This window comes from Anastrepha obliqua, chromosome 3 (assembly GCF_027943255.1).
Source record: "Anastrepha obliqua isolate idAnaObli1 chromosome 3, idAnaObli1_1.0, whole genome shotgun sequence".
In the NCBI taxonomy this organism is placed as follows: Eukaryota; Metazoa; Arthropoda; class Insecta; order Diptera; family Tephritidae; genus Anastrepha; species Anastrepha obliqua.
In genome coordinates, this window is record NC_072894.1 from 49,457,398 (window position 1) to 49,567,912 (window position 110,515).

General features: G+C 36.4%; 10 protein-coding genes across 10 annotated transcripts; 6 read left to right on the forward strand and 4 right to left on the reverse strand.

The window, feature by feature from the left end:
* Positions 1-10,654: 10,654 nt before the first annotated feature.
* On the forward strand, positions 10,655-11,092 carry LOC129241667 (larval cuticle protein 65Ab1-like). The gene has a single exon (XM_054878125.1). It carries the CDS (start codon positions 10,719-10,721, stop codon positions 11,034-11,036), a length of 318 nt encoding a protein of 105 aa, XP_054734100.1. The 5' UTR covers positions 10,655-10,718; the 3' UTR covers positions 11,037-11,092.
* Positions 11,093-20,384: 9,292 nt separating this feature from the next.
* On the forward strand, positions 20,385-20,741 carry LOC129241952 (larval cuticle protein 65Ab1-like). Its single transcript, XM_054878503.1, has one exon. It carries the CDS (start codon positions 20,424-20,426, stop codon positions 20,739-20,741), a length of 318 nt encoding a protein of 105 aa, XP_054734478.1. The 5' UTR covers positions 20,385-20,423.
* Positions 20,742-26,487: 5,746 nt separating this feature from the next.
* On the forward strand, positions 26,488-26,934 carry LOC129243111 (larval cuticle protein 65Ab1-like). The gene is made up of 2 exons (XM_054880246.1): positions 26,488-26,597; positions 26,689-26,934. The coding sequence occupies exons 1-2, from the start codon at positions 26,488-26,490 to the stop codon at positions 26,894-26,896; spliced, it is 318 nt and encodes a 105-aa protein (XP_054736221.1). The 3' UTR covers positions 26,897-26,934.
* Positions 26,935-29,330: 2,396 nt separating this feature from the next.
* Positions 29,331-30,054, reverse strand: LOC129241288 (larval cuticle protein 65Ag1-like). Its single transcript, XM_054877537.1, has 2 exons — positions 29,813-30,054; positions 29,331-29,740 (listed from the first exon to the last, which is right to left on the reverse strand). The coding sequence occupies exons 1-2, from the start codon at positions 29,935-29,937 to the stop codon at positions 29,542-29,544; spliced, it is 324 nt and encodes a 107-aa protein (XP_054733512.1). The 5' UTR covers positions 29,938-30,054; the 3' UTR covers positions 29,331-29,541.
* An 11,046-nt stretch (positions 30,055-41,100) lies between these two features.
* Positions 41,101-41,497, reverse strand: LOC129242929 (larval cuticle protein 65Ag1-like). The gene is made up of 2 exons (XM_054879865.1): positions 41,382-41,497; positions 41,101-41,290 (listed from the first exon to the last, which is right to left on the reverse strand). The coding sequence occupies exons 1-2, from the start codon at positions 41,495-41,497 to the stop codon at positions 41,101-41,103; spliced, it is 306 nt and encodes a 101-aa protein (XP_054735840.1).
* Positions 41,498-45,248: 3,751 nt separating this feature from the next.
* On the forward strand, positions 45,249-45,697 carry LOC129242455 (larval cuticle protein 65Ag1-like). Its single transcript, XM_054879100.1, has 2 exons — positions 45,249-45,408; positions 45,507-45,697. Exons 1-2 carry the CDS (start codon positions 45,293-45,295, stop codon positions 45,694-45,696), a joined length of 306 nt encoding a protein of 101 aa, XP_054735075.1. The 5' UTR covers positions 45,249-45,292; the 3' UTR covers position 45,697.
* A 4,166-nt stretch (positions 45,698-49,863) lies between these two features.
* LOC129241143 (larval cuticle protein 65Ag1-like) lies at positions 49,864-50,937 on the reverse strand. The gene is made up of 2 exons (XM_054877326.1): positions 50,558-50,937; positions 49,864-50,321 (listed from the first exon to the last, which is right to left on the reverse strand). The coding sequence occupies exons 1-2, from the start codon at positions 50,680-50,682 to the stop codon at positions 50,132-50,134; spliced, it is 315 nt and encodes a 104-aa protein (XP_054733301.1). The 5' UTR covers positions 50,683-50,937; the 3' UTR covers positions 49,864-50,131.
* Positions 50,938-63,186: 12,249 nt separating this feature from the next.
* On the reverse strand, positions 63,187-64,000 carry LOC129242393 (endocuticle structural glycoprotein SgAbd-5-like). Its single transcript, XM_054879008.1, has 2 exons — positions 63,605-64,000; positions 63,187-63,470 (listed from the first exon to the last, which is right to left on the reverse strand). Exons 1-2 carry the CDS (start codon positions 63,769-63,771, stop codon positions 63,278-63,280), a joined length of 360 nt encoding a protein of 119 aa, XP_054734983.1. The 5' UTR covers positions 63,772-64,000; the 3' UTR covers positions 63,187-63,277.
* Positions 64,001-90,527: 26,527 nt separating this feature from the next.
* LOC129241224 (endocuticle structural protein SgAbd-6-like) lies at positions 90,528-92,620 on the forward strand. The gene is made up of 2 exons (XM_054877447.1): positions 90,528-90,684; positions 92,283-92,620. Exons 1-2 carry the CDS (start codon positions 90,551-90,553, stop codon positions 92,470-92,472), a joined length of 324 nt encoding a protein of 107 aa, XP_054733422.1. The 5' UTR covers positions 90,528-90,550; the 3' UTR covers positions 92,473-92,620.
* Positions 92,621-97,385: 4,765 nt separating this feature from the next.
* Positions 97,386-97,969, forward strand: LOC129241225 (endocuticle structural glycoprotein SgAbd-5-like). The gene is made up of 2 exons (XM_054877448.1): positions 97,386-97,619; positions 97,692-97,969. The coding sequence occupies exons 1-2, from the start codon at positions 97,480-97,482 to the stop codon at positions 97,870-97,872; spliced, it is 321 nt and encodes a 106-aa protein (XP_054733423.1). The 5' UTR covers positions 97,386-97,479; the 3' UTR covers positions 97,873-97,969.
* Positions 97,970-110,515: the final 12,546 nt, after the last annotated feature.

Below are 110,515 nucleotides of genomic sequence, written 5' to 3' on the forward strand. Positions count from 1 at the left end.
AGGACAGATCGAATTTATGGGAAGTGACTGAAACGGAAAGGAAAAATATTTTGTCCTTTCCAAAAAAAAAAACAAAAATGATATAAAAGTTCGATTATACACATATGACGTCGGAGATTTGTCGAAAAGTCATAAAGACCAGGTATTTTTAGAGGAAAAAAAGAAAAAGGAGAAGCGGAAAAGGTCTTAGAAGCTGCCAAAAGAGGAAATTCGAAAGAAGTTTGATTCGCATCTCCTTTCAAAACCGTTCTGGTTTTTTAAAGAAATTCGTAAAGGAAGGTGAACAAATTACTACAAACCCCATAAGCTCAAAGAAATTTTCCAAACCCTAGTTTCGGTTACAATGGGTAAAAAAGCAACAAAGTAGGATTAATTGTGAATGATGAAATTTATTTTCTCATATACAAGAGAACAATGGGTAATCCACTAAACGGAGACAAACTGAAGCTTGAATAAAATTAAAAATGGCCAGGAAATAATTTCGCCTAGAATCCATCGAAACTTCGTGCCATTTTTTCAAAAGTCCAAGTGATCAGATTTAGCCAATGGTTTGGGCTTCTTCTCATTTGCTGCACTGCAAACAGTAAAAGTGAAGATAAAAAAAGATAAAGGAACTGTGAAAATGTCGATGGGAATGCAAAAGAATCGGTATGCCTTTCATTGCGGATTTCGCTCTATCTTCAAGTCGGCTAAAAATATTATATATCATGAGCACCAGTCAGCGTATGGAGAGATTGAAGTATGATTGGGAACCGATTGGAATGGTTACGAATATTCCAAACTGAATGATTTCTTATTTGAGAACGTTTCCCGTGAAGGCCGCCCATTGTCTTTAAATTATTTGATGACTCTGATAGAGTCCAAAATTTAAAAGTCCGTGTGTTTCAATACAGGAAAAGCAATTTTAATATATGCACAAAAAGAGACCAAAGGCGCTTTCAGCAAAATGTATTATTAGAAAAATTATGAATTGGAAGTCCAGGACCTTAAACCAAATTGTAACTCTTTACAAATTATGATTTTGGGCAGCCCAGAGCTCTTCTAATGCATGAAACAGAAGCATACGGAAAAGGTAACGATGCTAATTTTTTTTATGAGAACAATAATTGTTGCTCTGTTGAATTAAATATTATATTGCATTTAAATATTGTACTGAGAACTGATTCCAATAAAAATTTGTTAGAAAATCCGAAAAAAGACGAGTTGTGGTGCCAATTTTTGCACCACGAACAAAACTTTGCGCTGTCAGGGACGGAAGAAATTCGGCCACCAGTATATTCCGTGGACCTAGGGCCGTACCATATAAGATTAAAGTGCTTTCTGTTACCCTGACTTAGACCTTTTTTCACATTTATATTTATAGACTGGCTGAGTATTGGAATGAAATTAATTTTTATCTACTTCGCACAGGATGCTGTAGATATTTTTACACAACACAGCGTGAGATTTGTGTATGTGTAAATATACTTGTGTGTGGGTATACTTTGCAAAAAGTGCGAAATTAAAAGAAGAACTTAAAATAACTGACACTACAAGAAAGTCTATTTTTGGCAAACCCACATGGCGTCAAGCAAAAACCTGATTGGTCGAATTAGTGAATGCGTGTTTAAAAATTAAAATAAAATCAAGCTAAACTGGAACTATAAGAAGATTATATTATACGGATATGAGATAATAGTTTAAATTCAAGGCAGGAAGTACTAGTTGACAAACTTGAAACACTTAAAGTAGTATAAAATAGCACAAGGCTTTGAACGAGTTATGCACTGAATCAACATCGTGCATCGTAAAAGCACATAAGCAGAAAGCACAAGGAAAGCATCATCATGAAATCGATTATACTATTCCTTTGTTTGCTGGTTTTTGTTTTTGGGCAAACACACTTCGATGGGCAATCTGCTAACTTAGATTTGGGACCAGGATTTAGTGAGCATGGCCCTACGGATGATGGATACGCTGCCGCAGATTATCTCTTACTACCACCACTTGAAGAAGCTGGAGCGGGATTTATTGATTGACTTGCTTAAAATACAATAAAGAAAAAAAAAACCTTTAGAAATAGTTTTTATTGAATTATAATAAGCGTTTTATATATAAAAGTTGGTTGTGAAACACCACAAAGCCCATGGCATGTTTCCAAACAATTGTTGTATTTCGTTTATTAAGTGTAGGTGTATGACAATTTTTTTTTCATAACAGAATAGAATAGAATCGGTATATACAATATGGTATATGCTTATAATGGCATATATATATTTTTTATTTTTATTTTATTTATTGAAGTAAAAATTAGTCCAGAATAACAAATTGTCTTACAGACTAGCACAGATGTTTTAACAAATAACATAATAATAATATTAATCCTTAAGAAAAAATATAACAAAACTTAATAAATCGAATTATTTATAGGCATGTTTAAATAGTTTTATGAAAGGGTGTTTAAAGTCAATCTCAATAGATTTTTAGCTTAGGTTAGGAAATTTGTTTGTCTAAGACAAGACACTCGGTGGCCCTAAGGCTCTTTGTGATACCTGTATTTGATTTTCATCCACTAACTTCTTCTTCTCAATTCATGCGATAACCGCTTACGCGATTTTGGCCGAGTTTAACAAAGTAATTGGACACACCAAGTGAAGACAAGTCCTTCTCCACCTGATCTTTCCAATCCAGATGAGGCCTTCCTCTTCCTCTACTGCCACCAGCTGATACCGCATGGAACACTTTCAGAGCCGGAGCGTTTGTATCCCAGCCAACGTAGCCTCTGGATCTTTATTCGCTGCGCTATGTCTATGTCGTCGTAAAGCTCATACATCTCATCGTTCCATCTCCGGCGATATTCACCGTTTCCAACGTGCGAAGGTCCAAAAATCTTACGCAGAATCTTTCTCCGATGATGTCGATGTCCTTCCCAATTCTGATGGCGGTGCTGGTGTTGAGTAACGTTACCTTGCATGGCCCTATTAGTTTTGCTTGGATACCAAATTCAGACTATGGTCTACTTTCCAGGTCTAAAGACACACTGATCAGGTCTAATCAGTTGGTTGATGGTGGGCTTCAGCCTTTCACACAATACGCTCGCTCGAACCTAGGCGATATTTAGAAGACTAATCCCGCGGCCGCCGTAGCCGAATGGGTTGGTGCGTGATTACCATTCGGAATTCACAGAGAGAACGTCCTATAGGTTCGAATCTCGGCAAGCAAAATTAATAAAAACATTTTTCTAATAGCGGTCGCCCCTCGGCAGGCAATGGCAAACCTCCTAGTGTATTTCTGCCATGAAAAAGCTCCTCATAAAAATATCTGCCGTTCGGAGTCGGCTTGAAACTGTAGGTCCCTCCATTTGTGGAACAACATCAAGACGCACACCATAAATAGGAGGAGGAGCTCGGCCAAAAACCTGACAGAAGTTTACGCGCCAGTTATTTATTTATTTATTATTTATTATTTACAGGATCACCCTTCTTATGGATTGGGCAGAGCAATCCAATCGGCAGGTATGCCTTCAGCCGTCCATATTTTGCATAGAAGCTGATGCATGCACCTTATCGCCATGTTTGAATAGCTCAGCCGGCAGTCCGTCGGGGCCCGCGGCTTTGTTGTTCTTTAGCCGCGTTATCCCTATTCTAACCTCGTCATGGTCGGGTAGCAGAACGACAATTCCATTGTTAACGATTAGGGTATCGGGATTTTCACATTCTCTGTGACATGCGCAGCTATCACTATTTAATAGGTTCGAGAAGTGTGCCCTCCATAATTTAAGAATGCCCTGGACGTCAGTCACCAGATCGCCGTCTTTGTTCTTACAAGAAAACGCCCCGGTCTTGAAACCTTCTGTAAGCCGCCGAATTTTCTGGTAGAATTTTCGGGCGTTATACCTATTGACCAGCATCTTAAGCTCCTCGCACTCACGTATTTCAGCCTCTCGTTTCTTCTTTAGAAGAATACGTCTCTCTTCCTTTCTTAGCTCTCTTTAGCGATCCCATATGGCTCTCGTTGCGCCCGATCTCAGCGTGGCTTTATAGGCGTCATCTTTTCTTTCGGCGGCAGCATGACATGTTTTAAGTGGTTGGTCCCAAACCAAGCGCACAATCAGCTATCCTGGAATGCTTTACCTTCTTTCGGTAGCTCACTCCCAAATGGGTGTTCGGAAGCTATCCAGAGGATACGTGGGCTAATCCCGGGAGTTGTGAACTGCTCTGCTTCTGCCATATGAAGAAGGATTCTCCTGGCCACTCCCAAGTGAATGGCGATCAGTAACTTTCCCCACTTGCGTGGACTTCTACATATGGAACAATCCTCCTAACTAAGTTGCTTAAACTACTTAGCTCATTTTAAGAATGTAACTGGTACCTCCAGGATATTTGGCACGGCTTCTTCTTGTGCCGACTCAATTTCCTCTTCATCTTCACAACTCCTCCATAAGTCATTGTGAGGTACACCCATTCTACTGGCTAGGGTGCCAATAGTGCAGTGACCCGTTATAACACTTTCGAGGATGCTGGTTGATCTATTGAATCCAAGCAGACATTTTGTCTTTGTAAGATTCAGTTTTGCCCGGAGCGTTTTGGAGACCCTGCAGTTAGTGGTCAGAGACCGCCTTCTATTGGTTTCCGTGATTATGCTCAGGTCAATCGCACTGTATAACTCGTTTAGAGAAATGCTTATGTCGTCTACCACTCGCTGAAGCTCAGAGCCTATCCTTGCACACATCCGCAAGTGTTCCACAGATAGTAGCAAGAATGATAGAAACAAAATTCCGCCCATCAGAGAGTGCGTGACGTCACGTTTGCCAAGTTGTGCAGTGTTGTCAACCATTTGCTCTTCGCGATAAATTTATTTTTAATACCCAAAATGCGAAAATTTTTAAGTTCGGTGTTTGTTTCTTTTTGTTTTTAATTTAAAGCTACCGAAACTCTAAGTTAAAAAAAAACTCTATTATTAAACAAAAGAATGTTGAAAAAGGTCACACTGAGAAGATTTTAGTGCTAATGCAAATTTGTTGATTCTTTTAAAATTTGATATTTCGAAAGTGAAAAGTTAATTGTTTGCTCTTCTTAATGTTATGTTAGAATATTAAATGCCCCCCTTTCAACTTTTCTTAACATTGAAAACCTTTTTACACATTCTAAAAAGCGTTTGAATTTACTGGATGCGAATTAAAACCATAGAGGTGTAATCGTTTCTTCCGCTCCTCAATCCTTAGTGGGACATAGGGCATTAAGAGGTGTATTCATAGCAAAAATAAGCAACAAAATACCAGAAAATACCGAAGAAACCATAACGATATTGTTACATAACCTCAAATATAGAAAAAAGGGTTTTTCTTAACTTATAAATTAAATTGTACACTCTCATAACACATTTATTTAAAAAAACGCACATTTTAAAGACAATTTGTCACGCATACAAAGTTCTTTAAGTAATTCAATAAATAATTGGTTTTTTTTTCTTTAAATGGGCATTTTAGTGCGTTTTCATAACCAAAACTAGGCAACACTGCAGTAGCGAGAGAGAGATTTGACTGCTGAAAACAGGAAAACACCAACAACAACTGTAATCGCGGGCAATGCCACCAGATGTTGAAAAAAGTAAAGCTAAATAAAACTGAGTGAATTATTGAACTAATTTTTAAAAAATGTATATTTTACAAAATTATAAACATTACTTTTAATTAGAACAGGCTAGAAAAATGTCATGAAAACTAAGACTCTGAAACTAAATAACAAAAAAAAAATCCTAAATCAAGTTGCGAAAATGGGAATCTGGCCATACTGGTGCTAAAACCACGTAACTCATTGTCAAATTCGCTGAGAACAAAGAACCGGTACCACGATGGGCGCCAGCTCATTATTCTTTCCATCATGGATAGTAGGACTGATGCATGACCGTGCATGTTTTTTTTTAGCATGCCTGCTGCTTTAATCCTGGAACCAGATTTGGTCGCTATCCCTTTAACATGTATATCAAAGGGTGAAATATGTGGGATCAGTTACAGCGCCGCCTGAGGTGTCGATCGGAGCCCACCAAAAGCTAAGCTGTGGACTTTTATGAGATCCTTTAAGACGGATTGTGTTTGCACCGTCTCCCACCACACGCAAGCTCCATAAACCGAAATGCGTCTGATGATCGATAGATGTGTAAATAGTATTGAATGCAATCAGCGCTCTCATGACAGGTGCATTACTTGCATACAGAGTTTCTATAAAGCCAATATAAAAACAATTTCAATTACGAAGCATTCTAGATTGGGGATCAAGATAAATTCGCTCTGGAAAGCAGGGACAATCCACAACACATTGAATATTATCAAGCACGAAAGATACAGACAAAATAGATCGCAAATATTTCAAATTGATAAGGAGGCATTTTGAATAGTACGAGGCTATGGAGTCATGAAAAAAGGGAAGGTAGAGCGAAGCCAATGAAAACGTTTTTTCGAGGTATGTGATAGACCTGATAAGGTATTCACATGAAGAATGCATATTTCACTATATGAACGAGCAAATGATGTGGAGTGCAATTTAACCCTCCATTAGACACCTTTTTAAAACCTTCGGTTCTTGTTTAATTGTTATTTCATTGTTAAAAGGTTATATCCATAAATGGATAGAAAATAAAATTTTAGGAAGCTATCTCGAAGCTCAAGTTGTTGGCTATAATATAAATATGTTAAATTCACGCCCAAAGTCCAAAAAGCCAGTTTGGCCAGACCGGGATGTCTAACGGAGGTTTAAGAGTACAAGGATTTGTAAGTTCCTTATTGTTGCGCCTTTGAACTTAAGTAATTAATATGACTAGCAAGAGTGAACTTTGTGTCAAGAATGAATTCTAAGTCCAATATTTCACTGACCGATCTTAGACAACAATTAGAGATAAAATTAGATGTCTTCAAAGGAGATAAACACTTTGTGAAAGTTAGGCCGTATTTTAAAAAAATGAGTTGATTACTAGTCCACCAAGAAAGAATTTTTTCAAGCTCATTTAGGAGCATTTGAGAATCGGATGAGTTTCTTACAGGTCGTCAGCATAAAGTAAAAGCTTGGCATATGGAAAACAGTTTTTTATGTCATTGGTAAACAAGGCAAATAGCAAAGGATCCAAAATACTACTTTGTGGGACTCCAGACGACACAATAAAAGTATATGATTGATGATTGTCAACAGCAACCACACATCTACGATTCAAGAAATAACGGAGAAATATGGAATGAAAGTAAAGTCATGCTAATTTCTTAACAAGGAGAGAATGCAAAAATCTATCAAAAGCCTTAGGGAAATCCGTATACCTATATAACATATATACTTATATATGAGGTGTGTTAAAAAAATAAGGTGAAGTTTTAATTTTCGTGGGCTACGTACATTCGATTTTTGATTATTATTATTTTTTATGTTGGTACACTCGTCCTGAAGATATGTTTACGGTTTTATCAATACGAGCATTTTGAGTTTGTTTGTGAGAGGCATAAATAAGAGAAGTGTTTTGCGTGTTCGGCGATTTTTTGGTATTGAAAAAGTGAATCAAAAAAGTTGCATAAAACTTTGTGCAAAAAATTAAATTAAGTGCTCAAAAATTCTTGAAATATTGACAGTGGCGGGAGTAAAAATGGAATTAAGTGCATAAAAATATTTGAAATGTTGACAGTGGCATACGGTGAGAGTACTCTGAGTCAAAGCAATGTTTGCAAAAGGTACAAGCTTTTCACAAAAGGTCAAGAAGATGTGAATGACGATGCTCGCTCCGGACGCCCCAGAGGATGTCGGCATATCGGCACATCGGTTGGCTCACGCCATGCAATATTTTCGCAAAGTTTGGGCATGAAACGTATGGCAGTGAAGTTCGTTCCAAAATTGCTGAATTTTGACCAAACACAACGTCACATGAGCATCACTCAGGAACTGTTGAATGATGACAACCATGATCCAGATTTGTTTAAAAGGGTCAAAACTGGTAACGAATCATGGGAATATGGTCATGACATCGAAACCAAAGCCGAATCGTCCCAATGGAAGATTCCAGGTGAGCCAAGACCAAAAAAGCATGCCCAGTTCCATCAAATGTCAAGGGTTTGCTCACTGTTTTCTTCGATTACCATGGCGTAGTACATCAGGAGTTCTTACCGTAAAGTCGTACGGTAAATAAGGAGTATTTCTTTGAAGTTATGTGCCGTTTGCGTGAAGCAATACGAAAAAAACGTTCGGATTAGTGGAAAAAAATATTCATGGCTTTTGCATCATGATAATGCACGTGTTCATTTTTTTCGATCTTTCTTTTAGATCTCACATTATTTGGCCAAAGCAACACCGTTACCATTCTTCAGTCACCATATTCACCCGATTTGGCCGCCTGCAATTTGTTCCTGTTCCCAAGATTGAAGAGACCCATGAAAAGATGGCATTTTGAGGAGATAAAAACTGAATCGGTGAGAGAGTTCAAGGACATACCAAAAAGTACATATCAGTACTGCTTCGAGGAATGGAGAAAACGGTGGCACAAGTGTATTATATCTGAGGGGAATACTTTGAAAGAGGTAAAATAGAAATTGATGAATAAATAAGTGTTTTTTGAGAGAAATGAAAGTTCACCTTAGTTCACACCTCGTATGTTAAGAATGACGAAGTGAACAGATTTTGTAATGTCTAGTATCTGTTAATTCGCCAATATGTACATATCATAAATCTAGTTAAAATTAAAATTTCCGATCGAACACACAAATTGCACACTTATTTGACCCAAGACTGATTGGTATTGAAAATTAGTAAGACCGATCACTAATATTCCCACTTTCCATTTAACGTTGACTTTTTAAAATACAAAAAATATTATATTTTAGTAATAAGTAAAGCAAATTTGCATATGAGAAATTTATTGAGCGAAATGCGTATATTTAACATTTTGGACAATGGAAACTTCAAGTTCTGCTAAACTGGGTATGAACAATAAATTTGCTTGTATTCAGCGCAATTAAAATTGTAATTCTCATCTTTCGGCTATATGAGAAACGAATAACTCAAGTGAAATGTTTGACCTGATTTTTGGTTTTATAACAATAAAATCGGGACTTGAAATGGCCAATAACTATGTCCATCTTCAAACAGCGGGGAAGCTCAGTTTCGCTTGAACCTAAACGCTTCTAAATTTGTTTTTAATTAAAAATTAATTTTAATGGAAATTGCTTTTATGCATACTTTCTTGGGTATTTGTCCAAGCTTCTCCTTCTATTGCATTTTTGGTGTGCGTCTTGGTGTTGTTCCACAAATAGAGGGACCTACAAAAAAATTTTCAAAAGAGCTAACATTTCAAATATTTATGGAATTATAACAATGTAGCTGCCTGGACTGCTTTCTGTTAAGTCGCCTTACGGTCAGTGTTCGGCCAGTATATATACCAAATTCGAGACCTACGGCTTTGTTAGGCTAAAGCCCCGAGCACACCCGATCGAGCAGGGCAACTTTGTATGTAATTTCGCCCGAAAAGCTTTCAAACATAGAGAATACTGTGTTGCAGTTTTCCTAGACATGGCATAAGCATTTGACAAGCTATGGCACATGGGCTTGCTACATATACAAACTAAAAATGAATATTCCTCATAATTTATTGATGCTGCCAAAATCATACTTACAAAGCATGCATGAGAAGAAGTTACCAATCTCTATAAAATCAATGCAGGTGTGCATCAGGGAGATGTCCTGTCACCCGTACTTTATACGCTTTTCATTGCCAACCTCCCTTCAAAAGCACACATACAGCTATGCAGATGACATTGTAGTAGTGACTAGAAATCGTCAAGCTTCTACTGCTTCTAATCAACTTCAGCAAAGCCTTGTCAGCCTTAGCACATGGCTAAGCAAATGACGTATAAAAGCCAATGAAGCAAAAAGGAGCGCAAATCACTTTCACACTATGGAAGAATACTTGTCCTCTAGTGCATCTTAATAACTGTGGTCTCAAATGGGCTACGCTAAATACTTAGGCATTCATTTTGATCGACGTTTTCCGTGGCGATACTTTTACATGCAAGATACTCATATTATATATTAAGCAATACTGAAACCGATTTGGACATATGGAGAGCAAATCTGGGGATAAATGGAGTTAAAAAATAAATTTTAGAAAATTTCATAGAGATTTGATTGTGCAGTGCAACTTGATGATTGTTGATTGAAAAGTGAAATAATTTATATTTCTTCTAATATGTTACTATGCAATTATGTCTTATTTGTGGCTCGGATACAAACGAGTATACTGATACATGAACTTATAAGATATAATATATATGATTGAGCAATGCACATACACACGTACATATATGCAGTTTACTATACACTTCGCTACACTTCTAGCACAGCGTTTTTTTTTATAAAATATTTGCAACGAACGGTAATTGAAATTATACAAGTATTCTGTCGTTTTCTATGAACAAAAGAAATTTTAGAACATATTAAAATTATACGAAAATAACTGAGCCAAACTGGAAATGTGAGTACTTTGGTATTCTATTCTAAAATGCAGTTACTGCAGTAGTATTAAGACAATCCACTAAACACAGGTTAATACCTAAAACCAGATTTGATATAGCAAACAAATTTCTTTTTATCAGTTTACGATTAGCAAAATGCTTACATTGGAAATGGTATAAAATGTCAGAGTGAGTAGAGAAAGGTATCCACTAAGTTGATACCGTTTATCGCAGCAACATAGCTAAATACTAAATAATCATGAAAGCCGCCATCATCTTCGCCTGCCTTTTGGCTGTTGCCTTCGCTCGCCCCAATCCCGATGCTGAAATCGTCAAATTGGACTCTGATGTTGGACCCGAAAGCTACGTATACTCAGTGGAAACCAGTGATGGTACCAAAAAGGACGAATCTGGAAAACTGAAGGATGTTGGCTCTGACCACGAAGGAATCGTCGTCCAAGGTAGCTACTCCTGGGTGGATGAGAAGACTGGCGAGAAATTCACCGTGACATATGTTGCTGACGAGAACGGTTTCCAACCTTCAGGCGCTCACTTGCCCGTTGGACCAGTTGCTTAATTAAATCAGATGTCTGATACGAATTCAATGGTTATTTTATGAGTTTTTTATAAAGAAAATAAATTAGTTGCAATTTTTGATATTCTAAATATTTGTTTTTGTACAAAAATGTATGGTTAAAACTAAGGTGTCCGATTGTCGTTCCCGCCACTTATTGCCACACTTTCTCTTTGTATGTACAATAGTGGCTTCAAATGAAGATCGTTTTAATCCCATTTACTGCTGTGCCTAAAAGTTAATAAGACTTTTTTAGAACATCTAGCAAAATTTGGGTATAGATTTATTTTGGCTTACCATAAATTGTGTAATAAAAAATATTTGTTTGCAGTACATGGGACTCATGATGATCAGAATAAGATTAAGATCAGATTGAGAATCAAGTTGGTGATTCGGTTCAAAGGAGTACTTGATTTGGAGGACTTCCCAAATCGCGGGAGGCCTGAAAAGATGCCCGCGAAAGTAATCCTTGCACTATTTTCAAAAAATCCGGCAAAGCTATCCGAAATAAATGGCTCTATCGAAAATATGTTGGGCTCAAATAAGTTTAAACTCACTCAACAAATTTAATTTATTTATATGCATGCACCGAAGATTTGAAGCCATAACCGATCTTGGCGGAGATTAGGCAAACCAGAATGCCATTACATTAATGTTTTGGAGTGAGCAAGGCAATTATAGACTAGAATTTCTGAATTTTTTTTTTTTTTTTTGAATTTCCAATATATATAAAGAAGAAGAAATCGGATTCCGACAAGCCCGAAAAAACAGGTGGTACGACGAGGAATGCCATGCATGATGGCGCAACGCGAGCTATGCGGGATCGTTACAGAGAGCTAAAAAAGTAAAAGAGGCATATTATCCGAAAGAAGAAACGAGAGGCCGAAATACGTGAATGCGAGGAGCTTGAGGTGCCTGCCAATAGGAACAACGCCCGAAAATTCTACCAGAAACTTCGGCGGCTTCCCGAAGGTTTTAAGACCGGGGCGTTTTCCTGTAAAAACAAAGACGACCATCTGGTGACTGACATACAGAGCAATCTTAAATTATGGAGCGTACTCTTCTCGAACCTGTTAAACAGTGATAGCTGCACAGAGCTGTTACAGAGAATATGAAGATCCCGATACCCCAATCGTTGACGACGGATCTGTCGTTCCGCTACCCGACCATGACAAGGTGAGAATAGCGATAACGCGGCTGAGCTGGGCTGAGCTATTCGAACATGGCGGCGAGGAGCTGGTAAGTTGCATGCATCGCTTCTATGCAAAATATGGTCGGATGAACGCATGCCTGCCGATTGGAATTTAACTGTGCTCTGCAAGGAACGTCGTCTTAATACGGGTGACATGGTCAAGCCAGCATAGCCGCTGTATTTTTACACGCCTAACTATGTCCACGTCCCTATATAGCTCATGCAGCTCGCTGTTCCACCGTACATGACGGAAAATGTTTTTCTTGAAAGCTCCCCAAATGTTTTCATCTGCTGTTGACATCGCCCATGTTTCTTCGTCATATATCATCAATTTGGTCCTTCGAGAAAGTGCTCTACTTCTTAATTACCTGCTGAGCCCAAAGTCACACCTGTTGGCACGAGTTACTGTGCGATTTATCTCCAGGCTTAGACGTCAGCGATGGCTTTTTAAAAATCACAATTTAATGTTAGGGACAGAAAAACTTGCAATAACAGCATCTGGCTGAATCAGAAAGTACTTCTCAAATCTCTTTGATTTTTCCTACAATTGTTTTGTTTGGACTGTACGATAGTTACAGTTATGAGGTGATGATTTTGTTATACCGTACACGAAATCAAACGGTCATAATTCAAGATGTTCAACCTTTGTTTTTTATGTATTAATTCATAGTTTATATCTAATACCTATATCATAGTTTTAATAAAAATTTGTTTTAGGATTATGTTTCATGCAAGGTTGACTTTCTTTATTAATGATTTTAATCCCTTCATAATAATAAATATATTTTCACATCATTTTATTTCAGCCTTTGCTAAATATTTTCGTTTTCTAGTTCTAACTTTTATGTATTTAGTTTGCAGAAGAAGATAAGACAAAACTAAAAATATTTATTGAGTATATAGATGATTTCATTTCGTGATGAGAACGCATTACATTTTGACTACCAATAAGCAGTAAATATTTTACTGATAATGTAAATCATCAATACTTTTACTTTAATTTCTTTCAGTAATTAGTAAAAAATACGTTGACTGCAATATTTTCCAGTAATCAGAAAACTTTTACAGATAATGCAAACTGAATTATAATATCAGCAAAAAATTTATATATGTATTTACTGTATTTTTACTACAAAAGTGCCTATCGCCGGTTGGGGGGCAGACTCTCAAGCCTTTTGTGTTTATGTTGTTCTTGCTATCAGTATATACGCATCTTTCGTCTCTGGGTGTTTTTCCTTCATTCTCTCATTCTATGTAATAGTTTGTTTGTTGTCTTGTCAGAAACAAAAATAAATTAGTCCTGCATACAAAACAATTATATAAAGTTATAAAATGTTTACAGAGTGATATTATTTAATCCCTTCTTCTAATTTATCTTCACAAATAGTTTAAAAAATAGAAAAACGAGATTAATATTTTTGCTTTTTTAATTTTAAATTGGGTTTTAATTTTTGTGGGTTTTCAGGGTCACTGTAAAAATGGTTAACGTTTTGTTTTAAATATTTAAATTTTACTTTGGTTGTTTTTTGGTTTGGGTTCATTATCATTAAAATATTCTTCTTCTTCTTAATTGGCGCTATAACCACTTACGCGATTTTGGCCGAGTTTAACAAAGCGCGCCAGTCGTTTCTTTCTCGTGCTAACCGGACACACCAAGTGAAGCCAAGTCCTTCTCCACCTGATCTTTCCAACGCAGAGGAGCCGCCCTCTTCCTCTGCTACCACCAGCTGGTACCGCATCGAATACTTTCAAAGCCGGAGCGTTTGTATCCATTCGGACGACATGACCCAGCCAACGTAGCCGCTGGATCTTTATTCGCTGCACTATGTCTATGTCGTCGTAAAGCTCATACAGCTCATCGTTCCATCGTCTGCGATATTCGCCGTTGCCAACGTGCAAAGGTCCAAAAATCTTACGCAGAATCTTTCTCTCGAACACTCCAAGCGTCGCTTCATCGGATGTTGTCATCGTCCAAGCTTCTGCGCCATACGTTAGGACGGGCATGATGAGAGTCTTGTAGAGTGTTAGTTTTGTTCGACGAGAGAGGACTTTACTGCTCAGTTGCCTACTTAGTCCAAAGTAGCACTTGTTGGCAAGAGAGATTCTACGTTGGATTTCAAGGCTGACATTGTTTTCGGTGTTAATGCTGGTTCCTAAATAAACGAAGTCTTTTACAACCTCCAAATTATAACTGTCAACAGTGACGTGGGTGCCGATACGCGAGTGCGCCGACTGTTTGTTTGAAGACAGGAGGTACTTCGTTTTGTCCTCGTTCACCACCAGACCCATTCGCTTTGCCTCTTTATCCAGTGTGGAGAAGGCAGAACTAACAGCGCGGTTGTTAAGGCCGATGATGTCAATATCATCGGCATACGCCAACAATTGCACGCTCTTATAAAATATTATGCCTGAGCGATTAAGTTCTGCGGCTCGTACGATGCTCTCCAACATCAGGTTAAAGAAGTCACACGACAGCGAGTCACCCTGTCTGAAACCTCGTTTGGTATCAAACGGCTCGGAGAGGTCCTTCCCAATTCTGACGGCGCTGCTGGTGTTGAGCAACGTCATCCTACATAGCCGTATTAGTTTTGCGGGGATACCAAATTCAGACATCGCGGCATACAGGTAACTCCTTTCCGTACTGTCGAATGCAGCTTTGAAGTCGACGAAAAGATGGTGTGTGTCGATTCTCCTTTCATGGGTCTTTTCCAAGATTTGGCGTATTGTGAATATTTGGTCGATGGTAGACTTTCCAGGTCTGAAGCCACACTGATAAGGTCCAATCAGTTGGTTGACGGTGGGCTTCAGCCTTTCACACAATACGCTCGCTAGAACCTTATAGGCGATATTTAGAAGACTAATCCCGCGGTAATTGGCACAAATTGCAGGATCGCCCTTCTTATGGATTGGGCAGAACACACTTAAATTCCAATCGGCAGGCATGCTTTCATCCGACCATATTTTGCATAGGAGCTGATGCATGCACCTTACCAGCTCCTCGCCGCCATGTTTGTATAGCTCAGCCGGCAGTCCGTCGGCGCCCGCGGCTTTGTTGTTCTTTAGCCGCGTTATCGCTATTCTCACCTCGTCATGATCGGGTATCGGGATCTTCACTTTCTCGGTGACATGCGCAGCTGTCACTGTTTAAAAGGTTCGAGAAGTGTTCCCTCCATAATCTAAGATTGCTCTGTACGTCAGTCACCAGTTCGCCGTCTTTGTTCTTACAGGAAAACGCCCCGGTCTTAAAACCTTCTGTAAGCCGCCGAACTTTTCGGTAGAATTTTCGGGCGTTGTTCCTGTTGGCCAGCATCTCAAGCTCCTCGCATTCACGTATTTCGGCCTCTCGTTTCTTCTTTCGGATAATACGTCTCTCTTCCTTTTTCAGCTCTCTGTAGCGATCCCACATGGCTCGCGTTGCGCCCGATCGCAGCGTGGCTCTATAGGCGGCATCCTTTCTTTTTGCGGCAGCATGACATTCCTCGTCGTACCAATTGTTTTTTCGGGCTCGCCGGAATCCGATTTCTTCTTCGGCGGCGGTACGTAGGGAACGAGAAATGTTGCTCCATTGCTCGCGCATGCCTGGTTGTTGGGCAGTGCTGTTCGAGAGCAGGAGTGAGAGTCGAGTGGCGAATCTTCTGGCTGTCTGTTGCGATTGCAGCTTCTCGATGTCGAACATTCTTTGCGTAGGTAGATGTACGTTTTTTGCTGCACAGAGGCGGGTGCGCAGTTTGGCTGCAACAAGGTAATGATCCGAGTCGATGTTGGGTCCTCGGATCGTACGTACATCTAATACACTAGAAGTGTGTCTTCCATCTATCACAATATGATCGATCTGGTTTCGCGTTTTTCGATCAGGAGACAGCCAGGTGGCTTGGTGAATCTTCTTATGCTGGAATCTGGTGCTGCAGACTACCATGTTTCGGGCCCCGGCGAAGTCGATCAGCCTCTGTCCGTTACCGGATGTTTCGTTGTGCAGGCTGAATTTTCCGACTGTGGGAAGTCGCCAAGCACGATTTTTATGTCGTGGCGGGGGCAGCGCTCATAGGAACGTTCCAGGCGCTCATAGAAGGAATCTTTGGTCGCATCGTCCTTCTCTTCCGTCGGGGCGTGGGCGCAAATTAGCGATATGTTGAAAAAACGGGCTTTGATGCGGATTTTTGCGAGACGCTCGTCCACCGGAGTGAACGACAGTACTTGGCGACGAAGTCTCTCTCCCACAACAAATCCGACACCGAATTTGCGCTCCTTTACATGGCAGCTGTAGTAGACGTCGCAAGGTCCCATGGTTTTCTTTCCTTGCCCCGTCCATCGCATCTCTTGGATGGCAGTGATGTCAGCCTTTACTCTCACGAGGACATCAACCAGCCGGGCAGAGGCACCTTCCCCATTAAGGGACCGGACATTCCAGGTGCATGCCCTCAAATCATAATCCTTAATTCGTTTGCAGGGGTCGTCATCAGTATAGGGAGGTCTCATCCGAGGCTTTTTAAAACTTTTCATTGGGGGCGATTTTTAAGTGGCGGGTCCCAAACCCAACGCACAACCAGCTATCCAAGAATGTTTCGCCTTCTCACGTTAGCTCACTCCCGAACGGATGTTCGGAAGCTACCCAGAGGATACGTGGGCTAATCCCGGCCGTTGTGAGCTGCTTGAACCATATGCAGAAGAATCGTCCTGGCCATTCCCAAGTGAATGGCGATCAGTAACTTTCCCCACTTGCGTGGACTTCTGCACATGGAACCATATTAAAATATTAAGTTGAAGAAAAAGAAATCCGTTATTTTTGCATACAAATGGTTTAAAACTGCCCTGGCTTGCATTTTCAACTTTATCAAAGAAAAACTGTAAAATGTATTGAATTTTCTCTTTGTTGACTTCCATTATTAACACCCTGCAACCCGCAACTGAATGGAACAAACAAAAAAAACAACCATCTGCCGAGAAAATAATGGATTTCTTACTCCACAAGCAATGTGTTAGTTTTTGCTTCAGTTATGGTACGCAGGGACAGACAATCGATTCCTTTCACCATTTTGAGCATTTTGATTAATTACTTCAATAAGGTCATAATCCAAAAGAAAAAATAGATATTTTTAATATGTATGCAGAAATGGCCACAACCTCTTCTTTTTGGGTGAAATATGTCTTTACTTTTACCTACGTTTGCCAATGTGAAATATTTGAAGTAATTTTTCTTAACATTTTGACTTTTTGGATTATGACACTGTTGAAGTACAATAAATGACAAAAATTAGTTCCGCGTATGAAAAACAATTTGAATCAGTGTTCCTATGTACATATCCTAAATGTAAAAAAATTACGTACTTCTGCAGCAAAATATTTGAAGAAGCCAAAGACTTTCACAAATAAAAGGCTGCAACGTTATGCAACATGATGCCCCTTAACTATGCAATGGCGCTTTGGTTAGGTTGTACTGGCTGCCGAAACCACACAGATCCCATTTTGGTCCATGCGATACCAGATCAAATTTCTTTTGTTTGTTTTTTTTTAGCGAAAATATGCAACAGGAGTCACTCAAGCTCCAGTTTAAGGAAATATTCTAGCCTTTCCAAATTGAGAGCAGTCAGGTAGCATAGTCTAGTTTTCGCGAGACCCGAACAGTAGCATAGAAGATGCTCTGGGTTTCTCGTGTACCCGGTTCGTTACATATGCTGCAAGCATCGTTAAGGGTTAAATTTAGCTTGTAAGCGTGTGCTGCAACTAGGCAGTACCCTGTTGGTATACCGACTAAAGTTCTACAGTTTCTCGAACAGTATCGAACGATATAACCGATTTAGTACTCGTATATTTGTCATCATATGCGTGTTTACACATGATCCTAGCAACTTTTCAATTGGTGAAGCTAAGCCATTGCCTTTCTTAACATGTGGTTTTCTAGTTGTTTTTAAATTGTGTGCAGGGGCTTAAGTACATGACTTATTTGATTCCCTGCAAGTCGCGCGCCTTCTTTAGCTATTCCGTTCACTGTGACATTTCACACAAAGCCTGCGGCTATGAGCGAGCATGTCCATTCATGGACATTTTTGTATGAAAGACAGTATTATTTTATCGCTTTTATAGCCGCTTTTGTTTGAAACACAGTACAATCATTAGGGAGTTTAAATGGCTTTTTGACGCTTAATTCCGCACAATACCATATATGTATGCCAACGCCAACCGCCTTTTTCATTTTTTATCTAAGGAATTAGTTTGAGGACAGTTACACGCAGAAGACCTTAAATTCTAGAGCGCATTAGCAAATAGCTACAAATTCAAAACGGGATAATATACGTCGGCTCCTGGTGAGCTGAGATTAATGTTTGGGGCTGCTTCTCCGAAATAGGTTTGGGTGGTTTATTTGTGCATTCTGCCAATTTGAATGCAGTTGTGATGAATAAAATTTACCATAAGCATTATTACCGTCAGCTGCGAAGATGTTTGGAAGAAATAGTTAACTTTGACTTTTACAAGAAGACAAGGATCATAAGGATCGAAGCCGAAGATATATAGAAGAATTAGCCAAGGTGCGTAGAATGGAAACACAAAAAGGGGAATGAAATGTTTGATTGGCCTTCACAGTGATCTGATGCCAATCCAATTGAAAATGTTTGGGCAATAGTTAGACAAAAACTCAATGGAAAATAAATATGGATAGCCAAATAGGTATCAAGGAAATTTCGGCTGATTTGGAGCCAATTACCTCCACAGCTTTGTAGAAATTATAGATTACCATTATAGCTAATGGTAGTAACAATACATTTTATTGAATATATTGCGTATAATAGATATTATAAGCCTATAAAAGGCCTCGGTAGTCTAGCGTAAGTGCACTAGTCTGCCATCCCAGAGGCTGCGAGTTCGAGTCCCACGTAAAGCATGGTCCAAAGCACTTTTCCAAATTTACCTACTTTCCCTGTTTCGGCACATTATTTGCATTGTGGTGGCTAAAACAAGCAAACAACAAAGAAAGCCACACAGTTACACATTGCATCAGTGGCGCCAGCAAAAGGGAGCGAGCGACACACTTAGGCATGGTAGCGGCAGGCTAATTGCCTACCCTGTCAGAAGTCAAAACAGATTAACGAAACCAACGCAAGATTGAGTCGAGTTGGTTGGAATTGAATTGGTCAAATAGTTACTAAGTTATGGCGGTTACGCTTTTATCAGACAGACATAGATGGGATCTCGATTACATGAATATAATTGGTTGAGGTAATCAATTCGTTGATTACATTTTTATCGATTAACTAAGAGCCGAAAAACGACGATCGACAATCCCAATCGGTTTTAAAACAGCTTTCGACAAAACGGATTATATGCCTCAAAGTCTGACAAGGTTTATACGATGACAGCATCCGATTGGGTGATCCTTGGAGTGATCGAAGCGCTTTTTATGTGATTCTTACAGGAACGTATTTGGCGCGGCCCTAATAGCAGTCGTAAAAGTAAAGGGAGGTGGTCCCTATTTAGGAAGGACTAAGTGGAGAATATTGGTATATCTAATTTGTGACAGTTTGCTCGCAAAAGAAACAATATCCAAGGCATATCTTTGATGTCGGTCAACAACGCTTCAGTGGTTAAAGCACCATTTAGAAGAACTACAGAAATCATTATTTTTGGCACTTAAAGATATTGCGGGTTAATCTGGAAGTGCAATAAAGTGGCAAACAACGAAGCTAAAATCGGATACTAAATTTTATTTTTATTCTGCAAAATATTAATAAATTCCTTCTTCGCCGCGAAAAGAATTCCAATTTCAAAATGCGTTAAAATGCAAGTATTTAGTGATTTAAATATAAATGCAATTAAATTCGGCATCAAAAGTTGTAGACAAAAACGTTTGTGTCTATGCATGTCAAATTCCCTCAAAACTCAATAGATTAGTTGTTGCAATAACGGAAAAAAATATTTTGAGAATACGGCTTTACACAGACTGACAAACTGGAAATGTGAATATTTTTGAAATTAGTATTCTACTTTAAAGTGCAGCTTATGCAATAGAATTAAAGCAGTCTGCTAGACATAACGAGTTGATAGCTAAAACCAGATTTGATATAGCAAACAAATTTCATTTTATCAGTTTACGATTAGCAAAATGCTTGCATTGGAAATGGTATAAAATGTCAGAGTGAGTAGAGAAAGGTATCCACTAAGTTGATATCGTCTATTGCAGCAACATAGCTAAATACTAAATAATCATGAAAGCCGCCATCATCTTCGCCTGCCTTTTGGCTGTTGCCTTCGCTCGCCCCAATCCCGATGCTGAAATCGTCAAATTGGACTCTGATGTTGGACCCGAAAGCTACGTATACTCAGTGGAAACCAGTGATGGTACCAAAAAGGACGAATCTGGAAAACTGAAGGATGTTGGCTCTGACCACGAAGGAATCGTCGTCCAAGGTAGCTACTCGTGGGTGGATGAGAAGACTGGCGAGAAATTTACCGTGACATATGTTGCTGACGAGAACGGTTTCCAACCTTCAGGCGCTCACTTGCCCGTTGCTCCAGTTGTTTAGTTAAACTAGATTATTAATGCGAAGATTATGGTGAAATGAAAATAAATTAATTATAATTTTATAATTTCAAATATGTTTAGTTGTGTGTGAAAATTCATGGTTTGAAGTGAGAATTAATTATCTGGCTTATGATCGTCATATATACAACACTTTATCTTTGTGCTTTTGTGACTTGAAAGGAGAATGAAAGATTTCAATCATATAGACTGAATTGTGTAAAATATGGGTAAAAACTCATTTTTGAGCCTTCCATAAACCATTTATAAATAATATAGTAGACTGCATTTAAGTGAAGTCAGGATCACCGGAAACAAGATAGTCTAAACTTTGCAACTTTTTCCTATTGCAGAGTGTATGGTATAAAACTTAACAGTTTGTGCGATTCTCACAGATTCCGCCTGTTAAGCAAAATTGAGTATTGTTTGTGCTTTGCTATTTAGGGCTGTTTTTATAACCACACGCACTTTTGCACAAGTCTATTATAATTTTGTTCATATGACGGCTATACGAAATAGCATTCAGGAACCGATATAGATATAGATATATATATACGCATTTAGATATACATACATATATATAATTAATATATTTCTTGGTTATTTTATCTTCAAAATGGACGAAATCGGTCAATAACCACACTTAAGTCCCATTTAGAGTTAACTTTAAAAAAAAAAAAAGTACCAGTCTAACGGTTAGACGCGATAGAAGTGAAACCTTCCGTAAAACAAACTGAGAGAGAATGAGACGAAAGCAGCATTAGGGGCGGGATAATTATAGGTTCATTATAATATTGCTATAAAGTTCATATTTTATTTTCTTCATTTTATTATTATTCATCCTCAATGTTTTCAATTTTATAGCTAAAATATGATACAAATGCTTTGGTTTCGATGTTGTCAACATATCTTTGAAATACCGCGTCAATTGTTGTTTTGGATCGTGTTGTCGATTCAGTGCGATTGCTACACATTTTTAAATTGAATGTTGTATTGAGAACGTCAATTAAAGGAACCCCTGTGCCCAATGCAAAATTTACGATAAAATCGCCACTTAAAATCATTGGAACTTTATTGTAATCTTTTCTAAGTATCCGCGATACTTCTGGTGTATACTTTATTAAATTTTCGTGAATGAATTCCGTGATGCTATTTATTGATTTTTTTTTCTGTCGATACTTACGACACTTTTCTGTATTATTTTTCGGCATAATTGCGGTAAATATTTAAAAATGAAAATATTTACGAATATAAAAATACACACGCGGTTGCTATTATGAGCGTCCCCAGCAAAACCTGTGTGACCGAAACTCTAACACAATTACATTTTTTTTGAATGTTACAAACACATATGCACGCAGGTTTTGCTGGGGCGTGACCGAAACTCTAACACAATTACACATATGCACTCGTATTTGTTTGAAAATCGACTTTTTTTTTGGTTCTCCGTCACCTTTGGAAAATGTGTAAACAGTAAGCAAACTTTATTCATATATTTTTCCTCATTTTTGTATCAGTAAAATTAAACAAACGCCGTAGCCGAATGGGTTGGTGCGTGACTACTATTCAGAATTCACAGAGAGAACGTCAGTTCGAATCTCGGTGAAAACACCAAAATTAAGGAAAACTATTTTTCTAATAGCGCTCACCCCTCAGCAGGCAATGGCAAAACACCGAGTGTATTTCTGCCATGAAAAAAAGCTCCTCATAAACATATCATAAAATAAAATAAAATAACTGTATAAAAAATTTTTTTTTCTTGTGATTCGAACCAAGAATTTTGGATCGGAAGCTCACATTGCTAGCCGCTCGGCTATCGCGCCATGCTGTCGGCGCTGGCCTAAAAGTTATTTAGTTCGTCGCTACATTTATATGTAATATTCGTAGCCAAGAGTGTCGCTTTTTTCGTTTCACCTTTTCTCAAATCACTCCCAATGATTCTAAAGAAGTTTTCACTTCAAAAACATATTTTTCAAGAGTGACGTCATCGTTCAAGAGTGTCAGTAGTTGATAAATTCTCTTTTTACGCCAACTTTTACATTTGTCAAGTAGACAGATGAACAATTTTACACGATTAAATTATTGAAACTTATTATGGAAATGTTTAATCTTTAAGAGCAACATATCGCATTTTTGGTGAAACAATTTCACAAAACTGGTTCAGTTAAGGATAGAAAAAGAATTGGTAGACCAAAAACTGGACATTCTGTAGGGCTGCAGCCTAAAATGTTGCTGAACAACCCAAACTCAAGACACATCGATTCTCGACGTTCTTAACAATTAGGCATTCAAGAATTGACTGTTCAGCTGATTTTATTTGGATATTCCCACGATAAAGAAATATCAAAAATAAAGGAATTTATTTCTGCATCGATTTAATTCATTTTTTTTTTATTTATAGAAAAGATTATTTTATCTCATTCAGTCGGTGTCATGCAGTAGAAATAAGAAATCAAAGGAGAATTTGACGACATATAAAACTAATAATAGTCAGTAGGATAATTGGCGAAAGATGGTCAGGAATTAAAATCATGGTCCGTATTTATACTCAAGCCACTTTAAGACCTTAGAAAATGCTAGCAATGCTTCAAGATTTATGCAGGAATGTAATATGAGCATGAACTCTATTGTAAGGTGGAATGTGGCTTAAATTAATGTGGGTGCCGGGACACTGAGGCGTTCAAGGGAACGAACTACCTGATAAATTGGTGAACTGCATTTCTTTAGAGTGCCCAATTAGACCGGAACTAATTTTTAGACCAAACATAGCGGACATAGTCGAGTACATCAGGCACTCAGTAATAAATCACATGAGAACCTTTCAAAACAAGCAAGTGCTTCCTTAAAAGGCCTGACATGGGACCGGAAAATTCCTTCTGAAACAGAGGAGGATTGAAATAAGAGCCTTGATAGGACTAGTCCCGGGGACACTCCATGGGTACATATAAGCATCACTGCCACCATAGGCATCATCGACACTTCACTTCGTACATTTTATTTGGAAGAAGATGATGGTACCGAGCATTTTATCTGCCGCTTTCCTGCTTTCGCTAGACTCAAATGGCACTTTTTCAGGTCAGATGCATTGGGAGTAGACGAGCTCTCTAACTTTGAAATTCTATCTCGTGACCTTAATTGTAATAAACAACATTGCCTTAGTGCTTAGGAAAACTACTTTCCGCCCATTCTCAATTCCATTCCAATCATTTGCAGACATATCTTCGACTAAAATGCTACCAAATATATGAAAAATATGGTAAAAATGTTGCAAATTATTAAGTTTGATTTATTTGAAAAAAAAAAACGAATTTCGCTGCGCAATTTATTTGAAACGATTAATGAATCCAAAACGCACCTAGAAAACGGGATCTCTAACTTCTACCGACTCAAAGTGTATGTGAAAAAATGTTTTCTTGCAAATTGATGGTAAACTTACAAAATATGGAATGTTGACAAATTCCAACTGTAATTCATAAAGAAAATGTTTACGGTATGCTCACAAACTATTCACCTACTTATGTAATTTATTTAGGAACAGATAGGTGGTGTGATAACATTTATACGGTTGCATTTGGATCCCAAGCCTTTTAACCAAAAATAAGTTAAAAAAAGCAAGTGTGCAAAAAAAGGCGAAATATTTCGAATTGTATTAGCACTACTAACAGGTAAAAAATGAGGAATGGAGCACCTAAATAGTACGGACAGAATAATTAACGAACTGGACCATAAGCAGTGTAGGTCAAAGTTGTTTTAAACATGACATAGGCAAATTTAAAATTTCATGGAATTTTAAAGCCAGAAGTAATTGCGTTATGCTTAATGGCTTTTAAAACGATGTCAAATATTAAAACCATACCCCTGTACTTTCTTTGGATAGATCTTCCTTAGTAATACCGAAGTAGTTCACGTTCTAAATGATGTTAATAATTTTCAACAGATATTCACAATACTACAAGTCTTGAAAAAGGCCAATGAACAGAAAATCGACTGAAATGCATTCGACAGTATAAAAAAGAGTTACCCATATGATACGCACATGAAGTCTGAGTTTGGTACCCATGGAAAATTAATTCGGCTATGCAAAATGGCACTGCTTAATACCAGGTGCGCCGTCAGTATTGGGAAGGGCCTCTTTCAGCCGTTTGATATCAAACGAAGTTTCAGACCGGGTAACGCGCTGTCGTGCGACTTCTTTAACCTGATGCTGGAAAAGATGATGCGAACCGCAGAACATAATTGGCCAGGCACAATTTTTTAAAAGAGTTTCCAATTGTTGGCGTATACTCATGATATTTACATCATCGGCCTAAACAACCGCGCTTAACAGCGTTAGTTCTGCCTTCTCCAGACTGGATAAAGAGGCAAAGCGAGTGTGTCTGGTGGTGAACGAGGACAAGACGAAGTACCTCCTGGCATCAAACGAACAGCCGGCGCAATCGCGTATCGGCACCCACGTCACTGTTGATACTTATGATTTCGAGGTTGTAAAATACTTCGTATATTTAGGAAAAAGCATTAACATCAATAACGATGTCAGCCTTGAAAGTGCTACTTTGGACTAAGTAGGCAATTGAGCAGTAAAGTCCTCTCTCGACGAACAAAACTAACATTCTTTACTATAGGGTTCTCATCATGCCCGTTCTAAGGCATGGCGCAGAAGCTTGGACGATGATAACATCCGATGAGGTGTCCCTTGGAGCGTTTGAGAGAAAGATTATGTAGTAAACTTTGGGTACTTTGCACGATGGTGACACATAGCGCAGCGAATAAAGATCCAACGCCTTCGTTGGCTGGGTCATGTCGTCCGAATGGATACAAACGCTCCGGCTCTGAAAGTATTCGATGTGGTACCAGCTGGTGGCAGTAAAGGAAGAGGAAGACCTAATCTGCGTTGGAAAGATCAAGTGGAGAAGGACTTGGCTTCACTTGGTGTTTCCAACTGGCGCCAGTTAGCACAATAAAGAAACAATGGGCGCCCTTTGTTAAACAAAATCGAGTAAGCGGTTATCGCGCCAATCAGGAAGAAGAAGAAATAGTTTTCAATGGAAAAAAATTAATCAAACTTTTTATGTATTTATGTATACAATTTTTTTAAAAGCTGCTATTTTTCCACCTTAAAAGTTAACTTATAATCATCACTGCATACGAGTATGCCATACAAGAAGGCACGAATTTGTGAATTAAGATTTTTATTTACTTCTCATCGGCCCAACTTTCTCTCAATTCACTTTTCAGTTATTTTTAATTTTTATTTCTTTTCTTATAGTCGAATTCTAATTGTTAGTTAGCCTTTACGATCTTGTTATAATATATGTATGCTAGTTGATGTTGCTCAAATTTGCCAGTTTTTTATGCATGCGCATACTCTTTAATCCAGTGACAGTTTTCAGTGCAGTAAAAATCTCGGAGAGAACGAGTTTTGAAGTTAATAATAAAAGCTTTAATTTTTATTTGTATATTTACTTCATTTTAATTAGCAAGAAGCTGAAGATTAATTTGAAATCGAGTGCAAGTCAACAAAAAAAAGGTTGCAGCGCGACCAGCTGAAGTTATACAAATGTGGATACATATATACATACATACATACAAGTACGATTAATATAATTTATGGATGTAACACCATCCATCCTTTATTACTCAGCGATCAGTAAAAATTCAGTAGCAAGTATTAGTATAAATAGACACTAAACATTCTCGATGACATTCATAAAGTTCTAAGCTTTCACCGAGCCTGCAATAACCTCAACAATATGAAATTCGTTATTGTACTACTTGCCGTTATTGCACTGGCTTCTGCCCATCCTGAGGTGGAGATCATAAAATCAGAATCAGATGTGCAACCTGACCATTATTCTTTCGAGTAAGAATTGCGTGCTTATATAAAAAACAGTTAATCACACTTGTAGACATATTTGTTGTTTTGGATTTAATCTTTTTGTTCTCTTATTTAGTATGGAGACCAGCGATGGCACTAGTAGACATGAAGAGGGCGTTGTCAAGGATGCTGATAGCGAACACCCAGCTCTAGTTGTTCACGGTTCTTACACCTACAAGGATGAACATGATGGTAAAGAATACTCGGTCAGCTATGTAGCAGATGAATATGGCTTCCAACCCACTGGTGAGCATATCCCCAAGCTACCTGCAATCGAACATTAAATTAGGAGTGTATCAAATTTATAATATTTTTTGGCAAATATATGCGCAAATAAATAAATCCATACTCGCTAGTATCATAAAATACAACAAAAGCACACATACTCCTACAGGAAGGTTTATTATTGCACCAAGTAGATGGTCGATTAGTTAAAAATATTTTATGGTTATGGGCTGACTGTAATGTGAAATTTCTACGGTTTCCAAGGTTTTTAGTGGAGGTGCAATATTGACATATAACGGTGGATGACGTCACCGAAACTTTATTTGTACAAACCTATTGAGTTGGCTCCGTAGAGACCAACGAACGTTACCAGAACATAAAAAAGCTCGGTTTTTTATATGACATAACGGTGACGAACAGTTGATAAATATTTTTTACGGTGAGTTTTAACATACTTCTGTGTTTTGACAAATAATCATCTTGCTCTGGCACTAAATGCACATTGCACCACTTAAATCTGGAGAGCAATCTCTGTAGTATGGCTCTTAAGCACCTCACTTCCGATATTTTAAACGGGCTGTCGATAACTCTCCTGATTATATAATACAAAAGATAAAAGTGAAAACCTCTCCTTCTCCTTTGTAAGGACTTCAAGATTATTAAGGACATTTTGCAGGAAGTAAAGGAGTCGAACTAGCAATAAATATTAAGTGAACTGAGCGTGAAACGAAAAAAAATCTTTTCAGTTCGTTCAAGTCTAATAATGTGACAGAAGTGTTATCGTCTTAAATTCTCTAAAAGCACTAACATAACACATACCGTTCATACCACCTCCTGTACTGTTTTTCAGAACACGATTCTAGGTTTTCTGCTTTAGACGTAAATCCGAATCGGTAGCACCTGGCGATTCTCAGCATTATCTTGATGGCCGATAGTCGAGTGAAAAGATTTCTAAAATAAGATTTCACAACTAAGAAAAGTTCGTATAAGAGAAAAACTAATTTCTGAATGATTTTCAGATTACTTATAAGTTTTGAAGGGGTCAGTACGCCAACATCAGCCAAAGTAGCACAGGGGCTCTAGATACTGACTCTTCATTATGAAGTCAGCGCCAGAATCGAGGAGCGTGCTGCAATATGAATGGATGCATTAGGTTTATAAGGCGCTTAAGTCTGCCTATCTTGAGAAAGGTGATAATGCAGAGTCACAAATAAAATAATTGTTGAGTAATGCTTTCTCATCGTGTTGCTTTGCAGTTAGGGGGAAAAGAAAAAGATTATGTGGTGTGTACTGAATTTGCCAAACTAAAAGAAACTATGAAAATTTGGCAGCGATGAGCTGGTAAAATCCATAAATCAACTCATTGGTAGAACTCAAGCTGCTTGCTTTAGTTCCAAAATAGATCTTGGCACTTAACTCGTTTTAAGTTAACGAAAGTTTTTATATGGCATAAAGGTGTCGAAAGTATTGACGAACAGCGATTACAATGATAAGCCGACTGATGATCGGAGGTGACTTTTAATTGCAAATTCATGCCGCTACTTGCTGAAGAAACTTTGAAGAGATATGCCATGGTTTTATAACTTACAGTATGCAGTAATCCTGCATCGATATATTGACAGAGACAAATTACCTTTACAATAGATTTTGAGAATTTCAATATGAAATAGTTCAATTGGCAAACGGGTTTGGGACGGTTACCATATATGATTATAATGCATTTTATTAAAATGTTTTTTTTTTTTAATTTATGATGTCCCCCAAATAATAACATTTCTCGGCACCTCGGAGCTATCCTCATATGAGGCATTTCTTCTTATTTGGATAAATAGTCACAAAGGGCTAAATCTTGAGAAAATTCTGAAGAAGAGAACACTTTGTAACCTAATTTATTCATCATAGTATTTAAATCCATCCAACAATTTTGCATAACATGAGTCGGTGATCGTTATCACCTTTTCAAGGAAAATAACGCCTGTTGGCGTCTGTTTTTGTATCCATTTTCGCAATGTTAAATTTAAGGTCAAAATCACAAGGCTTTGAACTATTGAATCGTTGCAGTTCCATTAACCCGCTTCACGTGTAACTTTATCGCCGCTTTTCATATTAAAAAGTTTGAAGAAATAAAAAATGACAAAATACGTAGATTACTTTAACAATTACAATTTGGTAAAATTTGGCGTCGGAAGTAGTCGAACTGTGTCCATTTGCGTCGGAAGTGTCCATTTGTGGAACAGCATCAAGAGCTCGACAACAAATATATAAGAGAAGGGTACGCGCCAATTATTATTACTATTTTTTTAATTTGGTAAAAGTGGATAAGCTGTTGTTCTTAATAATGCATCATAAAAATGTTTAAAAATCAAACTTTAACTTTAAACTAAATTGTTTGAATATATGTTAACATAACACATTGAGAGTTATTAAGGAATATTTCTTGAATCATCACTTTGCTTTATATAGCCCGATTTCGTATACGCGATTAGAAAAATATTTCATAATTTTTAAAATATAATTTCGGCTGTCCTTTTTGTATTTTTCATTCTAATTCTTTTTACATATTTAAACCAACAATTTCATTTTTTACTACTACATTTGAGGTATACAAAAATTAAAAAAGAAACTGTTTCACTTCTCGAGATGATACAATCCAAAATATATTTCATTTGTGATGCGCCTGATCAATTTGTGTCCGTATACGTATTTAGTGAATACCCACATTAGGTAAGTGAGCACCTTCGGGTTGGAAACCATTCTCATCGGCGATGTAGTTAACCGTGTAGGTTTGACCATCATCAGCAACGAATGAATACGAGCCGCGTGCAACAATTGTCTCATCCTCGGCACCAATATTCTTCAACTGACCTTCCTCATTATGAGTCTTGCCATCGCTGGTCTCCAAACTGTAAGAGAAATTTCGAGTTAACTACAACGCTGGCTGCCATTGGTGCCACCAAAATTTGGCAAACACTTACGCAAATGAGTATCCATCAGGTTTTACATCGGAATCCAAACGCAAAATTTGTGCTTGTGACGGATCGTCGATAGGTACAGCGACGGCGATTGCGAATAATGCGACAAATGTAATGACGACTTTCATATTTGCTGAGAATTTGTATGTTCCGATTTATAGGATTTTTCCAAAAAGTTTATTACTGCGCACTGCACCGTCGAACACACGCTTGGCTAAGAAGTTGAATTATGACTGCTTACGAAGTATGCAACACCAATTTATAGTGCTTCGACGACTAGGCCAAAACAATAGTAGAATTATACGCTGATAGACTATCATCTAACTAAATAATTAACAAAAACAAAATTACAAACAATAAGACATGCTATAACGTATGTATGTAAGTCGAAAAATAATAACTAGTAAGTGTAATTACCAGTGCCCGAAAACTATTTAAGCTGACAAGTTTATTTTTTTTTTGTTTGTTATAATTTATACATTCATCATCTAAGCCAAACGGGCTTAAACAAAAACAAACAGTTTGTTTTTTAAAAATAAACAGTTTCTGCGTATTTTCTGATGGAACATGCAACTCAGCTTTATTTTTTTTTAACTGTATATATAGTATATGTAAATAAAATTTGTGTGTGTTTGGTATTTTTCATTTTGTATGAACTTCTGATTTTGTACACTTTTTATTTTCAGATTTTATATAATGATTAGATATGGCAATCGACATGCTAATTTAGCCTCTATCCAAGTATTTATTGAGTCAAAAGGTGAATAATATAATATTGCTGACTAATAGTATGAAATGTTTCGCAAGAAGTGCAAAGTGCTTTTGAATTTTTGAAGGCCTTTTTCTCTACACCTCACTTTTAAAGTCGGTGCGCAAAATTTCCTGGGCATAGCTGACGCGAATAGTCCATAATTTTTATACCAGTTTGGTTATAAGTATGCTCTTTAACCTTAGACACTTAATCTTCGTCGATTGGACGGAAAACTCACTATCCATTTTCGGTCTGGAGCCTTACAAAAAGCGTTATAAAGTTATAAATTAATTGTTCTATTTTATAGAATAATAGAGGATATGTATACAGGTATATTGTCAATAAACATAACGAGAAGTTCCGAGCTCCTCCTCCAATTTGTGATATGCGTCTGTCTGGACTGACCTACAGTTTTATGCCTCCTTCGAAAGGCAAATAATTTTTTTTATGGGCAGTATCTTCACGGCAGAAATAGACTCGGAGGTTTGGCATTTGTTTTTTGTTTGGTGGTTGAGGTAGAATTCAAAATGTCTTCGCATTTACAGCGACGATCATCTACTGCATAAAGCGGTGTAGCTATAATACTAAAACAATCCCTCCTTTCTTTCTGGGGGACTTCCTTCTCGATTCTACTTTCAGCATTAATTTGGGAAGGCCGAGAATGGCATCCATAAAGGACCAATTCTATTACCAACGTTTGGGTCCACCGTATTTGTAGGCAGCTTTCATGCTCTAGGCTCGTCTTCTTGTGCCTCTGTCTGTGAGGCTTCGGAGGTTTGCCATTGCCTGACGAGGAGCCACCATTATTAAAAACCAGTTTTTCTATCATTTGGTGTTTCATGAAGTTATTCTTAATGGAGACAATTGAAGTCAATGAATTACAGAGAATTTAAATTAATTATAAAATAGCTTACCATTTAATTCGGCTTCCCAGATTGGAATGATTACAAATATTTCTCATTCATATCGACGTTGTGCTTCCCATGAATGGAATTTTCGTCAGATGAATGGAATTTATAATCAGTGTGACAGTATACACCATACTTTCTTTAGCGGCTAACTCCTGTTAACTGTTATACTGAATTGTGTTATAAGTTAGCTGCGGTTATCCTCGCCGTTATTGGATTAAGGTGCATGGAGGAGGTGCATGGTTTAAGTTTCTAGACTAAGGGACATTTAAAGCTCTTAGAAGATGCAAGTTCCTTCTCACTAAGACTAACCAGTTTACATCTATATACGTCGTTCCTCTACCGGATATATCTAATCTCATCCACTCAAGTGAGGACGATACGGCGTGTAATAGTTGGATGCAAAACCTTTCACGGATGAGCCATCCGCCGACGGAAAGTTAGTGTAAGTGTTTTTTGGGACTAACTCTCTATTAAGCTTAAATTTAAGCACCCGGCTGACTGCAATGGATAATCGCTATCAAAGAGCAAGCGATTGGCTACTGACTAGTGTAATACCCTGAAAGAAGTTAAACATTTATTCAGATGGGTAGGTTGTAAATAATGCTCGTTATTGGTGGCTTGAGGAATCCTTCCACTTCGGCTTTATCTGAATATTTCGCTCTCAAATCGCAGGAGCTTTGTATACAACGCTGACAAATGGCGAGGGAGTGCATTCTTGAAGGGTGTATGTGCGCAAAGGGAGGGTGAGAATTCGCTTGGCTACCTGTAGCCAACTTTTGGGTAGGTGGTCCTCGAGTGAGTTCAGAGAAACACCATTTGATCTGAATCCTTGAGGTTATATCTATTCAAAGTAACTTCGAATTTCTCCTGCAGTAGTTATTTGGAGGAATATGAGGTTGAATCATGGCAGCAGCTATCATGTCTTATGTAGATCTACAAAGGATTTTGCCACGCAAAAAATTTATGGATTCTAGATTAACTCTAATTGTATTTATGTTTCTCTAATTGTATAACTGTTTCAGAGATTCATGCAGTCTAATGATATGTTCTTGAGGGTATTTGAAAATCTTTAGATTGAGCGACATGCTTTCTTGATGTCAAACAAAAGCCCTGTGCTCTCGGAGTCACTAGTAGTAAAATTTAGTTGGGTGGTTGAGTCCCAATAAAATTAAATAAATTGTTTATAGTGATAACTTAGATAGTGGTTTTTAGAAAGTTCAGATGGCACTCTGAGGAAATGGCAAAAAAAGTTTTCAAAGTCATTGAACTGTGCCGAAAAGCCTAACTAAATAACTATCCTAGCAACTCTTCCTATAACAACCTGCGAAAAGGGAAGAAAAAGTGTTGGGGATGGAAATAATTTGAAGATAAAATTTCATTTGTGCATGTGATTAAAGCAGCTTAACCCGCGATTTCTTTAAATTACTTTAAATCCCTTTATGACTCAATACCATTTAAGTATTTGTAAAAAATGGTGATCATAAACATTATTAACTAAAACAGTTTACAATCTAAAATTCTTTTTATCATGACATTTTTCTCGGCGGCCTTAATCAAGTGAATCAATAATTATTACTTGCCTAGGCAAAGTAGGCTTTAGTTTAGTTTAGTTGAAGAGGATTTTTTTAGCAATCATGTTTCTTAGAACATAATTCAATTATTAGCAAACACATTTTTTTGACGGCACTGAGTAGAAATTTTACTTAAAAATTAAAGGAAAATGTTTAGCCTTAATCAAGTTAGAGCTAGTGTACTTAAGAAGTATGATATCACAAAAGAAGTTGGATGGAGCTTCACATCTTTATATCTATTAAAAGAAACTATTAAAGACTTACCCTCAAATTATGTTTTTTTTATTTTTTTCCTCTTGTGACTAATTGTTTATTTACTCCATTACAATTTGTTTTAACTTTTTTTTTACCTTGTTAGTATTTTTTTTGTAGAATATTGACAGTATTTTAAACAAACTCCAATCTCGAAAAAAAATCTTGTTTGTGCGCCTGATTGAAATGCTAGTCATGAACATTTGCGGTAATCAGCATGCACTTGGATTATCGAAAACCACTTTTGATTTACTGAGAAGTTATACATTTTTATTACTTTTCATGTGGAAATTGAAATTTCCCAAACGATGCATTGCTTTTTGAGAGGCAAGGGCTTCTAGAAATAAAACCATTTGTAGCAAAATTTAACTGTAAAATAAAAGCTTCACTCTGAGATCACTTTAAATGAGGGTTAATACTTAGGAAAACGTGATATTTTGTGGTATATTCCGGTTTAAGTCCGTTTTCATGAGGCTGTTGGGGCGAGTGCTAGATAGAGTGAATTATAGGAATGAAGTACATGCTTGGAATTCTCTAACATTTTTAATTATTTTGGCAAAAATTGTCTGAACAGACTCAATGAATTCTAATTGCAATCTAAGATTGGATATTATTTTTCGAGCCGAAGCCCGAAGACACAGTGAGCTTGAAAAATGCATATAAAAGAGACACAGGTATAAACAAAAATATTATTTGTCATCTTCAGCTCAAATTATTCGCTGTAGTCGTTGAGGTCTTGGTATAAATAGCCATAGTAAAATCAATGTTTTTGTTCATTAACCTGCACACATAGGTATACTTGAAATTTAATGAGTATATATGTATGTGAATATGTCCCTCTCCAGCGAACGAAATTGCGTTTTTGTCTAAAGTTCGCTTATTAGCATATTTACTAAATTAATCACTGAACATTTGAAATACCTCAATATGACGTTTCCCTTAAAATTTTTCTTTAAACACGTTACGCCTTACAAAATTATAACTGCAAAACTTTTGATAAAATTATTATTGACTTAATTACTTATTCGAATTTAATCATGCATATATATATATACATATATAATTGGCGCTTACACTCTTTTTGGCTGTTTGGCCGAGCTCCTCCTCCTATTTGTGGCGTGCGTCTTGATGTTGTTCCACAAATGGAGGGACCTACAGTCGGCTCCGAATGGTAGATGTTTTTTTATGGGAAGCTTTTTCATGACAGAAATACACTTCGAGATTTGCCATTGCCTTCCGAGAGGCGACCGGTATTAGAAAAATATTTTTGTATCATTTTGGTCTTTCATGCATGGAGACTCGAACCTACGCACTTTCGAATGGTAGTTATGCACCAAGCATGTGGATAGGGCGGTCGACCTGTGTGTTTACCTGAACAAAACAAAATATACGAATATAACAAAGTTATTTTAATTTTTCATGAATAATATAAGTATAGGTATACCCTATCTTCCAAAAAAAACGAACGTTTACAAATAAAGCATAGAATATTTTGAGAGATGTGTGTTTCTTAACTGACGATAATTTATTTTCGCCTTTCCTTCGATACACAATTTTTCACACTTTTAAAATTATTAAACGAGATACCTATGTGCATTTTAGAAATATTGTTTAGGGTAGTGGTTATTGGCGCTTGAATGGCTTTAATTTATTCATAATTTCTTCTTTTTCTTTTCGTCAAATGCAGTCTCACGAATATATATGTAATAGTGGCAGGGAACCAATAGTGCCTTTTTGTCAGAAATTCACTCACACCTCTTGACTCATGAGATAGTGCACTACCGTGGAAAAGCGATTAACTGTCTATTTCTCGTTATTCTGGTCGAATATGAAGTAAATACAAGATTGATTGAATGCAAGATTGCGTAGATCAAAGTAGAAAAATTAGCTAGCTTTTGCCGTGACTTATTTGTGGGTGAAGTATGTGCAAATTTTAGTGCTCGTCTTGACCAGAGCGATTTTTTACGCTATTTTCGCCAGCTGTTGTTCACATAAACAAACGCGATTTTGGAATTTTCTCTGTTATAATCGCGGCTTAAAAATCAGAAATTGGTTTGTTAAATAAATGTTATTTTGAGGCAAAAGCATTTTACAAAAGTGGTATCGAAATGTTAGAGCCGCGCTGGAGTGATACCTTATTTTTGATGGAAATTACGTTGATGAATAAAGCTTATTTTGAACAAAAAAAAGTGATTTTTTCTTAGGCCTGGATCTCTTCAGCCCATGTGTTAAACAAGACAGATATCAGAAAATATATCTGTGCCGACAAAGAATAACACCTACATATAGTCGAGTTAGGAGTATTATTCCTTGCAATCAAATGCGCCAGCAGTCAATGATATAAGTACCATTGTAGCTCAAAAATGAATATGCCTTATTTATAAAACAAAAAAAGGGAGATTATTTTAGACAGCTTATTTGTAAAAGGTAGGTTTTTTCTGGAATGGAGTGTGTACTTCTTTATTATATATGCATTTACATAATTATGTGCTATGACGAAATACTATTTCGATAATTAATAATAGTTCGTAATTAGGAATACAGTAGCCATAGCTAACTGTTGATAATGAATATCAAATTTATTATGCTTGAGGAAAATACCAAAATCAAAGCCTTGGAAGTACGACAACAAAAATCAAAACTCCAAAAATAATGGATATAAACTTAGAAATTGGTATAAGCCATTTTCAAAAGAGTGTTCGAAACAAAAATACACTTGAATTAAAGCATGAGTAAATTTACAAAGAGATATTTTTGATTAGGAGAAAAAAATTTAATCCGAATTTGTTTGATTCACCTCAAATCCACTATTTGGTTTTTTTCTTTTTTTGTTTCAACAATTTTTCAATAATTAAAGTAATTACTTCACACTTCATATTTGGAGGTTACCTTAAACTCGAAATTAATGGATCAGACGAAATTAGAAATTTTTGGTTTCACAATATATGTATTTCCCGATCCATGGGCTTCTCTGGCAAACGAGTTGGCGTTTCAGCTGCTAATAGTAATTGGTTGCTTCTAACATTGAGCCTCTGCTCCTTGGCTTTTATTTCTGTGCTTTCGATGCAATCATTAAAGCTTAAAATAGTTTAAAAAATGTCTTCCAAGAAATATTTATAAATGAAGAAAAGTCTATGAAGTTCCAAGTCTTTCATCAGAAAAAATGTGGCAGTTTATGTAAATCGACTACAGTTGTTGATGAGCTGTTAAAATTGATAGTTATGAAGCCTGCTATTCCTCGCGTCTACCCTTTTGGGGCTAGGTAACATTATCTTAACCAAATTCGACATGATGTTTTCCTAAATCAAAATTCAATTTTGACGAAAAGCTGTAAAACTTTTTGTGTTTTAGATCTAAGAATGAAAGATTTGTAAGTCACATACGCAACTGCACACAGATGAGTTGGATCTCGGCTGGCTCAATAGATTTCGTCTGCTGAAAATTTTTTTATTAGAATTAATTGCGAAATTATTAACTGATTTTTTTCATTTGCCCATACTTGAAATACGGAAATGCACAAAGTTTTATCAATAAAAATTTATAAAATATAAAAATGTAGATATGCTCATATGTAGAGGGTGATCAACTTAGCGGTATTGTATTTTAAATTGAAGGAAAACAACGAAAATTCAAATTAATTGAGCAATCTTTATTCTAATTCTGTATAACCGTTCATGACATTTATTTTTTAAAGCTTTTCGTAAGAGTGTTCAGGCCATTGACCGGAACGTTCTTCAGGATGTCGGTACAAAACTTTTGGATGGCCTCTACGGGCACAAAACATTTTCCTTTCATGGCCAAATGCAATTTTCCGGGTAGGTAGAAGTCACAGAGAGTCATATCAGGTGAATACGATGAGTGATTGATGGTTAAAATGCGATTTCTAGTTAAAAAATCAGTCACAAGAGTGGATAGACGAGATGGTGCATTATCATGCAATAAGCGCCAGCTTCCTCCTTCGCGGTATTCAGGGCGAATTCGACGAAAGCGATGCAACAAAGGCTTCAAAACACCGAGATAGAAAATTGCATTGACGGTTTGGCCCACTGGCACAAACTCCTTCTGTCTCACACAACGACTTGATTTTTGACTTCTCCACACGCGATTTTTTGGGTGGTGACTCTTCTGGGACTTCCATTCGGCACTTTGACGCTTAGTTTAAGGTTTATGTTGGAAACACCACATTTCATCGCCATTTACAATCATTTACAATGTTGAAAAGGAAGTTCTCGACTTTTCTCGCCTCTTTAATGCAGTCTTTCGAACGTTGAATTCTGAGCAGTTTTTGGTCCTCAGATAACTTGTGAGGAATGAAAAGTGCACAAACCTTTCGTAAGACCAAATGATCAGCAGCTAAAATGCGATAAATCGATGTTTTGGAGATATTCGACTGCGATTCCATGAATTTCAACCATGGTTTCCGTTTAGTTTTGATAATTTTACGAACAATTTTGATGGAGTTTTCAGTGATTACTGATTTTGGGCGGCCCGTATGAGGGAACCACTCATGAACTCTGGCACGAGATAGACAATCATCGCCATAAAATTTTTTCATCGATTCAAATGGTTCGGTAAACGTATTACCGATTTTAAAACAAAATTTGATATTAGCTCTTTTTTCGAAACCATTTTTGTACCGATGACAGAAACATGCTGACACTTTAGACGCAATAACTTCGCTTCCACTGAACCGAATGTCACCAAGCTTTCATTGGAAGTCAGCTAGGGATGTAACTTCCAACGCACTAACTCATTAAAAACATTTTTATGACGCCAGTCTTGTTTATTTAGGACTTCACCTTGTATATTCGCTTTCCGACTGTCTGTCTATTGCTATCAGTTTTATTTATTTTAGTTTGGGATAGCTATGGACATATGATAGGTACGTTTATGCTTAGAATGATGAGAGGAGCCGATTGAGGCAAGTCAGTCCGCCCCTCCGTGGAATGTACAATATATACATTACACGAGTTATTCACGAGTTCATTTATTTTAATTAATTTTTTGGCACACATATTACCCTTTGAGGAAGGTAGTTTATGGGGGAAGGTAATTGAAAATGGGCGAAATCGGTAAATAAATGCGTCCTCCTGCCATATAATGGTTATTTTCAAAAAAGAAAAAACGGTACATCTTTATTATAAACGCAGCACAGTGACTCATATTCGGTACAATTGATGAAATAAAAATCAAAAAAACTAAATACCAAGAAAGTAAGTCTTTGAAGAATGTGCTTGGTCACAAACTTTTTCATAACTTTGAGAATCTTTCTAACGACTTAATAAAAACCACCCAGATTTAATAAACGTATTGCGCCCCAGCTTTTTTAGATCCGTCATAATTTTTGCCAAAATCGGATCTATGCCCACTTTTTTCTATAAAAAGACTAAATTTTCGTGCGTCTGATGTTACAAGATATAATGAAGCCAAATTAATTTTTGCTGAAATGTGCACGGTAAATAAAGTTCGGTCAGACCAAATATAATCTTCCTTGCTTGTTTTTGATAGTTTTTTCTGGACTAACAAACTTCATCTAATGTTTGCCCAATTTTTCATTTCCCTCCAAATAAAGTTTTGTTTTCAACAATGATAATTTCATTCGGCCGATGTACCACTTACTGCCGAATCATGTCTTTACATTCGGAAATATGCTATAGTTGCAGGTGAGTGAGCCCCGAGAATGTGCTGGATGAGCGAGCAATTCATCAGTGGTTCGTTGACCTGACCGTTTGTTTTTGTTTTTCAAAGCATTTTCCAAACTATGCAACAAATTTCACTTAATATGCGCCGGTTTTCGTTGTACGCTTCTGAAGACAGTTTATGTGAGGGACACCTCATGCATCCTAAAAAAACTATCACCATCACTTATTGGCCGACAGAGCTATCTTTACCTTCTTCGATGTTGATACGGTGTTTGATTGAAAAGTAATGAGCCTTATTTTTTTTAAGCAGTTTTATTAAACCTTTTGGCTTATACAACAAATATCCTTCAAAATAGGACCTTTGAGCGTCAATGCACCGCTGGTAGCGGTCCTTCCACTGCAGGAAACATTTTTTAAACTCATCCGCCGGAATCTCGTTCAATTCGGCTGTCACAGTTTTTTGGATCGCCTCGATGGAGTCGAAACGTCTCCCCTTCAGCTTTCTTTTCAGGCGCGGGAACACGAAGAAGTCCGGAGGGGACAGGTCCTGGCTGTAGGGAGGGTGGGGAAGCACCGGAACCCCCATCTTGGCCAATGCAGAGGTGCAGAGGAAGGCGGTGTGCGCCGGCGTGTTGTCGTGATGAAGGGTCCAATTGACGAGGTCAGGCCGAACCCGGGCGACACGGCTTTTCAGCCGAAGGAGCACTTCTTTGTAAAACAGTGCTTCCTGGAGGAAGCTTTACGCAAAATTTAATCGAGTAACGTTGCTCCAACGATCGCTGCATTTTCGCCACTGCAAAATCCTAACACACTTTAAAACAGCTTTCACGCGCGGATCGGTGTTGACTGCACCGCTGTTGCCAGCGAACTAGGACCGGTTTATAGTGGAAGGGGATGGTCCAACGATCATTTTCCCCCACCAGCCGATTCGGTTAATCGCTTGGCAGACGCTCCGCGCGGGAAGTCTCATTACTTTTCAATCAAACCCTGTATGTCAAAAGAACTCAACGATCTCCACTGCATATGGAAAATTGTGTTGAGTCCATCACAAGCCGCGAAGACGCAGTCGTATTAAGAATGAACCTTGCCAAATGCTTCCTTAATTCATTTTCTCTGGCGAGCCTGTAGCCTATTAATGCTCACGCACCTTCACCCGCTAATCGTCCATTTTATTTGTTTATTTCTATGTACAGGGTTGGCCATATTAAACTGACCCATTAAGTAACCCTATAACTTTTTACTGTAATTTGAAATCTAAGGTTTACGTCAACAAGCCAAAGACACTAGGCGCACTTAAGGCCAATATCCGACGGGAAATAGCCGCCATATCGGCCGAGACGCTGGCCAAAACTATGGAAAACGCCGAAAAACGGGCACATTACGCTATACGAGCTAAGGGCGACCACTTGCGCGATATCATATTCAAAAAGTGATGTAAACGAATCTCCTTGAACTAAATTAAATGTTTTTCACAATGAAACACAAAAAAATGTTTCTTTTTCCATATTTTTTTAATAATCACATGGGTCAGTTTAAGATGGCCAACCCTGTACATATCCAAATACGTGCTAAGGGCGACCACTTGCGCGATATCATATTCAAAAAGTGATGTAAACGAATCTCCTTGAACTAAATTAAATGTTTTTCACAATGAAACACAAAAAAATGTTTCTTTTTCCATATTTTTTTAATAATCACATGGGTCAGTTTAAGATGGCCAACCCTGTACATATCCAAATACGTGCTAAGAGCGACCACTTGCGCGATATCATATTCAAAAAGTGATGTAAACGAATCTCCTTGAACTAAATTAAATGTTTTTCACAATGAAACACAAAAAAATGTTTCTTTTTCCATATTTTTTTAATAATCACATGGGTCAGTTTAATATGGCCAACCCTGTATATCGTGGATTTTATCGGTAATTTCTGATTGATGACTCCAATTGGGCGACTAGAATAATAGGCGTCGTCTGTGCTGGTAAATTAGTGGTGAATACCGAATGGTAGCCACGCACCAACCTTTTGCCCTTTTGTACAGTGGTTAAATCCATTGAAATACATATATTAAATGTAAAATACGATGTTTTTAATTTAAGTGGTTTGTATTTTAGAAGAATTAAAACTAGTTAACAAAAAGCAACAAGTAGCTTTATCACAACGATTTAAGCAACAGGGATATGGGCACCCTGGGGTTGGAATCCGTTTTTATCAGCAATGTAGTCCACTCTGTATTGTTGACCATCATCGCCTACGTAAGAGTAGAAGCCACGTACCACGATGGCCTCATCCTCGCTACCTAGATCTTCCACTGTACCCTGCTCTTGGGCCGCTTTTCCATCACTGGTCTCCACACTTTAAATACAAAGAAAAAAAAAGAGAAAACAATTCATTTTAAAATGTCGGTCAAAAGTTATGCTGTTTGATTTTACCATGATTGACTTACCTGTATTGGTAGCTCAATGGTTCAACCTGCGAATCATAACGTACGGTTTCTGCGTCCTTTTGTGGTGCTGCTAAGGCAACAGCGAATAAGGCGAAAAATACAATGACGAATTTCATTTTGGAGATGCTAAGCGTGTGTGATCGCTTTGAACGACGAAAGGTTTGCGAATGAGTAAACTATGGATGCAACGCGGCAATTTTATAGCGCTCGATTGAGGCAGTTAAACCTAGATCGTATGCAACTCTAAACATACTGCAAATATAATAAATACCATAAAATCTGTAGTAGGAGGTGTTACAGTTGGTATGAATATATCATTCAAATTAGGCAGATAAGCTTGTTAGTGGGGCTTGTAACCAAAAAAAAAAAATAAATAAAAAACACTAAAAATGCAGTAAACGAATTTCGGACCAAATATATGCAAATGAGATGTATGTATATTCATATTTATGGGCAGAAAATATAAATACTAAAAACTAGCGTGTTCACATGTTGAGTGGCTGATTGACTACATATCACAATTATAAAAACTATTCATACAAAAATAAATAAAACATTTAAGTTTTTTAAAGTAAAGCAATTCGTATTAAAATAACTCAATATTTCTATGCCGGTCTAGAAGTGATGTGTAGCTGTTTTCATTTAAGAAACGCATTAATGGGCTTGCCGGTGCTAGTCAACAACCCATCGCTATTTGCAGTAATAGTATTTCGATGATTTCTTGTATGTTTTTTTTTTACTAGAAATAGCTTGCGTACCCATGACCCTCGCATAACTAGCCGATAAAGCACGCAGGAACCAATGAACCGATTTTAGCCAAGTTCAACAAATCACGCCAGTAGTTTCTTCCACGTGCTAACCAACGTCAATTAGAAACGCCAAATGAGGCGAAGTTCGGCGCCACTTGGTTTTTCCAAGGCAATAGAGTCACTGGGTACGTCCAAGATACTGAAAGTATACCGTCTGTCTATCACAGCATGGTCGGTTTCATTGGAATTGATCTAAAAGTTCCCGAAATATATTCCGAAAATTGAAAATATAAGTTAATTTCTCAAAAATATTCCTCTCCTTCAAAGTATTACCCATCAACTGCAAAGCAGTTATGCCAGCGTTTGATTCAACTCTCGAAACATTTCGAAACTCTATTTTTGGTATATCCATCAGAGCCGTTTTCCATTTTTCCATTACTTCCTCTCGTTTCCCGTAGTAGGTTTTTGGTTTTGACTCGATTAAACAGAAAAAAATTGGAGGGCGCCATATCAAGTGATTTCATCGCGTCTCCAGTAATGATCCGTTTCATGTAGGTCGTATTGGAATCAAATAATGAAAATCATGTATTTTGGCCATAATAACGCAATCTCTTTTTTGCATGTAGTTCATGCAATTCGGGATCAACAATTCAGTAACACGGCGCAAACCCAAATCATTAACTTCAGTGTCCTGAACGGATCCGTAAGCAACGTTAAAGTCCTCTGTTAGCTCTCTGATTAATTGTCGGTTATAGACCAACTTTCCTTTCGCTTCATTGAAATTTCATCAGTTTTCGATGTCGACGGTTTGCTACTACGTCCGTAGTCCTCCATGAACTCACGATCTCTTCTAAAGCCTTCATGCTACTCGCAATCGACTGTTTTCTTTAAAGTATCATTGTTGGAAATGTCTAAGGTATCCGCAACATTGAACCCATTTTTAGCACAAAATTTAAAACAAACTCGTTGTTACAAGTGCAGATTCATTTTGAAAACTGTAAGAAACACGTACAGCGGTAGATTTACTCAAGATGATGTATCTTTTACAAATGTCAAGCTATAGCGCTAAAATTCTGGTACGAATGTTAATCTCCAATGTGGCAAAGCTAACAAAAAGACATAACTCAAATGAGTTGACTTAGAGCGTCCCTGGTGGTTGTTCCGAGAACTTTTTAGTCAAATTGATATATTAGAAAAAATTTCGAAATCAAAAATTGCGCTTCAAACATATTTTCGGCATTATGAGGTTTTTGAAATTTCAACAATTTAAGGTTTTCGTTTCAGATAGGGCGGTGAAGAATAATATTGAAAATTATAACCACAAAACGAAACTTGAAACAGGTTGGCTGATGCTGGAGAGGCACTGTATGCTCTGTCTTTTCTAAATCGGGTAAAATGACTAAGGGGATGAAATTGCTGGTTAATGAGGACAAAATCGATCATATTCTGTCTTCTGTAAGTATGCAATGCATTCGCGTTTGTTGACAGCTACTCTTTTGAAGTAGTAGAGGTATCAGGAGGGTCTGCAATACGTGGATACACTTTTGAGCTTTGCTTATCAGTTCACTACAGAAGTCTTTTTAAAAGTCGATCAAATCAAAAGTGTTCAAAAGTCATGATATTTTTTTGTGCAAATTACTACAATTACTCTAAAATCCATTACTGTCTGCACAGGAGCATAATAATTTTGTTCACATAAAAACAGGCCTTTTGTTCCACCTAGGAACCATGGGCAAATATATTCATATATAACAGCATAAAGGAATCGAAATATACGAAAATACACAGAATGATGGGAGAATTCAATTTAATCATGTCTGTCTGTCCGAGCAATAATTTATATATTTCATTGAGATTTATTAAAATATTACCATTTTCCTTGGTAAGATAACGGTAATTTTCAATAAAGAAAAAATCTTGATATCCTATTATATATGGACCAATCTCAAAGGTGGCATAAAAGAAGAACTAATAAAAAGACACACTACGCTAGTAAAATTTTGTAGAATGGGAGGTGCCATTAGCTACGACGTAATTTTTAGTGAGATGGGATAAAATTGAAATAAGATTGTAAAATAAATATAATTGGCGCATACATTTCTGCTAAGTGTTTGACTGCACTCCTCCTCCTATTTGTGGCGCGCGTCTTGATGTTGTTCCACAAGTTGAGGGTGCTACAGTTTTATGCCGATTCCGAACGGCAAATGGTCTTTATGAGGAACCTTTTCATATCTGACAAATACTAAGAGGTTTGCCATTGCTTGCAGATAGGCGGCATTTTTGCCGTTTCATGAACGGAGATTCGCACCTATGCACTCCCGAATAGTAGTCACGTACTGACTCATTCGGCTCCGGCGGCCGCGGATAAAACTTAAATCCTAGTTTTTATATGTTAGGATTAAATTTCTGTTTCTCCATCTGATGCTACAAGCTATAACTTTCTTTGAATATGACTTTGCTGAATTCCAAAAATTAGTAAAATGTGCGCGTGTAATATTTGGCTTTGCATGTAATTTATTATCTAACTATTGGGGCCATCCCGTTTTAACTCATTGTTTTGTGAACATATAATATTTACATATGTAAAATGTGGTAAACATACATATGTACATCTTTAGATAACATTTGGTATTTGCGAATTTCTTGTTCGACCTGCCCTCGGTTTGCATCTTTTATGCGCACCGACAATAGCAGCATAGTTGGGCAGTTGGAGTAGGTCGATGATCATTGGTTACGAAAATGACTTTGCTATTGAACAAAAGAAATGAGTGCATAAGAAACTCGTTCTCCAAATGTGAGCGTGACGTCGTTTTGTCGTAGCCAATTAACGCATTACAACATTCGGCATTCGGTGCGGCTGCATGAAATGGAACGCCTAAAAAGATGTTCACAGACAAAGTAGAGACACAATTTTGATACTGAAAGACAAAAGATAAACAAAACTATGTCAAAAGCGCCCAAAAATTTTTGCAGTGACCGCAAGGGTATCCAAAAACCTGAAAGCAAAAACGAAGAGAAACACACCAACAATAAGACTATTCGTTTCTTTTGTGGCTGTTATAAATACTCTGTCACATCATCAAATTATCATCATTAGCTTTCCAGCAGTCAACAACATTTCAGCAGTACTCAAAACCGCTACTTATTTGTCCTTGTGCCAAAATGAAATTCCTCATTGTTTTTGTTGCTCTCTTCGCCATCGTCTTGGCCAACTCTGATCAAGATGCTCAAATTTTGCGTCAAGATTCCAATGTAGAACCACTGAGCTACCAATATGCGTAAGTACCAATATATGTATGCACAAATAATTGAAGTAAATTATCTATGATATGCAGTGAAACTGAGATGTACAATAATAACATATTTGATTTTGTAGGCAAGAAACCAGCAACGGTATCAAATCACAAGAATCCGGACAGGTTCGTTATTTGGGCACTGAACAAGAGGCCATCGCAGTTCAAGGCTCATACTCGTATGTCGGTGATGATGGCCAAACTTACACCGTTAACTACATTGCCGACGAGAACGGTTTCCAACCCCAGGGTGCTCATATCCCTGTTGCATAAATAGTTTCAGGAATACAAAGCTGAAATGTTGTTGCCTAGTTGTAAATAGTGGATAAATAAAATCAATATATACATATATTGAAAAAAAAAATTGTTATTATTTACAAAAGGCGTAGACTTGGGTTAGAAATCAACATCATCATCAGGGTACTTTACAGCTCGGGGTGAGCTTTAGCTTCATTCACAATTTTATTCCAGGCGACACGATTTTTGGCTGTTACCCTCCAGCTGTTTACGTGCACCTTTTTCAGGTCAATGATGACTTGGTCTAGCCAGTGCACCTTTGGGTATCCTCATGCTTTCGAAACCAGCGGATTACAAGTGGTGAAGGTTTTTTGTGAGCGGTCATTGTTCATGTGTTCAATAAGACCCAGCCTTGTCATTTGATGGGCTTAATAACATCTTCGCCTTTGGATAAGGCTAACAGTTCGTCCTGGTACCGTATTCTGTATGCGCCATCACTTTTCGGGGGTGGTAAACTCTTTCGTAGAATTTTCTGTTCGAAAAATTTTAGGCGTTGCTTATTTGCGTGAGTAAGTGTCGATAATTCACATCCATTAAAAAAACGGGCGTATTATCGCTTGGTAAATTCGCAGCTTGCACCTCCGTATGAGAACTTTTGTGTGTGGCGTTGCTTGTCTGCCATCGGACGCATCCCCAGGTGGCGGATCGGTAGGGCATTCACCGTAGATATGCGGGGTAGGTGGGACAAAAAATTCTACCGGCGGACCAAAACAAGCACACATCTGCTTAGAGGTGCAATAGATCTCCTATCACCATGCCAGGGTAGACGGGCTACCAACCTACCTATCTGATACTCCTAAAAAGGTATTATTTCTTTGACTTGTATCTGCATAAATATTGTCCGCGTAGAAAATAAGAACATATACTCGTAGAATGTGATAAATCAGTATTCCCGGATAGAAAATATGATGGATATTTTTTATGAGGAGGTTTTTCATGACAGAAATACACTCGGATCTTTGCCATTGTCTGCCGAGCGCCGACCGCTATTAGAAAAAAACGTTTTCTTAATTTTGGTGTTTCACCGAGATTTAATCTACGTTTTCTCTGAATTCCGAATGGTACTCACGCACAAACCCATTCAGCTACGGCGGCCGCGTAAGCTAATAGAAACCATAAATACCTCGTTCACTGAACCATGTAGAAGATTCTTAATTCAGACGAAGTCGAACTTTACACATCCTTTCGCACGTTTTGATTAAAATTACCGTATTGAGATTGTTGCTCTATAGTAGAAGATATTCCGACCAATTTTAAAATCTCTATAGTCACATTGCCTTCTATGGTATCAGCACTTATACTGAAGAAGTGACTGGGAACATGACATCATTGTGAGAGACTCCAATCTTCTCAGATGACACCAAAATGGATATCGAAAAGGACCGGGTGTCTGCTCTTAGCAACTCCATAGAGATCCTGGTTTAGAGCTAGAGCTTACAAATTTCGAGAATACCGTAGTGCTTTTCAGGCTTGGATTTAAATTAGTGTGTGCAGTTTTAAAATTCGCATTCATCATAGACAATCAAGCTACGTTGAAGGCGCTTAGATTAGATATAACTAACTCAATAATTTGGAAAATTCCAACAAACTCTTCGACAGAATATCGCCAATATATGTATATAGGGTCCTGGGACATAATGGAGTTCAGTGAAATGAAGAAGGAGAACAGTGAAATGAACGGTTTTGAAGGATTTGAAGAATTCAGCCCAAGCATACGAACTCTTCTAAGGTTCCCGCACACTTAAATTGAGGAGAAGCGGGTTTCGTTGGAATGGCTGTTTGGATTCGCCAATTAATAGAGATGACCTAATGGCATGTTGGGGGGATATCACAATAGGCACTAAGTGAATTCGTAATAAGAGCCGCCTATCTAATCTAGTGAAATCTATACCGAAGTGTATCAAGTTTTTTTTCAAATTTAAATGTATGTGATTTCAAAGCATGCTAGAATAAAGCATATCTCGCAGAATAATAGAGACTTATTGCGCATGTAACCGAATTTAGAAGTGGGCGATGTAGGTATAAAAATATATTCCCGTAGTTTCTAGGTGAAATAAACTACCTTATAAACAAGTTAAAACTAGATTTATTTAATACTAAGAGTTTGAGTTGTCGCTAAGTGCGACCTGCTTGTAGCGCTTCTGCTTCCACTAGTCGCCTCCACGTAATAGATGACATCTCCGACTGCCTTGCGGGGCTACTATTCGGATCTCCATGGATTTCAAGATAAACGGGTATCCGCTATGTCAATGCCCAGAGATCGGTAATAATGATGGTATTACGCCAGAAAACGCATATAACTTTGCGAAGATTGCAATTGATAAATACCTGTAGTGTCTTTTGGTGGGGTCTCACACTCACCTCTTTGGGTGTTAGACCGAGCTCCTCCTCCTATTTGTGGCAGAGAAGACTCCAAAATATTGGTTGGAGTAGTGGCGGGACATTGTCTCACCCCACATCACGCAGGATTAGTCCAGAGCGAGGCTTGTAGCGCAGGCAACGAAGCGGGTGTTAGGGGCACTTTGCAACATCTACTTTGCCCTGGTCGTTTTAGGACTCGACAGATGTGCCAGGGATCAACATATTTTTCATCCTTGAAGGATATTGCAGGCAATAGGCTGAACGGATTGTTAAAACTCACTAAAACGTGCAATACGAACTACATAATATAATAGTTCGACTTCAAATTCATGACACTGATAACACAATGGACCCCAAAGGAGTTCTAACCTAGCAAACTCACAGCTATCAAAACCATTACTTGTATGGTCAGATGTACGGGCACAAATTTAGTCTTAATATGTAAAAATCATGGCTTTTGTACGATCTAAATAATATTTATACCAGATCTAAATAAGGTGGAGTGCAATACGTGAACCAAATTTGGGCGAGTCTTTATAGAGATACATATACCCAATAGTAGGCATGGCAACGCTGATCCCTGAAAATTTTACTTTTTTCCATTGTTTCTTCCCATCACAATTTTGGTATATACATATTTATTTTATATGACTATATTTCTCTTGTGAAATGGAGGTTGCAGGTAACCCTATAGAAACTGTGCAGGAATTTACTTACCTCGACGGAAAAGTTTTCCCGGGCGGTGGCACGGATGTAGACATACGCTCCCGAATCGAAAAACCAGAGAGGCATTCGTTTTGTTGAATTCTGTGTGACGACACAACAACAAGAGTTCCAGTTTAAAGGTTAGAGCCTTCAAGTAGAATGTGCTGTCGGTAGCTCTATCTGGAAAATCACCATAGCGGTGGTCAGTCGCTTACAAGTTTTTGTCAACCGCAGTCTAAGGATTATATTTGGATTTTTCTGGCCAAAAATAATGCCAAACAAGGAATTGCTTAAAAAAGCAAACATGAGCCGCCAGATATTTGGATTAGAAGACAGAAATGGAATTGGTCACACTTTACGCAAGGAAGACGGTAATATAGCGAAGAAGGCAATGGAATGGAGTTCACTAACAGCGACTGGAAGAGCCTCTTGTAGGCTAAGGGAAACATGGAAAAGAACTGTGGATTGCGAGACGGCTCAACTCAGGTTAAGCTGGAAGCAGGTGAAGGCGTTATCCAGTAATCGGACGAGATGCCGCGTTGGGGTTGTTGATGTCCTGCTAGGGATTCAAGGAAATACTGATGAATATGATATCTATCTTGATTGCTTTATGTGGTTGCCGATGGCCGTTATATGAACAAAAATATAACAAAAATTAAAAAATGTGAGATTTACGAAAATGTTCGAAAATTTCACTTTCCTCAATATTCATCATTTACATAGGAACTAATTAGTTTTTTTTTCTTTTTCTTTAAACTAGCAAATATCAAAAATTATGAAAAATGCTAGGCAGCATCTTGCTAACATAAAGGAAATTATGTGAGTGTAAAAGTACCCACTTGTGAAACAACATCAAGACGCACGCCACAAATAGGAGCAGAAGCCCGGCCAAACACCCAAAAAGGGTGTAAGCGACAATTATATATATACTTATATATATATAAAAGTGCCCACACTTTTTTCGAAAGATTTCGGGAACGCTTCGTAGACAAAAAAAATTTAAAAAATTGTTTTTTCCAGTAAACTACTGTTTTCTTAATCTAATTAGCTCCTAAAAATAGAATAGTTTCTACTTCATTTCTGATAAAGTATTTCACGTCTTTAACACAATTTATTCATGCTTGCACTTCATTAATTTTTTCGTTTGCTTTTCTTTCACACGTATGTATGTAAGTATGTACTTAAACCTAGTTAACACAATGAATATAAAATCGCTGGATATGCCCGCTCTGTAAACGCTGTAGGTATTGCTGCTGTTGTTATGTATTCAAACTTGTCAGTACTCGTTCGGATTATTGATGTAGATAGTTTTATGTTAGCAAAGGAACGATCAAGTTAAATCATCTTAAACACGTGGCAAATGTGCGCCCTCCGGTTGGAAACCATTCTCATCGGCTATATAGTTGACCGTGTAAGTTTGACCATCATCGCCGACATAGGAGAATGACCCACGCACTACAATCGCCTCTTGTTCCGTGCCGACGTCCTTCAATTTGCCTTCCTCTTCATGCAGTTTGCCATCGCTAGTCTCCACTCTGATATTCGGTATGTAGGTTAGCGGGACATCAAGGAAACGAAGAAGATATGAGCAAAGAAAGAGCAAAAAATGTATTGACGTAATTAGTGTTAAATGCAAAATCATTATTGCATCTTGACCTTGTGACGTGACACACTCTCAAGTGAATGGAGCCATCGAAACTTGCCAATTCGCATACACGCACATTCACACACTTCATACACACTTTCGTATGTACATTTTTATTTCACTTACAGAAATTTATATCCCTCAGGCTCCACGTCTGAATCGTAACGCAAAACCTGTACTTCTTGTTGAGGTGCAGGCGCAGCCATGGCGGAGGCGATGCAAACAACAACAAATAAAATAGCACACTTCATCTTTAATAAGATTGCGTAATCTTTTTAGTGTAAATGGGACACTTCCTTCTTTTTCTTTAGCACACACAAGCACACGCGCTTAATACGGGAGGTTTTCGTTTCGAAGGAGAAGGTTTTCTACGTGGGATCAGGGTTTTTGTTTTGGTTTTAGTAGTTGGAGTGTTGGATGGCTGGCTGGACGATTGGTCGGTTGATTGGTTTGTTGGTTGATTGGTTAGTTGTGACTCGTCGAAGTACTGAAAAATTAATGCTAGCCTCTGCCTTTTATTACAGACATTTTATACTCGTCGCGTGTGCACGTTTTAATGCCGGCGGAATACTCGTAACTTTAAGTACTCCCATTCGTAATGGATGGCAACTCGATACGCTGGCAGTATAGACAGACAAAGTGGCAACAGCAACAAAAACCAACCAGCGCTGCTTACAGCTAATTGTAAATGTATACATACATGTACATACACATACCTACATACAGTAGTAAGTACAAATGCAACACCCATCATTCGCCAATACAAACAACAATAAAAATAAAATGCACTCGTGTGATGCTGCTGATGTGAGGTGTGTGAATTTTGCAATCTTCAACAGGAATATTCACGCGTATTGTCGAAAAGTAGAAAAAGTGCCGAAAACTTGTTTTCATGCTTCTTAAGAAAAAACAGAACTGCATCTACATATGCATGTGCATGCTATGGATGAGCATTGTCTGGGGCTGACAACATGAACAGATCGAACCTTAAGAAAACTTAATTTTACAAAACAACAAATACAAATTTTCAAAATATTTAATTTTTCAACCAACTTTTGCTTTCATTTACGCTTTATATGTAAATTCCTCCATTTCCTTCAATAAACGAAGGTTGTTGTTTACGTATTGTAAAGAAAGAAAGCATATTTAACGTGGAGTTTCAATTTATGTTGTTGGTTTGAAAGAAGAAACAGCTCATTCAGTAAAAAACGTTGTAGATACATTTTAATACAGACTTCTTTAGTTCAATAACTTTAATCAAATCCTTTTCTATGTTTTTGATGCCCTCCAAAGAACAATTCTTCGGGGTCCCCAATGAGACATTAACTTCATTGCTGACTTTTTCGTTCGATTCAAATACTCCTATTTATTTATACTTGACTGGGTGCGATACCCAACCCTTAAACCGTCTTTGTGGGCTGCCACACTAACCTCGGCTTTAATTAGAAATCTGTATTGGAAGAAAAGCAGCTGAGTCTATGGAAATAGTGAAAGAAAAAACAGTATGTATCCTGATTGAGCTGACAGAAGAATACTTTCGAACAATAGAAGACTCGTATAGAGCCTTGTAGTGATAGACATGAAATGCTTTTAAGCTGTGTAAATCTAAATAGTTGCATTTGTATACTACTTTGATAAAATTAAATGTCCACGAATTCGTCGGCACACTGTAGGTGGATTATACCAACTTTGTGGAACTCAACTTGGCAGCGGATGGCGAAATCTCTAGTGCTCTCACCATGAGTGAATACCCCATGGAGGAAAAAATATCAGCAACTACCACTTAAAGTTAATATGCTAAAGCTGCGATTGAGGATTCGTGAGGAAATGGGTTCGAAGAAGCACAAATTACAACTGAAGGTGATACTAATTCGCTGAAACCCATAACTGGCAGGCAGACTGTGATAGTTGCAAAACAAAAGCAGCCAATTGTCGCAGAAAGTTCTAAAAATGGTCTCTTCCCTAATAACCTAGACAGACGGTGGGGTTTTGACGTCTTAATTCGAAATTATCTCAGGATTTAAGTGCAACTAATGTGTATTGACTAATAGACTGAATTCTCGTAATTTTAGCGGATTTAGAGAATTTTCTGAATGCAAAATAATGAAACTTTTCAAGATATGATCAAGAAAGACTGAAAACAATCAGGAGCGATGTGGGGAGCATAACAGGAGTAAGTATTTTACGAGTATAGCAATTTCGTTTCATTTTTAAGTTTAACAATGCGTTTTTCCAAATTCAGAAGGCGAGCAGAAAGAAACGTTCAGCCTTCACAGAGCGGACTGAGATGCTATGGATACAATGCTAAATTTGAGAAAGAGCAATTTAAGAGTTTTTTAAAACAAATAATTATTTTTTAGTATCAGGGCAGCTAATACTCGTATTTGGAGCCTGCGATCCATCTTTTACTGGCAAAACTATTCAATAAACAAATCAGCTGTTCATTAATCCGCGTAACAACCGTCTGTTACACCACAATTTTTATCAGAATTAATTGCGCTGGTAATCTTGTCTGTGCCGGGCACGCCGTTTTTCGAGATCGAGGAAAAGTAGTCTGCAAAAGCAAAAAGTCATAAGAAAGAAAACTTCTTACCAGAAACAACCAAAGTTACTCGAAGTGAAAGGAAAAGTACAGGAAAACTGAGATTGGTGTATGACCATGCCCGCACTTTCAAAGTACATCCTGATGCTTTCTAATACCGAAATCAACCAGAAGTTGCACAAGAAGATTCAGCTGAGCAACCACAACCGAGAATATAACTTTTCCAATTATTATTGACTGCGCGACTGTGAGGTCACGCTCGCTGGAACTAAGGCAAAGTTGCGTCAGACAATTTACGGGATCAAAACCCATATGTACATTTATACATCTTTTGTGGGTTGTTTGGCTGAGCTTCTCCTCCAGTGTTGAGTGGTACGTGTTTTGATAATTTTTGCACATATGAAAGGGCTCGAAATTTTATGCTAACTATATTGGGATAAGGGCAGATGGTTTTTTATGAGAAGCCAAAATACATTCAGAGATTCGCCATTGATTGCAGAGGGGTGACTACTATTGCAAAATAATATTTTCTAGCATTTATTTATTTGCCCGCAGCGGGTTTCAAATCTGTGCACCACTAAATGGTACTCACAGGCCAAGCTATTCGGCAAAGTCTGTTTTGAAGCAAGTTATGGATTTTGACAAAAAAAATGTTCTTGATATTATTTCTAAAAAGGCCTGGTTATTGAAAATGTTATCATTGAATGAAATGTATTTTATATGTGCAAGTTTGCTATTTGTGATTGCACATATGATTACCCTCGTACACACATACTCTAGCAAGTATTGCAAATACACTTAACTCGAACCAAAACTTTTAAAAGTGAACTTTGGATTTTTACGAGCATAACTTACCAATGTTTGAGTAGAGATATACCTTCATATACTACCTACATAGCACAATCCATACACACATACACGCATATATATATATATACCATGTAAGTACATATGTATCAGAAAAATTTTGCCCCTTCATTTGCTAGATGTCAAAAGGCCAAGTTATTGTGTGCACTTGATGAGTGATTGAACGAAAACTAGCTGGCATGTGGCAAATGTGCGAAGTGAATTTTGCGTAGTTGTGGCGGTCAAATAGGTTGGGCAGCAGCAGCACCAGCAGCATCACTAGTAGTCACTCATCGGATAAGCGTCTACTGAGCCAACTGGTCGGATGCGCTCCTTTTTTCTTGTTATTTTATTTCATTTAATTGCGATTTTTTTTGTTTTTGGTACTAATCTTGAGTTGTCAGTCAGTTACAAGATAAACAGGCCACCGGCAATAATCACAGCATCCAATTGTGCGCTAACCTACTTCTATCAAACTAAACATCACCAATATAAGCAAAAATTTACATGCTAAGGCTCATAAACGTAAACTTATTTAAGCCTGTTATATATCTATGTACCCATACGAGTACATAAGTACACACATTGAAGTATTCGTACATCTATTTGTGTAGTTTTATGTTTATGTTTACATACTTATGCATGTACAGTGTAGTCTTGTTTAAGTGAACTTTTCGTTGTATAGACGTTTCATAATAACCAGGTTGTTCGCTAAATAAAGACTAACATTTCATATTTGGATTGTAAACCTAAAAAAACGTATTGACATTTGCATTGGAGCTTTCTGTTAAAGTCCATTTTTCAACACCAACTTAGCTTATTGACGGCATTTAGATTGGGTTATATTAAGTGCTTTCCAAAATTGGGCCCCAAAATATTTTTTATAAGCAATAAAAAAGATGCTGCAGCCTCCAAAGAGAACATTTATAGAAAATCTGTGATATCACTCTTAAAGTAATCGAATTTTTTGATGCTGCAACATCAATGGTTTCGTCTTAATTAAGAGATTTTGTGAGTGACCACAATAGTTTTTCTAATAGAAAAAAGTTTTTCAAAAAGCGACTGCTCCTTGTCTACTTACAATATAACAACTGATTGCGTTTGGAGGTGGCAACAAGGTGTTTCTTAATACAAAATACTAATAATTGGCGCGTACACTTCTGTTAGGTATCTGGCCGAGCTCCTTCTCCTATTTTTGGTTTGTGTCTTGATGTTATTCCACAATTGCAGGGGCCTTCAGTTTTAAGCCGTCTCCGAATGGCAAATGGTTTTTATGAGGAGCTTTTTCATGGCAGAAATATCAGGTCAGTCCATAAGTTTGTGCGTTTTTTAAAGGTGGTTTTAAAATTAATAAAAAAGATGTATAAAGTTTTTATTAATCAATAATATATTTTCCTTCATTATTAACAATGTCTTCCCAACGTTTAGGCAAATTTTTAATTCCCTGCTCAAAAAATTGTTTGCCCTTGTATCCAAAATACGTTTCGATATCCTTTTTTATAGCTTCTTTTGAGAAGTAGTTCTTGTTACTCATATGGAATTGAAGTCCACGGAAAAGGTGATAATCACAAGGTGCAATATCCGCAGACTATGGGGGATGCGGCATTAGCTCTCATCCGAGCTCGTTCAGCTTGCCTAATGTTTGCCTTGCGGTGTGAGGTCTTGCGTTGTCGTGGTGAAACAAAACTTTGCGTCTATTCACTAAAGACGGTCGATTTTTTTAACTGCCTCATTCAGGTTTGATAACTGATGGGAATAATAATCAGCAGTTATCGTCTGGTTTGGTTCCAGAAGTTCATAATAAACACTACCGGTCATATCCCACCAAATAGACAGGGTAATCTTCTTGGGGTGAAGGCCATCTCTAGGGGTCGGTTCTGGTGTTTCATTTTTATCTAACCATTGACGTTTGCGAACAGGATTATTGTAAAGGACCCTTTTTTCATCGCCAGTAACGATACGGTTAAAAAACTTTAATTTTCAAGCCGTTGCAGCAGCTGCGAACACGCATTCACTCTCTGCTGAAGGTTGGCGACGGAAAGTCTATAGGGAACCCATTTTCCCAGCTGTGAAACCTTTCCCAACTGAGCCAGGTGCCTGTGAACTATTCCATGCGATGAATTTAACCTCTGAGCTATCATATCGACTGTCAATTTTGGCTCAGCTTCCACGAGTTCGAGCAAGGCGTCGGAGTTAAAGACTTCAGGACGACCAGCGCGCGGGGCATCCTCCACGTTGCACTTCCCAATTCGGAATTTTGAAAACTACTTTTGTGCAGTCCTTCCACTCACGGTATCCTCTCCGTGAACAGTGCTTATTTCTCCAGCAGCAGTTGTTGCATTTTTACCACTTTTATAAAAAAATACAAAATATGCCTCTTATACGCGTTCGAAGATTCGAATGCACAATATATCAAAGAAAATATAAATAGTTCCGTTATTTTCCGCGAATAATTTTTTGTATGCAAAAATCGTACAAAAGTTAAATTATGGGTAAAATACACACGAACTTATGGACTGACCTGATTTTACATTCGAAAAAAAAAAAACTGTTTCTATTATTTATACTTTTTCTTACCTTTCACATTATTTATCAGGGACATTATTCGAAATCATTCTTGGAATTTTGTTTTTGCTATATTAACCCTGTTTATTCTGCAGAGTACCCAATATAAAAATTTCGATGTTCACTCTTTCGGAATGTTCGTAGCTTTGAGGATTCATTCTAGCCAGACTATGCTGTACTTATGTACATCCAATTGAAAAGCCAGCTTTGCATTCGCACGCGGGACAAAGCGGTTATTTGCCAAAATACATAAGCCTATTCGTATTTGTTACTTTTCAGTTAAGAGCACAATTCGCAATGAGAGTTTTATGAGTTGCTTACAAGCGCATTATTCATAATTTTCTATGATGCCAAAAAATTTTACGTTTATGCTGTTGTTTTTAACGCGTTATTATCGTGGCTTAATTGACAAAAGAATGCATAAGGCAGTATGAGTTAATATATTTTGAGCTCCTCTATATTTGTGCGAATAAAATGCAATTTCATAAGTTTTATGTCTATTACCGGAATTGTATAGTGCGGCTATTGACTTGTGCTAAAATTCACGCAGTAGTAACTACAGAGAGTAGTCAAGCAATTGGCATGCTCCAAATGATAAGCATTGAATAAAGATTTTTTAGCATTCAGATATTTTTATCACAAATTTTCAATAATTAACCAACATTTTATTATTTATAAAAGAAATTTTTTATCACAGAAGCTTTCATATTTTGCTTTTTGCTTCCTTGGTCTGTACCACCACTAAGAATGCCATTTTTCGGGGTCTTCATACGAGTATGTAAGCAAAGGATACCGGCGCTTTCCCGAAGCTAGGTTTTTGATTTTGTTACAATTTATTGTTAAAATGGGTAACATATACTATGGTATTTTAAATCATAACATTCAAACAAAAAATATAATTTTTAGCAATTAATTTATTAATTAATTTACCTTATTGACAAGTGAAAAATACACGCGAAATTCTATAAACTTAAATCTTTAATATTTTATACCAAAGTTATTGTAATTGCCATACAATTATTTGAAATCGCTGTTTGAGGTCGATATTAAATATCTTTAGTTGTAAAGTGCAAATGATTAAATGCACTTATGTAAAAACCGAAATTCTAACCTAGTTATTTAAATATAATCACCCAGTTTATAAAAAAACTGTCATTTTAATAACCTTAATTTTTAGTTAAGTTTAAGTTTTTATCAAAGTGTGACCTTTAGGTAGGTAGGTAGGTTGAAGTACCACTCTGGCATTCCCCAAGTAGCACTAAAGCGTCGTTTTGATACCATTATGAGACCTCCAAGAAGTAGAAGAAGATTGATGGGGCTTAGGTTGGCACACTGCTCAATTGGCTGCCAAATCTGGTCATTTAGAGGAAAAGTGCTCTCCTCCTCTGAAAGGTTCTCACAGCTTCTGCAATGGGGGTTAAATTGTAAACCCAACTGTTCCACGTGTGTGCCGATCGTGACTGGTAAACACAGCTACAAGTTTGGAAATTGAATGGCATGGAGTCGCCAGGAGTTTCTTAGCGTCGTCAAAGCCTTAATTGATATTTATTTACTATTGGAGAAAATGTTAATATCTCCCTCTCTCACACGTTTTCTAAGCATTTTGCATACCTGCAGGACTGCAAAGACTTCTGCTTGGAAAACATTATTAGTATTTGGCAATTTTGAGGAAATAGATAAGTTGGCTGGTTAAGAGAAAACCTCTATCCCGACACTCAATTCCATCTTTGAGCCGAAAATGAAGACTTTGTTGTAGGCAGGGGTACCAGCTTCGGTGCAGATTTTCTAATCGTTCCAATCCCGCTTACTTTGAAAGATTGACCTGTCACGATCCTCAAAATCCAGTTTGTGGATTTATCTGAAAATCAGAGCAATACGGTGTTAACTGCACAAAAATGCTACCATGTACGAATGCTTTCCAGAGAGCTGATTGCACTTTGGACAGCGTTGGAAATAACGTAAAAAGCAATGGGAAGTAAGTGCAAAACGACATTCAGGGCAGCACTGCGGCAAGTTCTACATGATCCAGTAATACTAATACATGCAGTACTTTGCAACCTCCCCAATTTAGTGGTATTATAGCCCTTCGGAAGAGCTTCCCACCAAACCAGGCATCCATACGATAAAATTGACAGAACGACATTGTATGTACAACCAAAACACGTCCTGTGGCTTCAGTCCCCATTTTTTGTCGAACATAGATTTGCAGTCGACTCTGAGTCCATACTTAGCAGCCCAGCTCTGAGTACTGTCATGACTGACAAGGACAAGATCCAGGCAGAAATCTATTCTATCTAACGCAGGGACAATTGACTCCGCCCTAACGTTATTAAAAGCAATCTTTATATCTATGACGATCGCCAAACTGAATTATTTGGCCTCCAAAAATCTCGTGACTTTTATGTGGCATCTGTATACATTGCATAAAAAGGCAGCGGATAAGAAGCACCGTTCCCCTATAACACTTATTGCCTGGTTGTTCATAGAAATTCAAATGCTTGCCGGTTCTAACTGCTGCTGCCCTATGAAGTTGATGTAAAATGTAAAAACATGTCTGATGTAAAAAATATACACAACAATCTCGAGATTTGAATCGGATATTCCCGAGATTTTCGCGATTAAAAATGGATGGCGTCCCAGAATCTTAGGGTCCTAGAATTGGCATCTCTACTTACTACCAAGTGTGGCCTGTATATAATGTATTTCTTGATTCAAGCTTTACTTTCCGGCGCTTCGCGCAATTCCGAAATATGGTTTCTAAATAATCTATTGATGTGCTTTTGCGAAGGTGAAGAAAAAGAGGTGAAAAAAGTTGCTTTATTTTAGAAAACAATGATGCATTAATTTGTAATTTCCATTATACTTACAATAGGATTACATAACCATTTACATTTTGTAAATTTTTTTAGAGATTTGCAATTTTTTGTATGATTATTTGCTTTGCATGATCGTGAGTATGTTAAGTGATAATTTTAAGACACGTGCTAATTGCTTGACTATTCAATGTAGTGACTATTAGTAAATTTTTAGTGGTTATTAAACACCATTGCAACCAGTATCTGCTGTCTGCAGTTCTATATTTTCAAGTATAAATACTTGTGAAAGAGGCTGCAAAGCTAAAAAATAAACTTAAAATAAAAAAATATTCACGAATATGGATGAATAATGAATAATTAATGATGCCGTTAACAATTAATATTTATAAAACTTTTTGATAAGAATAAGGGAGGTTTGCCATTGCCTGCCGAGGGGCGACCGCTATTAGAAAAATGTTTTTCTTAGTTTTTGGTGTTGAACCGAGATTCGAACTTACGTTGTCTCTGTGAATTCCGAATGGTAGTCACGCACCACGGCTACGGCGGCGGCTTAGTCAAGATGCTTAGGTAAAATTTCCCACGTAGTTGAAAGACAAAGGTCAACAAGTTGAGAACGATAACGAGTCGACCTTTCGCCGTCTTCTTCTACACTTCGCTCTATGAACTTCGCAAGCAAATTTATTTTTTCAAAGTAAACTTTCATATTTTGAACGCTTTGTTCTGGCTTTAAACAATTCATGATGACTTTGCCAAACCTTACTGAACAGAAATGTCAACATAGCTCTCAGTTGATGAATCATAGTTATCGATAACGATGCCGTGAAACGGGACACCATACAACCACCCCATATAAAGGGTTTTTCAATTGGCGCCTGTCGATTTTGGCGCCCTGTGGCAGCCATTTTGTTTTGGTGACATCTGTCAAATCTTTTGTTTATTATTCAGTTGCTTATGCCAAATCATCATGGCAAGTTACACGATTGAACAGCACGTTCAAATGATAAAACGTTATTATCAAAATGAGTGTTCATTAACGCAAACGTTGCGCGCATTGCGCCCATTTTTCGGTAGACGTGGTGACCCTTCCAATTTCTTAGGGCCCATATTGAACCATATGGACCTAGATGACATGTGGTTCCAGTAGGACGGCGCTACGTGCCACACAGCAAACGCCATTTTATTCCATTCCAACATCTACCCTTAGCGTGAAATGTTGCCTCTTTTATATGAATATAGTCCCTAAACAGCTGAGTTTTATAGTTCTTCCGGTGTAACAAGAAATTAATTTTATTTGTAAAGATTACACCAATGTCGATGGCATTAGCAAATACATTCGTACCAAAGATATTTTACTACGGCTTGGTATTTGGGATATTGGCAGAATCAATAAATACTTATATTCACTTATTCCAAATTGTTTTACGAGATTACAATACTTGCAGGGATGTTGGAGTTCTTAGAGACTAGTTAAAAAACAATTTAAGAGGAATACGATTTCATTAAAGTAAAAATTAAAAAAAGACTTAAAATTACTCTACTTTTACAGTGTTCTATATTATTATTTTTACCACTGTTATAAATCAATTCAATAATTCAACTTGGGACATATAACCAGGAAAAGAATTTGCGTCACAGATAGCAAAGAACGCATGTAGTTTTTTGGCATGACGTAAGTTCGCCTGTGCTACGCGGCCTTCTCTGTTTCAAATAACTAGAAGTGAACGAACTTCAACGAAAGTTAGCGATGAAAGTGCAAAAAAGTTTATTCCCTCACACACTAACAAATTCAACACAACACGTGATAATGTCCCATACAGTAGATAAGTTGCTATAACAATAAATAAATTATGTTAATCCCTTTTTATTAGAAACCAGAAGATAAAATTAAAACTATGATTGTATTTTTTGTTGTATGTATATTACATAAAAGCTATATGTATGTATCTACGTTTATATGATGTTATTAATTGTTTAGTTGACTGCCTGATACTTCGTGAACAGATAAGCTTGAATATACTTAATATGCTACTTTTCTATTATCCTTTGTTCTTTCGCCAATTTTGTCGTTATCATTGGAATACTTAGTGATCTTAATAAAATCTATAATTTTTAAACTCAAATTTTTATGCCGATATCTATGATTGTAGGTCTTCAATTTGTGGAACAACATCAAGGTGCACCCCATGTCAATTGCATTGGTTCACAAATTTTGATATTTTTTGCGCTCCGCATGCCACTATCAAATTCTTATATAAAAGCAATTGCACATCGAACATCGATTTAATTTTTTTTATGGATAAGATTTCGAGGTATTTGCAATTTATTCAGTCAAAACACTATAAGAGCTCCACTTAATTACGTATATATTACGTACTGTTAAAACAATCCTAATAGGAATTATAGCAAATGAAAGATAATGAAATTACCGATAAACAGTGCATACCTATATCACAGATGCAATTAGAAATTTGCTTACCATCATCAGAATGTGGATATGCAATTATGTGAACATCATTTTTTTGGGTTTTAGTTAGACAGGTTGCCATGCTCCATAGTCCACGAAATAATCAATTTAGTACAAACGAATATCCTGGCAAGAAGAATTTCACAACTTTAATTTGCCTGCCGGGATTGCACGTTATAACGGCTTTGGACCCTCTTCTTTTGTGTCATTTCATCGATATTTTTTATTATTAAATTGGTGAAATATTGTAGACCACCAATTCTGTCAAACTGTCTTCAAAGATTTCCCCAAAAGTATCGGCATCTGTAAATGTGCCCGCTATGGATACTTGGAAACTATTGATAATATTGAAATAATATTAGCTGCATGATAAGTAAGTGTAAGTGAGGAAATATCCCTTCAGTACTCCAACCAATATTTTACATTCCTTCCTTAGAAGTTGGTTGTTTTCGTGCTGCAAGTTCGTAGCATTATTTTGGCAATCCTCTGGGAAGTCGAGGCTTCCCATAAAAACTGTGCTTCCAGTGTTAGTTCCTCGTCTAGTTACGCCTTTAAAACTGAAAGTGCGGGAAATATGTTTACTCATCCTAGGTAAGCGAATTCCTGCCTTAGCAAGTTCGTCAACTCTATTATTTTCCTCTATTTCTTGTGCCTTGGTACCCAATAAATCGTGACTTGCCTACTCTTGCAGAGCTCGTCCATTTGAGTTCTGATGTGTTGCATACATTCCGAGCTAGTCTCATCAGCCATTATTGCTTTAATAGCCGCTTGTCTATCGATGTAGATATTTGTGTGTGTCGAGTGCAGTAAATTCTAAAGCTAATTCAGCTACTTTGGTTACTGCAAAGATTTCGGCTTGAAATATGCTACAGTGATTAGGAAGCCTGCAAAACTTTCGGAGATCAAACTGGATTGAGCACAATATAGTGATGGTTACAAATATTATGTATTACGAGAAGGTCAAATACAGTATAAGTAAATATTTTAAATGTATGCACATTTCTTAATTTTTGTAATTAGTGCATGTAGACTTCCAGTTTTTCTTGTAGGTTTTACCTTCTATGCTCAACCTATCTAAAACCGAACGGGGATCTCAAAAATTGACACATTTTGATTCTTTTCTGCATTTTGTTGCTGTTCTCGTATATGCACATACTATACAGCTCACCAGCAGAAAAAAATATTGCTAGTCGAGCATCAGCATACATACATACATATTTCTCCTTTACGTGTCAAAAAAAACTACTTCAAAATTTTCATTTTACTATGCCGGCCTAAGTACATATAAGTAAAGACATATTTTCACCTAATTGAGAGCGAGTGGTGATTTCTCCTTAATTATCTACCCACAGGTTTTTGAATGTTGAGCGATATATATGTATGTATGTACATACTCGTACCAGTTGCTTTAATTTAATTCAAGTCATCATTTCGTTGCAGCTCTTTTTATTTGATCTCTTATGAACGACTAGTCTCATGCAATAAATTTCATAGTTACTTAGAAAATACAATTGAACTAAAATTTAAAATCACAATACGTTTAAATTCTATTACTCATTTTCATATACTATACGTATGTTTGGAATTGTAGGCCATATCAACCTAATTAAAACTTAAGTTGCTGGCTCTGGACCCACGGGCAAATGTGCACCTTGTGGCTGAAAGCCATGCTCATCGGCTACATAATTCAGAGTATACTGCACGCCATCTGGCCCTGTCCAACTGACTGTGCCCTCGACCGATATCGAACCGGCATTTTTTACTGTGGCCATTTCCTTACGCGATACGCCATCACTGGTCTCAAAACTATTGCGTGTGTAGTGGGATGTGAGTGTGTGTGTGTGAGAGAGAGAGAGAGAGCGACAAAGAGAGAGGCATTGAATATTAAGGAATTAGTAGTCATAGTGAAGTTATTAAAATCTAATATCTTATATACGTACGCAAAATTATAGCCATTGGCACCGACGTTATCATTGGAAAAGTTAACAATCTGCACATCGTCGTCACTGTGTGTTGTTTTTGTGGGCGTGGAATCTGGCACAGGGTTGGCGTTCGTCACGCATGCACCTATATAGAGTACTGCCACGAATACGAACAGTCGCGTCATTTTGCGCTAAGCTATTTCCGATAGCAAACTGCTCGCCTTTAGCTAGCTTTGATTTATTGCTTCTGAATGAAGTTGGTCGCTTAAGTCGTTTGTTTGCTAGCTGCTACTGTTGTGCGTTCGTTACTATTGCGTTGCCGCTATATTAACTTTTGCTCACTTTAGCTGGCCTGTCTGCCGGCCTCTCTAGCAGTACACGAAATCAGTGCAAACGTTTTTTCGGAACTGTTCAAAGCCGACAACTGCGCATCAAAATACGCTGTGCTATAGCTTTATATACTACTAAAAGGAAATACACAAACAATAAAATCCATCCATAAAACGTGCGACTCGTCGTCAAAGAAGAAAGAAGTTTTCTAATTATTTTTCCCAAAATAGCTGCAAATGAAATACATGAACAATAAAATATGCCAATAAGAGCAACGACACAACAAAAACAGCAATAACATGAAACAACAAATTAACGAACGAATAAATAACATACAATGGTATCGACTCACACACAAATGGAGCTAATATATTTCAAAATGTTAGAATAGCCTCAATTGAAATAAAGATCGACACTAATTTAGCAGCGAATAAGAAACGGTTATGTTAAAGTCGATCAAAAACAAATCACATACGTATTAACGATAATGCTCAGCTAAAAGTCAAGCACCGTAAATTTGAAGCCACTACAGACTTAGTGGCCAAGTTGTTGGTTCTGTTTAGGCACTGGTGCTTTGGCTGTCTGATGCCCCGAGTTGCTGCTGTGACATCAGTATGCCTTTTGTGTTGTTTTATGGTGTGTAGGTTGACTAAATCGCGTTCTGTTAGTCGTTGTGGCGGCTGGTACGCGAATGCATTGGACTCACCAAACGCGAGGCAATAAAAAAGTCACCGAGGACTACCGCAAACTAAACGACTCGACAACAAGAGCAGAAAGCAGTGACGAAAATGAAAGCTGAAGGTAAATATTAAAAAGTGCTAGTTCTGATATATATAAATGAGGATATATATATATATATATATATATATATATATATAATTTTTTTGCTTTTGCTTTTGTTTCAAACACACATTTGTATGTATGTAGTTGGTCTGAAAACTGCATTCACCAGATTGGTGTTTATTCCAAAATACTTAAATATGTATTTGATGCTCTAGGTACATACAAACATGATAAGTCCAGTTTTGGCAATCTCTCGTTTATTCACGCATGTACATTATAAATTTAAAATTAATTTTTTATTTGATTCAAGATAGAAAGCTCTCACAGTAAGAAACTCAGCCAAAAGATCTATTCTCAGACGCTTTTTGGTCACAGCAAAATTCTGGATTTAAACGGAAGGTCAGCCTACCTGATTCCACGAGTTAAATTTCGCAAAACGCCTAGCACCATTAAGGACAAAATGGATGGCAGAAAAGCCTGGAATTGAAATACTAGTCATAAAATTCCTTAACAGATGTGTCCAAAATTATGGAAGGAGTAGAAGCGGCTGTCTTTTGTCCGCAAATTGATCTGAAACAGTTTTCCAAACTCCCAAATTACTGTAATATATTTCCAGCTGAAATCTATGCCGCAACAAAAGCAGCTTAACTATCTTTGGAAAAAATTCCTCTTAATACTGGGACACTTATTTTCATTGACGGTCATGCGGCTTTTAAAGTAATCGTGGCTTCTTTCACTAACTCGAAATGTGCTCAACAATTCAGATCCAAAATAGATGAAGTCTCCCATCACTCCCACTTCTGAAAACGGAACTAAATGAGGCACTAGCGCTGAAAATGCAGTCGATTTGGGAACACTCAACCTTTTAGGACTTCGAGTACCAAAACTACATACTTTATTTTATCACTATCTAGGAGATACTGCAAACTATTGGTTGGGGTACTGATGGGACACTGTCTCACCTCATATAATGCAGCCGAAATGTCCAGAGTGGTGCGTGTAGGACTCGACAAATGTGTCTATGATCAACATATTTTTTATCCTTGAAGGATATTGCTGACAAAAGGCTGAACGGTTTTTTACAGCTCGGGAAGGCGTGCATTATAAATTATATGAAATCATGTCTTCCACTCCAAATGCGTGGCCCTGGCAACACAATGGACTCTAGAAGTCTAAGTGAGATCTTTTCACACATCAGCTCGCACTACCAAACCCAACCTAGCTACTCTATGTTTTTAATAGAAATATTTTTGACAAAGACAAAATTTATTTCATCGTACGCCATAAGCATTCTGTAGGTAGTTCTTGACAAAGTAAGGTTCGTGGAAATTAGATACCTGATACATTTTGCCATTTCTTTCAAGAATCTCCTGAAGCCAAAGTGGTTAGTTTCTAACTCAACATAGAAATTTAATGTAATAATCAAAACTTGTAAATCGCTGTCTTATACCCGTTTAATTCCTATGCATAATGAAATACGAATTTCCATTACGAATTTTCATTCATGGTGATTTCCAAAAGACCAGAAACTTTCTAGTGCAATACTACTTTTCGGTAGGGATGCCAATCTCGCGATCCCGATACTTTATTTGCAATATTTGATGATTTCTCATGAAACATATGACATGGAAATGGAAAATTCTTTTTTATAGCAACATATGTATATGTACATATGCATATCTCTGTTGTAAAAACTTACATGCAATAAAAAAGTTCCAGGATTAAGATATATATTGACCACCAAATGCACTCGTTTACTCTTTAATTTTTTTTGCTCGAGTTTTTTTTCAACATACTGTAAATTATTTTATGAGATATGTACACGAAAAAGTATTATTAAATACGCATAATTTGGTTTTCGCCTTTTATTTTGCTACTAATGAAATATTTTTCTCTTTATACATATACAAATGGGTATCGAAACTGATTCACTTATTATTTATTATATGGTAGGGAGGCTGCTGAAACAATATTTATGTAATTTTTTTTCGAGTTAAGTGGTTGACAAATCCTAACTATCTGAGACTTGAACGTCGCCGTAACCCAATTGGTTGGTGCGTGACCACCATTCGAAATCTTTAGTACGGCCGTCCCTCGGCGGGCTCCTTCTTATAAGAAACTATCTTTCCTCCTGTTCGGAAGCGGCATCATAAAACGTTTTTATTCTTTTTTTCAAAGAGGAAGCATCGAACGCTTAACTCCGTATATGTGGGACTTTCTCCTGAACTATACCTCCTACCACCAAAGTACCGACCGCTCCGGTACTAGCGTTAGATGAGAGCCATGTCGCTGTCCGGACCATAGAAAGGTAAGTTTCTAAGTTTCTTGTTTTCTTGGCGTTTGCGTCGACGTCTTGCCTACCCACTGTATCCAAACTGCTGCATCACTTCAGCGGTCACATGTTATCCCTCGTTCCAAGCGTTGTTGTTCTTCAGCATCAGTGGCATCAGATACTCCTCTAGAATCTTCTTCAAGTTCGCACCGCTCGCATTATGGATTCACTTGATGCTCCAAACGGTGAAGGTATGTTTCAAAAAATCTATGACTACTTAAGTAAGGTAGTAATATACTTCCCCATATATTATTTCTAGCCATTTTTCCACTCTGGGAATGAGGCGGTAGGTCAATCTGGTAAACTATGGCATGGTACCTATCACTGTGTTATATATATATTTATATAATTGGTGCGTACACCGTGTTTGGATGTTTGGCCGAGCTCTTCCTCCTATTTGTGGTGAGTGTCTTGATGTTGTTTCACAAATGGAGGGACCTACAGTTTTAAGCCGACTCCGAGCGCCAGGTATTTCTCATGAGGAGCTTTATCATTGCAGAAATACACTCGGAGGTTTGCCATTGCCTGTCTAGGGGCGACCGCTATTAGAAAAATCGTTTTGTTTGTTTTGATCATTCACCGATATTCGAACCTACATACTCTCTGAATTCCGAATGTAGTCACGCACCAACCCATTCAACTACGGCGGCCGCCTAACTGGGTTACGCTGCGCTATTTTACTACTTTTATGTGCATTGGTTTATTTTGCGCCTTATGACTGTAGCTGCACGCAACTTTTGCGCTACGAGGTGAAGTAGACATAGGCTACCTATGATGAGTGCCGCGTCTTCCGAGACCATTCTGAAGACAGAGCAGATTCTAAGCGCGCACACGCGATACGTAGAATTTATGATTCACGCAAATGCAGTATGTTTAAGTGCACCACGCCAAATAGTCGCGCCATAGAGTAAGATAAAACTCCATTTGTGGAACACTAGAAATAGGAGGAAGAGTTCGGCCAAAACTCAGTAAAAGGTGTAGTTTTCAAATAGAAGCCCCGGACTATTATCGGGGTACCGAAAATCGCGCCATTGTAAAAATCGGAAACACTTACTTCTCTACTATGCACATACCTGTCAGGTAAATGAGCCAACTGTTGCATTTACAAAAGCATTTTGACTTTGGCATCTCTACAAACGAACACACAGGGTTTCAAAGCATCTGATTTAGTGGATGTGTGCTCAAAACTTAATAATTATACATACATACATACGTAATCACGATTTTTTACTCTTCGCCGCATACATCAATTTCCATGATGCAACACTATATTTACTGTCGTACCAATTATTTCCGCTCGGCATACTGACACACATTTGTCCGTCATAATGATTCATTAGAAAAAGTGATTAGATTGTTTATCTTTATTGTTTGAAGCTTTTTTGAATTGAATTTCAAAGCACCAAGGAATAGTTTATTTATGTATTTGAAAACAAAATTCTATGCCTAGGCGACTATTAAAGTTAAACAACTGTTTTCATAACTGAAAGCCAAGGAAAATATTGTTTTGACTTTATTTGGCAATAATAGGATTTTATGCTTTAATGTTGGAAAAAAATGTAAATTTTCAGATGTGTCAGAAACGCAAATGTATCTTTGTATATAAAGTACTCTACTTGCCAAAAATAACAAAATGAATTTGCATATTAATCGAAAATAGAAATTTAAATATGAAATATATGTACATATAAATACAAGTAGATACATATATACAGGGTTATCTAATACAGACGTATGGTCAAATAAGAATTTCTTTTAGAAAAATATGTCTTTCTAATAAAAACAATGCACACAACATTTTGAATTGTTAAATAATGCTCTACTTATATGAAAACAGTGGAGTTTTTCGCTCGGAATTTCTATTTACAATTATATGATTATACTTTCGTGTCATTATAAGTTCGGAAAGTTCGGATAAGCATCATTTGGGGTAATGAAATGTAGAGATGGAGTGGATATATATATACTATATACAGGGGGCGTCTTCTTTTACGACGGTATAAAAACATTGAATAACTTTGAAAAAAAAAAAAATGATTTGTATAAGTGGGGTATTTTTATTTGGTTTGGTTATTTACAATTTATTAAAAATATTTTTTGAATACAATATCAATCAGGTGACCACCTTTATTAGCAATCACAAACTGTGATCTTTTTTCTGCGTTTGTCATCACCTTGTCAAGCATTTCGGGTTTTATAGCGTCGATTTCGGTTGTTTCGGTATAAAGCGATCCATGGTTGAAATTGTGCTGAATTGACGTATCGAAAACATGTTTGTTGAAGTCGATCGATTGGTAAATGACAAAGTTATTCAGGGTTCCTAAACCCCCCTACCCTTGAGGGAACCAAACTGTCAAGAAGAGGCGAGCTACCTAGAACTAGTATTAGATATGAAGCTCTCGTTTGCATATACATGCAAAAGAATTGTGGGGCAAAATGAGGCCTAACCCCAAAAATAGTACACTGGCTCAGCAGTGGTAAAGCCTATCATGACATACGGTGGTGGTATTCAAAGGGGTGCTAGTCTCTGCATAAGCGGGGCACTAAAGACTACGCCCTACAGCAAACAGCTGGAATCTTCTAACTTAGCCACTAACAGAAGATGTCACGCAAGAATAGTAGACGAATACCATTTCCTACATTAAACGACAGACTTTTGAAGCTCAGTAGAGTTGCATTTAAACACATCCTTTACCACAACTTTCCCAACGAGAGAAGATTGGGACAATGGGGTAATGGACAATAGAAGCGAAATCAGCATTTTTACTGATGGTTCCAAGCTAAATAATCAAGTAGGTGGAGGCCTTCATTCTGAAGGAATGAATGCCAACATCTCATTCCGGTTACCGGATCACTGCAGTGTATTTCAAGCTGAAATATTGGCTATCAGGGAAGGCCTGAAGAGATATAATCATATATTCAGATAGTAATCGGCCCTAAAAGCTTTAAAATCGCCTAGTATTAACTCGAAGTCAGTAAAAGACGTCAGTAAGCGACGTTTTGACAGAACTATCACAGTACTTTGTAATAAACCTGCTCTGGGTGCCGGGTCATCGAGACATAGAAGGCAACTACAAAGCAGATGAACTAGCGAGATTGGGTACCACATTACCGATCCAACCAGACAAAGCGAACATACCTATACATTTAGCAAATTGTAAGATGCTTATAGATAAACACACTATCAGTCCTGTCAACAGGCTATAGTCTCAGTCCCTGACCAGTGCAACTATTAGAATGACGTGGCCGGAATGGAACATGGGCCGCACAACCCGACTGTTGAAACTAAACAGGAAAAACATGAGAAATCTTCTCGGGGTCGCCCTATAACGACTATTGCAGAAGCTGTAACGACATCGAAGAAGAAGAGACTATGGAACACTTGCTAAGCGGGTGCTTGGCTCTGGATAGAAGAAGGTTCATTATTTTAGGAAGAAGTTCCCTGAATAACTTGGCAGAAGTAGCCAATATAAAAATAACAAGTCTTGTTAGATATATTAAAGCCACAGGTTGGTTCAATGAGGACAATGCAGAGTGAGAGTGAGCCCCGGTGGTATCGCAATGGGCATATAGCAGGCCTAGCTGTGTCAACCGACAACCACTCTATTTACCTATTCAGCGTTTACATACGGACATAAAAGATGGCACACCCTGTATATATGTTCTGATATTTAGTTATCTCCATAGGTCAAAAAATACCAAAACAAAAAATGATACATTTTTGTTTTCTGATTAGTTAAATAAAAAACTATTCCTCTCAGCAACTAGTTATGAAGCCTGCATATAAATATATACATACATATTATACATACATATGTATTTCTATTTGTGGTTAGTGGCTACAATTGATTAAAAAAGAGCTATTAACACTCCGTTGAACACCTTTTTTAAAACCTTCAATTGGGCACCCGGATTTGCCCAGACACCTATGCATTTCACGCATTTATATGGGAATATGTGGCAAAGGTGCCACTTTTTAATTAATTTTTAAGTATAGCAGGTATACTCGCATATTTTTAACTTCTTACCTTTTTCATTGATTTTGGCATGTATTGAGCTACCTAAACAAGCTAAAATAATTCCTGAAAATATTTTGGTTTGTGAAAAAAATGATTTTTTTTTCTTCATTTTGACTCATTTCGAAGAAGGTTGAAGAAAAAAAAGTTGATTATAATGAAATTCATGGTAAAACATGAAATGATATTTATTCATGGATTCGGTGGAAGGTAAGCAAAACATGTGTAAGAGATTTTTGAGTGCTGTTGACATACTGGATTCTTGTATACAATAAAAAAATGAGTTTTACGGCGAAGACTTTCGTCTCCATGGAGACGCAGGCGACAACCTCTCTTCCTTTTGAGTATATCGGCTCCGGTTGGTTGATGGATAACAATATTCATAGGGATAGTAATCGGTTTGTTGAAAAATGACTCCATAGTCAAATGAGTAGTGAATTGAGAAATGCGATTTTCGTACCAACTTGCTTTCAAATATTACAATACACTATTAGACCTGTAATAAAATGAATATAGTAAAAGAAAACAATTTTGCAAGTTTGGCGTTCTGTACCTGCAACCCAAGTTTATTTTTTCCCCTTTTCCCCACCAAGTGTCGTCGAAATTTTGGACATACAGATTTTAAGCTGTTTACACTTGACATGCTCCAGCGGACACGGTAGACATACCCATAAATATCAGGTATGACCATAGTCGAGGTACGTTTTTATAGGTAAGGGATATAATTGAATAGGAAAGAGAAAGAGGCATAGATCAATATTTTAATAAGAACAGCTTATTTAAAAGAAATTTATAAGATTTTATAAATATCTGTTACCTCGTTCCGAAGTAATAAATTTACGTAATTGTTTATATTCCAACACGTGCGATATTAATCAATTTTGTAGCGAACATTACCGCAGGTAAGCATTTCCGATTTCAATAAACTCTCGAAAACTTGTATGAAAAAAATGCAATTAAATAAATAACCAAAGCAAGAAGTTAAAAACAGTAAATGCAAAATATATATATATGTACACGTTTTTATTTATCGTACAAAATTATTTGTATAGTCATATGTGTGCATCTTGCTATTTATATGGCGTTTGCATACCACAAAAATAATTAGTTAGCTTACCTTGATGCATCTGTAAGATGGCAATAAAAAAAAAAATAAAAAAGTAAACAAGAAAAAATAGTAAAAAAGCAAGATCCCAAGCATTTCCGAGCGCGACCAAGTCGTAGGGTAATTTGAATGCTACACTCTCGATTTTTTGGGCAAATGCTTTTGTGCATACATAGTATACCTATACCTGTATGTACGTATGCATTCTTCATAGCTAACATACACATTAAACACAAAAAATTAAGTGCATATTTTCGAATTTTGATTCAGTACCAAATTTTCATTTTTTTAAGAATATTCCAGTTGAATGGTAATAAGTATTTTGTCTTATGCCTAACTCTTTAAGTGTCACGTATACTGCCAGCTGGTGCCATTAAAGTTAGAGCAGTCACATGTAGGCATAATATATCTAACCTCATAAGCGATTATTTCGTGTGAACTATACTAAAACGTGTGAACTATACTGAAAAATTTCGTCATGAAAACCATTTGATATTCAGAGCCAACATAAAAACTGTAGGTCCCTCCACTTATAGAACAACATCAAGATGCACACCACAAATAGGATGCACACCCAATAAAGGGTGTTAGCGCATATTATTCTTATCATAATAAAAAACATGTATGAAAAATACTGAAAAGTTAGAATCTATATTTGTTAAAAAAAAATATAATTAACAATTAACAAATTAATAGGCTTTCAAAATTTTTTTTCTTACCACATTTGGTATATTATTATTTACTACTACAAAAATTTAAAAAAAGAAAAGAATATGAAATTAGACAGCTAAGTTTAGAAATGACTGCCAGGTTAGGTTAAATGGCTGCCTTTGCAAGGGATCCACTTGGACAAAAATTTAAAATTTGTTCGTTGTGATAAGGGAAGGACTGCTAACATTTTGATGAAATCCGTATCAAGTTTCAAGGATTTATAGGAATGTGCACGTTACTGAATGATATTTACTCCAGTTAGAAATTGCATTGGAGTGAAAAGGTTATACTATACATCTCTTATTTAAGACATTTAAATGCCTACCGGTAATTTTTATAATCAAGTCAGCAGTATGCAGCTCATTTGCGAGAGATTCGTCTCCCGTCTATTGTTGTTAACTCTCTGGTTTATTGACATAATCAAAACTATACAAATATAGCTTAGAATTTGGTTATTTTATTTGTGTTATTTACTTAAAAATGAACTTACTTTTCCTTTAAAAAGAGTATGCAATTATAAAATCAACACCAATTCTATTAGAATCAACTTTTAATGTTACCGCTCTGGACGGTATTACAATAGTATAGTAACCATATATGTATATATTTTTGAAATTCCTCTTTTAGATATTAATTCGAACTTTTTTAATCTGTTCTCTTACGTTACGGGAAAACGCTAGAATAGGTGTGCTGAGTTGTGTGCGGCTACGCTTTTCGTGCAATTCCATAGACACGGCAACCATTACATCTCAAAAAATTAATTAAGCTAGGGAACTGAAAGTTGGCACTATTGCACAAATTTAGTATACACATACAATTACGGTGCTTATGGTGAAAAGTGCTCAGTATAGGAAATGTGGGCGTAGCATTTCCTATACCAATTGAAACTTTCATATGGCTTTTCTCTGGATAAAACTTTACAGTCAGAATTGGTATGAGGCGAATTGTCTGAACGGGCAATACTGGTGTAGTATAAATATGAAATATAAACACTGAATATTCAAATTCCTGTCCTTAACTACATATAAAAAGTAACAGGTTGTTATGTAACACATGGGCAGAAATGTCCGGAGCCTAACAAAGAAAACACTTTTCCTTCGATCCAAATTCATCAACGTAATTTTGATTACGAGCAACACAATAATTCCTGCGCCGCTCTAACATTTCAATATCACTTGTGTAGAGCCATTTATCTTTTGCCTCAAGATAGGCCTCAATTTCAGCGATAACCTCTTCATTCGAGCGAAATTTCTTACCGGCGATCATTTTTTTTACATCCTTGAACGGTCAGTAATCTCTAGGAGCCAAATCTGGTGAACCCGGGATGTGATAAAAAAAAATGATTTTTTGAAGATTGGAAAAAACGTTGGTACAAGTGTATAATTTCTCATGGGGATTACTTTGAAGGGGACAAAATAGATATTAATAAATAAATAAATAACTTTTGAAAAAAACAAAATTCGCTATACTTTTTGAACACACTTCGTATAAGATTTACTATTGATGGTTTTCTTCTTCTCAAGATAGGCGATGAATATTACACCACGCACATCCACCAAATACCGAGGTCATAACTTTCCAGCCGACTGTTGTTCGTTCGGGTGCTTTGGACTAGGTTCACCAATTGCTGTCCACTCAGATGATGACCGTTTTGAATCCGGAGTGAGATGATGGATCGATTGTTCATTCATTGTCACATATCGATGCAAAAATTTCGGTTTATTTCCTCACTGCTCAGAATCATCAAGACGTCCTTGTTTTTGGTCAACAGCGACCAAACGTGGCACCCACTTTGAATAGAGCTTTCTCATAGCCAAATGCTCATGCAATATAAATCCAACACATTCTTTTGATACCTTTACGATGTCTGCTAACTCATGCAACTTCACTTTTCTATCATTCATAACGATTTTGTGGATTTTTTTTTAATGTTTTCTGGTGTTACCGCCTCATTTGGTCGTCCAACGCGTTGTGCATCATTGATGTCTCTACGACCTCGTTTGAAGTCAGCAGACATCGTTTTATCGTTATGTCTGATGAATCAGAGTCATCGCAACACTTTTCAAGCCATTGCTTTGGGTGAACGGTATTTTTTCCCGTCAAGAGGCAGTGTAAAATTAAAATTCTGTTGGATCCATTGTTTTGAAAATAACAAAAGTAGCGTCACTCTTAGCCCGATAACTCACGAACTAATGAATAGAAAATCATGAAATTTTAACAGCTGTCTTTTTAAGGTCAGTACTAATTGAAAAAGAGGTGATTGCAATAAAACTACTGCCAGCGATGTGTTAGGCCCGGGACTTTTCAGGGCAAGTGTTATACATTTGTAATATGAATTAGTATTGCGATAAGTGTTTTTCTTAATAAAAGCGTGAAAACACATTTGTTTGTAATTTTTTCAATTCGGTTGGCTTTTTTCTTAGATTTTGGCTAGCAATTTTTTTAATAAGTGGCAACCTTTTTCTTATTTGCTTTGCTTTGACTTAATATTGTTGTTTACAATTTTAACAACCGAGATGAAAATACGCCTCAAATAACAGAATGCGGATGGTTTTTGGTTTGGATTTCTTAGTTGTTGAGATCTACCGCAAACTGATATTCCCAGGATCATGCGCTCACTGCTGGAAACAGCAACAATTTTCTGGGTTACGAGGGCCAGATAAATACTGGGAGAACCCTCGTTCCAAACTTCTTCCGAACATGTGTTTTTTATGGAATAAAATTCTCGACATCTTTTTAAAGGAAAACATTTTATGAAAAATTTAGGAGATTGAAGTTCTCTAAAGTAAAAAGTTGAACACTTTATGACAATTTCTTGAAATTTGTTAAAGTTTTGTGGATTTTTTACAAAGTTTGGAACTTTCATTGATAAAGTTTTTTTATACAGTGAACTATATTTGTGTAAAATATAAAGAAGATACAAGAGATATAGCGACTTATTTATGTGAACACAAGTGTATACAAAAATTTATATCGTAGGCTTATATATACATAGGCTTATATATACATAGGCAATAAAACCAACAAGTCTTTCTAACATTAACATAAATACATTTTTTAAATTAATATTTGTTTATTTCGATTTCCTCCTAATAATTCCAATTTTTGGTTTTAAATGAATTTTTCTTAAATGATAAATGATTTCAATCGATTAAAAGCCATTAGCTATTTGTGCGAACACTCGTTTACACCTCTGAAAATGGAGATGCGCTTACCTGTCCAAGTAAGATGTGTATAATAATTTACATACATGCACATTCAATATGTGTTTGCAATATGTTTTCGATAACGCCCCAAGCATTTTATTGCCCTCAGTGTTACCTTAGATGCAGTGCCGCTGACAGCATCACCTGTGGAGCAATCATTTTCAAGGGCTCTAAATGGCGCCATACAAGCGTAGCTTATCTATTATTACCAGATGATTTGAAGCGAAATTTTTTGTAACGTTATGAATGGCACTCGTACATACATGAGAAATTCAAGCTTAGCTACTTCTCGAATATATTAATTTTTTTCTAGAGATAAAGACATAAATTTATGCAAGCCCTGAAATCCAAGTGTGGCCTTTACTGTTGCCTACTAAGAATCGAGTATTATTGGGTCCAACTTGGGGTGGCTAACATGCTCTGGTCGTAAAAACCCGAGTTCCTGCCCTTGAATGCACACGAAGTTGCCCCGCACAATAGGACTGCCTGCAACTATTAATTTAAATTGCATACATGGACAATGAAGTGACAAGAAGATAATTTCCATAGAAAAGAAGCAGTCCATAAGTAAATAGGCCATATTTTACGACAAATGATTTGTGTGCAACTACCCGTCCCAGATTCAGTTTGCGCTACAATATTCGTTGTTCATGTGATGCCCAAGTGAAGAGTTCCGGGCATGATTGGGATACGGTGGTGCCAAACGTCATAGCAAAGTTTTAGGTGATAACATCCAGAGCATCACTGAACTAGCTGTTCGACGTTTAGCTCGTCGTAGTGTTTCAAAAGTATTTTTAGATAATGTTATCCATGCTACAATTATCAATATACATATCAAAAGGACGACAGTTACAGTGATGGATGTTGTGTACGCTCCACAGATGCATGGTCGTACTTTAAACTGTTTCGCTGACTAATAATTTCTTGCGTACAGAAAACATAATCTGCGTGAGTTCGTGCACAAAAAAGCGGCTATCCTTGGACTATTGCGCATTAAATATTCAGGCGGGATCTTAGACTTCGCACGTTGAAAATTCAAAGTGAGCAAGTACTTAAGCCTAATGATTGCAATTTGAGGAAATATTTTTGCGAGATAATGTTGGAGCGATTTCGTACGTTTAACACTATATTTTCGAAGTCCATTTCAATTAAATGGAGGACTAAAAAAGCAAAATTGCCGTTATTGGCCACCTAAAGACAGCACCCACTATTAAAGCACCAACTGCCACTTAACTGTTCCAAAGTGACGCTTTGGTGCGCATTGCTTAATAGAGGAACAATTGGATCATATTTGTGAAGTACAAGCAAAATTCTGTGAACAATGTTTCTTATAGACGTATGCTGATCGATTATTTTCTTAGAGAACATCCATCCTTCAATACGCACACATGGTTTCAGGAAGATGATACCACTCAGCGTACGGCCAGATAGGCCATGACGATGCTACGTGACTTATTCCCTAACAAAATGATAGGCTATCTCAGCTCTAAAAGTAAATATCGTTCGCGAGGATAATGCCATCCCGTCATGAATTCTCAAGGGAGAGACACGGAGTGCAGGGGCCATATTCCAATACTGTATCCGACGTAGCGAACAACCTTTTAAGGAAATAATTAAAAAAAATTCAAATCCGCATTTGTCTTCTTTGTAATATTAAATTTATTTCTATTTAATCTTTTTTTATCTTTAACAATTCTTTTTTAATTTAGCTTTTACTTCCTGATTCCCCGCATCACACTGCAGCGGGAGGAATGAAGAGGCACAACATTACTGAACGAATACGGAATTATTAGATAAAATAAATCAAGGCAATGAAGAATATTCATTAACTTTACGAGGATTTGACAACCAATTTGTAACAGGGCTTATTACTAGTCAAATCTAATAACCGAATAGAATTCCTTAAAACTAATCTGTCTCATCTATTTACCAAAGGTTATTTCTCCTTCACTTAATAAAAATTATGTGGCAATACTCAACTCCGCCAACCATATAGTATTTTATTGTCATAGCCATTAATGTCCAAACACCATAATTCAATCACAAATTTATATTGAGTGCCTTCATGAGCGTTAAAACTATTTGACACTTCACACTAAAGCGCCAAGGTAATTCATAAACGAGCGGAGCACCTACATAAATGTTTGCATAAAACTCACCGCACATTTTTATACCCAATGAATATATTTGATGAAATAAATTAGTAGAAGTAATTTTTATGAGATGAGATGAAATTTTAAGAATTTTTCTATTATTCAAAATAACAGATGTGACGTTAAATAACGATACTGAAGTTAATATAAACGAAGAACGTCAATATGCCTAGTATCTAACGACAGCCAGCTGTTAAGCGGTAAGCCTTCTCTTTCATTGAAATATATTATTAAAATGTTCAAGTAATGTTTGTTCAAGTGATAACTAAATCGACCTCTCTCATCATTTTAAGCGTTTTGTGATTCATATGTCTATATCTATCTCGACGCCTTTGTGGTTTGCACATATATTATGATCATAATAATAATAACCTTGGGAATAAATGCACTAGGATATAAGAATATCAAATACTATCAACCAAATATTCTAATATCATGGAAGTCCGCGTCTGAGAGACTTATTTGAGATCAGAAGTTGCGTGAGCTGGCGCAAATAGAGTTTACACCCTATTTTCTCACCTGTTTTGCAATGTGCTTTCAATGAGTATATGAACCAGAGGTAGGTTCAGCCGCATGCAATCACCGTTAAGCTTCCATGCTCCCTGTTAAGGAGCGGAGTAAGATGCTCAGAAGTAATTGATGTTGGGCTGCTATCGCAAGTATCACTTTTGCAGGCTATTGCAAGAGGCTGAATCACCTCCCAAGCGAGTGAGGACACATTATTTCGTCTATACTGGTGAGATCCAATACCAAACACGGCTACTACTGCTGGATGAGACAGTTAACAGACAGACATTAAGCGACATTCATCGCAAGTTTCTTACCACCTTCTTAAGCTCCCGAATGCGGTCTTCGAAGTTCAACTACTACCCATTGCAGACGAAGAGCTTTAGTTGACTCGTGAGACTCGCGTATTTTTGACTAAATTATGTTCTGGATATTGTAGCAGACTAACCTCCTACTTAACCGAAGGTACCCCGCACAATACTAACTCCCTAGTCTTATGCCTTGTTAAGTTCTTTATTTCTTTCAAATATTCACTCTTTCTGCATTTTCAGGAAGAAACATATTTTTGGAACTTTGCGAAAATTACTCAGATGGTCCGTAAAAACGAAGAAGTTATTGTTTTCTGAAGTATTAACTTTCCTGGTCTTGATGAAATATGGTATTGAAAGCACAAAAATTCCGGCTAGGTCTTATTGTTCAATAAGCAGATCTGGGTGTGGGAAAAATAATTTTCCTTAAAAGTTAAGCGCGTACATGAATCAAATATCATAGAAGTATAAGTACAGAATGCACTATCAACATGATCTGGAGAGAGTGCAGCTTTATTTTAATATCGCCACATATAATTTTTGACAAGAAGAATGCCAGATGGTGATGGTAATTTTTATTGTAAGCTCAATTTTATTCTAAATGTTTATGTAAATTGTTTTTGCATTCTACCTGAGCTAAATTTACGAACCCCTGCTCATCATTGAAGGTGTTAATTCACAAACAAGCTCCGCACATAAGAATTTATATACTTGCACCTCAGAAAACCAAAATAACATTAGCTTATACATACGTATACACTTTATTATTTATGAAGTGTTCAGTTGATGATAAAAATCTTGAGTTGCCGCCGATAAAAATTTTGTTTTTCAATTTTGTTAAGAGTGAAGTTAATATTGATATAAATTTAATTATTTTTTCTTCTTCACTGTTATTATCATTCTCATATTTTAGTTGAAAATTTTACCTACTACGCATTTTTACTAAGGTCGTCAGCACATTCAGCAATGAAGCAAACCAAAAACAGCAAAAAAAACCAAGTATCGCCTATCAGAAGTTACAGCATTCAAGAAGAGCAGCAAGGAATTGTGCAGTTTGGCGTGGTCGGCAGTTGTGGGTCATTTATGAACTTTTATGCGTTGGTTTTTACACGGAGGCTAGTCTGTTTTCATTGCTACTCATTCGACAGCTGGCCGAGATGAAGGGTGAAAGATTGCGGAATATGTTAGTCGTTGTTGTATTGGAGTATGTAAACAAATCATCTTCGTCGCCAAAAACTGTCTTTATTAAGGTAAGAGGTAAGAATACGTATACCAGTAGCATACATAAGGGGGTCAAGGCGGTCTATCTCCCCTACACAACTTCACAAAAATATACTACAATGGATTATTGGTTGCCAACTAATAAATGATTGACTCTGTGCGAAATATATTTGAAGCTTCTGACAGAGCTACTGGTATTGCTCAACGTCACTTGTACTGTCTAACCTAACTTTATGGTCACACTTGACTGACACAAAAACCTGAGTTCAGCTATAAAATTATGTACAATATAAAATTGTGTATCAACTTGAACTTTTTTTATAAAATTCTGTATTCCAAATAATGGCATATGCCGATTTTTTTTTTTAGATTCTTGGAAACTTTTAGTAGAAAATGTTGGTATTGAAACTAAATATAAGAAGATTTTTCATCTGCAATGTCCCTCAATTTAAAAAGCTAGAGAGTAACAAAAAATGTACTCTAGAATACCTTAAACTTTGACTTCATCGCATGCCGTTTATATTTCACCTCACACCAATCTTAGTTACATATTCCCACGTAAGCTGATATAAAGTAATACTATATATCCATACTAGCCCAATTTAAGTCAACAATCTATTAAGGGAATATTAGTTAAACAGAGAAAATCGTTCAAATGTGGTACAACGAGTGTAAAAAATAAAATTACAAAATAAGAAATGGCAAATAAGAAATAAGGATTTTGAGAAATGTTAGCTAACAACGGAAGTGTATTAAATGGGGTTTCAGCATGATTCATTTGGAATTTAATAGCAAAAAAGGGGTCACGTCCTCTTCATTTTCTCAACAATTTCCCAGACTAACCAGCTGCTGCTCCTGTAAACCTAAAAACAATTGGTGGTCTGGGATAAGTTTCTCAAGTAAATATTAGCTTACGGAAAAAGAAATTCATTATTTCTGCTTAAAACTTTTGCGCAAAGGGTTTAAAACTCTTTTATGGTTGATTTTTAGCTCTTGGACGATACTACGACATGTCATGTTGTTTCTGTGATTTTATCGACATTTTTGGACAATATCGACATTTTCTTTAACACCAATAATGACTGAACGGAATTGACGAAACCAAAATAACATGTAATTAACCATTACAGTATCGGCACCATAAGCACCATTCACAATTTCAGCAGCCTGGCTTGCACTTTCGCCTTTATCGAATAAAAAAACTGTAAAATGTATTGCATTTTCTCTTTTCTGACCTCCATTCTTGCCACCCTGTAATTCACAACTGAATAGAATAAACAAAACAAACAGCAAAAGATTTTTTTTAGTGTGAAATGTCACCTTGACAACGAGCATAAACTTTAAATTGTTTGATCGTAACTTTGCGAGATATCCTACATCCATGTACTGAGAAAATAATGGATTTCTCTTTCCCTGAACTAATATATATTAACAAATTGTTAAATTGCTGAAACACCATTTGCTTGATTGAAATTTAAAAATGTTATGAAGCAACAAATTTGCTGTGGTGCTTCTTAAAATTTTGATTATATTGTGAGATTGGGAAAACTATATTGTTCTTCTAGTTTTATGATTCTACATTTGCATGAGGGGCTTGGTATCCGCGGCAATGCAATTGATTTTGATTCCATAAAAGATAATTTATATTGAATCAAATATGACCTCTAAAATTATTCATGAAACTACGCCTTTTTTGTACATATACATACTTCAATGCATATGTATGAATATGTTAGTGTAAAAACAGAGAATTGGATAAAGAAATGAACTTTATCACCGTCCTCGCCAGTTTCATTTTCAACAGCATCAATGATGCTCAGAAATTACTGTTTTACATTTTGGCTCACTTTATATTTTACTTTTATTTAATTACTTTTTTGTTACTTGTTTTGTTCTTTTTAATGCCATTGCTTTTACGTATAGTTATTTGGTTGTTTTATTCTTCGGGAGCCTTAATTACTGAAGGCGCAATAAAAAAGTATTGTGGTTGTCGAGGTTAATGCAACCAACATTGAAGTTCACATCACATTTTGAGAAGTACAATAAACAGCTTTAGTAGTTTACCCCAAAAATTATACCATTTCCTGAGTATATTTAATTGCAGTTATATAATTAAATTCTTACTTAAAATTCATTTGCGAATAGAAAACATTCAATCACATAAAGAACAAGACAGAAATTTTATTAGAAGACGCAACATTTGTAGCGACCTTATACTCCGTAGGTAATTACAAGTACACCTAATTACGGTAAAATCGAGTTTATTTAAACTTCGCTTATATGAATAAATAAATTAAATTTATCAAAACTGATTTGCCCTACTAATCGGTAATAATATTGTAGTTAAATTCACAGAGGTGATAAAGATACCAGAGAAGCTGTCCTAGAGACTGATTGGATCTCCCATCAGCTGAAGTAGGGGTATTAGTACCAGCCGGTTATAAATCGACACAGCTAAAAACGCAGATCATTTCAGCGAATTAAATATAGAAGCAATCAAGTATATCGCTAGAATTTACTTGGACTTGTTTACTCCCTTCAATCCAATTGAGTAATCTGAACCAGACCGCTTAGTATGTATGGAGGAGCATGTTAAAAGCTCAATCATGCCATTCATTTGTATTTTGAAAAAGATTCTAGAAAAATAGATTCTAGAAGAATAGATTAAAAATCTAAAAATAGATTAATGCACCCAATCTCTTTGTTGAGTTTGTTAGTAGTTCCATCAGAATTAGGTGGATTCTACCCTTGCAAAAGTGATGCTCCAAAATCTAAGTGCGTTAATAGATTAAACCTAAAAACTTGAATGGAATTTTAAACAAAACTATCTGGAGCTTAACAGAACTTTTTTTTTCATTTTATGGAACTTTTATGAAAAGTGCAAATTTGTGTAATGTAAAGTGTAAATTTGGCAATACTGAGAATACTTTTTTCTGAGCATTTTTGTATGAAGTCAGCGTCATAACTTCGATTCGACCAATGGATAAAAAAATGTATCGCAATATTGGCATCAGTTGAAAGATATTTAGCTTAAAAATATTCTGTAATAGGGTTGCCATCCACATAAAAACTTAAATTTACAAAAAGAAAATGTTTTTAAATTTATTATTATTATTATGATCAAATGAAATGTAATTAGACTTTAGTTTTTATATTAAATTGATAATAATAGATATTGGCACCAAAAGATAGTCAATTAGAAACATTTTTAACATAGGACTGCCAACGGCGCTAAATACTTAAAATTAATTATGTCACACAATACATTGTTTTTCAAAAGCGACGAGGTGCTAGTAGTTAATAGTTCCTACACATTAAAATAGACGATGGATTACCTGTTAAACTGCTCTCGTCCAAGAATCTTACGTATCACTGCAACGCTTACTGATCACTGGAAGGTAGGGGAGCTTTTCTTAAAGCAATTTGATGAAAGGCATAGAGATAAAAAGTTTGCTGCTATACTTGGGCTTCAGGAATTCACTATGTTTTCACTCAACACAAAAAAAAAAAACTTCGCACGAGAACTGTGGTAGTAAACGCGCTAGTCGATAACTAGCATTATTCCCATAGAACTACTTAACCACTTCAACAGCAACAATAACATTCTTTTTATGTCATCTTTGACATTTGTCAAGTAGGCAGATGTACAATTTTTGGTAATATCAACATTATCCTGATATATAATTTTATAATCTCATTATCCTTCAAATCACAAGCGCTAAATTGATTTCCAGTTATAGTGAGGCACATCGCATTTTAACCCACCAAATAGTGAATTCATACTGGGTATAATCTAGCTTTGCTCCACATATTCGTTGAGATGTCTCAATTTTTGTTCGTGTTATGCATTGCAAAGACAGATAGACAGGAAAATTGGCATGACTAAATCGGTTATTCTCAACACATTTTATAAACATATATTACTGTGTTATGTGAAACTAAATATACATACTAACAGTGTGTCCTCTAAATTTATGGTGTGGTTGGTCGGAAAAGCTTCTAATTTATGGTAGCCAGACTACTACTATAACCAAAGTAAGCGTCTTAAAAAAAAGATAGTTGGCTTGTCAACAAAATGGCGGAGTTTTGAAAAAAGGTATGTTTTTCGGGTGGAAATCAGTCTGTAGTATGGAAAGTTAGGGCTGAAAAGAAACGAAGGTACGAGTAGCACCTGCCAGAATGACAAGCCTATAGAATAATAATCAGGTTAACTTTTTCGTTTCAGATGTTTACCTTATATGAGTATGCACATGGCAGTATAATGGAAAGAATTTTACACCTAGAAGCTCTTCAAATAAATAAGGGGCTTTAAATCACACACTTATTGTACATTTTAATCCGAGTTGTCTGCCTGGAATTAGCTAGTTCCTAATAAAAACAAATATAACGATGTTCGAATATCGATAGTAGATAATTAATAGTTGTTTAGCTGAATATCTACCCTTAAGTCCGAATAATTGTATTACTTACTACAAAAAACACTGGCACTCATATTTTTTTATATAAACTTTATTTTTTACAAGAAAAAACTGGGACTTTACTTGAATTCAGGGGTTATTGTACCATAATTTAAATGAATGCACGACAATACTACCAGAGTGGTGTAGTCGTTTTCTGCCTAATGCAGAAAATTTATTCAGAATTTTCAGTGACCCTTTCACCGAATCGACAGGTGATGGGTCAGAGAGACTATTTTTTTTAAGTGATATTTCAGGCTGAAAAAATGAGTTTGTGTAATAACGTATCAACCCAACTAGCAAGTAAGAAAGACTAAACTGTTTCCGGGCCGAGCTCTACATACCTGCGCACATTTGAGTAAAATTGTATGTGGGCTGTTCATTTTTGGAATCACAAAAATTATTGACAATGAGTGATGTGACTTGTAACATCATGGACGAATAGAAGTTTGGTCTTAAGATATAAAGAGTGGATGTATTTCATTCGTAATCTAGATACAAGTATTTACCAAAAAAATTGGGTAAATTTTAAATTTGTTTAATTTTACTTGCGTCGTACTTATTTCATTTTATTTATTTATTTATTTTTTTGATTTATTATTTGAATAATTTTGCTTGATATTTTCCTCTTATATGGCAGATGGCCGTATTAATTTAATGTTTGCATCCATTTTCAATGCCAATTTCCTCTGGACAAAGAATATTATGCGTACCAATTTTTTTAAATATATATTTTTGCTCGAGTTTTCATGCAGACTGGCAGACGGAAAGAAAAACATGGCTAAATCGACTCATCTCATCGTTCTGAGCATTCTGGTATATGGATGTATATTAGGCCGGGTTGATTTGTGGGGAGGCAAAAAAATCGCCCATTGCTCTGTGAAAATCATATTCTAGGGATCAAAATAAGAAACTTTGCCGAAGGAACCATACCTCTAAAACGAATTCTGATGTCCCCCAATTTGGGTCGAACTTTTTAGTTTCTTTTCTATAACTCACTTAAATTAATTTTTTTATTTACATATGTTCTGACTAAATAAATTTCTTAAGAGAAAAAATAGATATTATTATAAATAAATAATAAATATTATTATAAATAAAAAAAAAAATAAAGAAAAAATATAGCCATTTAGCTGATTTTTTCATGTAAAGGACAAAAATGGTGATATTTTTAAATTGGGGGACATCAGAATTCGTTTTAGAGGTATGGTTCCTTCGGCAAAGTTTCTTATTTTGATCCCTAGAATACGATTTTCACAGAGCAATGAGCGATTTTTAAATCGACCCGCCCTAATGTATATTTATATCTATGTACATTTATATGCTGTGGTATATGTATGCCAATGTGGTATTTTTATGTCTGATATATTCAACCGTTATGCTATCAAAAGTATAATACTTTTGGGCACAAGTGCACGAGTATAAGAATTATGATTTCCTGGAGTATTTAATCTGAGGATGGCCTTTTGCAAGCGTCAAACCGAAATCTTCCAACATGGATCGGTAATCTCATCTTCAATTGCACTAAATGAAGGTAAACCGATGGCATCACTTGCATTTACAGCACATGTATATGAGTGACTCAATCCTTATAGTAATGAGCCTCAGAGAAACCAAAATAATCCCGATAACACTGCTTCAATGGTTGAGTGAAATTTCGTCGCTGGCTTTTGAAAGTCAGTTCACCACATACTATATATATCAAAAACTGCTAACGGGACTGTTGCATGTTGAGAAGCTATCAACAATTAGCTTATGTATGCTAAGCCCACAATTTGACACTGAATATTGAATAGAATATTATATGCGATTTGACACTGCTATAGGTACAGTAATATTAGCGGAGCATACAGTAGAATCATAAGTAGCTGTCACAACAAATTTTTTTGGGTAGAGAAAAAAAATATTTCTTTTTTATAGTGGAAGCAGGCGGGTGTCCCTTTAAGAGCTTGGGAACTTAAAATGATAATACAAAACAGAAATATTGATGGAATGATTTTAGTTTTTTTATTATAATCTGGTAGATAATTTCATTGCACTTACTTTTTGAGTATGATAACGGACACAGCTATGAGTTACGTAGCCCAGTTGAGCTTATGATTACTTTTTCAAATAAATCTGGTTTGACTATTGCAATAAGTCGATTGAATAGCGCGCTGTACGGCAAATTGTTGAAATTAAATGTCTTGGATGTTTAGCTGATTATTTTTTGGAAAGAAATATTCAGTCAGCCTGGCTAGATACCCCCGCGCGATGCACCGTAACGTTAGTTCCTTCCTCATTTCGAAAGATATAAAGACGAATGATGTCACCAGTGAACAGATCTATTTTTTTCCACCAAGTTTTCACCATTTGGAAGCATTATTCTGTGGTTAAATGTGGATTCAGGATTATCCGAAGGACTTATATCCAGCCAAGGATTACCACTTCAGTAAGGTTCTCGAAACATGTGTAGGGAATGTTTATGCTGCAACAACAACAACAGCATGAGCTTAAGTTACTTCTGTCACATATTCCTTCTAAATGCTTTAACCCTTTATAAGGCAGAAGGATTCAGAGTAATAAAATAACTTGCGCATATATTTTTGGCATGTTTTTATTTATATAACAAAAATAAACTGAAAAGAAAAACTCTAATTATTTCGGAAGTTTTGGAAAAATAGGTGGTAAAAATATTCCCACTGCCTGTCAACAGAGCCACATGCAAACTGAATTTGAGACATTATTTTCTATGAAATTGTGCAAAAAAAGGCGTGATGCAAAGAGGGGCATTACACTTGCTGCATTTTATTTTGCTACGCTTATCTTTGACCTTTGTGCTGCACAATTTACAGCGTCGGTAACTCTCCAACTCTGCTGGCATATGGTCACTTACGTTTACAAACCGCAGTTCTTCAGGTACAGCATTTACAGTTTTTTGATATACCTCTGGGCATTCTATGCGTGATTTCTTGCAGATATATGTAGGCAAGCTTGATCTTCTTTTTCTGCTGCTATAGCCACTAGTCAATCCTCTGGCAACAGCCTCCAGAAATTCTAAATTGGTAAGCTGTTCTACTCTCGACGTTAGGGAATATAAAATGAAAGAGTTTGTCAAACTTGCGTCCACCAAGAAGTAGAATATCCGCAACCATCAGCGTTTACTTCTCCTTCCGACAGCATACGTCCCCTTCACTTGGTCCAACGGTCGACACCGCCGATTCTTTTGGTGTATTCTTTCACAACCATAGGACAACTTACAGCTTTCCTGGTGCCATTTTTTTGCGTTCTTTGTACAGTTGTTACTTTCACTTTAGGATGAAATGCAGTTGTCAACAATAAAACCTCTTTAGTATCTTGCCACACAGTAAATGCTACATCTTGTTTAGCTCTCCACTTGAATTCACCTTTTCTCAACTTTAGGCTTTTGTTTCTGCCGTTTCTTTTTGTGTTATTTTTTATTATGTTAGGTAAAATTGCTCTATTTCTTCTTACTGTTCCAGTGGCATAAATATTTTTTTCATACAAGTACTGCATGAGAGAAAAATCGCAAAAAAAGTTATCGAATGTAACAGGAGACTTGAAATCTTCTTGTGCTAATTTACTTGACTTCATCACTAAACAACTTTTTGAAATGCGCTACTGGACGTGCTCTCCTATTCAATAAATACCGAGGTTTTATTGTCACCTTATCAAATTCATCGGGATCTGGCCTGGATGTCCAGAAAACCTTCCCCCATGACTCATCTTCACATTCAGATTCATCAGTCAATTCTTGTACTAAGGGTGATGATGACTGTACTATCAAAGGCTCTTCTGGCTGCGAGTTATCTAATTGTGAACATAGTGCTATTCTAGATTTACCTGACTCGGAACAACTGTTAGGTGTAGAATTCAAATGAGTGGGAGAATTTTGTAAAAGGTCACTTGAATCATCAGGTGCTTGAAGTAACCGTTGTATTGTATTCACGTTGAACTCTTCTGCCTCATCAGACTCAAATCCGTCTTCTGAGCCATCATCGGGCATGTCCAACATCTGCTCAATATCATTTTCATTCAAATAGCGCGGCATTTTTCATGAAAATCTGAGAAAAGAAGGAACTAGTTCAACAAATGTGCATAACACGCCACGGGCAGCGGGAATATTTTTCCCACCGAGTAAAAAGTCTTCTCACATCTAAATACGATACTAACTTGTAAGGTATAGCAAACAACTTGTAGAATAAACATAAATACATAATAAAAAACAGTTTCTTACCTCCTTTCAAATAAAAAATATGAAGATTCACGGAGTAACAAATTTTTTTTCAAAATTACCGCAATTTGTGACAGCTAGTGGCGCCAAGAAAAAATATGTTACACAAACGCCATTTTTTTTTTATAATAATAAACCAGACCTCCTTAGTTGCCAGTGCAACAAATTAGGACTCCTTTGATAACTTACATAAAAAGATAAACAAAGTTTTTGTTGGTGGTAAATATATCGCCTCTGCCTTAAAAAGGGTTAAGATCTTACATTCTTAGGTGCCCAACCATAGTTATCGATAGTTCTCATGCAGCTGAAAAAGCAAACGGTAGTAAATTATTAATTAGCACATAGAATCCGTTTGGTAAAAGCCTTTTCGATTAATGTGATTTTTAAATAGTTTGCATAAAAACAATAAAAATTTTAAAATTTATATACAATATATTGTCCATCATATGGCTGTGAGCACCAAATGTAGTGATGTAAATTGCTGCCAAATGTGTTCTTCACTTCACACATGCGCGTAAAAAGGTGAGCAACTCATCATAACTTACTCCACAATTCATAACGACCATTAGAGATCAATTGTTTTCCTCGCATACACGCGCAATCCATTTGCGCCATTGAATCTGAGTAGTAGCAGTGTGTTGGTGTGAACTTAGGTGTAGCATTGAATGGAGCCACTTAGATGCGCTCGGGCAAAGTAACAAGCGGCAGGGAGAATTGGCATAGCTCAATTGTCAAATGATAATCAGCAGCAAGCTGAAGTACAAAACGTCAGCGCTTTTAATGGGTTTGAGATGTACAAGCATTGCGGTTAATGACCGCAACGGGCACATTTGCGCACAAACGCACACGTACTTATAACCTCACATACACAGGTGGGAGTGTAAATCATCAAAACCCAGATAATCAGTTAAATTACATAATTTGCACGTCATTATTCAGCATTCATGCATGCATGTATTTGCGTTTGCTCATATTTGTGTGTTTGCCTCAAATGGTTTACAGCTGGTCAATTGTATGATACGTGGCTATTTATTATTGAGTTTTCAACATTTTTTTCTTTTTTCATTTATTGCGGATGCTGCAATGTGCTCTCTAGCAATTTGGAGTTTTCAGTTTTAGTTTTGTTTAAAATTAAATTAACTACGCATCAAAATGTACTTGTGACTCAGCATACACACATACCATACACAATATGTATGTATGTAAAATATAAGTACACTTGGGTGTACGAACAAAGTACAAAAAATCTCAATTTACTCTATTACCTTTGTTATTGCTCTTGTTGTTGCTAGTACTCTTGTTATTAGTTTTCTTAAGTTTGTTGGTCTATGTGTTTGCCCACGAGCGAAATGCATAGCGCGCACTTTGCACGTACCCATGTACGTACCCACAATAAATGCGTATTTATGTATGTACAATACATGATTGGGATTTCTGAAACACATACGTATAAATAGCGAAAGACATTAGTAATTACACTGCATTAGTTGGCGAACGTAATTTGGGATAACAACAAGTACAGTAGCAGCATCTGCAGGGAAACGGCTAGCTTCAAATAGAATAATAATAATAAAAAAAATAAAATAAATTCCTTTATAAAAATGAAGTTTACATTTAGCATCCTGGCACTATGTGGATTAATTGCCTACGCCTACGCAGCGCCACTTGATGACTCAGCCAACGCTCAGATTCTGCGTTACGATAACGAAAATCTAGCCGATGGTTACAAATTTGGGTGAGTGAACAAAAACACAATAATGAAAGTGAAATTTTCACTACAGAGTAGAAGTGTGTAAGAAAGTGTGAATATCTAAAAAACACAGATATGTACAAAAACGCTTTCAAAAAAGTATACTTACAACTTTAAGTACTTCAGTGAGTAATTTAATATGAGGCACTTAGGATGTGTAGTTATCGAATCAGTAATGAGACTGGCCATGCTATAAAAGGAGTACGCATGCTCGAAATGACAGTGATCGCCAGATGTTTAGTGTGGAGGCTTTTCTTCCGATTGCAGTAGCTCTTGCTTCTGTGAACGAACTAGTATTTCTGAAGATGAAACTGTTTGCCCCTTTATTAGTAACGACATTTCATATAACAAAGTATTAATAAAGGTTTGTTGACGAACAAACAAAAAACAAAAAGTGCACATATGAAAAAGTTGTGAGCTCAGAAGGTTAGTATTAAAAACAGGCTTACTTTTTTAGCGTAGATAGTAGGGATATTAGACTTACATTACCATTATGAGCATTTTTTCCACCAAGCAACTCAAACATAGTTGTAATATTAGAAGATTATTCGATTTGAAATTAATTTGACTGCTAGAAACATAGTACAGGTTCTAGAGCCCATGCAGACGGCGACACGGAACAAGAAAACGCACTGCATGCTAATTAAACAAAAACCCGCATCCTCTCTTCAACACCTCCATTCTGCTAAATTTTTGACCACGCCGATAAATTTCGACCTTTGATTTAATTTAAATTATCATGATGATTATTATGATTGAATTTAAAAATCATTCTAAAATTTCTACTAATAACAAACCTTGCAGTCCATTAGGTTTCACCTCGGGTACTCAGTCATTGTAAGTCAACTCACAGTCATCGTAGTAATAATTTGACTACCGTAGCGTACATATAGGTATATTTTCCCAAACATTTTTTAGCTTCTTCTAAATATAGAAACTTGCGGCGGTTGATTGGTATGACAACTAACCCCCATCAAAGAATCTTAAGCTTGTCATACTACCGAAAAACGTCATGCCTTTCCAAGTTCGTTTCCACAATAGTCGGTTCTACGTTACTAAACCGACCCGGATTTATATTCGGCAAAGGACTATTAATTCAGCAGAACTCTCCAAAAATTTGTGGGGACCATTTATGATCCTACACCAACAACAGCATGAGCTTGAATTATTCCTGGCACATATTTCTTCTAGATAGCTTAGGAGCTAACACTATACAGAATAGATCCTGCCAATTACCAACTTGCTTAATGATGCAAAGATGCTGGTGCTTTAAAAACGAAATTTTCTTAATTTTTAACAGTTTGACCAATCGTGCTAGGCTGTTAAAATAAGAAAAGTGGTTAGGATTTTCGCTTAAGAAAAGTATTAGGTAAACAGGTTTGAGTTTAATTAGTTCACGCTGGATGTTGTGATGTTTGTATATACTGCTACTTTAATATAAATAAATTATTTGAATTTAGTATTTTCACTTACGTATAAGTTGACGAACATTTCGTCTATTTTTTTGGTATCGTATGAATATATATAACTGGAACGATCACAATCTAAATTTAATGTGTTTCACTTTTCTTCCTTTTTTTTAGCTATGAGACCAGTGACGGTGTGGTACGTCAGGAAGAGGCAGAACTGAAGAATGTCGGTACCGAGCAGGAAGCGATTTCAGTACGTGGCTCTGTCAGTTGGGTAGCGCCCGATGGCCAAACATATACATTGAATTACATTGCTGATGAGAATGGTTTTCAGCCACAGGGTGATCATTTGCCACACGTTTAGTTGCACATTATTAAATAATTGAAATGATATTTTTTATATGTATGTAGTTTTAGTGAAAACGAAAACAAATAATGAATTGTTGCACGCAGAGAAACAGTATTAAATGGACAACAATTCCGAAAAATATGTGTTTTTGTAATTAATTATGGAGCTGATAAAGAAATATATAATAATATAAAAAACAAGCCGCATAGTTTTTAAATTTACCGGTACATTCTGAGTATATCCCAACCAAGTTCGCTGATTAAGTCTTTAGTTTTTGATGGTAAACAACTTCATTCAATTTTAATTTTCAACCTGAAAAGTTTGTTTTTAATGGAGCAAGAATTATAAAAACAAATAGATTAAATTCATCTACTCATGCAAGTATTTAGAATCTTATTTTTAAACCTCAATATTTATGTATTAATTAACTCGTTTTTACGTGTTCAATAAATGTAAAGAAAAATAAAAATATATTCTTCTATTTATAAGGGATAAGTATTATTATTTTACAATACTTCCATTAATTTATTACCTAATAAACATAATTAAGTTTTCAAATTAATATTATTCCACTAGCTGACATAATTATTTGCTTATTCAAAGGATGATAAAGATAGACTATTAACAAGAAAGGATGTTTAGTGCCTTACAAAAGCTTGACATTTTTTCCCCAATTCATCAAGTTGCGGCAAAAAGAACTCGTTGATCATTGCTCTGTAGCGCTCACCATTCACAGTAACCGTTTGGCCCGCAACGTCTTCGAAGAAAAAAGGTCCGACTGACTTTGAGCGGGTGTAATGGCTCTTCGTGGGTTACACGCGGATTTTCAGTGCCCCAGAAGCGTAAGTTTTGCTTATTTACGTACCCGCTAAGATGGAAATGGGCCTCATAACTCATGATTATTTTTGATGAAAAATCATCTTCCTCTTGGTGGTGATTAAGGATGGCTTGAGCGTTTGTTAGACGCGATTGGCGGTCAGCAGCTAACAGCTGATGCACCGTCTGGACTTTGTACGGAAACATCTTCAAATCTTGTATCAAAATTCGCTGTAAAGACCGTCGACTGATACCCATTTGCGTGGCACGTCGTCTGGTCGATGTCGATGTCCCTTCCATGACATCCTCGGCTACATCAGCAATATTCTCTGCAGAACGGCTACTCCGGGGTCTGCCACGCCTGGCAGCATCTCGTGTTGTGCCAGTCTCTTCGAGGCGAGCGGCTAAACGTCGCAGTGTTTCACCAGTAGGCGTTGGACGGCGACGAAATTCAGGTTGTGCCAAAGTCACCGACCGATTATTGGTCAAATAAATAGTCAGAAATATTCCGCGTTCTGGAGCAGTGTAGCGTAACATTGTTTATTAACGTGTATTTCGCATGTGTTTACTACACAAATGTCAAAACAGAACTGAAAATAGGGGCCAATCGCAAAATTTACAGCATTTTCTGATAGGAGGATTACTTTAGCGCCACCTGTTACATTGCATGTCATCAATTTTTTGTTTTTTTTTTTTTTTGGAAAAGACCTCAATCAACATGAAATTCGTCTCTAAAATAAATTTTTTTCTAATTCATTACGTGCACATTTGCTTCCTGTGCTGCCAAAGTAATGTCGAAAAACAAAACTAACAGAACGGATCATAAATTAAACCAGATTCTCATCAGGCTCCCATCCTTGCTGTTGTATTTGCGTGTACAATTTTTATCCAAATTCCGATCGTAGAAAATTGGAACACAACTTTATTCGTATCTCCAAAAGAAATCGAATATGAATGAAACTCGTTATAACAACAATTTGTTTACTTTAGCGACCTACTTGGCCCAACCCCTATTAATTCGTACTCCCATTTCTTTTCATTTACATCTCGTTACAAAATCATAAACGTTTTTTTATAAAACTTTAGCTCATACTAAAGCAAAAGAAAAAAACCATATGAAGAAAAGATTTCAACTTTGTAAAAAATGGTTTAAAATTATACCAAAATTTTGAACTTTTTGAGTAGAATATTAGGAATTTTGCTGGATTTATTGACTACAAAGTACAGTTGGCTCGAATTGTTCTGTATGACAGAGAAAGCATATACACGGTGTAGCATCACGTATCAATTAAGTTCCTACGAAATTATTATCTTCCCCATAAGTAGTATTTATTTTAAGAGTCATCCAAATACAGCCCTAAATGCAAGTTTTATAAATATCTCGATCAGTTGCCACCTAACGGTTGTAATCCCATTTGCATTAATTATTACTATAATACGACAACCACACAAAAAAGTTGACACAGACGCTGCAAAAATGTTGCAGCTTTCACCCTCACATTTGTATATTTGTATCGGAGAGGAAATGTTGCACTTTTGCCCTGTTAGAGTGCAACGTTTTGAGAAAAGAACATACAACCCTTCGAATATGCTGAAAAAATAAGAGGAGAATTAAAAGAATGCAATATTATTATGAGAAAAATCGGGTGTGAAATATGTACTGAACAGACAAGAATACAGAAGCTTTTCTGAGCAAACTCTAAGCGATATTTCGGTATAGTCTTGAGAGCGTAGTCAATTACTAGGCTGTTCAATAAGTTTTGTAGTTCTTTACTACAATCTCAAATTTTTTTGTTGTATTGGTACGCTTTTCATGAAGTTTTATTTCAATGTGTCGAGTCATTCTTAGTTTGCAAGCCAATATCGACATGTATTTTCTACAATGGAAAATATTTTTTATAGTGCAGTAATTGAATTTTTACTTTTGGAAGGTTTTGGAAGGCTTGAAAGCAAGGAAAATTTATGAACGGTTGTTGAAAGTATATAAAGGTTTAGTAAAAGCCCTAGGCATTTCATTGGCCAGTGTAAGCAATATTTTAACCGAAGTATTGGGTTTCAAAAACCAGTGCGCTCAATGGGTACCGCATTCGATTACAATGGAACAAACATGCATTAGAATGCGACTTTCTCAGTAACATTTAGATCATTTTCGAAAGGATAAAGTGGACTTAGGGCATAGATTCATCACTATGGATGAGACTTAAGTCTGTCACCATGATCATAGAGCAAAATAAGAGGCTAAAGAGTGGTGTGAACCTGATTCTTCGGCTCCGTAACGAGTTCGTGACGAGAAATCGGCCAAAAAGGTGTTTGCATCACCGTTTTGGAATTCGAAAGGAATTTCTATTAGTGCAAACTGGTAAAACAAAGAATTTTGAATATTATTGTATCCTCATAGATAGCTAAAGGAAAAAATTCTTGAAAAATTACCCAGTTTGCAAAAGAAAGAAATTCTTTTTCATTAGGACAATGTACCGAGCATTTTGGTAATGTCCAAAACCTATCAATTACACTTCGAATTGTTAAATCATCCACCGTACTCACCAGATTTGGCCCCTAGCGACTTACATCTGTTTCCAAACTTAAAACAATTCATGCGTAAAAAACGTTTTTCATCAAATGATGAGATCATAACAGCGGTGGAGGCGGATTTTGCATCCCTTCCGGATGCTCATTTCAGGGATGAAATTCATAAGTTGGAGTCTCGTTGGAACAATTATATTGATGTTCAGGGAGACTATACTGAATAATAAAGTGTATTTGAAACCATAAAATTGTGTTTTTGTTATGGAACTGCAAAACTCCCTGAACAATCAGTTATATCAACAATGCTGCTTGTTTTCTTCTGACTGTTGCCTCTACCGCATTACTAATTATACTTACTTGCCTGATGTTTGCTTTTAACATAGTTTTCTTAGCGTCATGATACCAAAATAGTACTTTGATTTTCTGCGCCTTCTTCATACCTAAGCTGTACTTTTAAGATACTTGCGATACTCCTAAGATTTTTACAACATAATTGTACCCAAAGGCAATAGTAAAATACAAAACCACTACTAAAACCTATCGCACCTCTTATTAAATTTTTATAAGTAGCAATATTTTATACCGTTATACTGCGTTAGTGATATACTCACATGAGTCATTTTTTACTTCAAAGTACAAACATTTTTTTTTATTATTATTAATTGCCTTTGTGCTTGTATCAAAAAATAAACTTCCCCTCGAATGTGTTTTACAAATTATTTATTTACAGTTATTTATATTACGGCAAGTCAACGATTTGCCAAAAAAGTTCGAAAGTAATTCAACTTGACACATTTTTGGCTTTTTAAATAAAGAAATAAGAGAGTCAGGTTAAAAAACGCCAACTCAGAAAACGAAATATATTTATAAAATAGATGCAAGCTTTCATATTTGTGCAAATTGATATTCTACTTTCAATTGCTGGCATCATCATCTATCAATATCGGAATTCGCACTGCAATACTAATTAATATATTATATTATTGTTAGAAGATTCCATAATAAGTCATAATTAATTTTTGACGTGTGTGTATTGAACAGGAGCCAGACAAAGAAGTTTAGAAGACGCCAACACCAGAATGCAATCCAAGTACACATATAGAAATGTATTGCACTCAAACAGGGAAAAATATCTAAATTACTCCAAAAACAAAAAAAGCGAAAAAAAATTGACACGACCAAATAAATGACCAATGTGTAGGACAAATAAGTAAAAACAAAACAGATTGTGTTAATGTGTAATTAAAAGTTTTTGACAATTGGTAGATGGTGTGGCAGGAGTGGCGGCGCATTTCTTGACTCGGTGGCTTAAGTTAATGGCCGGCCCGTCGGCTGAGCAATGATGTAGGTACATATGGTATGTACACATACATATGTATTGTGCATCAGCATTTTTTTGTGATGAGGACATTTTAAATTTGTTTGTTTCATTTTTAACACTACCTACAACATATGACTATGAAAAAGTACAAAATGAAATAATCGTAAAATAAGTGTAGCGCGTCTTCATCTTCCACAGCTTTCGATTGGTATAAAAGACTTTGCGTGGTTTTAGGAAATATCAGTACTGCCAACACTTACAAAGTGTAACTTACAACCTCGAGGATTTGTTCCGCAGCATCAGTTAATATAAAAATTAAATAGTACTTTAATCGCAAATACTTTAATTTTACATCAAAAATGAAATATCAAATTGTTTTGCTGTGCGCCTGTTTCGCTGCTGTATGCCTAGCCGCACCACGACCTGATGAAGCCGATGAAAAAGCAGAGACACTGCGTCTGGAAACTGAGAACAATGGCGTTGATAAATATTCATTTGCGTAAGTATTGGCAAAAGGGTATAGGGGAATTTGCAAGGAAGAATACAAATACGCGTATTTTGTTATTTGCAGTTATGACACCAGCAACGGCATTTCGCGCTCAGAAGAAGGAGAACTAAAGACCATTGACGATAACGCTGCTATCGTTGTGCATGGCAGCACCTCTTGGACAGCACCTGATGGCAAAAAATTCGAAATCATTTTCACAGCCGATGAGTTCGGCTATCATCCCTCAGTTAAACTAGTCAGCTAAATAATATTTAGTGTTGCTTAGTGCTAACAGGAATACTGCCGCCAGGAAATGTGTTTAAATTTTATCTAGTAAATAATACATTCGAAATAAATAATTATTAAAGTGCATGCAAAATTTATAAATCAAAGCAATGACTTTCACATTTCACAAATATTGATGGAAAAAGAGCTAGTACGTTTTTGTTTGAAGACTTCGGAATTTTCAGAAGAAGTACTTTCCAAAGCAAGCAGTTCCTTTTGAAACTAGTTGTCTTTTAACAGGCACGCGGCCGAGTTACATACAGGGTTTGATTGACAAGGAATGAGCCTTATTTTTTTTAAGCAGTTTTATTAAACCTTTTGGCTTATACAACTAATATTCTTCAAAATAGGACCCTTGAGCGTCAATACACCGCTGGTAGCCGTCCTTACCTCCCCCACCATATCATTTTCCCCCACCAGCCGGTTCGGTTGATCGCTTGGCAGACGCTCCGCGCGGTAAAGCTCATTACTTTTCAATCAAACCCTGTATATCTCCACTATAAGATTTATAAAAATTTCATCATATTTTTAAGTATACAAGCAGATTTATTGGACCTAAAACAGGGAAAATTTTAACATGTTTTCGCCGGCATGTACCACTAGTGGTACAATGAGGCCTGCCCTATTGGACGGCTTGTAGCATTGGTGATACATACGCAATTGTCTCGTCAGGCGGCTTTCTGAAGATGCTGGTAACGGTTTTTGAGCAAAAAGGAGAGAAATATTTTACATCTACGCTGGCATAGTCGGGGGCTCTCACTGTATGATTTACAATTACAGTTACAAACCATCATTCACCTGGTAGTAGCTAGTCAGGACTCTTCTTTTTTCGGATTTCGTTGCATGCTAAATCCTCCGATGGTGCTGAAAACGCATGTCGGTCTTGTAGCAAGTGGCTGGTTATAGAAATGTTTATATAAATCAAATAACCCTGGTTTTAGTTGTGTTCTGGGCTTGGAAATCGTCACGTAAAAAGTCAAAGCCTCATATTGGGTTGTTTAGCTATCGGTCAACCATGTTGACATTTCTGTTCATTTAGGTTTGACTAGTCATCATTAATCATTTAACATCATCCAAATTGTGGAAATTCCCTTTGAAAAAAAAAAATCTGTTCGCGAAGTTCATAGAGCACTGCCGCATCATCGGTCTTTATTTCTTTCGTAATGAGGAAGGAGTTGCCGTTATTTTCAATGTCGAACGTTATTGAACTATGCTGACTGAATTTTTGTTCCTATATATTAATCAGGTGAACATTTGGTTTCAACAAAACAATACTAATGCCACGATTGACGGCCATACGGCCAGATTTATTGGCAAATTTAATCAAAAATTGGACTGTCCGAACGGATCATGTAACTCATAGCCGATGCGTATGTATGCCGGTCGTATTAAAATATATAAATCCCTTGATATGATACACCAGATTATTAGAAAATAAAAAAATTTAAGTTCTTAAGTTTTTAAAAAACCCCCCGATATTAGATAATTAGAACGAAGCGCCCTCGATACATCTTTTAGGGTTGCATTCTAAGGCAGGGATTTGATTGCCATGAGAAAGGCAAAAATAGCTAAAGGTTTATAAACATTTACGTTTCGGTTTCGCTTGATATCTCAGACGATAAAGGGACAATATGAGGCTCTAAATGATTGGATTATGTCACATAAATAGAAACAAATTATTGCGCCCTCGTTGGATTAATTGAAGCCGGTTAGCGCGCCACCAATCTCTGTTTAACTCGGCCCAAATTGCCTGGTGCTAATCCAGAACTAGAAGAATTTAAGAAATATCAAATATCGTGTTTTATTTAAGAAATGGGTTTCTAAAACCTCACTGATAATTTGTTGAGCAATGCATTTTTGTAGCGTCTTTCTCCGGGTTGGTAACCATTTTGGAGTTTATGAAAAAATAATTGTATATAACTATTATTTTGAGATTTTAAAATTTACGATCAACAATAATAATGAACTTCTGAATTTTTTGTAATATTCAGAAAATATAGTCATTCGAGGTATGTTCAAAAAAAATTGCGAATTTTGTGTTTTCTTAAAAATTATTTATTTATTCATTAATATCTATTTTGTCCCCTTCAAAGTAATCCCCATGAGATATTATGCACTTATGCCAACGTTTTTTCCAATCTTCGAAGCACTTCAAAAAATCATTTTTTTATCTTGTTCAGCTTCTCCTTCGATGCCATCTTTATCTCGTCAATCGTAGGGTAGCGTCGTCCTTTCGTTGGCGTCTTCAGTTTCGGGAACAAAAAAAAATCACAGGGGGCTAGATCTGGGGAATACGGTGGCTGTGGCATCATTAGTGTGCTGTTTTTGGCCAAAAAGTTGCGCACAAGCAATGATGTGTGAGCGGGGGCGTTATCGTGATGCAAGAGGCATTTTTTGTTCTTCCACAAATCCGGACGTTTTTGGCGAAGAACTCACGATGCACAACGCCCTTGTAATCGAAGAAAACGGTAAGCAAAACTTTTACATTCGACCGAACTTGGCGCGTTTTTCGGTCTTGGTTCGTGCGGCAGCTTCCATTGAGATGATTGAGCTTTGGTTTCCACGTCATAACCATAAACCCACGATTCGTCACCAGCTATGACCCTCTGAAGCAAATTTGGGTCGTCGCGGACAGAGTCCAACATCTCATTAGCAAAGTTCATGGTCGAAATTTGTCGAAATTGAGCAGTTTTGGTACGAATTACGCGGCGACCCGTCTCATGCCCAAATCATTGAAAAAAATCGAATGGCACGAGCGAATCGATATGTCTAGGTCCTCAGCAACTTCTCGAACGGTGATTCGACGATTGGCCAATACCATTTTCTTCACTTCATCAATTTTTTCGTCTGTTGTTGAAGTGCTCGGGTGTCCGGCATGCTTTTCGTCGTTCACATTTTCTCGGCCTTCTGAGAACATTTTGCACCACCGATAAACGTTGCTTTGTCAAAAGTAGCTTCTCCGTATGACACAGTCAACATTCGGAATGCATCCGCGTACTTAATTTCGATTTTCACACAAAATTTGATACAGGTTGTTTGATCCATCTTTTTGAATAGGTAAAAAGCGAAGACGAGCCGAAACACGTGCAAGCAAAGCAGCTGCCAACAATTAACTGAACATCCAAAATGGCCGAACTCGAAATTCGAAAAATTGAAATTCGAATATATATAACCTGCGAAAATTCAAAATTCGCAATACTTTTTGAACACACCTCGTATACCAGGCTATATTTTTTGAATAAATATAAAATTATTTTTCGAGTTAATTATTATTGCTTGACTTATTATGCTTTTGGTAAAATATAATTATTATTTTTAGATCTTCCCTTTCTTATAAAATTGTTTTCGAGTTGAACTTTTGTTTTGGCAGAACGAAAAACTCAACACGCCAAACCTTACATATGGTTCACACACAAAATATGGTGCGCCAAAAAAATAACAACCCTCGTGTTACCGAAATCCTTAACAAGCTCATTTAGAAAACGCAAATTCTAAAATTTCCTCTACCACTTGGGCAGGTCATTGATTAACTTTACAATAGCGCAATAAGAGTGCAAATATGTCCTGATTTGCATCTTATCTCCCAATCATTATATCTTCAGTTTTGCAAATTTTTACGCGTTATATTCAATCATCCCGGAAGTTGCTGAAATACGGTTTTTCATTTAAAAAATATCTTTGAACCCTACGAAGTTTTAAATAATAAAATATAATAATAAATAAATATTAGTAATCTTCATTTGCTCCCTGTGCATTTGAAAAAAGCTACTCTGGCATCCTAAAAAACTGAAGAGGCTGAAAGATAACGGAAAATGGTATTTCTAAACTTTTCAAAGCCAACAAAAACATCTTATATTAAGCAAACGCGGTCGCTATAGCCGAATGGGTTGGTGCGTGACTACCATTCGGAATTCAAAGAGAGAACGTAGGTTCAAATCTCGGTGAAACACCAAAATTAAGACAACGTTTTTTCTAATAGCGGCCGCTCCTCCACCTCCGAATGTATTTCTGCCATGAAAAACCTCCTCATAAAAATATCTGCCGTTTGGAGTCGGCTTGAAACTGTAGGTCCTTCCATTTGTGGGACAACATCAAGACGCACGCTACAAATAGAGGAGGCCAAATGATATTATATATATATAATATATCATTTATGAATTTAATGAACTTGATAACTCTTTGGATAACCCCGAAGGCTTTTGGATTACACGCAACCCAAGAAAGGGTGCGTAAATATTACCCGAATTAAATCGAATTTTGTTATTGATTCTGTAAATTTTTTTATTTCAGCGTTTGCTTTCCTACCATAGTCCATAGACTTCGGGGTAATGTCAGTGATACAATTAGATGCCATTAGTGGTATCTCATCCCTAAAAAGTGGCCTTGAGGGGCTCTCACCTTTTTTTCGTAACGAATGAGGTATTAGCTCCCCATGCTCCTAACTTTCGCGACTAATCTATTATTTTATTACTCAATAGATGACTAATGATGATGATTAATCTGATAATAAAAACGGTGTCAGGACAATATCTATTCTAACTATTTTTCGAATTTATTTTAAATTCGGTCAAAGAAAAATTATCATTTGGTATAAAAAAATTGATTACCATTAACATAGTTTTGTTTTTTCTTGACGTTCTTAAGTTAATTATTTAGCAGTCTATTCCGAGTATACCATTTACACCGATTTTTCTAAAGCATCTGATATTCTCCAAAACTCCATAGGAAGATTACGTGTGTCTGTCTTATACGTCTTCTGATTTAAATAAACTAAGTAGAGCAGCGAAAATTCGTCAGAAACTCACGTTCTATGTTAAAAAATCGTTTAATTTGGCACCCTTCAAATCTCATAATTGTATCCGTTCCAATTATTTGTTCTTAAATTTCGAACCTTCTACAGTTATCAAATTTTTTTGTCTTAAGAGTTTTATTTAATGCAGGTTTTACTCTCACTAACCATGTGAATCGTGTAATTCCCAAAGCCTACGCCAATTTAGCAAACATAAAGGGCTACATGAAACACAAGGATCAAAGAGTATGTTTCAATATTCTGGAATCCATTCTTTAACTCCCACGCGGATAGATATGTTTCGCTCCTCAGTCTTTTCTCTCTAGTGTTATCAATGGTTTAATTGTACCTAATTTCAATGTCCCTAAAGGAATGATACGTTTCTATTAACCTTTTCATGTTGCCCCAATTTCTTCCATTTTACTTCTATTAATAGAGCATTTATTGAGCTTAATATAATCTACACTTTTGCTATGTTGAGATCTCTGTTTGTGTCTAAGATTAGATCTGTCCATTTATAACAAATCACTTGTAATTAGCCAGCAAGAAATTGCAATTAAACTCTTCTATAGGGTGGTCCGCACCATTCTGTAGGACGGGCTTCTAAACCCATTTTGACCAAGAAATACTATACCAAATGATTAATCAAATCAGCAGGCAATGACAATTCTCTGAAAATTTTAATCAAATTATTCTCAATTAATGCCGTCAATAATAAAAGAGTATAACGGTTTTAGGATGTGCCAAATAAATAACCAGCTGCATCGCTTTTCTAATTTATAATTAATCCATTGAATTTTGTATTAATCTATTGACTCAGTTGTCCGTTTTATAAGTTCTCTTTATTAACCCACTGACTGTTTGCGTGAGTTTAAGAATTTGCGAGCTAAAGAATTTTTATTTAACATACGTAAAATCTACGCAAGAGGAAGTAGTTATTCATATTTTTTTATGAAAATCAACAAATGAAATGCTAATGAAGCTAACAAAATTATAAAATATACTTATATTTTGCGTAAATAAAAAAGGTGCACCCATACATTTATTCTTCCTGATTTATGCATCTTCAAGCTATTCTTTAATCGCACTTAATAAAATTCAATTCAAAATATGTGAAATCAAATCTTTTCTAGTTCTTTTCACTCATCATTTGCATTGTTTTCGACGAAGTAAAATAATGGCAAATTTGATTAGTTCAAACAAGTTTACGAGATATCTTCTTCCAGCAAGATCCATGTCTGTTTTGGCACGTATGTAAGAGAGAGAAAATACAGATTCGTGCAAACATGCATACACTTGGAAACAGTTTGCGATTTGCATATTTTTTTAGCAAAATTCATATGCGCACAAAGAAAAGCAAAGGCGATTTACGTATGACTCTTTGAATGTACCAATAAAGCTTAGCTCTAAACATCAAACCGGTACGTTCATCCAACAAGTTTTATTTGCACTCGGAACTGGAAATATTTATATTCATTTATATTTCTCTATTGTTTGATTTTATCCACCAAAATGGATATGAAAGAATAGCAGTTAATTCTTTTGAAATAGAGTCTATAGCTGCTATGTAACACGTGTAAGATAATTGAGGAATCTTATTGTTCCTAGGCGGGCTTATTTGTTTATACGCGTATAGAAACTTGTAGATGTATCGGAAGTAAAATGTTTTTGTACTTCCTACAGTAACATACAATAGTCGTACAAATACATACACAGTCGCAAACTGAGGGAGTAGATATTCAACAAATTATTTACAAACTCTTATTATAAAGGCGATAAAATTGCAAATATTTAATTACTTGCTCAAATAAGGAAGCAAGGCGCAGCTTCTATTTGGCAAAGGTAGGTATGTGACGTGTCGCGATTAAATAATAATGTCAGCGATGTAAAATATTGTAGTTTTCTTCTTCTTTCTTGATTTACACGAAAACTGCTTACGCGATTTCTTTCGAGTTTAACAAAACGCGCCAGTCGTTTCCTTCTCGTGTTAACCGGATTTTCACCTGATCTTTCTAACGCAGAGGAGACCTTCCTCTTCTTCTGTTACCACCAACTGGTTCCGCATCGAATACTTTCAGAGCCAGAACCTTCGTATCCGTATTCGGAGGACATGACCCAGCCAAGGTAGCCGCTGGATCTTTAATCGCTGCGCTATATCTATGTCGTCGTAAGCCTCACACAACTTATTGTTTCATGGCCTGCGATACTCGCACGTCGCTAGCATGCAAAGGTTCAAAAATTTCCCACAGTATCCTTCTCTCAAGCACTCCAAAGGACATCTCATCGGATGTTGTCATCGTCCAAGCTTCTGCTTTTAGTTATACTATTCATAATATAATAAATATACATAAATGCATATCTACATTTTTCATATACATATAGGGTGGGCCATATAGCGTTTGCTTTTTGAACCACCTACTTTTTTGAGAATGGTAACACAAATGACATGTCAAATGTGTTCATAATTTACTTAAAGGTTTGACATTTACGAAATGGGGCGCTATACGCTTGAACAAAATTGGGAAATATTGAAAACCTATTTCCAAAGTGGTGAGTCTTCTTCTTCTTTTCTGATTTTCACATCGGTGGATACGTCAATAAGCAAAATTGTCAGATTTGGGGCTCAGAAAATCCACGCGTTACTGTAGAGAAGCAAATGCATCCACAATGAGTCACTATTTGGTGCAGTTTTTGGTCTGGCGGCATCATCGGGCCACTTATTTTTCGAAAATGAGCGAGGAGCCGCGGTTACAGTAAATGGCGAGCGTTACAGTGACATGCTCAACGAGTCGTTTCAAAAAATTTAAGAGGATGACATGGACGATATTTGGTTTCAACAGGACGGTGCAACTTGTCACACTGCCAAAGTTACACTCGAACTTTTGGCTACCGTTTTTGAAAACCGTGATAAGTAATCAGCCGAAATTCCGATATCAATTGGCCGCCTCGGAGCTGTGATTTAAGCCCGTTGGACTATTTTTTGTAGGAAGCCGTTAAGGACAAATGCTATGCGAATCATCCAGAGACGGTTGATGCTTTAAAAAAGGAAATCGAGGTTGCCGTTCATGAAATTGGAGCCCAAACAATCGAAAATGTGCTTAAAAATTGGTTTGATCGAATGGCCTACTGTAAAGCCAGTCGTGGCAGTCATTTGAACGATATTATTTTTCATTCATAAATGACAATGTTCAATCTTCAAAATAAAAAAAAATGTTTGAAAAAATATTGATTAGTTTTTTATAGCCGATTCAAAAAGCAAATTTTACATGGCCCACCCTATATATAATCGTCAGTATAAAATACAAAATAAATAAATAATGGGCACGTACACTTCAGTTAGGTTGTATAGATGGTATAAAACGTATATCTGGTTTGATATATGAAGAAACTCGTGGTGTTTTAAAAGTATTTTTGGAGAATGTTATCCGTGATGCAGTTACCTATACTGAACATGCCAAAAGGGAAACAGTTACAGCTATGGATGTTGTGTACGCTTTAAAGAGACAAGCCCATACTTTATACGGTTTCGGCGGTTAAATAATTTCTTGCGTACATATTTAGAATACATAAACGTATATATTTCATTGGCTTACATCCTGAATACCTCGGAAAAAAAATTTCATGTTACGTTGCACAGGTTTGAGATATTTGTGGGTACAAGAAATATTCGAGTCGAAAACCAGTTCTTGCTTATATACCAAAACTGAAATAGTTCAGAGAAGAATAGGATACAGAGGGCTAACAAATTCTCACTGAATACTAAACGTGATATTGTAGTCTTCGTTTACATTTCAGGAAACTAGGATTAGCGGAAAATATCCTCTGTCATTTTTGCGAATATTAAGCTCTCGCAAGACAAAAATTCGTACACCTAAGTGGTGCGATTCTCAATACATTAGCGATATGAAACGAAAACTTTGAGGAGGTATTCCAGTTCACCAGAAGCCTTCATATTTAGGGTTCGCCTTCAAGCAGAAGAGATACTAAAAAATTAGTGGTAGTACAAAATGCTCATTCCTGACAATAGACCACCTCAGAGGTCCCAATGCCCAATACTAATAATAATAAGCTGAAAATCAAGCTTTTGAAAAAAGCCCTCTATAGTACGTAAAATTCTATACTTAAGCCACATAACTTTTTGTATCATATAAATAAAAATTAAGAAAGGCAAAGTACGGGTAACAGGTGGGTAATATCTTGACTGCACAGAAAATCCCGTTTGCCTTTGGCTTACGCGCGATGACCTTACTGAGGCACACAAAAACTAATTTACGATCTCTCACGGGAATACTAGCGCAGAATTACACTATGGGCCATGTAACCACTACTTTCGCATCCCGCATAACACTTCCCTCTAGAGATAAGAAAGAGGTTGAGTCTATAGCACTGTCAGCTGTACAAATGCCCTGCACTTTGAAGAGTAGTTTCAGATTCCGGCGTCCCTAATTCGTCGAGGATCTGGGAACTGTAAATTTAAGTTTCTTAGATTCCTCAAAAGATTGATTATTACCGATTTAATTATATTTCTTGTTTCTGAGGACATCTCAACCAAATCTTTATAGGATTACAGATTTCAAAGCAACATTTCACAACTAACAGATTTTGGTAAATTTTTTCACCTTTTACTATTAATAGTGTAGCATCAAGTGAACACAATTTCATTATCATACTTACGAGGTGCAGCAAAGTACTCCGGCCATAGATATGTATATTTACTACAAACACAAAAGGTTCGAATGGCCGATGTAAAAACAATTTGTTTAGTGTCTATTCTATGAAAAACGTAGTTGTTTAATCTGACGGATTACGAAATTAATTCAAATGCAGTAATTTGAAAAAGTAATAGCTACTGAATTATGCAAATACCACCTCAATAAGCACAATTTAGTCATTTATAGGCACGACATTAAATGCATGACTTGACAAAAAAATCTGAAATACTATCGCTTGCGGGTGTTAAAGAAATTCATTATAAATTGTAAGTCAGGTGCTGTTGCTCATATATCAAAAATTAAATAAATTATAGGAATCGTGCAATTGAGGTGCATACAAAATGTAAATGCAATGTCAAACCACTTCAGATTCCTAAATGCCAACAAAATTTACCTCACTCACAGTTTTATATACAAAATTTGGCCCAAACGAGAGAGTAAGAGTGAATAATAACAGAAAATGTATAGGGTTTTGAAAAGTGAGCTCATCCGTACTTTTTTCTGTTAATTAATTAGTGTTCACGTTAGATGAATGAGAAGGTGGAGGAGGTGGACAAATAAAAGCCAACTTAATAAAAAATGTTAGGGCTCGTATATCGACAACGAAAATTGTGTCACTGCCAACAAATTTTGTGTGTACCAAATACTCGAAGATGCAAATAAGCGTGTAGGTAAACTTTTGTAAAGCAGGTTCGAACACAAATACGAAATAAATATTTTATTGAAAAAATATATACATATACGTAGGTACATATATGGTATATGTCACGAAGTCATTTACCACGCAGTGAAATAACCGATTGTCGTTTTATAGGCAATAATTTTTTTCGTGATCATTTCATTTTTTCGGCTTTTTTAGTATGCATTGGGAATTTATGGTTAATTCAGTTTTAACCTTGAGATTAGCAAAACCATCGGTTTTTGTTTATTTATGTCAAGCTTATTAATATATTTTGCTTAAAATGCGAAATATGACTCCTGTGATACTATGGCAATACACGGCTAAGAGGCTGATTTAGAAGCAAAAACAATTTTTTTTAGAGTTTAATCAAAAGTATAAAGAAATTATTAAGATTTATTCAAAGTTTCATCATTAAATCAGACTATTTAACATATATTTGGTGTTCTTTTGGAATATCATTTGTAACAGCATATTGTATCGGGTGCTTTTTTAAGAGCTTGAGAACTTAAAGTGATAATATAAAATGGAAATATTATTGGAATGCATTTTTTTTTTTATTATAATCTTTGGCGAAAACAGAAAAACTATAAAAGAATAAAGGAATATTACAAAAATATAAGGTGACCAGGTAAGAGTGATAAGAAAAAAAAATTACATAATATAAATAAAACAACAATGGTGTGAAAAATAAAATTGATTCTGGCTTTTATTTGAAGCTACATTCGTCTCCTTGGGAGTGCTTCAAGCGGTCGGGCCAATTTTCAAACTTTGTGAGTGCGCTGACGCTTTACCGAACCCTTTGGATTATGTTTGGTTCAATAACGGCAATTTGTTTGTTGACATAGCTTCTAACAAAAAAATGGGCTTTGGCCGGCCAAAATCCTGTTCTCCGGATTTGCACCTGTGCTTGAATTTTCATAACAGGTTTTAGTAACGTTACTCAAAAAATTTCCAATTTTTACAAAATTTTTATAACTTCTTAGACTTTATATAATATCATAAAAATACCTTAATAAAATTGTTCAGCTCAGTTCCCAGAGCCAATTTTGAAATTTCGATTTTCTTACAAACTGAAATACCCAAATATGAGTTTGAGATAGCAATGTTTCTCTAGTGCAGTTGGCTTTACTCTTGCACTAGAATTCAGGAACATCTCTCATAAGGCTACAAAAGTAATCTGAGAGCATAGGGCGGTTTGATCAAGCGTTTTGCAAAACTTTTTATGAATCTGAATTTTAAATGCAATGACAGAAAAATAATTGGATGTGACTTGACCAAAGGTCCAACTTGTATACAATAAATGCGCTAGACAAAATTAACAATCGACGTCATGATTCGTTGGCTTAGGGATTAGGGGTAGTCAGAATTTACAAAAACTTTGATTTTTTTTACATTTTCTTAAAGTATAATATCTTAAAAATATTGTATGAAAATTTGAAGTGAATAAGACAAATACTTTTCGAGTTATTCAAGAATTAAAAAAGGATGCTCGGGAGCTCCGGAGTGTTCGAAAAACTTTAAATGCCTTTTTTTCAAAACTATGTTTTTGGACTGGTAATCACTGTAACTTAAAAACCACTTGGTTAATTTCAATAAAATGTATACTGCTTTTCAAAAACATAACAAACTCGTGGCTGATCGAAGGATTTTTTTGTAAAAAATGTCGAGTTTTTTAAACAATTAATTGTCATTTTTTTTTCTGGAAAATCTGAAAAATATTTCCTGAAACCGCCATATTGTTAATTAAAAAAACAGCTTCGATTAGGCACAAGTTTATCTATTAATAACACTAATTTCTCTTGTCCGATTGATTTTAGATTAATCTCCAAGGACTTGTGATGCTCACCGCAAGGGACTTCTGGAGAAACGGGCTCTACACAAACAGCAAAAACTTTTGCAATTATTAATTTTTTTTTTGTTTTTTGAAATTTTGCTAAAGTCAAGTCGAAATGTGATGTATTAATGCTATGTTTTTGTTTTTGTAAAATAAAGCAATTGATTAGCAAAAAAAAAAAAAATTGTTGGAAATCATAATTTTCTCGGGCGTCTGACTACCCCTAACCCTTTAAGTCAATACCCTTGGCGTAGCAAATATAATTTTTTAAAGAGCACATTTCAGGAACCCACAATTTAACTTAATTTCCTATACAATGGTGTTAAATAAGCTAAATAACACTGTTCGATTAAGTCAGAAAGTGCATAGAAAGTCTAATTCCATAAGAATTTCCCAGCAATATTAGTAGAACTTTCGCTTGCAACTATTTTTTATTAACCCTTTCTCTATCAACATAATTCTATGAGTTCTATGGAGTACATTTCAATTTCAAGACATAATTGTAGTCAGTATGTGTGGAGCATGAAACCAGAAACAGTTCTAAAAATTTGAGGACTTTTAATGTCTGTGAAGCAGAGCTTTCAAGGGGATGAAATAGATTTGGAA

Coding starts and splice junctions, on each gene's coding strand:
- LOC129241288 (XM_054877537.1), bottom strand. CDS start 29,937: ATGAAAGTCGTCATTACATTTGTCGCATTATTCGCAATCGCCGTCGCT. Junction 29,741..29,812: donor CCTGATGGATACTCATTTGC/GTAAGTGTTTGC, acceptor TTTCTCTTACAG/TTTGGAGACCAGCGATGGCA.
- LOC129241224 (XM_054877447.1), top strand. CDS start 90,551: ATGAAGTTTACATTTAGCATCCTGGCACTATGTGGATTAATTGCCTAC. Junction 90,685..92,282: donor GCCGATGGTTACAAATTTGG/GTGAGTGAACAA, acceptor CCTTTTTTTTAG/CTATGAGACCAGTGACGGTG.
- LOC129242929 (XM_054879865.1), bottom strand. CDS start 41,497: ATGAAATTCGTCATTGTATTTTTCGCCTTATTCGCTGTTGCCTTAGCA. Junction 41,291..41,381: donor CCATTGAGCTACCAATACAG/GTAAGTCAATCA, acceptor TTGTATTTAAAG/TGTGGAGACCAGTGATGGAA.
- LOC129242455 (XM_054879100.1), top strand. CDS start 45,293: ATGAAATTCCTCATTGTTTTTGTTGCTCTCTTCGCCATCGTCTTGGCC. Junction 45,409..45,506: donor CCACTGAGCTACCAATATGC/GTAAGTACCAAT, acceptor TTGATTTTGTAG/GCAAGAAACCAGCAACGGTA.
- LOC129241667 (XM_054878125.1), top strand. CDS start 10,719: ATGAAAGCCGCCATCATCTTCGCCTGCCTTTTGGCTGTTGCCTTCGCT.
- LOC129241225 (XM_054877448.1), top strand. CDS start 97,480: ATGAAATATCAAATTGTTTTGCTGTGCGCCTGTTTCGCTGCTGTATGC. Junction 97,620..97,691: donor GTTGATAAATATTCATTTGC/GTAAGTATTGGC, acceptor TGTTATTTGCAG/TTATGACACCAGCAACGGCA.
- LOC129243111 (XM_054880246.1), top strand. CDS start 26,488: ATGAAATTCGTTATTGTACTACTTGCCGTTATTGCACTGGCTTCTGCC. Junction 26,598..26,688: donor CCTGACCATTATTCTTTCGA/GTAAGAATTGCG, acceptor TCTCTTATTTAG/TATGGAGACCAGCGATGGCA.
- LOC129241952 (XM_054878503.1), top strand. CDS start 20,424: ATGAAAGCCGCCATCATCTTCGCCTGCCTTTTGGCTGTTGCCTTCGCT.
- LOC129241143 (XM_054877326.1), bottom strand. CDS start 50,682: ATGAAGTGTGCTATTTTATTTGTTGTTGTTTGCATCGCCTCCGCCATG. Junction 50,322..50,557: donor CCTGAGGGATATAAATTTCT/GTAAGTGAAATA, acceptor ACCGAATATCAG/AGTGGAGACTAGCGATGGCA.
- LOC129242393 (XM_054879008.1), bottom strand. CDS start 63,771: ATGACGCGACTGTTCGTATTCGTGGCAGTACTCTATATAGGTGCATGC. Junction 63,471..63,604: donor GCCAATGGCTATAATTTTGC/GTACGTATATAA, acceptor CACACGCAATAG/TTTTGAGACCAGTGATGGCG.